The 122,507-nt window shown below is 47.2% G+C and overlaps 32 protein-coding genes across 32 annotated transcripts in view; 13 read left to right on the plus strand and 19 right to left on the minus strand.

Annotated features, from left to right (window-relative positions):
- Nucleotides 1-2,150, plus strand: part of F5147DRAFT_788436 (uncharacterized protein) — a gene marked incomplete at its 5' end in the record, with an annotated part of 3,220 nt that extends 1,070 nt beyond the window's left edge. Inside the window, 4 exons of the mRNA XM_041442985.1 lie at nucleotides 1-754; nucleotides 819-1,663; nucleotides 1,719-1,779; nucleotides 1,819-2,150. The exon at nucleotides 1-754 is cut by the window's left edge and continues 82 nt beyond it. Coding sequence (XP_041285815.1) covers nucleotides 1-754; nucleotides 819-1,663; nucleotides 1,719-1,779; nucleotides 1,819-2,053 — 1,895 coding nt within the window. The 3' untranslated portion in view covers nucleotides 2,054-2,150. The remainder of the gene's footprint in view (nucleotides 755-818; nucleotides 1,664-1,718; nucleotides 1,780-1,818) is intronic.
- A 2,483-nt stretch (nucleotides 2,151-4,633) lies between these two features.
- F5147DRAFT_726145 (uncharacterized protein) lies at nucleotides 4,634-6,653 on the minus strand. Its single transcript, XM_041439159.1, has 6 exons — nucleotides 6,465-6,653; nucleotides 6,265-6,339; nucleotides 6,157-6,215; nucleotides 5,897-6,102; nucleotides 5,146-5,861; nucleotides 4,634-5,095 (listed from the first exon to the last, which is right to left on the minus strand). The coding sequence occupies exons 1-6, from the start codon at nucleotides 6,613-6,615 to the stop codon at nucleotides 4,740-4,742; spliced, it is 1,563 nt and encodes a 520-aa protein (XP_041285816.1). The 5' UTR covers nucleotides 6,616-6,653; the 3' UTR covers nucleotides 4,634-4,739.
- Nucleotides 6,654-7,041: 388 nt separating this feature from the next.
- On the minus strand, nucleotides 7,042-10,375 carry F5147DRAFT_780686 (uncharacterized protein; the record flags this gene model as incomplete). The annotated part of the gene is made up of 6 exons (XM_041442492.1): nucleotides 7,042-7,401; nucleotides 7,449-7,687; nucleotides 7,737-8,502; nucleotides 8,608-8,784; nucleotides 9,376-9,897; nucleotides 9,953-10,375. The coding sequence occupies 6 exons, from the start codon at nucleotides 10,373-10,375 to the stop codon at nucleotides 7,042-7,044; spliced, it is 2,487 nt and encodes an 828-aa protein (XP_041285817.1).
- A 7,067-nt stretch (nucleotides 10,376-17,442) lies between these two features.
- On the plus strand, nucleotides 17,443-18,096 carry F5147DRAFT_780690 (uncharacterized protein; the record flags this gene model as incomplete). The annotated part of the gene is made up of 3 exons (XM_041442493.1): nucleotides 17,443-17,616; nucleotides 17,812-17,974; nucleotides 18,026-18,096. The coding sequence occupies 3 exons, from the start codon at nucleotides 17,443-17,445 to the stop codon at nucleotides 18,094-18,096; spliced, it is 408 nt and encodes a 135-aa protein (XP_041285818.1).
- Nucleotides 18,097-19,593: 1,497 nt separating this feature from the next.
- F5147DRAFT_587287 (uncharacterized protein) lies at nucleotides 19,594-20,400 on the plus strand (the record flags this gene model as incomplete). The annotated part of the gene is made up of 4 exons (XM_041431977.1): nucleotides 19,594-19,784; nucleotides 19,843-19,975; nucleotides 20,021-20,080; nucleotides 20,143-20,400. Coding segments are annotated over 4 exons (642 nt in total), but the record flags the coding sequence as incomplete, so codon positions are not given.
- A 5,815-nt stretch (nucleotides 20,401-26,215) lies between these two features.
- On the minus strand, nucleotides 26,216-28,613 carry F5147DRAFT_658465 (uncharacterized protein; the record flags this gene model as incomplete). The annotated part of the gene is made up of 9 exons (XM_041434442.1): nucleotides 26,216-26,467; nucleotides 26,522-26,854; nucleotides 26,902-26,939; nucleotides 26,991-27,366; nucleotides 27,413-27,585; nucleotides 27,656-27,973; nucleotides 28,036-28,096; nucleotides 28,142-28,222; nucleotides 28,269-28,613. The coding sequence occupies 9 exons, from the start codon at nucleotides 28,611-28,613 to the stop codon at nucleotides 26,216-26,218; spliced, it is 1,977 nt and encodes a 658-aa protein (XP_041285820.1).
- Nucleotides 28,614-29,265: 652 nt separating this feature from the next.
- F5147DRAFT_780694 (uncharacterized protein) lies at nucleotides 29,266-31,957 on the minus strand (the record flags this gene model as incomplete). Its single annotated transcript, XM_041442494.1, has 5 exons — nucleotides 29,266-29,958; nucleotides 30,011-30,036; nucleotides 30,091-30,171; nucleotides 30,226-31,313; nucleotides 31,365-31,957. 5 exons carry the CDS (start codon nucleotides 31,955-31,957, stop codon nucleotides 29,266-29,268), a joined length of 2,481 nt encoding a protein of 826 aa, XP_041285821.1.
- Nucleotides 31,958-32,074: 117 nt separating this feature from the next.
- F5147DRAFT_587272 (uncharacterized protein) lies at nucleotides 32,075-33,656 on the minus strand (the record flags this gene model as incomplete). The annotated part of the gene is made up of 4 exons (XM_041431975.1): nucleotides 32,075-32,211; nucleotides 32,351-32,355; nucleotides 32,468-32,632; nucleotides 32,656-33,656. Coding segments are annotated over 4 exons (1,308 nt in total), but the record flags the coding sequence as incomplete, so codon positions are not given.
- A 32-nt stretch (nucleotides 33,657-33,688) lies between these two features.
- On the minus strand, nucleotides 33,689-33,967 carry F5147DRAFT_529159 (uncharacterized protein; the record flags this gene model as incomplete). Its single annotated transcript, XM_041430051.1, has 1 exon — nucleotides 33,689-33,967. A coding segment is annotated over one exon (279 nt), but the record flags the coding sequence as incomplete, so codon positions are not given.
- A 3,822-nt stretch (nucleotides 33,968-37,789) lies between these two features.
- On the minus strand, nucleotides 37,790-41,531 carry F5147DRAFT_788443 (uncharacterized protein; the record flags this gene model as incomplete). The annotated part of the gene is made up of 9 exons (XM_041442986.1): nucleotides 37,790-38,016; nucleotides 38,073-38,183; nucleotides 38,250-38,336; nucleotides 38,386-38,640; nucleotides 38,700-39,024; nucleotides 39,141-39,284; nucleotides 39,346-39,730; nucleotides 40,122-41,045; nucleotides 41,080-41,531. The coding sequence occupies 9 exons, from the start codon at nucleotides 41,529-41,531 to the stop codon at nucleotides 37,790-37,792; spliced, it is 2,910 nt and encodes a 969-aa protein (XP_041285824.1).
- A 5,441-nt stretch (nucleotides 41,532-46,972) lies between these two features.
- On the minus strand, nucleotides 46,973-47,281 carry F5147DRAFT_587295 (uncharacterized protein; the record flags this gene model as incomplete). Its single annotated transcript, XM_041431978.1, has 1 exon — nucleotides 46,973-47,281. A coding segment is annotated over one exon (309 nt), but the record flags the coding sequence as incomplete, so codon positions are not given.
- A 3-nt stretch (nucleotides 47,282-47,284) lies between these two features.
- F5147DRAFT_587283 (uncharacterized protein) lies at nucleotides 47,285-47,812 on the minus strand (the record flags this gene model as incomplete). Its single annotated transcript, XM_041431976.1, has 1 exon — nucleotides 47,285-47,812. A coding segment is annotated over one exon (528 nt), but the record flags the coding sequence as incomplete, so codon positions are not given.
- Nucleotides 47,813-48,283: 471 nt separating this feature from the next.
- On the minus strand, nucleotides 48,284-48,487 carry F5147DRAFT_542804 (uncharacterized protein; the record flags this gene model as incomplete). The annotated part of the gene is made up of 1 exon (XM_041430275.1): nucleotides 48,284-48,487. A coding segment is annotated over one exon (204 nt), but the record flags the coding sequence as incomplete, so codon positions are not given.
- An 884-nt stretch (nucleotides 48,488-49,371) lies between these two features.
- On the plus strand, nucleotides 49,372-50,168 carry F5147DRAFT_587260 (uncharacterized protein; the record flags this gene model as incomplete). Its single annotated transcript, XM_041431974.1, has 2 exons — nucleotides 49,372-49,508; nucleotides 49,559-50,168. 2 exons carry the CDS (start codon nucleotides 49,372-49,374, stop codon nucleotides 50,166-50,168), a joined length of 747 nt encoding a protein of 248 aa, XP_041285828.1.
- Nucleotides 50,169-51,730: 1,562 nt separating this feature from the next.
- F5147DRAFT_788447 (WD40-repeat-containing domain protein) lies at nucleotides 51,731-54,609 on the minus strand (the record flags this gene model as incomplete). Its single annotated transcript, XM_041442987.1, has 4 exons — nucleotides 51,731-53,043; nucleotides 53,098-53,296; nucleotides 53,329-53,528; nucleotides 53,578-54,609. 4 exons carry the CDS (start codon nucleotides 54,607-54,609, stop codon nucleotides 51,742-51,744), a joined length of 2,733 nt encoding a protein of 910 aa, XP_041285829.1. The 3' UTR covers nucleotides 51,731-51,741.
- A 9,357-nt stretch (nucleotides 54,610-63,966) lies between these two features.
- F5147DRAFT_658471 (uncharacterized protein) lies at nucleotides 63,967-64,993 on the minus strand (the record flags this gene model as incomplete). Its single annotated transcript, XM_041434443.1, has 3 exons — nucleotides 63,967-64,320; nucleotides 64,372-64,607; nucleotides 64,657-64,993. The coding sequence occupies 3 exons, from the start codon at nucleotides 64,991-64,993 to the stop codon at nucleotides 63,967-63,969; spliced, it is 927 nt and encodes a 308-aa protein (XP_041285830.1).
- Nucleotides 64,994-67,078: 2,085 nt separating this feature from the next.
- Nucleotides 67,079-68,782, minus strand: F5147DRAFT_658472 (uncharacterized protein; the record flags this gene model as incomplete). The annotated part of the gene is made up of 2 exons (XM_041434444.1): nucleotides 67,079-68,682; nucleotides 68,740-68,782. 2 exons carry the CDS (start codon nucleotides 68,780-68,782, stop codon nucleotides 67,079-67,081), a joined length of 1,647 nt encoding a protein of 548 aa, XP_041285831.1.
- A 2,642-nt stretch (nucleotides 68,783-71,424) lies between these two features.
- Nucleotides 71,425-73,125, minus strand: F5147DRAFT_658473 (uncharacterized protein; the record flags this gene model as incomplete). The annotated part of the gene is made up of 2 exons (XM_041434445.1): nucleotides 71,425-73,028; nucleotides 73,083-73,125. The coding sequence occupies 2 exons, from the start codon at nucleotides 73,123-73,125 to the stop codon at nucleotides 71,425-71,427; spliced, it is 1,647 nt and encodes a 548-aa protein (XP_041285832.1).
- Nucleotides 73,126-76,459: 3,334 nt separating this feature from the next.
- On the plus strand, nucleotides 76,460-77,256 carry F5147DRAFT_726185 (uncharacterized protein). The gene is made up of 4 exons (XM_041439160.1): nucleotides 76,460-76,623; nucleotides 76,677-76,924; nucleotides 76,974-77,048; nucleotides 77,098-77,256. The coding sequence occupies exons 1-4, from the start codon at nucleotides 76,495-76,497 to the stop codon at nucleotides 77,177-77,179; spliced, it is 534 nt and encodes a 177-aa protein (XP_041285833.1). The 5' UTR covers nucleotides 76,460-76,494; the 3' UTR covers nucleotides 77,180-77,256.
- A 33-nt stretch (nucleotides 77,257-77,289) lies between these two features.
- On the plus strand, nucleotides 77,290-81,110 carry F5147DRAFT_726188 (uncharacterized protein). Its single transcript, XM_041439161.1, has 10 exons — nucleotides 77,290-77,698; nucleotides 77,756-77,850; nucleotides 77,916-78,387; nucleotides 78,437-78,491; nucleotides 78,540-79,282; nucleotides 79,343-79,471; nucleotides 79,527-79,792; nucleotides 79,840-80,035; nucleotides 80,092-80,640; nucleotides 80,691-81,110. The coding sequence occupies exons 1-10, from the start codon at nucleotides 77,507-77,509 to the stop codon at nucleotides 80,943-80,945; spliced, it is 2,952 nt and encodes a 983-aa protein (XP_041285834.1). The 5' UTR covers nucleotides 77,290-77,506; the 3' UTR covers nucleotides 80,946-81,110.
- A 1,399-nt stretch (nucleotides 81,111-82,509) lies between these two features.
- F5147DRAFT_726195 (DUF1748-domain-containing protein) lies at nucleotides 82,510-83,138 on the minus strand. The gene is made up of 4 exons (XM_041439162.1): nucleotides 82,982-83,138; nucleotides 82,723-82,902; nucleotides 82,624-82,675; nucleotides 82,510-82,569 (listed from the first exon to the last, which is right to left on the minus strand). Exons 1-2 carry the CDS (start codon nucleotides 83,068-83,070, stop codon nucleotides 82,764-82,766), a joined length of 228 nt encoding a protein of 75 aa, XP_041285835.1. The 5' UTR covers nucleotides 83,071-83,138; the 3' UTR covers nucleotides 82,510-82,569; nucleotides 82,624-82,675; nucleotides 82,723-82,763.
- A 1,248-nt stretch (nucleotides 83,139-84,386) lies between these two features.
- On the minus strand, nucleotides 84,387-86,842 carry F5147DRAFT_780712 (heterokaryon incompatibility protein-domain-containing protein; the record flags this gene model as incomplete). The annotated part of the gene is made up of 3 exons (XM_041442495.1): nucleotides 84,387-86,507; nucleotides 86,557-86,777; nucleotides 86,830-86,842. 3 exons carry the CDS (start codon nucleotides 86,840-86,842, stop codon nucleotides 84,387-84,389), a joined length of 2,355 nt encoding a protein of 784 aa, XP_041285836.1.
- A 482-nt stretch (nucleotides 86,843-87,324) lies between these two features.
- Nucleotides 87,325-89,253, minus strand: F5147DRAFT_726204 (citrate synthase-like protein). The gene is made up of 7 exons (XM_041439163.1): nucleotides 89,200-89,253; nucleotides 89,037-89,150; nucleotides 88,870-88,990; nucleotides 88,470-88,821; nucleotides 88,247-88,420; nucleotides 87,652-88,196; nucleotides 87,325-87,597 (listed from the first exon to the last, which is right to left on the minus strand). Exons 1-7 carry the CDS (start codon nucleotides 89,230-89,232, stop codon nucleotides 87,533-87,535), a joined length of 1,404 nt encoding a protein of 467 aa, XP_041285837.1. The 5' UTR covers nucleotides 89,233-89,253; the 3' UTR covers nucleotides 87,325-87,532.
- Nucleotides 89,254-89,345: 92 nt separating this feature from the next.
- F5147DRAFT_726205 (putative methyltransferase) lies at nucleotides 89,346-90,485 on the plus strand. Its single transcript, XM_041439164.1, has 4 exons — nucleotides 89,346-89,465; nucleotides 89,512-89,713; nucleotides 89,758-90,409; nucleotides 90,469-90,485. The coding sequence occupies exons 1-3, from the start codon at nucleotides 89,388-89,390 to the stop codon at nucleotides 90,249-90,251; spliced, it is 774 nt and encodes a 257-aa protein (XP_041285838.1). The 5' UTR covers nucleotides 89,346-89,387; the 3' UTR covers nucleotides 90,252-90,409; nucleotides 90,469-90,485.
- Nucleotides 90,486-90,927: 442 nt separating this feature from the next.
- On the plus strand, nucleotides 90,928-94,416 carry F5147DRAFT_42011 (WD40-repeat-containing domain protein). The gene is made up of 3 exons (XM_041429731.1): nucleotides 90,928-92,295; nucleotides 92,345-92,489; nucleotides 92,544-94,416. The coding sequence occupies exons 1-3, from the start codon at nucleotides 91,207-91,209 to the stop codon at nucleotides 94,145-94,147; spliced, it is 2,838 nt and encodes a 945-aa protein (XP_041285839.1). The 5' UTR covers nucleotides 90,928-91,206; the 3' UTR covers nucleotides 94,148-94,416.
- A 1,134-nt stretch (nucleotides 94,417-95,550) lies between these two features.
- Nucleotides 95,551-96,582, plus strand: F5147DRAFT_726222 (exoribonuclease, exosome component 4). Its single transcript, XM_041439165.1, has 3 exons — nucleotides 95,551-95,588; nucleotides 95,645-95,928; nucleotides 95,980-96,582. Exons 1-3 carry the CDS (start codon nucleotides 95,586-95,588, stop codon nucleotides 96,476-96,478), a joined length of 786 nt encoding a protein of 261 aa, XP_041285840.1. The 5' UTR covers nucleotides 95,551-95,585; the 3' UTR covers nucleotides 96,479-96,582.
- Nucleotides 96,583-98,514, plus strand: F5147DRAFT_726226 (Quinolinate phosphoribosyl transferase). The gene is made up of 11 exons (XM_041439166.1): nucleotides 96,583-96,663; nucleotides 96,717-96,843; nucleotides 96,893-97,008; nucleotides 97,064-97,235; nucleotides 97,298-97,464; nucleotides 97,526-97,575; nucleotides 97,631-97,646; nucleotides 97,700-97,822; nucleotides 97,878-98,079; nucleotides 98,130-98,278; nucleotides 98,337-98,514. The coding sequence occupies exons 1-11, from the start codon at nucleotides 96,601-96,603 to the stop codon at nucleotides 98,397-98,399; spliced, it is 1,248 nt and encodes a 415-aa protein (XP_041285841.1). The 5' UTR covers nucleotides 96,583-96,600; the 3' UTR covers nucleotides 98,400-98,514.
- A 1,268-nt stretch (nucleotides 98,515-99,782) lies between these two features.
- Nucleotides 99,783-102,198, plus strand: F5147DRAFT_764608 (uncharacterized protein). Its single transcript, XM_041440718.1, has 3 exons — nucleotides 99,783-100,219; nucleotides 100,266-100,410; nucleotides 100,466-102,198. Exons 1-3 carry the CDS (start codon nucleotides 100,139-100,141, stop codon nucleotides 102,067-102,069), a joined length of 1,830 nt encoding a protein of 609 aa, XP_041285842.1. The 5' UTR covers nucleotides 99,783-100,138; the 3' UTR covers nucleotides 102,070-102,198.
- A 1,738-nt stretch (nucleotides 102,199-103,936) lies between these two features.
- On the plus strand, nucleotides 103,937-106,146 carry F5147DRAFT_42145 (uncharacterized protein). Its single transcript, XM_041429742.1, has 2 exons — nucleotides 103,937-104,288; nucleotides 104,341-106,146. Exons 1-2 carry the CDS (start codon nucleotides 104,246-104,248, stop codon nucleotides 105,942-105,944), a joined length of 1,647 nt encoding a protein of 548 aa, XP_041285843.1. The 5' UTR covers nucleotides 103,937-104,245; the 3' UTR covers nucleotides 105,945-106,146.
- Nucleotides 106,147-106,703: 557 nt separating this feature from the next.
- On the minus strand, nucleotides 106,704-109,265 carry F5147DRAFT_726250 (glycoside hydrolase family 79 protein). The gene is made up of 10 exons (XM_041439167.1): nucleotides 108,672-109,265; nucleotides 108,514-108,622; nucleotides 108,252-108,462; nucleotides 108,028-108,204; nucleotides 107,811-107,974; nucleotides 107,731-107,754; nucleotides 107,554-107,669; nucleotides 107,171-107,502; nucleotides 106,965-107,118; nucleotides 106,704-106,841 (listed from the first exon to the last, which is right to left on the minus strand). Exons 1-9 carry the CDS (start codon nucleotides 108,957-108,959, stop codon nucleotides 106,965-106,967), a joined length of 1,575 nt encoding a protein of 524 aa, XP_041285844.1. The 5' UTR covers nucleotides 108,960-109,265; the 3' UTR covers nucleotides 106,704-106,841.
- A 3,750-nt stretch (nucleotides 109,266-113,015) lies between these two features.
- On the minus strand, nucleotides 113,016-113,369 carry F5147DRAFT_658483 (uncharacterized protein; the record flags this gene model as incomplete). Its single annotated transcript, XM_041434446.1, has 1 exon — nucleotides 113,016-113,369. The coding sequence occupies one exon, from the start codon at nucleotides 113,367-113,369 to the stop codon at nucleotides 113,016-113,018; it is 354 nt and encodes a 117-aa protein (XP_041285845.1).
- Nucleotides 113,370-120,254: 6,885 nt separating this feature from the next.
- F5147DRAFT_780721 (uncharacterized protein) lies at nucleotides 120,255-120,664 on the plus strand (the record flags this gene model as incomplete). The annotated part of the gene is made up of 2 exons (XM_041442496.1): nucleotides 120,255-120,418; nucleotides 120,469-120,664. 2 exons carry the CDS (start codon nucleotides 120,255-120,257, stop codon nucleotides 120,662-120,664), a joined length of 360 nt encoding a protein of 119 aa, XP_041285846.1.
- Nucleotides 120,665-122,507: the final 1,843 nt, after the last annotated feature.

The raw sequence follows: 122,507 nt of genomic DNA on the forward strand, positions 1-122,507 counted from the left end.
AAACGACATATCCTGTGTACCTCTCTATTGGAAACATTGCTAAAGAAAAACGGCGGCAAACATCAGCACGAGCAACAGTCCTGATTGGTTACCTACCTTCAGGAAAGCTTGACTGCTTTACACCTGATGAACGCTCCCTCGCCAACTACCGACTATTCCATCATTGCATGTCCCTCCTCCTTCAACCCCTTGTTGCTGCAGGTGAAGACGGCGTTGAAATGGTGTGTGCTGATGCATTGATCCGTCGAGTGTATCCGATCCTTGCCGCGTATGTAGCTGACTTTCCAGAGCAGTGTCTGGTGGCGTGTTGCAAGGAAAACTGCTGTCCAAAATGTGTAGTTGCGGCGGATGAAAGAGGCGATCCACTGGATTCACCGATGCGGGATCCTGCAGTCATAAAGGGGATATTAGAGAAGCGAAAGACTGGTCACCATCCTGCTGAATTTGAGGAATTTGGACTATGCACCGTCTATGCTCCATTTTGGGCTAATCTCCCCCACTCTAACATCTTCCTGGCCTTTACACCCGACCTCCTACACCAACTCCACAAAGGCATCTTCAAGGACCATTTAGTTAAGTGGTGCCTTGATATTGTTGGCGAAGAAGAAATGGACGCACGGTTCAAAGCGATGCCTGATTATCCCGGTCTGCGGCATTTCAAGAAGGGAATATCTATGGTAAAGCAGTGGACGGGGACAGAACACAAAGAGATGCAGCGTGTATTTGTTGGGCTACTTGCTGGCGCTGTCCCTAGGTAAGCTTCAATTGTTGCTAAGCACGAGGTTGGTGCTGACATGATTGTTTTCGTGTGCTTACAGCCAAGTGTTAGTAGTTGCGCGAGCACTTCTAGATTTTTCATACTATGCTCAGCTTCGAGTTCACTCAACTGAATCCCTCAATGGCCTGGAAAGCACTCTGGCGATATTTCACGCCAACAAGGACGTCTTGCAGCAACTCAATATTCGCAACCATTTTAATATTCCCAAATTACATCAGCTCTCTCACTACGTTCAGTCTATCCTATTGTTTGGCGCTACAGACGGCTTTAACAGTGAACTTCCAGAACGTTTGCACATCGACTTCGCCAAAGAAGCGTATCGCGCCAGTAACAAGCGCAATTATGAAGAACAGATGGCCTTATGGCTCCAGCGCCAGGAGGCAGTCTTCCTGCGTGGTTCCTACCTCAACTGGCTGTTGGAACAGTCTCAGTCGGCACCAACCAATTTCACTCGTGACCACGGATATGACTCGGACTCGGACTCAGAGATGGAAGGGCCAAACACTGTCCCTGTCAATACACTTCCCATCCTCCCTGAGCAACGAACGGTCCACTCTCTCGCTAAGACACCTGCATACCCTCAGCGTTCGGTTCAGCACCTCGTCACTGCACATGGTGCGTCCATGTTCCTCCCAGCCCTTAAGTTGTTTCTGCGCAACCACATGCCGCACGCTATCATTGCCCCTGGTCTGCAAGACCGTTTCGATGTTTTTCGACAGGTAGTAATCACTGCTCCGCCTAATCCACTCATCAGTGAATCACCGAGGCAGTGGCGTGTTAGAGCCATGCCTGAAGTGCTTCCTGGACATGGACGCAAGCCTGGATCTCCCGCTAAGTTTGATATGGCCCTGACAAGCAATGGCATTCAGCCACGCACTTTAGAAGGTGAGTACTAACTATTTGTTGAGCCGTCAAAAAATTCATGTTAATATTTTACTAGGTATGCGAGTGGGACAGGTTCGCGTTATTTTCACTCTGCCGCATCAATTTGGGACCTACTCGTGAGCCTTAGCTTACATTGAGTGGTTCACACCACTCAGGGAGCCAGACCGCTCATCTGGCCTGCACCAATTGTCGCGTTCGACTCGTCGGCTGCACCGGAATGCAGCGGTGATACACATCGATGAAATTGCTCGTCCTTGCCATCTTATTCCAAGGATGGGACAAGCTGTTGACCGTGGATGGACTAGCGCAAATGTCTATGAGTCCGCAAGTGATTTTTACTTAAATAGCTTTATTGACCTTGATACATTCTGCATGTCCGCTATTGATTAGTTTTGTTGCTACTCAGCTACTATTGACTACAGACTTCAATTTGACTATTGTGCCTCCAAGTGTCCGCTGTAGTCTGCTGTAGTCTGCTGTAGCCCGCTGTAGATCTATATAGTCTGAGTCACGGCTACATTAGGTACATAGAACTATGGTAGCTATGTAGTGCTACATAGCTCTCACCAGGGCTCCCACAAAATTTGTTTTTTCCTGATGTATCCTAATGGCATGACCTTCATCAGTGAATTCATGAGTCCATGATATTATAGCCGTGGGAACTACAACAGAATATAATTCTTCTCCTGGTAAATATGGCAATGTATACTGCGATAAATCTGAGTTGTTGGTACATAGCTATTAATCTCTCTAAATCTAGATTATTGTGAGGAGTTTATGATAAGGTTGTGATGCTGTAGCGTGCTGGCCAGCAAAAGATGGTAGTGTAAGTGTGTCCCTCTTAGTGAGCATTCTCATCTCCAATATTTATGATGTGAATTACATGGCTATTGAAGGCTTTTTCGTGGAAAGTGGTGTTCGCATTACTCGTCAAATCTAAATTAGCACACGAATTTGCGACAATGTTGCAACATTGCACCATCGCTACCTGCAAGGACTGGTAGCGTCAAGCGCGTACATTTTCCAAATGTTCTTATTTTCCTTTCGTTATATTTTGACTATAAGGTAATTTATGACTTTTTGATAGAATACGCATTTCACATGGATCAACCAGGCGTTGGCATTGGCGAATAAACGCATAGCTCCAATAGTTTTGGACATGGTGCGTTCAATATCACTACGATCTTACAAAGTAAGTCTGGTACATACTGAATTAGCAGAGGCTGAGACTCGGCAAGTAGATAAATTTTAAAGCTATGTATACATGAACTCTCAGAGTGGTGTGGCCCATGAATGAAATGAACTTCGATATTTACTACAGGTTGATGGCGTTGGGCGCGGTCAAGAGGTGCATATACTAGCACTGTGCATTTCATACTGCTTCACTGCCGCGTTGACCTGTGGCCGCCTCGTTCCCATACTAGTACTAGTACACTAGATACTCTGGCAGGATACCGTGACCAGTTCAGACAAGCCTGTCACCGTTCGCATCTGGCACACCTAGGACTGACCAGATGGTGGCAATGCTGCTGGCCTCTAGTTAGTAATGGTCCAACAAAAATACAACAGCCCTGCCCTGGACCTTCGTCCAATCAAAACTTTTCATAGAAAATGAGGTTTCTACAAAATACAGAACAGAACCTAAAAAAAATCATAAAGTACAGTAGCATTGAAAGCGATGTGTGAGGGTCAAGAGTAAAAAAGTAAAGCACACCTCTGAGGGAGTTGCGAAAACAAATAACAAGATAATATCAAAGTGATGATCAGCGTCCCAATGCCTAGGACCCAGAAACAGAACACCGTCATGAACCATTCCAATTGAATGTCATATACTCCTGCTGTGCTCGTGTCTCCTATGGGACTGATGGTTTGTTGCATACGGGCTTCTGCACCTGTTGAGGTAATGGCAGAGACTCGTGAAGTTAGGGATTTGAGATACGAGATACGTCATCAGGGGATGCTGAAACATATGGCATTTGTAGAGGAGATTATATTTGATGCGCAGGGAGCAGACAATGGTGGGGGCATGGGACTGGAGGTATGGGGACTCTGCGACATGGCGGGCATACTGGAGATGGCTATGTTTGGGAGGGAAGGAGGATGTGAGGCTGATGCGCTGGCCAACACTGGATATGGATATGGATGGGATTGCAGGTGGTTGCATGGAGTTGTGGGTTGGTCTCACCCCAATGTCGCGTCCTATTAAGAGAGTGAGTGACGGACTGTATTGAAGAGACAAGGAATACATACTTTACATCGATGCTGATCCGCAGCTGCTGCTAACCAGGTCAAGTTGACTTGTGTACAATCAACAAAATTGAACAGAGTAGTGCTTACTAAGAGAAGCGAGCGTCGGTCGGTGGCACGCCATGTGTCTGAAACTCCATACACACTCTAAAAAGCAAGAAAGTGAGATTGAGTGTGAACGGACTTTTGTTTCTCCTGTAATGGAATCAGATATTTTGCTGGTGGTAAGTTTGGTGAAGGGAGTTGGCTGATTGAGACGATGGGCTCTTTTGAATGAGAAGGAGGCAGTCTGACTCGGATAGTTCAGAGGCTTCTTGCTTTTGCAAGAGCTTTCGGGCCACTGTTGATTTACACAATAAACCATCATTTCTTGGAATGGTCTACGCACGCGATACCTGAACACCCCGAATGTTTGGTGAACTCAATCAGAGGCACCCAGCCTGGCAGAGGGTAGTGTTCATGCGAAGCTGGTTTCATCTTATTGGTGAGGTGCTTTGGAGTGCTGATTGGATGTTGAACATTAGCGGTATTCGTTCTTATAAATGTTAGTTTGACTGACCTTCTGCATGTTGAGCCGGGTAAAATTGAGGTACTAACTGTACTAGTAGTAGTACTGGTAGTTCAAGTTGGCCTGAAGAGAGCTTAGTCATCTTGAATGACGCACCCTCCCGCAACGCCCTAGGCTATGGCAAGTCTTAGGTAAGGTTGATATTTCGTTCTTCATCAGATAGTGTAGTGTGCTTTAGAACTCAAGGGTCAATATGAACACGAGGCGTGGAACGACTCTAATTATCTGAAGAAAAAAATAAGGACATCTATGTAAACGCGTTCAAGGGCATCCAAAAATTCTTTGGCCAGAGTTCTTGGCCAACTCCTGTATTCCTGCGCCAATCATCCTGCTGACCATTTTTGAAGTACTAGCGGCCCCTGCTAGACTCTTGATACTCTTAGCAAATAAGTCCCATCCGCTTGCATTTTGCAACCGAGAGCTTGCTCCAGCATTCATCATCAACGCGGCTTTCACTGAGTCAAGCTCGTTAATCACTTCAAGTCCCACAGATCGCGCCCACACCACCGGCTGTGCTGTAGGAGAGTAGACCTTGTGCAGCTTGTCGACCGCTGACATCACCTTGTGGTTCTCAAAATAGCATTCCCGCGCGTAGGGTATCAGAGCTGTAAACGAGCCTGAAGAGATGGTTAAAGGGCACTTCTCAATGAAGAAAGATGTGTCTCACCAATGTCTCCTCCGTGTCTCAGAGCTTGTATGATGCACCTTGATAGAGCATCGACGTCTCCCAGGCCCAGGTTTAAACCTTGTCCTGCTAGTGGATGGACGGTGTGTGCAGCATCACTGACTAAGACTGTGCAGCTTCCTGCGCCCTCCCCAATATAGGATTCAGCATGGTTGTAGCGAAGCGGAAAACTTGCTATGGTGCTCTGCTGAATTGATGTCACGAGGGGAGGAAGCGCATCCGCATCATCCGGGGGAATACCACCATCTGAAAGCATTGAAGTGGCAGATGCATACGCAGAGTGACTTGAAATGCTGTCCGAGCGTTCCCTGAACATGATTTCTTCATTTATCTCCTCGCTTGACTTAGCGCCTTCAAGAAGTTGTCTGTAGATATACTGGAGAGATGGCTCGGGGAGGCAGAAAGCGGCATTGATTAATTGTTCCAAAACTCCTGGAGATGATTTGTTCAGCGCTGCTGCCAAATGAGGTTTGGTCGACCATACAAGCGAAGAGGTGCAAGGAGAGAGCGGCAGGAATGCAATCGGACCTGTTGGGAGGAATCTCTGGTAAGCTGTGTTGTTGGGTACTTGGAATGGTCCTCGCAGCGCGTGATTTAGTGTTGCGACAACCGCTTGCGTGTCATATGACCATCCATATGATGAGATCCCAGTGAACGACCTTACTAGGGAGTTGAACCCGTCGGCGCCGACCAGCAGCCTTGCGCGTAGGGTGACGCCATTGGAAAGATGCACAAGAGGCAGTCATTGTGATCACCTGTCTCACATTGTATCGATTCGACTTTGACGCTGTGAATTACCTGGACACTCGGGGTATCCGACAGCTTTCTTAGCAGTGCGCATTGGAGGTTCAGGTTTTCTGTCATTCGAGCCATTTCACTCAACTCCGGTATTACAGATGCGTCAAAGGTGATGCGAGCACCGGAAACGCCGTCCCACACCTGATATGAGACAATTGAGCACTAAAGGATAATGTCACTCTGCAGAGACAGCACCTGCATCTGGTCAATAGGATTCGTGCGTGCATGTTCGACGTAGTCCCAAATTCCAATCCCTGAAACTAGTTAGCTATGACATCAAGCATCTTCACAAGGTACATGCACTGTTCAAGAAACGTTGAGACGTATGTGTGATGGAACTGACGCGGTTTGAGTATGCGTTGGGCGGCATGCCCCAATCTTGTATTTTGGACAAGTCCCCCCCCTTCTATTAGCGTGATTTTGAGTGAATTCTTGGCAATAGGGTTCGCAGCTGCGCATAATGCTCGAATAAGAGCGAGACGTGAGCAAAAAAAGCGATGCACCAAGGGCAGCTGCCAAAGCCAATCCTGCTGGCCCGCCTCCTACTATCACGATGTCATTGTCTCTCGCATGTTCAGGACTAAAAGATCTGAGAAATGGCCTCCATCGACATCCCAGACGCGCTGATGACCTTGGCTTTGCAAAAAAAGCCATGAAATAAATCACAAGTTTATGAGATTGAGTGTGTGACTGTGACAGGCGCCCATTATGTACACGCGCCAGCCAGCCTTTAATGTACCTTAAGTGACGGTCTTGTGATGGATGGAACACAACCGGATGATTTTGGACAATCCGGTCTACTGAGCATCCTTACAGTCTGTCTGAGTCTGAAGGAAAAAATTGCTAGAAAGTATCCATATCCTTACCATACCGCAGATGACGAACACGCATGAGCTTTCGAAGAATGATAATGAACATCAGTGAACTAAGAGAATCCTGAGAAAAATATATATTACATTGACGATCCAAAAGATGACTAGAAAACTGGTTGGAACAAACAAAATCAGGTACTATTACACCAATGTACATGACGAGATCTATAGCTGGAGAAAATAGGACATTTCTAGTGATCGTAACATGCTAGGATGAGCAACCCATCAATACAAAGCGTTCATCAGTGAGCAGTGCATCAAAATACGACCGTTTAGTGGGATCAAATTGAGAAATTTGATCTGTAAGGTATTCGAAGTATCGAGCATTGTCCAGAGTGTTAAGCTTGGCTTGTACGAAAACGCCTGTTTCATGTTGTCTTAAACCCCACCTACATGTTGTTCCTCCGAGAGAGAAAGCATTCGTGAGCCACAACTTCCACTTGTCTGAGCCATCGAAGATGTATTGACTGTATTGTTGCTCCAACAGCACAATTTCCAAAATATTGGTGATCGCGCGATTTGCAAGCGGTACCAGGAATGGCCGAATGGTCCCGTCTCCCACACGCAACTGACGCGAAAGGTCAAATCAGAAAGAGAACATTAAGGTCGACATACCTTCAAGAGTCTGTCAAGAAATGAATCGTTCAACAGCAAGGACTTGACCATGTCAATGTGGGCTGTTTCGATTGGTTGTCCCTCATGGTGTTCAACAATCGGCAATGCCAGTTTGTACGCGACAAAGACCACGAGGCGTCCGCACGCCATAAAATTGTTGAGGATGGTGGTGGGGACGCCCCTTAGCTTCTTTATTTCGCCTTTCGCATCAGCATGCTTTCTCCATTTACGGAGCTCCGCTGTTTTTCGTCGATGAGTCATGAGGCGAGGATATGGACAGGAAATTACCGTTTGCATATTGAGCGACTGCAGTATCGAGCACTTCATTCGTTAAATCCGTTAAAGTGTCATTGGTGGGGAAGAAGGTGTTCTCAAATGTAAGTCTCATCATGTTCGTGTAGGCCTGTGCCTTCACTTGTTCAATCAACTGCAGCAGTAAAACGATCATCTGAATGACTCGGATAGAGTCTGGTATAGACTGAGGCTGTACGACACCCGTACTACGTTTGGAGTTGGACTGTCGTCGGGATGCTACTGCCATGTAATAGTCATGCTGAGGCTTAAAATCTCTGGGCCCTCGGTTCAACTTCTGGTGAACGGAATCAAGCAGAAAGTCAAAAGGATGAGTTGGAACCTCAAGGGCCGAAAGCAGATTACTAGTAGCGTGTGACGACGAACCGACATGTCGTTGAGCATGGATTGGCCACAAGGGTAGATTTGGAAGGTTGGGGGGTAGGTTGGAAGGGTTTTGGAATACTGGAGTTTGTACTGGCCATTCAGGCTGCTGCTGGCTGTCGCCGGCATTGTAGTTGTAGGGATTGTTGACAACATTCAAGTTAACGTTGTAGGGGTCTGTGGCGTGATTGTGATTGTAAGATTGTCTGTGGTCGTAGCCATAGTTGTCATGATCACAATGTTGTAGCGGGACACCAGAATTCAATGCGTTCAAGTCGTGATGGGTGAGATTGGCTGCTGTAAAAGAATCGAAACTGGGGTGACTGCCGCCCATAGGTTGCTGGGCGGCAGCAGTCAATCGTCTGGAAAATTCTTCCCACTGTTGATAATGATGATCCATGTTTCAACTGCCGTTAGCTACTACTAGTAGTACTAGGCTAATTGAATCAGTAACATTCGCAATAAGCATAAACGCGTGACATACCTTTGAGTTTGGAATGCGATAGCCTGGTAGCGTAGAGGTTTTTCGACAGAATGGAGGCGAGAACCTGAGTGTACTACTACTAGCAGTGAATGACCGTGTTGTTGCAGCCAAGCAGTCAGGCTGTGCTTGAAGCTGCATCTCCATTGGCTGGCTGACGCCGTCAATATCAGTCCTATCCTGGTTATTTAGTCAAAGATCTAGTACACGAGTCTTACCTTTACGTCGCTATTCAGTACGTGCTACTGAGGCTCCTGACGCAGTTGAAATAAGTTGCGAAGCGTGATTATTTGTAAATTAAAGCATTGACTAAAAAAGGCAGGTCATACAGATTCGATCCGATCATCCCATTTACCTATTATGGAGGGTATTTTTCACACTCGTTCTCACAGGATTACGCGATGATCACGTTTCCCTTCTAGGTCTCTAGGATGCTGGACTACAACCAAAATGAGAAATCGTTGTTCTGGGATCAATTTGGGATATACCCTACACCGTCTGTTGCGGATAACTTTAGTACTACAAAGAGGAGAACAAATGAGGAATCGGACATAATACGGCCCGTGACGAGATATCTACAGCCAGCAAGAAGTTCTACAGGTCGCAAAAGTTCCATAAATAGAAAAACTTTATCGTAAGGGCGTAGTAGTACAATTACAGCCCAAACATGCCATCTGTTACGCAAGATCAATACGAGTTCGGTAATAGAAAATCAATTTCATAATCACTTCAGCGGTGGGACTCCGTACATTTCACTGCGCTTTTACACACGGGCCGAGACCCTGACTTGCTAGAGCGGTCTTCATCCGAAAGTATGGCGCTTGCATCCGAGTTTGTTGGGCTTGCAGGCAAGCGACCCTCATCACCTGCTTGTGAATCCTGCCCACGAGCACTGACCTCAAAGGTGTCTTCATCACTCGTGGGCAGATAGTGATCACGAGCAAGAAATTCGAGGTGATCAAGCTGTTCGTCAGTAGTGATGAAAGATGTCCTATCCTGACTATACGCCGCAATGCTGAAGGCTGTGCGAGTTTTGAGCTCCTCCATGCTATAATTGGCAAGTGATTCTAACGAGATGGCTAGAGGTTCTTTCAAGGCATTGGCAAGGCAAGCAGCTTCATCCTCGAGAAGTATCTGAACAAGCCTTGTGTGTCGCTGAGAAACTTCAATTTCCCAAGCGGAGGCTAAGGCACGCAATCGCTTCCATTCAAGATCAGCTTCCTTTGTGAGGACTGCTTGAGCAACAGCCTCAGAAGACATGTTTCTCAAGCCATGCTCCACTAGACCTTTGCCCTGGTACAATGTTTGTCAATCAATGTTTCGGCCGTCACATAAATAATAAACATACACTCTCAACATCTACTGGTACCATATCAGAGGGTCCAATATACCTTTCAGCGAAGCGGAGCTCCAACGTTCTGGGATGTCTCCGATAGCCAGAGGGATTGTCCAAACGTTTCGCCTTTGTACGCTTTACAACAAAAGACAAATAGCTGATTATGGGGGGAAGGGATGCGGGTGCATTGATATTGTCATCCTTGGTCTTAGAAGATGATGGTGATAACGACCTGTGACGTTTGATGGGTTTGGTTGGTGAAAAATCTTGAGTTCTGCGGAGAGGTTGAGTCATAGGCCTGCCTTGCTGGAGTGTCTTCAGAGAAAGGCCCGTAAAATTGTGACTGGGCCTACCCCTGGCCTCCGGGTCATTGACATGATGGTCAGGACTAGAGCCTCTAGTAGAGCTCGGAGGAGGTGTAAGACAAGGGTGCATGATGAGTATGTGTTAGGTGACCTTGCCCTGGTGATGGAAAACAAACTATGGGAGGCGAACTGGTCTAAAAATGCTTATGAAGACCTTTATGACATGCCTACTAATGGGATATTAATATGATACGGAAGGGACATAATCACCCAAAAAAGCTGAAGGGTTAGTTTAGGCAATTCTGACACTCCGTAGTATGTAGGTAACACGCACCGCAGTGAATTAAACCTTGTCACCCATTTGGGAATAAATTGGGTTCTGATCACACCCTATAGTAGGAAAGTTGGACTCAGTAGTAACATCATGGGAGTTCAAGCACTGCCAGTAGTGGAATGATGGGCTACCATGACTCAGTACTCAGTACTCAGATCCAGTTTACATGAACTTCGGGTTTGTTATCATGGAGTGACCCGAAACTTGGAGTTGCTGCTACTACTAAACAGATCTAGAGTGAGTACTTTTTCCCAGGGAGTAGGAAGCAACGTTGCTGAGTTGTGAAAGTGCTTCGAAGCGAAGATTTTTTGCAGGAAAGTGTCCAGATAAGGCAATATTGTAGTAGTATGCCAAATTGCCAATTACCATATGTACGAGCAACCGTGGTCTGTGGCTTGATCAACAGTCATCAACTTGAAGTTGCAAAAAATCATAAGTACTTCGACAGTCGACTCATCGACCCTATGGCGGCCTGAGCTGAAGCTAACAATTAGTATTCATGCAGCTCTCAGAATCTTTCTCTATCCTGCTTCTGTTGTTTGCAATGGTATCTTGTGGTGCTCTTGGTTGCTCTTGGGAGAAAACAACAGACAATCGAGGCCTTAGTAGGCACTGCGCAAGTTGCCATCTTTTTAAAAGGTCTACCATCCTTGCAATGCAGAAGAGACAACAACGAGCGAGAGACACAACATTAGGAACCTTAGTTCCAAAATTTGCCCAGTCAGTGAACACCTCGCGAGTGAGTAATCCTCCTACTTTGAATGGGAACCCGAGTCTCGGCGAGACCTCAACAGACTCGGAAGTACTGTCACTACCATACAATATTTTACAACTTGTTTTAACAGAGAATCGCACCAGTGAGGTCCCATGTTACAAGGGCTCGTCCAAGACCAATTGCCGCTTGCAAACCCCTAGCGAACCCTGCTCGGGTGTCGTTATCCAATGCCCCCGGCGGGCTCACTCAGCTTGCTGCTTTGCACCACCCTCTTGATTTGGACTCAGCACATGGACAACACCTTGACTATGTTGAAGTTGCGATGGACTTGGAAGACTCCAACTTTGATATTGGATCTGACTACGATAACTTGCGTTCGTACTTCATTGTTGCTGCATCTGATGTCTGCTAAACACATGACTATTTTAGAAGAACCAGTGCTTCTACGAAGGAGATGCATTCCGAGGCCTTTTGATGATATCCCGTGTTCGGTCGAGGATCTTAACGGCTCCATTAACGCCCCATCACTCCCAGCCCAATCTAGAATCAAACGGGTACTTTTAACTCTAAGAGACTCGCTCCAGACTGTGTTCAGTTCGATTGGAATCTGCTGGCTATATCCCCGCCATCCTTCCTTTGAGCCCAATACATACATTCCGTCTTCGTTACTCGTGAGATCATGTCCAACAGTTTTCTCCCCAGCAACAGATTCACCACCGGTAGCCTTACCTCCACCCTACCCCTTTCCTAACATGACCGTTTATCACCTCATGTCCTGGATGAACTCAGGGAGCCACCAAAAATTGGAAACTGAGGTTCAGCGCCTGGTCAGAGATATCCTACAAGCAGACAATTTCGACATCAAGGATCTTGAGGGGTTCTCTGTGAGGAGAAGCTTGCGAGAATTGGACACGGCCGAGGGTGTGGAGAAGGTCAGTTTCCCAGACGATTGGATTGAAACAGATGTCACCATCGATATTCCAATGAAGTCGAAGGAAGAAGGACCCAAGGCATATACTATCCCTGGATTTCATTATCGTCCTCTTGTCGAAGTAATTCGCGCAGCATTTTCAGATGTCCAAGCCGACGCATTTCATCTGTTACTTTTTAAATGGCTATGGAAGGATCCTTTGGACGACACTCAGGAGCGATTATTGGATGAACTCTACATGTCTGATGCCTGGCTGGAGGCTTAGGACAATCTCCAGAAGCTGCCGAAAGAGCCTGGTTGTTCATTGGAACGTGTCATAGCGGGTCTCATGTTTTTTTCTGATGCCATGCACCTAGCAAACTTTGGAACGGCCAAGGCTTGGCCACTTTACCTGTATTTTGGAAATCTTACAAAGTACACGCGATCATTGCCTCAATCAGGAGCATGCCATCTAGTCGGATTTCTGCCCTCGGTGAGTCCTCTTGATTGCTCTAGCCCCAACGATGTCTCAATGGTTCTTGTCAGCTTCCTGACAGCATCAAGGATATGCTGAGTGGCCTGTCTCGCATATCAAAGACTGGCATGATGTCGCTTCACACCCACTGTCGCAGGGAACTGTTTCAAGCGTGCTGGGGCATAATGCTTGATGAAGACTTTCTTGACGCATATCGACATGGTATTGTTTTGAAATGTGCTGATGGAGTGTTGCGGAGGATATTTCCCCGAATCTTCACCTATTCAGCTGATTATCCGGAGAAGTACTGCCCTCCTTCGCCTCAGTCAAAACTGTTGGATTACTCATAAATTTCTAGGGTTTTAATTGTGACTATGAAAGATATGGGCTTATGTGCATGTCCTCAGGTGTCTCACGCCGAAAAGCCTCTTTGGTTCTCTTGGTCTGTTAGAGGATATGAAAAGTCGTCTATACAATCTCCGAGTGTACGCTATTGCAATCAAGAGGTACCCGCTCGGGAAATGCCGAACATAAGGCAGGGAGGGGGGGGGACCCCCAGAGGTCCTTATTTGCGTAACCTTGGGGGGTGTCAAAACAGCTCCTGTTAGGTTCAAACACCAGTCTGAGCATCAAATGTATATTACTGTATCAAATATAGATTGTCTTAGATTGCGGAACATGATAACAGACGATAATTGAGCTGATTGAGACTTGATCGGGACCTAAACGCACACCCTGAACACCCAGCATGTCAAAGAAAAAAGCAAAGGTGTCCCAGCCAGCCATACGAAATAATCTCTCTCGTGGAACGAGTCCTCTGAACCTAATTTTATCAGGATGTTAATGCTTCTCGGAATCGCACTTCTTGCAACCGGGATGTGAACATCGGTCTCAGAGGCGAGGCCAATTGGAAAGCTCATACTGAGAGTCTTGAGCATCGGAAAAACACCAGTGCAGTTCAGAACAATCGAATGCTCACCTTTTTTTTCCAGCCAAAAAGTGTAAGTATGCAATCAGTTGCTGTTGCTGGCCCTGCAAAAGCTTGGCAGCCCGTAACTGGCACTGGTGAGGCAGAAATTGCCAAACTCAGTGCTGCACAAGCAAGCAAACAGCTGCCATCGTGCAGTGATAATGTCATTGACATTGAAGCATGAGAACCGGCGAATAAGCAAAACCTCGTCTCACCATCAAGATTCGTCCCTCAGCAGCACACGTCAGCTCGGTTCAAGTGAAGAATCGTGTCATTCCAGACTCAGATGCAGACACTCAGCCTGATGACCCATTGCAAGATGAATTTTGCTGGTGTCGAGGGCCGGAGTCCGGAGAAATGGTCCAATGCAGCTTTGATAGCTGTAATGAATGGGTACATGTCTTGTTTCGATGTGCTTCTATCACCGTGGCTGATTCCGTTCCGTTTGGGATACTAGTTTCATTTCGAATGTGTTGGTTTGCTTGATGCTCCAGAGGCAGATTTGTTCTGCAGTGACATGTGCAGGAGCAACACCAGCTCTCAGAAGAAGACAAAGTGATGTTTTTTAAATCTAAAAGTCATATATACGATGCCTAGGTTGTTTGGCAATACATTGTTCGTCGCTCGTCCGCTGTTGGTGCCGCAGAACTTACCAAATTTGGTATACCCCTGGGCGTGGGAAATTCCCACGGGAGGGGGGGAGGGTCTGGGAGGGTCTTAATGGTGTAAGGTGGCCTCATGTACATTTTTTCCTGAGCGGGTACCTCTTGATTGCAATGGTTGTCAGGGCTCGTGAGTATATCTACAATGAGGGAAATACTGTAGACGGTTCAAAGGTTGAATGCACCCTTGGATATGGTTCATGGGTACCTACTATAGTAAGTGCAAACGATTCCTTATGGTTTGTGATAAGCTCATACAAAACTACTCGTAGAATCGATTTGCTGAGAAGCTTGGCTCGCTCGGCCTAGACCCATTCTGCATGCTCGTTGTTGACTTCATGCATGAATGCGAATTGGGTATGTGGAAGGCACTCTTTACTCACCTTATCAGGCTTCTTTACGCCCTTCCTGGGGGTAGCCAGCTGGTTGCTAAACTCGACACCAGGTACACAGGTTGTTGTTACCTACCTACTAACAAGAATTAATTTGCAATCTCATTGTAGGTTTCGCCAGGTTCCGACTTTTGGTAATGGCATAATTCAAAAGTTCGCTAACAATACCTCGGAGATGAAAAGATTAGCCACATGCGACTTTGAGGATATCTTACAAGTTTTTGTGCTATCTGTTGTTCTGTATCAAGCTTGCTGATGTGCTCTCCATTGTTAGTGTGCTATTCCGGTTTTCGAAGGACTATTCCCCCCCGACCACGATACGGCTGTGCAGTCCTTGCTATACCAATTTGCACAGTGGCATGCGCTCGCTAAACTCAGGATACACTCAGATTCTACCATAACTTTTCTTGAAGAGACGTTCAAAACTCTCTCTCAGAAGCTTCACAAGTTTTGACGCGATACCTGTGCTGCCTTCAATACAGTGGAATTGCCAAAAGAGAAGGCAGCTCGCCAATGAAGGTCTGCTCAATGCTCCGAAACTAATACCATCTCTCTAGAATCAAACAGGCTGAGGGTCAAGATGTTCAATTTGAGCACGTACAAATTTCATGCAATGGCAGATTATGTGAGAACCATTAGGCTCTTCGGAACCACGGATTCTTTCATGACTCAAATGGTAAGCACCTGATACGTTCCCGCTGTCTACATGAAGTTAAGTTTGGTTAGGGGGAGCTCGCTCATAGAGCTCTGAAAGCCTTTTATCCGCTGACAAGCAAGTTAGATACACCAGCGCAGTTGGCCAAGCATGAGCGTAGGCGTCGCGTACTCCGTCGGGTGGCAGAAGCAGGAGGTATAGCACCCTCTAATATTCAATCACCTGCCAATGTCCTCCCTTCAATGTCGGATGGAATTCATCACCAAATCGCAACCAATCAGAGCAATCCAGTCGATCTATTCGCATTCCTTCGAGAAAACAATGGTGATCCAGCTGTTAAGGTAAATGTCTCGTTGCAGTAGGTATTCACCTTCATTTTCTCACGATGGTTGTTAGAATTTTATACCAAAATTCAAGGACCATGTCCTTTACAGGCTGCGGAAACTAGATATTACCTATTGCGACCACACATTCACGGACGAAGAACACAACTCGGTGATCATTCCTAACAACACGATCTATGCAGTCCAGACAATGCAGGTTCACTACACCACATATGACCTCAGACGTGAATATGACACCATCAACCCTCGGACGCATGCTGACATTATGGTGCTTTCTGGCGAGATGACGCCTAGCCATCCATACTGGTATGCCCGCGTATTGGGCATCTATCACTTGGAAACATGGATCCACGATGACGGTCGACCTGTGAAGCAACATCTTGAAGTTCTCTGGGTCAGATGGTTAGCACCACTGCAGAACTATGAATCTGGCATAAGACATGCTCGTCTTCCCAAGGTTGCATTTGTCGAAGAATCGGACCCTGATGTGTTTGGGTTTCTTGATCCCAGGCAGGTAGTTCAAGGAGCTCATCTAATTCCCGTGTTTGCGTCGGGACATGGTACAAGCTCCCTTCACTATGGCAAATCATTGGCGCGTCCCGAGGGGGGGCTAGATGATTGGGATGAGCACTATGTTGGGATGTGAGTGTATAACTTTTCCTATGACGTATTAACGCTCGCCTTTTGGGACAGATTCATCGATCACGATATGTTTATGCGGTATACCCATTTTGGTGTCGGGCATCCGGTAATGCTGTGGAGGATGATCAGAGACTGCGAGTCACTGGCACCAGCTAATGCCATGGATGTTGTAGACGGAGAGGACAGTAATAGTGAGGATCACAGGGAGGACGATGATGAACAGGAAGTGGGCGATGATGAACAGGAGGAAACTGATGATGAGTTTAGTGACGAGGAGCCGGAGGATGATGAGGAGGGGGATGGAGAGGATGATGAGGGCGACGATAATGGAGAGCATGAGTTTGACGACCTTTCTTTTTGAACGAATTGCTCCACTGACTCCAAGCCTGGACTCTCCTTTTAGCTTTGAGGGTTCTTTCAAGTTAGCTGCTATCATGAACATTGGGGTCTTTCGACCGGCAATAATCATTCACTCCTTTCTCCTGGTGATACTACTACTAAGCAGTTATAGACGTCTTCCAATACTTCAAATACTGTGACCACGAAATTTAAACTAAAGATGTCTATTTCACTAGGTATATAAAGATATCCGATACAATTTGGATTTAACAACATGCATATTGTACTATGTAACTCATACATACTAATACTAAGTGGAGTGCCTACTAGTACTAGTGCTACTGCAATTTACGTTGTCCTGTGGGAATGTCTCACTTGCAACTCCCTCATGCCACGTCCTGCTTACTATTCACGGTATATCTACGCAGCCGTCTGGTCTTGCTGCGGGCCTTTACTTCTGGCAGGTTGGAAAGACTCGGCAGGGGGATGCAGTGATAGCGCCAGTAAGTCAACGATATCATTATCAATCATTGGAAATCACCTTGGACGTCGCAGGAACTGTTACTGCTACCTTTGATAGTCACGGTGGCATCTCTCATCCTCCCCGCAGAATGCTCGGCATCATGCTTCAGAAAGGTGTGGTTTGCCCGAACTCTCTTACTATTGTGCTCAATCGAGAGAAGGTGAAGATGAATATTACGAGCTCCTACTACTACTGTGCGACTGCGATCTTGGGCTTCAGCAAAAAGATACACACCAATGTCAGTACTCTCGGATGATCAGAAGCGCAATCTGCAGCTCACTATTGGACTTGTTGGAGGTTCCAGGATTGTCCTTGTGGATGAGTATACATCCAGCGTCGATCTATCATCCCGCCGGGCGTTGTGGAGGACTTTGATGTCTGTTCACCTTGACCAGATCAATTTACCACTCGTTTGTTGGACGAAGCTGATTTGTTGGTCGATAACATAGTCATTTTGGCCATGCCAGGCCGCAAGCTGGCAGCCGAGTGCAGCACTCCTGTTGTTCTCACATCAAACCTCAGGCAGAGATACATGTCCAAGTCATGTTCAAGTTCCCCGATTTGACTGAGGACCTTTCAAAAGCACCCTCCGAAACTTTGGACAGGATTCACTAAGTTTGCCATCAGCACTCTCCTCGCAGAGCCAGGCGTCATATCACCTCAAGTCGAAGGATTCCATTGTTTTGAAGGTCTTCCAGCTGTTGGATAAGGAGCACAACGCTCTCCACGTTGCGTCCTGCGATGTGTTGAGTGCTATTGCCCTCATCGGTGAGCCCTTAAACTGCAGACGCATGGGATGGCTGACATGAACACATGCAGGTAACCCCTCCATTGTTCTCATTACTGAGTTCTCTATGGGAACACATGCGAAGATGAATAGAGACATGTGAGCAAGGCTCTCTGAAATGTAGCTGATGGCAAAAGAAATTGGTATCACAACGTGTACCTTTTCTTTGAAATCTTCCTAAGCTTGCCTCTAGTAATTTCAGCACGTCAACGGTGGCTATCTAGATTCCACAGATGAACTTCAGCTCCGGAAAACAAGGTCTCTTGGGTAAGCACATCGTTCGCTATGATATCTGCGTTTTTTGAGCTATTCCGAACTCAAGGTCACTCATATTAAAATAACTTGGTTTCAGTGTGTTTCCCGAAAGGTACCTTTCAAATTGGCGGGCTCTTAAATCGGTAGTGAACCCTCCGTCTTCTGTTTTTAGTGATGGGCCTTATGAAAATGACCCATGCGTACTACATACGGAAGCCTTATGTCTGCCTTCTACATATAGAAGTTTTATATACGTACAATAAATATATAGAAGCCCCATGAATGTACGGAAGCCATGCGTGCCTTCTACATATGGAAGCCTTACGCGTACCTACTATGTATGGAGTACTAGGCACGGGTCATTTTCATAAGGCTCATCCGCCCCAAAGTTTGTTTCCGGTGACCTCAACAACTTCCGACTGAAGGCTCCCCACTGACACATGGACATGCACACCTGTCTTATACCTCTTCCGAGCTCTATGATCACAGTTTGTAACAGGCCTTTTCATATGACGAAACTCCAGCAAGACAGCGCTACTACAGCATTTAGGTATTTTTTTGCATTGGCTACTAGCAGTACTAGTGACATTATTATGCTAACTTTTTGATACGTCCCCTTATAGGTACTATGTGTTTTTAAGTAATTACTAATTACTTTTGCCGACGCTGAACCTGCCAAAGGACAGCCATCATATAAAGCAGACACTGCATGAAGTCAGTCTTATCCATATCCTGTCCTCTGGTTTATCTTCTTCTCTTACTCACTGTAAATGATCATGTCTCAGGTAGAGGGCGGCTCACAACCTTCAGCAACACCCGAAGCTTCCGAGTCGGCGGCAACGTCCTCAGCGGTGGTGACATCCGACAGTGCTCGACAGAGGCGGAAAATTGCATTATTAGAGGAGAAACTGCAAGTTCTCGAGTCCGGACGTAGGGTGAAACAAAGGTATGTGCGCCTTGAAGTCCTTTAGATTGGCTCACCATGATTGCCACCAGCAGGGAGACCAACTACTTTATGTCGCAGGGAAGAGCCATCAGATGAATAGTGTCATTGTTTGACAACATTGAAGATTTAATAACTGAGAACGACAGGAGATGCGACGATGGAGACGATGAGGTAACCATTGAGTAAGTCCTGAGTCCATCCCCACATCATGAACGCTACTTACGGGTCTGTCAATCACAGTCAGGTTCATTTGCAAATGGGGTATATCATCCTTAACAACTTCCTCCCGTGGTTTCACCCAAAGTGTTCAGCCATGGAGTACGAGGATTCCGTGCAAATGTTAAAAAAGGTATGCTTCAGTAGTATAAATAGTTGACTTTCTGTTGAGTCATTATGTAGCTTAGGCAGGGGGCCGATAGTGCTCGTGGAGACGACACTTCAAAGCTCAAGAGCCTTGTCCCAGATTGGGTCAATCGCGCATTCAAACCCAATCCGCCAGTCGACCACGAGGATAAGTACAGCCATGGATTTGTTAATGACGCGTGTGGAAAATTACTCTGTCCAACCGAGTTGGACTGGAATAACCCTACGTAAGTGTTATTGTACTCAGGACCTTATTATGCCTCACTAACTACCTGCTAGTATCAGAGCGGGAATTAGGGATCGCGCTGATGGTTATATCGTGACAGAAATGTCCTGGCCAACATTCCTGTATGAAAGATACACTGCCGATGAGAATAATCTGGAGGAGGGTCTCTTCAAAAGTGCCCTTTTGGTCCAGGTGCGTCATACTTAAGTAGCTCGACGAAAATCTGACTTTCGGCAGGCCTTCAAGTCTATATTCACTTCTCCCTCTTCTGCAAAGAGATTGACGGTGAAGGCGATGGTGCTGATATTATTGAAAACAATAGACGCGCTCAAAGGCAGTTTTCCGGCAAAAAAGTCAAGACCCATGTGGCGCAAATCATTAAGATGCATAAGGTTTCGCCGCGCTCAATCGCATATGTAGCGTGCCAAGTAAGTGATTTTGTTCTTCATTTGATTTCTGACAACGTTATATTATGCTCACAGTTACGATTTGCACTTTCGTCCATGACTTCATGGCGCTCAGTCGATGGTGACTTCGATTATGTACAATTCTGGTATCACATTGTAGACTTTTTCGAGAAAGCCCCTGGCCGAGTAGCCCAGCAAAAAGTTGACTGACTCCTTGCATGGTGGACAAGGTACACTATTTCTAGTTTCAACGCTCCCCAACTGACTCAGATTTCTGTTTACTAGGAAGGTCTTTGGAACAAGTCATCGTGCAGAACTCAGCGATGCAGCCAAGTCTAGCATGTCCATAAACGCTCTCGCAAGGCGGAGGGCGCAAGAGGATGATGCCCTCTTCGATTCCGAATAGTCGGACTCTCGTTTTTAACTATATTACATTAGTGACTTGCTGTTTTAATGTCATGGTTTAACCATCTTTTGCTTGATTACAAGCCCGGGTAGATGATCTAAACAACAATCGAGTTTTATTGGTATCCATACAATCATTTGAGATCTTGTGAACCTCATGGACAGAATTGAGGAAATGCAACGCGACTTGTATTCTTAGTCTGCATCCCAATCGCATAGAAAAAAGCATACAACTGTGAAGTAACAAAATACGGCTTCAATAGTGGTGATATCTGCATCATCTTGTTCTCATGGGCATCTCAGGCGGAAAGCACAGATGCACGAAGTAACAAAATACAGCGCAAGAATGGTGATATCTCTACCTTCAAGTTCCCAAGACCATCTTAGGGCAAAATGCACAGAAGCGCAAGGTGACAAAATTCAGCTCAATAGCGCTGATATCTGCACCTTTCAATTCTTACGAGCATCTCAGACAGAAACCACGGACGTGCGAGGTAATAAAATCGAAGCGCGAGTAGGGAAATATCTGTATCCTTCAGATCCAAAGACCATCTCGGAGCATCAAGCAGAGACGTGCGAAGTAACAAAATCCAGCTTGACAGTGGTAATGTCTGCACCGTCTAATTCTCACAACCAGTTCACAGCGAAAAGCAAGGAAGTGCGAAGTCACAAAATACAGCTCAGCAGCAGTGATATCTGCATCTTCCAGCCTTCCTGAACAGCAAGCATAGACATTTAATGTCACAAAATACAGTGATAATGGTGATATCTGTATATTCTAGTTCCCATGGCCATCTCATTGTGAAAGCTGGGGATTACCCAACAATAGCATAATTGTTAGGATTGGCAAATGGTATCGCTGGCTTGCCGGATGGCATGGAAAACAATTACTAAATTAAGGTGCTAGAACAAACAACCTTACTGACAATGTGCGGTGACAGTATTCAAGTCTGGAACTGCAAAACGACAGTAACTGTATAATATATTGAAATCATAGCTTTGCTGATGGCATGTAGAATAGTCTGGATGTTCTCACTTTCTAACCACGCAAAAAATTATTAGTGAAGTAAGGCATAAAATACACAATTTCACTGACAATGGCAAAATAGACAGGACATATACCAGATGGTAAGTAGAGCACCAATGTGAACCGTAAGCCTCTGCTTTCGAGTCTCTAGCCAAGTGACTGTGCTGTGACAAAGCAGCGGCTATGCAAAGCGCAAGCAATCTTGTGAGAATTAGCCAATGATATCCACCTCACCAAAACTGCATATTCAGAGCAGACGGGCGAAAAATCAGAAGTAGGATGCAAATGAGTTTTAAGATGATCGTTGCACAAATTGCTGCCCATGAGAAGTTAGAACAACTTTATGGAATAGCTGATAGTGCCTCACAAAGATTCATAATATACATTCAAAGCAGCCAGTCCGAAGAACTAAATCAGTATCTAATACAGATCTCTCTCGATCGGTGCACATACCAATAGTATCTGCAAGGTATGGCCATTAGCTCTTATCTTAGCCATTGCAGACCTTGTTCTGGATGCGGCAGCCACATTTCATTGAGACGGACCATCAGCTTTTGTCCCATCTAACCCTCGATCTTGAGTTTAGGTGATCCGTGAGTCTTTGGCAGGTTAAAAAACTGTCCACATCAATTGAAAACTCTGCTTTCCTGTATAAAGTCAAATATTACAATGTAACAGTTGGTAGCAGAATTATTCAGATGTTGGTGTTTGTGTACTATATATGGTGATATATGTCTTTCTCAAAATTCCTCCGGTTCACTGATGTTGCAGTGGCTCTAGGCCAGCATTCTTGGCTGCCTCCGCAAGGCGCGCTATAAACCTTGTCTTTGTGAGAGGACAGTGAGAATTTCCGAACTTGTATGAAAAAAGGGCTTGGTCCTGTGGGGGGTTATTGACACTCAAGTGGTTGGATAGCGCCATGCTTGGGTCTGTTGGGCCGTGCTGCTTGGCCCAGAAGACGTCTTCGCCGTTGAGCTGTGACGATTTCGTGCGAGGAATGTGGAAAACAGTGGCGGCGAGACCGTTGCGATTGGTCTCCGTGCGAATGTCGGAGCGCTTGACGTGAATTGCTGGGTTGAAGGCCGAAAGGTTGGGGATTGTGAACTCCCCAGCCCTGGCTATGGAGTAGAATGCCGTCGTTAGGCAACTTCCCACTGCGGCGTCAAGCGGGTCTTTGGGATCTAAGTTCTGTAAGAGACTGGTGATGAATTCAATGGTGTAAGGTTGACGCTTCTTCCGCTTTGAGGTTTGAGGAGAAAGGTTCTTGGCGGCCTTGAGCATTGTGACGATTTGGTTGTCACTTACTGAGTCCGGCCATCTCTGCCTGTGCAATATGTGCCATGTGCGGATGCTGTGGACGTAGTTGCATATGGTGCTGCCTGAGTAGAATCCCGCTAGGTCGGAAATGAATGCTGAAATTAAGTTAGGGGATGCGGGAGCTTGTGAAGCTTCATTGATTAGCTTTGAATCGCAGTACACGTGGAATGCGAGAATGCCACTACCATAGGCCTCCTGGGTGCTTCCAGCCCACGCAAAAATCATAACGTCCTGGATGCGTTGTGTGTCCGCGTGCAGGAGGGGGGAAGCCGCTGATTTTGAACTTGCTGGACGCCAGAGGCGGAGGCGCTCTTTTGCTGCACAGTGAGGGCGCAGTGAAGAGACTTGTGGTGTGAGATTAGCCGGGTAGGCCATGGCTGGGTGTGTCAAATTGAAAGGGTGAGGTTTGAAAACTATTGGTCTGGACTTACTAAGCTTGCGCCGCTTTGAAGAGTTCTTCTCCTTGGCGCCAGAACTCATCATTGACGTTGGTGCGATGATGCGGCTCGGCGCCAGTGCCTGATGTCATTTCGGTGCGTGTACTGCGAGGCCTGCGTTCAGAAGGGAGCGCGGGACTGTCAAAATCGACGATGAACTTGCAGAGTGGGGCGGGGATGGGAATGTGAGGGAGGAGGAGAGACAAAGGGGGGTAGATACCCCTGGATGGGTCGTCTGCGGGGTTGTATGCACTGGGCACGTACTGGGTGAGAAATGAGCATTGCAAAAATGCCGTGAGCTTGTGGATTCGCTTGAAGACTGTATTGGTTGCCTTGTTGCGACTCCGTCCCTTCCACCAGCCTTCGACGACTCCGCGATTGTTGCCGAAAATCTTGATGCATTTGCCTTCTGGGCAGTGAGCAGTAAGGGATAGGATGAGGAACTCCATCCCAACTGCCTCTGCCCATCCGATGTCCCGATCGTCGGCTTTCCACCCAGGGATGAGGCGCCAGGCACGCCATCTGCCACTGATCCATATCGCGACGCCAATGCCTGAACTAGCGTCTGAGTAAGCCGCGGGTTCAAGGACTTCGATGGGTCCAGGAATGGGATGGGAGACGATGGGATGAGCGAGGCAGGCTTTCCACCAGTGGAGGTCTTCGGCTGTGTGTTTGGGAGGGGTACGTGGCATGTGTGGACGGTCACGAAAGATGGAAACATGGATTCCAGGGAGACGAGGTAAGCCCGTCCTGCAGGTAGGACCAGGGAAGCGTGTAGCAGCTTTCCATATAGCTGCTGAGCTTCTTGCAGGGTGTGAGTGGGCTGGGCCTCCCATTCCTGGATGGCCGCCAGGTATTTTTCCTTCTTTTTCTGTGGGATTGACACTGTGCGCGTTGCCAAATCCCACAGAAACCCGATGAACGGCGCACAGGAGGAGAAGATGATGTCTTTCGCCAGCTCCCACGGAATTCCGAGGAGTTTGGATAAGCGGTTGATGTCGTCGAAGCAGTAGGTGAACAGGGCGTCTTCAGGGGAGCGTGGTGATGTGGAGGATAGGTCCAGGATGGGGAAGGCCAGGTCTTCGTCATATTCTTTTACCCAGCCATTCGGCATGGTGGATCCCTGATACCACTTTCGACCCCCGTCGACCAGTAAGCCACCGTTCTGCGCGATGATGGCTGCACGCGATTTCCGTAGGGCATTGTAACTATCCAGATGTTCATGAAGGATGCGCACAAAGAAGTGATCATCCACCCACTTAGATATTGGACCCATGCCCTGGGATCTGAAGATATCGGTGCCGGCATCTGCCACTTCGCCGTAGGTGCCTGCTGATGATGAGAAGCCGAAACAGAAACTCGAGTCAATTGCAAAACTGTCGGTTCTAGTTCTGACAACCATTCCTGGCCATTGAGATGGGTGAAGTGGGATGGTTTGGTATGCCTCGGCGACGTCGCGCACAGCTGCTTGTGAGCCCGGCAGGAGAGACCAGATAAGAAGGCAGATAGTTGCCGCTGTTCCCCATGTGCAAGGATATAAGTCTGAGTCGATTGATGAATTAATGGATGATATGGTGGGAGACGCGAGTAAGGGAAAGGAAAGGTTTTGTACCAGCCTGAATTTCCCTGGTTTGCCCGGCTTGGGGACCATAGAAAGAGGAGCTGTCTGGAAATGACCAATGAGTGTTTGAGTTTCAGATTCAGATAGCGGCCCAATATATCGCCCAGTAAAGTATTCACGATCAAGTATGGTAGTGAAGGCGCTGTGATGCTCAAGGAGGGATGGATTATTAGGTGGGGAATAGGTACGAGATATGAGGGGAACACTGCCCATGAAACCGATACGTAAGCTGTTAGGAATATGTGCATATTTACGAATGAGATTAGTAGATTTAAGGAACGATAACCATGTTTCGGGACAGTAGGGAGTGACAGCACTAGATCTTCCTGCTTTGAGGACATTCTTGAGCCCCATGATCCTTTGCTCCGCATCCTGAACATTCGTGTACGTGGGATCGCGAGGTGCTTGCGCATCCCTTTGGCCTTTGCCAGTTGTAACAGAGTTCGCACCCTTCTGGGTTGACGAGGTGTCCCTCTGCATTCCGACAGCAACGAGTTTTGGTTTGCTTGTCCCAGAGGAACTCGGCTTCGCACTTGTGAATGTTGTGGCGGAAGCAGCCGAGACAGAGGGCGCAGGCTGATGGCCCAGATTGACCTGCGCCCACAGGAAAAGACTGCTGCCCTTTCTGAGGTTTCTTTCCTGATTGGTTGGCCGCTGGTGCTCGATAGGGATGGTAGCGGTCACTAGCTGCTGGAGCTGCCTCGTTCTCGACTTGCTTACTACAGGTTGCTCCCCCTTCTCGGACTCTGGAGCGCGAAGGTGCGTTACATCAGTAAATTGCCAGGTTCTGTGTAGATCTGTACAGATCTGGACAGCACGCCAGGTGTACAGCTTGGTCCTTACTAACCAGCTTGCTACAGTAAAATTTTCTCTGTGAATCTCTGCCACAGATGCTCACAGGCCTGCCCAGTAGGTACCAAATACTAGTATTATTTTCTGTATGTCTGTACAGACCTCTGTCCATGTTTGCACAGGCACTCACAGATGGGCTCAGAGGTGTTCAGTATTGCCAGCTTATTTTATTCGGGTACGATAGCGCACAAAAATCATGATATAATTAGATTAGCAGAAACATAAAACTACTGTGATAAACAGTAAACGAAAGGTAGAAACTATACGTGGGAACGTGATACGGCAGTTGATTCTGAAAAAGATGATGCCAGGAGCCTCAGTCAAGCTGCACCCGTAGGCGGTGGTGCCTCAATGTGTCAACAGCGTCTAGTTTAGATGCCTCCGCCTTGTAAGAAATTCGTTAGTGCCGAATGCTGTACAAAAAAAAAAGCCCAACCATCCAGCTCGAGCCCATTCACCAAGCTGTTGCATCAGCCTGTGACCATGATAAGGGTCATTCTTGACAGCCTCGAGTAGCCCTAGCATTGCCATATAAACAGACTCATACTCCTTGGCAGTAAACTTTGGATAAAGCTTGCCATTGCCATGTTTCGCCAGTCCTTGGAGGACGCAATGGAACTGGAAAAAAAAAAGTCAGAACATTGTGGGGGCGAATCTTTATTGAGAAAGTACCGCCGTGCAAACGAGAGCCAAGCATTTCAATGGCACCTCTTTTCGAAAAATAGCTGGTCGCCTACGAGCGATGCGATAAGTTCCAGTATAGATGAATAAAATGATGGCTTCAAGAAGCGCAGGGTGAGCAAAATTCCTGGTTTTCCCTAAATTGTCCAGTCCAAAGCGCAGAAACTTGCCATCGTCCAATAATTTAGCAGCAGCATCTTCGACCCAAGCTGCACGCTCTTGAACAGGGATGTCAGCTGGTGGGACAAGGCCATATGCGGAAGGTGCGATAGCAATAATGATTTTTTTCAGATCAGAATGCCAAGTTGCCAGGTCATCGTACAACTAAAAAATAAATGAGATGCGAGGCGTACGACAATATATATGCGCACCAGCCTCGCCATGTCTGGTTTGTGTTTGGGCCACACACCTGTTGGATGCCTCGAGTCAATTGACTATCTCGACGGAAACAGGGACTTACCAGCGTCAACTTGGTGGCCGGTTTTGAGCCATTGTACAAGGGATGCTGAAAGACATTCAGTGATTGAGACCGGCATGTCAACAACCAGGCTTGGAAATGGATTTTCTAATGCCTGCTGGGTGCAACACTCCCCCTTCGCATCCTCAAGGAAACTTTTCCACCGTGAACTATACCAACCCAATTGGGACGCCTTAGGCCCTTCATCGTCGGATCTATCGTCCGCCTTCAATTTCAATTTCGATCCCTGTTTTGGCTTTGATTTTGCCTTCGATTTGGGGGCAGCCACCTCAGCAGTGTGGAGAAGATCTAGAAGGGCGGGGTCAGGAAGGCAGGGATGGCCGTTTTTCTCGTGATGAACTCTCAAAACATCAGCCGGCTTGAACGAGAAATTAGTGTACTCTAGCAAAATATTAAGTTCATACCTGGGGAGCACTCTCCTGATCTGTCGTCATACTACCCTCACTCAAATCACTGCTAACTGCCAAAGTCCTCTCAGCGACTTGGTCATCTTTGTCGCGTGAATGCTGGAATTCGAAATCCGTTGGCAACGCAGTTACCACTTGAGGCTGGGACGGTAGTTCTTCTCTTGAAAAACCTGTCGTTCATCAGCTCAACACAATTGAAAGTAAGGAAAATCTTGCCAGGATGTGTAGTATGACGCCCACGAACTTCTCCCCAACCAATCTGCTCGTCTTCACCACCTTCATCCGAGGGTGAATCTTCATCCTTCGACGAATCTGACCCTTCAGAATCTGTACTTAGTGCACTCGACCGGAGCGCAGGATCCAAATTATGGTAGAAGTTAGTGTTTGATAATGACATAGTAGATGAGGTTGTCCTGGAAGGTACTGGATCTTTGACACGAGGAGCAGCGATTGGATGGTGAGCTTCTGAAGCAGGAGCCTGAGATTGGGATGCAGATGGTGACTGCAACCTCCTAGCATTGGCCACGAAGGGGTTGTTTAGTGCTTGCAAATCTGGCTCTGTGCCAGGGGGAACAATGGGAACAATGAGGGGCGAAATCCATAACGGCCACCAGCTTCACGTTGTGGAAAAGTTGGTTGATCATCCATCAACTCAAAGGTCGGAGCAGGAGCAATGGGAGCCTGCATAAGAATCAGTACATATATATTCGCAGAATAAAAGCTGACCTTGGTCTTCTTTGAGCGTGATTTGGAAGTCATTACATTCAGCGTCTCCGAGGGGCTATATGGCGGAGGGGGCTGCTTCGTCTGAATCTCAGGTTAGTATTGTATACTACAAACAGGATAAAAATACCTTGGAACGGCTTCCGCAACCCTTGCGAGACAGTTCTGGAGCGAGAGGGTTTGCAGGGATGTTCGTATCAAGGGATGTAGCACCCTTGGCTTGATTGGTCCGCATCGGGGCATGCAAGATGGCGCCAATTTTCTCCAGCTGAGTGTTCCTACCTCCTTTCCCGGCACCTGGACGTCCTGAACGTCGAGGGTTCTGCGACTCATTCGCTTGATTGGTGGTCAACTGAGATGGTACCTCAACCTGAGCGCATGCTCTCTTCACCCCACCTTCTTGCCCTTCAGGTGCCTTGAGGTCAGAGTCTGTAGCTTTCCGCTTCGATTTCTTTTTCTTGGGGCTACCCGGCATGGCTAGAGAAGGGGGGAGATGAACCACACCGCCAACAACTTGCAGACACTCACATTTTAAATCTAACCCCCGTCGTGCCTTGAAAAGCGCGTAAAAATAACATAACTTAGTCAAAACATTATACGCGTTGAAGGTACAACAATTCAGATGGTGAGTCTGAACAATGTTGGGTCTTGCAGAACCTAGCTGCTATTCGACCCTGAAGGGTTTCTGGACCAGGCTCAAGGCTCAGAGAAGAGGAAATATGATAGAAACTTGCTGAATACTCAGACTCATAGTAGAACTGGTGAAAAGGTAACTTGATTATGTAAGCTACAAAGTGCCAACATAAGGTAAGGTAAAGACAGTCTCTACAAGCCTAGCCAGAAATGAATCCCTACAGCATGCACGCCAGATGTAATACAGCGCAGCCCAAATGATGGATGGGGTTGGTGAAGCATAGCCGAGTCCACGAGTCTGCCTTTGCAAGTGAGTCAGAACGCGGTAGGCTGAGAATAACCACGTAAAACCTCCTTTTGTCGAACTCGTGTGTATATATATAGCCGAGCATTTTGAACTTGGTGGGAATCGCAGTCAGAACAAAGTTCAATTGTACACGTAAAGGGGGTATTGACTATAGTACTGAGGGTCATACAAGAAAAATTGCGACAGATCATGTAGTTCTACTCCGCTTGCCAGTGAGCTGGGGCGTGACTTCCATCGTCCAGCCCATCCGACCTTTTGTTTTTATTACATTACGTTCATCGACTGTTAGATCCGAATTACCCCAATTATCACCCTCCAATTCACTCGCATTTCTCTTTTGCGGGAGTGCTGCAATAACTCTCCTTGCAAACAGTAGTTCAGGGGAAGGTTCGTTCTTCGGAAGCATGTCGAGATGCGTTTCCAACAGATTAATGACCTCCTGGAAAGTTACCATACTTGATGGACCTTTGTTCCTGATCAAATCATACCATTGCTTTGCAAGTGGGAGTAGACTGGCAAAGTAGGGGTGAAATTGTTGCTGAAGCTTGTGTACATTTGGGTGGAAAAAGAACGAGGTCTTCACATCGCTGGCTTCTTTGAGCGTGTTGACAGCCCATTGATGTGGTAGCCAGTCTTGACACCTATCAGCTGAAAGATCACGTTTAATACCGAGGGGTCCCCTGTATTTGATGCAGATGCACATGAAGACGTAGAAAAGGGATTCGAGATCGTCATGGTAGTGGTGTAGTACGAGAGGGGGGGGCATTGCAAGGGAATGCATTGCAAGCTTCGCCTTCCAGCTGCGAACAGATGTTGCTGGGTCACCAACAGCCTCTGAAAGCTGCCACAGAAGAGAACGAGACATGAACGGCAATGTACCCTAACAATTGCTGTGAGTACAATGATTCTTGCAGAAATAGAGTAGTACTGACCGTCCCGCCGATAGCATATTTTTGGCCTGCAACAATATGCACAGCAAATTCTCAATTGATCAAGGTTCCCCGACCCCCACTGCCATCATCCCAGATCATGGTGTTGTTGAGACTACAATCGCGGTGAAGAATTCCGCGTTCCTCAACCGCTGTCTGTTGAACTGAGAGATATGTCAGTGGAATGTAAAAGACAGACCAGACATAGTACTATGCACTTTTGGCAATGTCTTGGAGGGCACCTACTAACTCTACTTTGGTCCGCAACGCATGTAAAGGTCGTGCGCGGGGCTTCAGAACCAAACGTAGATGTGTACGAGAGGTACCTTTGATGCTTTTGAAAATCTTGTATCGATACTTCACAGTTTCATCGACTTCCCTGGGTGTGATCTCAACAAGCCAATACTCAACCAGTTCTGGCACGCCATGGACCCCTTTCATCTCCTGCAGCATGTTGACTTTGTTCAGCACGGCATCTTTACGCCCAAGAACCCAATGATCCTTGATAATGTATTCTTCTTCGTCTCTCCTGGCTAGATAACAGACAGTGCCTTGACCCACAAGTCCCTGACTAGAGAAAATAAGTTCAAGGATGTCATATACGTGATTGTTAACTGTGATCCTGCCGATCAGTTCTGAAAAGGGTTGGCGAAGAGGGTCTTTGGGTATTTCTAGCTGTGGGGGGTCCATAACAATGTTCTCTGAGTCCAACTCTGACCTTAGCGTATTCGTGTCCGGGTCCATTTCCAAGTCAGACTCAGGTGCGTCAATAACCATATTTGGTGCATTTGATGCAGTGCTTTGGTTTGCACCATCCATCTGGGGGCCGTGCACTTGATCTAATGTAACTTGTCGTCTACCAGAAGGGCGAAAAATTGGGTTTTCGAGCTGGGCAGGGCGAAGTGTCTTGGTGAAGATATTGATGGAGGGGTCGTACCCTATACATTCAATGTGACCGAAGACGACGCTTGATAAGATATGGAGGTAATGGTTGGGAGCCTCGTCGATATGGTTGGGAGACGTCATGACACCGCCTGCATGGTCATACATATGGACTTGTAGTTCACGGTACTCGTTGGTAAGGGAGAGAAGTAAAACAAACTGCCTCCAAGGCTGGCGCCTCAAGAGAAGGTAAGCCTTGCTGTCGAGTGTTTTTCCAATGGTGCCTGAAGGTGTGTAGGGTTGTGACGTCAATTCGCAAACGGCTTTGATGGTATCCCAACGAGCCTCTACATCGTCCAACAACGCAAGGTCAGGCTTCCGCGACATTTCGTCATCCTTTACAGGGCGCGTGGAGTTCTGCGAACTCCATGTACGAATCACTGCTCCACTATTTGCTGCCATGATCTGTTCTCACTTCTCCCGAACAACAGCACCACATGTAGCATTGAAGAACGATGAGAAGATATCCTCCAATGTGTGCGATTTTTGGCTGGTGTCATCAGTGGTGGCATCGACCTCCAGAGTGTGCTGTTGAACTGATGGGCTACTACTCCCACTCCCAAACTCCTTGTTCGCCCCGCTATTCTCTTCTCCATCTCCAATCTCTTCGAGTTCGGGTAACTGATCAATGCCAGATTCACGATGTGACCTAGGAAGTGCCCAGTTCCACCTGCAGCTGTCTTCGTCATACAGTGGAACCAAAGACTGTTCATCAAGGTGAGCAAATTTAACATGAAGTCTGGTATCACGATAACGAATTTTATGTAACAGAACCTGGAGCTCTGTGACATCTGGGACGTCAATAGTAAATGTCCTGAAAATCCGCGACAATAAATAACTAAGAGGCTGGGTAGAATCAGCTGGTTCTTCTTCCTCTACAATTAAATGATTGAGCTCGAGATCGGTGAGGATGTCCATTGTAGGCATGTCACTGACACGGGGAGCCGACATCAGTGACGCTAACTTGATTCCAAAGTCTACAGTTTTGCTGTGATCTGCGGGTGCCATGACTGGGTGGAATTGGAGTAGTAACAATGACACATTCATCCATACTATGATAGTTACACATGTATCTTTTAGTGTACAAAAATGATACTGATGAAGTATGAATGTGGTTTAAGTTCCCTACTCGGATAGTGCAAAAAAGGTATTTTTGTCCCAAAAATAATTTAACCAAAATTCTGTCGCATGCTCCAAGCTATTGTACATTGTGAGACGCGTGTCCGCAGTGGCACCAAAATGGGGAATGAGATGGATAGGCGCTGAAGGTACAACTATTCAGATGGTGAGTCTGAACAATGTTGGGTCTTGCAGAACCTAGCTGCTATTCGACCCTAAAGGGTTTCTGGACCAGGCTCAAGGCTCAGAGAAGAGGAAATATCATGAAAACTTGCTGAGTACTCAGACTCATACTGGTAACTGGTGAAAAGATAACTTGATTATGTAAGCTACAAAAGTGCAAACATAACACTAAGGTAAAAACAGTCTCTGCAAGCCCAGCCAGAAATGAATCCCTACAGCGCTCTAAGCTGAGAAACTGGGATGACATCACCCATGCGTGTGCCATTCGAGCGTTTTGCTCTTTTCAATGTGTGGAACTGAGTGGTCGGATCACGTTCACCAGAGATATCGAAACATAGGACGTAAGTTAGGAACTGATCGTCCCATGCCCATGGTGTTCCACTTCAACCACTGGGCTGAATGACAAGCCTAATTTGGCCAATGGAGTGCCCTGCGAGAGAGCATTCTTTAGATTAGTGAATGTCACCATGAAAGACAGGAAGAACGTACCTGAAAGGCCGCTGGCAGGCCAAGAGTGCCCTGAGTTGGTCTGGATAATGACCGTATCATAACGACCCAAAGTCCATGGGTCACTGGGTGGTACGCAGTTAAGTGTTTGGGCGGGTCGGACATTATGGGGTTCATGAAAATCAGTCTCCTGCAAACGAATTTTAAACCACACTTGAAGGTTATCAAATGGAAGTTCAGCATCATGTGCGGCCCTTCTAGGACCGCCTATTGAGTGTATGTGATTACCATAGGTCTTTTCACAGTGAAGGAAATTTGCAATAGCTGGCTGCAAGTCTGGTAGGCCGAACATGATGGCGACTTCATTGATGGTGGCATTCCTAATGGATGGATGATAAGAAAGATTAAGAGCAGTGCGCCCGACAATAAAGGAACGTAATGGAAGGGGTACCGATCCAATTTCCTTGTGCTGGAGTATTTTTGCCATCGAAAAGTAGTTTGTGATAGGACGTGGTTGTCCAGGTCTTCGAGTCTGGGATAGTAGCTCTGTGGGAAAGTCATTCATGTCATCGTCGATCTCGTTGTCCTCTTCAATAAACTCATCTCCAAAAACACCCAGGTCTTCACTCCGCGAATGATCCAAAAGACTAGTGGCAAGGTCGAACCGATTGCATTTATCAGCGCGGTCGAGATAACGACAGATTTGCGAGTCGTAATTATTATTATTGCTGGATCTTGCAGGGTCTTTGACCTCGGTGATGTGCGCATGTTCAGTAACATCTGCAGACCACTGTGCTATAATGCCAGAGTTCTGGATGCTAGGAACAATGTTCTGCATGAGCTCGAGTTTCGGGATCTGCCAATTGTCGATGACTTTACTGCCTTTTCCCTGATGAAGACCGGCGGCGATGACTGCATGCTTGTTCGCATGGAACTCGTCCAGTGTGGCTGTAATGCGAGCAAGATGGTGCTGTTTCGGGCAGCCAACTTCAGAGGTTCTAGTACGATGTCCAGGCAATGATGAATGAGCCGATCTTGCAACACACCTCTCATTCGTTTATTTTTGTGAATGAATTTCACGACCGGTAGAAGGGCAGTGAGAAGGAAGGCATTTGAAGATGATTTTAGCCGCGTGTCCATGTGAATGTTGGCGAGGCTGATAAGGAGAGGATGTGCAACATGATCACCTGACAATGAAGTTATGCATGTTTTGTCCAAGGACAAAATGGTACCGAGGAGAGTTGCGCCATGGGGAAGCGCCGACTGCAAGAACGCATGAGATAATGATTCTAAGAGGGACTGTATTACATACCTGCATCTGCCAGGTGTGTTCGCCTGTCACCCATTCGGTGTATATCCGAGAGAGCCTCTCCACTGTACTATACACCTTGCGAGCCGTGTAGTCGATACGATTGTGAAATAAAGGATGGTTGAATATAGTAGCGATGCATTCAAGAGGATCTCACCAGTAGAGAACTGCCGGAGACTTTGTGGGATGTAAGGTAGGAATAACTCGAGACTTCCAACGAGGTCTGCTAGGTAGCGATTCAGCTTGACCTCGTAACTCTTTTGCCGAATGGAAGGATAAAGGTAGGTCGTTGATCTAAGTGCTCCTTGAGCTAAGCTGTCGCAGTGATGATCAAATTTAACACTTACCATCTCTAGTGCTAGGAAATCATTGATTTTCCCCATGCTTAAGCCTGAATGAAGCAGCCATTCTCTTCAACCACTGAATGGATAGTATAAATTTTTTTTATGATAGATGCTATTTTCGTCAGCATCGAATAGGCTTAGAAACATGTAGCCCTCCTCAAAAGCCAGTGGGGGTTGCGGAAAGTAGTCAGTAACTACCTCACTGTCCTTGTCCCGAGTTCCGCCTCCAGATTCTTGCTCAAAGTCTAAATCCTCTCCAAAACTTGTATATTCTTCTTGTTCGTAGGAAGGGACTTCGCCAATATTATCTACCGCCATGGGATCTTCAGTGAGTAGTAAAGTGGAGTTGAGTTGAATGAGATCTTCTAGCCAGTTATTGCATCCAGACCGTGGTTGACTCATATGACGAGCGACAGATGTGTGGTCTCGAAATTCTTTCCCACATGACGGACAATGAGCTACGACCATGACGCGCTGGTATTGATATGTGAGTCGCGGACTTACGAAAAGCAAAAAGTTGATTTTCAATATGAATTCGGCATTTTCCAGATGCCCCGCCTTACATTGAGTCCCCATAATGCTGTCCTCATCACTGAAGTTTGACATTGCTACTCTGCGATCACTATCAGCGTGTGCTTCTTGCTCTGATAATTCTACTTACTCTCACACCAACTGTGACAATGAATCTAATGGGGAATCACCTGGTGGTACATATGACTTATACAGTGTTCTTGAAGCTGTCAATTCGCTGGTGGGTCATTTTCGTTTCTCGTTTCGCATCATCCTTATCGTACCTTACATTTCAATAGTCTAGGACCTATGATCTAACTGACTCGGAGGCAAGTCTTGTGCTTGACCTTGTGAGAGCAAAACGAGAAGTTTTCCAAGCACAGAAGACACTTGCAGACTGTGTGCTATGGGAGAACGAGATGTTCGCATGTCTACTCAAATTTCAAGCAGCAGCTGCTGAGAAGAAACTCAATGAGACAGACATAGGGTTGGGATGTATGAGGATTATTTTTAAAGATTGCGGTTGGTCCCACATCTCTCACAGTTGTGGATCACACGGACGAGGTCAGTCAAATACGCATGGTGAGTCCGTGCAATATCTTGCAATATTATTGGTCTTAAAATTTAGGAATGGAAGAATCACAGGGCTGGCGCCCGACAATTGTTCTCGATTGATTAATATTCGTATTTGTGACGTATTTGTATTATCATGTTGGGTTATGCTGTCCTCATCCATAATTTTGATGTACTATGTAGTATGCGAAGCTTATGTTTATATCGCCTTCAATAAAGATATTCCATGCAACCAGTTTTTGTATGATACAGTATGCTTGTTCGAAGTTGGACCACTTTAGCATAAGTGTTAAGGTTCTAGCGAGCATTGGTACTAAATTTATATTGCTACTAGTAGTATGGTACTTCTACTTAAGCTGTTGGATGTAGGCCTCATTCCTTGGGAATCTGTTTGAACTGTGAGTGCGTTATTGCTGTCATTTGTGAGCCTGCATGAACTGTAGAGTTCTGTGGCTTCCTGTCACTAGAACCCAAATTTGTGACCTCTGTGAGAAAGTTACGATTTACTGATGTAGGTAGAGCATTCTGTAGCTATTTTTGGCGAGAGCGTAGGGAGTGGTATTGCAAGATGATGGGCATGGTTGGTAGCAGGAACGGTAGAAAGCGGGTTGATAGCATGAGATGGTAGGCCCGATGGCATACACAATAGAAATAGTGTGAGCGAGCAGGGTGTAAGAGATGTCGCCAGCGTGAGAGAAGCACTGAGTGCGTGATGCGCCGTACAGGAGGCAAAGTGAGCAAGGTGCGGAGAGCAAGTTAGCAAGTGGTTAAGCCAGCGAGGGAAGCGAGATCAAGTAAGCGGGTAAGGTTTTTAGATCAAATTGTGCGTGATGGGAAATATTTCATTAGTGATGGCTCAAAAGATTAGGAATGACGGGCCTACCAGCTTCATTCCTTCGTCACATTCTGTTTCCCAAACATCATCTGACAGGGTGTTGTACAGCGCGTTGTTGAAAATGCCAATGTTGAAGCCCTGATTTTGTGTGAGACGGTCATGCCATTCTCGATGCACGAACCCTGCGTAACGGAGTAGCATCTTCTCCCCACGGGAGCGCATTCGATGCTCGTGGTTGGTGATGAGCATGAAGAACATGGCTAGGGCCTGCTGGTGTTTCTCCAGCCAGCCGCACTTCTCGAGGTGCACAAGGTAGCTGGTTTTGGCTAGGTCAAATTGCCACCAGGAGAGATCGTGATCTTGTAGGGCCTTTTGCGAAGCTCTGAATGATGCAACTGGTTTGAGGGCAACCATGCCCTCGACTTTGGCGAAACCGTATGCATCTTTGGATGAAGATCTGGAGTTGTCAGAAGCGTTGTGGCAGCCCTCTGGACTAAAATACCACAATTCCACGTATTCCATGTTCTTGATTTTGTGAAGGGCAAACTGGGAGGGACGGGGAATGAGTACGTTGGCGACAGTCGCATTGACGTCGAAGTCGTTGATCTTGGGCTTCTTCTTTTCGGCTTCCCGTCGTTCCTCCTGCTCTTTGGCTTCCTTCTCAGCGCGGACAATCTCTTCTTGATCTTGTTGCACACGGGTGTCTGCTTCGCTCTGCTGCTGCCAGAGGTCAATGCGCTCTTGGCGCTCGACCCTCCAACCCTCTGCCATTTGCACAAGGGCATCTTCTCTGGTGGTTCCTCCTGCTGTGAAAGTGTTGAGCCGTGCCGCGTATACGGCTGACTCGAAGTTGGGCTGCGCCTCAAGCGCTGGGTTGGTGAGGATGCGATTCATGCGAGGTCGGGAGAAAACGGGGGTTGTCTAGAGAGGCCGTGTTTGAAAGATAACAGTGAGAAGTGGAAAGGTGCGATCCTATGGCGCTATATCTGCACATATATTATTTGCGCGTTCCGCGGCTTGCGCACTGCGCGTTTTCGTCAATCCAGAGTGGGCGCGTTTTAATCAAGAGGTTCTGCATTCCCGCACTGCGCGTTTTTGCCAATCCAGAGCTGGCGTGTTTGCTTGTTCAAGTCTCTACTAACCGAGTCATTCAAGTTGTGCAGAGCTAACTTAGCGGCTCACGCAGTATCATAGTTTTTTTTCTTCAAATACATACTGTTTTGATACACCCACAAAATGAGTGAGACAACACGTCCTTCGTACTTAGTCGTCAGTGTTTGCATTCAAAGAGTGTGAAGTAAATCATGTACGTGACTCCTGCAAGACATCATTAGGTGAGGCATCGCGAGGATGCAAGGTATAAGGTACGGAATGAGATGAGGATGAGGATGAGATAGTGGTATGTACTGCAATGCACAAGAAATGACAAAAACTAGTACCAAATTAGCATGCCTGTCATCAACAAATACTAGACCTGGTCACTTGTCAAACATTGTTTGGGAAATGGTAACCGACCCTCCTCACATGAGCTGGAGGTTAGCGGGCTTCATGGAATAGCGAGAATCCCAGGGATTGATCTGCTCCGGTGCAAAAGGGTCGTCAACTTGTGATCGACTGCGCCACAAGACATCCGCCTCGCTGACTGACACAAATTTGGGTGGGGATGATAATGCACTCTTCGACTTTAGGAATTGAATGGCAGTACCAGCTGGCACTCCGAGTGGACTGCTACGAAACGACACCATTTCTGGCAACAACAGCACAGGTCAAATTTTAAACAAGTAGCACGAATGGAAAACTTACTGAAGCTATTGGATTGAGCAGGTTGAGTCAACGGAAATGGCTGAGAGCCTGTCAATGGCCCAGATTCCGTCAAAAACAAGGGAATGGCAGCTTGAACATCATTAGCTGATTCTGTTGAGTATGTAGTAAAGGATTGAATAATAATAATAATAAACATAACGGAAGGAAAAACTCTACCCTGTTTAACTTTACTGTTCTTTCGAATTGCTCTCTGAACCTCCGATGGTGATTGCTCAGGGGAAAGAACTGTGTGAGTTCGTTTCACTGTTGGAACGGATGAGTACACGCATCAAGGCCAACACCAAAAACTCACTGTTAGTTCTCTTTGGCGATACAACCTTCATTTTTCCTTTGCCTTTGGGATCCTCGACTTCAGCATCAGTCAACTCCAGTTCCATCAAAGAACTCGCAAGCTCATTGTCCGACTTGGAGATAAACAAATCATTGAGACTGTCCACGTCAGACAAAAGCACATCACTGCAATCATCATGTTCGGAATCTGAACCAGCAATGACAGGTTGAGTGTTCCAAGATTCGTAAACGTCGTCAGGAATCCGGTTACATGTGACTGATGGAATTGTTAGGGCAACATGCAGCGAGTAGTATGAGAAAGAAACAGGAACACACCAAACCACAGGTGACACTCGCTGACACTTGCTTTATCTCGGCCCTTGTGTTTCACTAGGTCAGTCCCGGTCGGAAATGCAACGTCGACAACCGTTAATGTCTGTCCACTCTTGTTAAGGAGTCGCCAAACAGGCTTGTCTTCTTGTGTTGGCCGTGCTAATGATCGTGATGGCGCTGATGGTCGCTTCTCAACTGGGATATCCAGATAATCGAATACCTTAGGAAACCAGCTTCGCAACTGGCTGGTGATCTTGTGATAGGACCATCCACTATCGATGATAAATTGCTCAGGCCGGTCAAGGTAACAACCCCGGTTCTTCATAGCCTGTATTTCATTTCAGCCATTCTTGCTTGGGGCCTTAGGCGCTCTGATGAGACTGTTTCTCTGGAAAATGCTATGAATCAGTGGGTTTAGTAGACTATTGATTGTCTTTGACTAACATCGACACCGCAAGTCAATAGAGCAATTGATGCGACACGAAAAGTGTTAGCTCTGGTCGTGGAAAGGTTAGACATAGTGCTCCTGCGTGCTTGGCTTCCAATTTTACTAGGTTGCAGTGAGCTACTCATAGTATCCTTGCGATCCTAGAAGCAACTTTAGTATTCGTGTAAACTAATCTTCATGCACTAGCCAATGATCCCATACCTTTCGCAACCCAGCCAACGACACTGGGCCCTTAGCCAGTTTACTGTAACCAGCAAGTCGGGTGGAAGAAAGAGTTGATAAGGCTTCCTCTCGGGCATTGGCGAGTGGTACGCCGGCTTCAGTGAGTTGCTTGGCGGTGGATGACTTTTCATTGGCATTTTTGCCACCACTAGCGATTCGGTCAAAAATATCCTTGACGACAGCTGAGGTATTTCCAAGTTGGTGAGGCTGTTCATCTTGAACTTCCAGTGGTTTGCCACTCCGAGTCGATGCCTTGCGAGGGTGTTTGCTGCGACCGTGACCACACTCCACACAGTGGCCTTCATCCTGCGACCGAGCAAAGAATTCCTCGCAGTCGCACACTTGACTGTCAGATTTGGAACCTCTACAGTGTTACGAACTAGGATAGTTCTAACAACGACAACTCGACAGAGTTTCCGGTCGTTGAGATTCTCAGTCTCTCAGACAAGAGAGAGTTCAGTGGACTTAGTTAAAGGAGTGCTTCAACTAAGAATCGAGGTTCAAGACGACTTAAGATTGGAGATCTTAAGCGAAGGATATTCCAGGTAAAACCTAGTAAGATTCAAGTAAGGAATACAAGCGTAATACATGTGCTTAAATAGGTCAATATGTGCGCACAGACCAAGTCATCGTGAGATAGTAAGTACAAGACCAAAAAGGGAAGGCATGTTGTACGAAACGCGAAAGTATACAACAGTAAGAAACAGTGGTTGTAACATTACCCCCTTACTAAGCGTAAAGTCACCGACTTTTACTCGTAATCCTGGTATTCGCAATGGTTAGAATCGTCCTGGTTTGCATAATAGATAGGGTCGTCGGAGTAATCAAACTGATCACCTGCTCCAGTAAGGTACTCTGCCTGTCGGAGGGCTTCTTCTTCCTGGCACTGGCTGACGTATGCGTCGTCCAAACTCTTTTCCCAATAAGAGAGTTCCTGGTAGAAGCCTTCGTCCTTCCAGGTAAGCGTGGTGGGGGAACTTCCAGTAAATTTGTGGCAATACAACGATAAATGCCCTGGGGAGAGTTCTCTGCATATCCTGCAATAGTAGTCAGGACAGTTGGTTTGACGATGGCCAAGGGTCTTGCAATATCTGCAAACCCGGTTTTCGTCTGGGTTCGAGGATGAGGGGCGTAAAACGGGAGGAGCGGGGTGACGACTGAATGCTTCATCATCGCTAGAGGCTCTCTTCTTTCCCTTGCCTCGGTACCCATGCTTAGGGGATCTTCTCCTTCTTCGGGAAGATTCTTTAATCTGAGCTACGTCTTCCTTAGCGAGTACGTAGATAGAGGATAACGGCATAGGGATTCGTTCTGCTTCCGCGATTAGCTCAGCGTACTCTGCAGGAGCGGTGGGTCCGAGGGCTTGTACTGGGACAAGACAATCCACGAATGTCGGTGGAGTAAGCGTGGATGGAATAATCATTGGTGGATGGATGTGAAGCGCTTTGAGCGCTTCAGCAAGCGCAATAGTTTCGTCAAGGGGAGGAGTCGACTGCTCCAGGGTTATCTCTTCGTGCGTAGAAGAGAAAGCGGTATAAAGGTTTTCCGGGTGCTCTACAGTTTCTTCTGGAGCAACAACCGTATCAGACGTGGTTGCGGATGCCGCGGAGGCTATCTGTAATGCAAGTTGGGTCTCTTCTTGCAGATTGACGATCATGGCGTTGGTAATCTCCGTGAGGCTGTTAACAGCAGCCAATAACTCGTCAGACACACTGAGGAGGAGGAACGGGAATTCCACCATCATAGGAAGGCGGTGGAGTTGCAGTCGTTCGTACAGCTGGTTGTGGAGATGGTGGGCGAGCGACTCCGGTGACTCGTTCAGCAACGATGTGAATAGCTTCCTGGATATCTGCCCTAACCTCCGGAGGGATAAGACGCAAAGCATAAGCGCGAATGCGTTTCTGTAAATGCATGATGCCATGCTGGACACGTGGTTCTTCCACATGTCGTACGAGTCTTTCAATGAGTTCGGCGGATCTGATGATGTTAACGAGGAGGTTGATTGAGAATGCGTTTCGGTCGATAAGGATTTTATTGATTTCAATGGCATGTTGGGGGCAAAGGATTGCGGCCTTCGATGAGGGTAAGGTCTTCGATTTCTGAGATGAAGGATTCGAATCTTCCTTCGTTAGAGGATAAGTCGGTTGGGGCGAACGTGGATTCATAGGGGAGAGTGTAAGAAACTGGGAAGGACATAATGTTTATGTTGATGGGAGGATATCACAGCGAGTGTTTTCTTTTATAGGTCGAAAGGGTTTCTCCGGCATTTTCCAGGTTTTCTTCCGGGATCCATTCGTTGCTGGCGGAGGAATATCCTTTCCATGATACAAGATAACGGCGGCGTTTGCTGGTTCCTTTGTGAGCCAGTATAGCTTCGATTTCGTATTCTTCTTCTTCTTCTAGAATGTCAGGTGGTGGTTCCAAGAAGTTCGGACCGTGAACATCATTTTCGCTATAGGAAGATAATAAGGAAGCGTGGAACGTGGGATGTATTTTCCATTGCGGAGGCAATTGGAGTGTGAACGTGATAGGTGATAGTACGGCGGAAATGGGGAAGGGGCCATATCTTTTCGGGGCGAGCTTCCGGGATGGGAGTTTTAGACGGAGATTGGTTGCAGATAACCATACCTTATCGCCTACTTTCCATGGTTGGTACTTCTGGCCGAAGGATCTTTCCGCCATTCGTTGCATGGCGATATTATGACAGGCTATCGCTTCTTCTCTGATCTTCTGAAGAAGTCGGACCCGTTCTTCCACGGCTGGTACTGTTGAATCTGCCAATACATGGGGAATCCCTTTAGGCTCATATCCCATCATGATGTAGAAAGGAGAAGCGTTTCGGGCGTCATGCTTTCTATGGTTGTGAACAAATTCTGCCATGGGAAGGTGTTCTACCCAATTAGTTGGGTCGTTGCCGCAGTAGATCCGTAGGTATGTTTCTAATTCTTGATTGAGTCGTTCAGTCTGTCCATCGGTCTGTGGGTGATAGGCGGTGGAAGGGAGCGATAGAATAATCTAGGAGTCTTGCCAATTCTATGGAGAACTTCGAGAGAAATTGGGGTCCTCGGTCGGAGATTACTTTGTCATGTAATCCGAAGCGTTTGAATACGTGTTTCAGGAATAGTTTTGCTACTCCTTCAGAGGTGATGTTTTTGTGGCAAGGAGTAATTATCACCCCCTTACTAAGCCCATGGTCTACCACGACCATGACGGAATCAAAACCAGAGGAAAGAGGGAGATCCGTGATAAGATCGACGGAGATCTGGGAGAAGGGGCGAGTGGCAAGGGACGAGATTGGGACGAGAGGTGGTGTTACTGGATGGGTATCGGCCTTCATTTGCTGGCAGGTGGCGCATCCTTCAACGTACTTTCGGATGAAGGCTCCCATGCCTGGCCACCATGCTTCGCGTTTGACCAATTCTTCAGTTTTGAAACGTCCGGGATGACCCGCGGTTGGGTGGTCATGGTAACGAGCCAGTATAGTTTTGCGATGATCAGGAGCGATATACGCTCGGTTTTTATAAGATAATATCCCTGAATCTACTTTCCAATCGCTCAGAGCTGATTTCATGGGGGGAAGACAGACACCATTGAGGGCGTCTACAGCAGTGGCGAATAGTGGGTCGCTAAGCGCATCCGAGCTGGCAAGGGTAGTACGAAGGTCGTCATCGATGAGTCGAACAAACATGGAATCAGGAAGTAGGATAGAGTTATCATTATCGGAAGATCCGGTATCATGATCTGATCGCCGGGAGAGGGCGTCAGGTGCAGCTAATTTAGAACCAGGGACGTGGTGTAGTTCCAGATCGAAATTAGTGAGGAGCATTTGCCATCGTGCCTGTCGACGGGTTAAGTGTTCAGCTTTCTTAAAATAGAGCAAGTTCATGTGGTCGGTGAAGACTATAATCGGAGAGGGGTGTCCTTCAAGATAATGTCGCCATTCGGTAAGTGCACGAATTATAGCGAGGAGTTCGCGGTCGAAAATTGGATAGTTTCGTTCGGCTGGATTGAATGATTGCGATAGATAGGCACAAGGATGGTAAACGCCATTTCCGTCAGTCTGTAACAGGACCCCCCCTGTTGCTACTAAGGAAGCATCTGTGGCAATGGCGAATTGTTTTAAGGGGTCAGGGTTGCGGAGTACGGGGTGCGTAGTAAAACAGGTTTTCAATTGGTCGAACGTTTCCTGATGTTGAGCGTTCCAAGAGAAAATGGTATCCTTTTTTGTCAGGTCGATCAGGGGACGGGCGATGTCCGAATAATGAGCGACAAATGAGCGATAGAAATTGCAAAATCCTAAAAATGACCGGACTTCTTTAACGGAAGTAGGGACGGGCCATTCCCTGATACCATTGGTTTTTGCTTTGTCCATTTCCACGGATCCTGGTTTAATGATCATGCCAAGAAATTCGACTTCTTGAGAGTCGAACGTGCACTTTTCTGGTTTGAGGAATAGTTTTTCCGCTCTGATCTTTGCTAAGATTCGTCTTGTTCGTTCGTGATGTTCTTCAAGCGTCTTTGAAAAGATAAGGATGTCATCCATGTATATCACCAACCATCCTTCGTTGATTTCTTGACGGAATTCATTGTCCATAAATGCTTGAAAGGTGGCGGGTGAATTGCACAGCCCGAAGAACATTACGCTTGGTTCGAACAATCCGTACTCCGTGGTAAATGCAGCTTTCCATCGATCATCCGGATGAATTCGGATATTGTTATATCCTGATCTAATATCCATTTTTGTGAAGAAGTTTGCCCCGTGTAGTCGTTCGATGAGAGTTGCCGGAAGTGGAAGGGGATAAGAGTTCTTTATCGTTTGATCATTAATGCCGCGATAATCTTGACAAGGGCGAAGCTCTCCGCTTTTCTTTCCTACAAAAAAGAATCCACTGGCTTGTGGGGATTTTGACGGAGTGATGAAGCCTTTTTCCACGTTTTCGTCAATAAATTTCTTCACCGCAAGCCTTTCTTTTGGTGAGAGAGGGTATACTTTAGACGTTCTTGGAAGGAATCCGGGTTTTGTTTCTATGCGATGGTCTATTCCTGGTCGTTCCGGGGGAAGTTGTTTCAGTCCGTCTTTGGCGAATACATCTGCATAATCATGCAGATAAGCGGGTACGAGTTCTTCGAAAGGTTTCTTTTGTTTTTCTTTTTCTTCCGTGGCAAATTCCTGCGCTTTGTTGCTGACTTTTGAGAGGGGTGATGATCGGGACTTGTTCCGAAAAGGATGTTCCATCCTTTGTGAGAGGGGTATCGAGCGAGATTTCTTGTATAATTCGAACGAATTCTCCATCGGTACCGTATTCAACCAAAAATTCTCCGTCATCCAATTTGTAGGTGGAGACGTCTTGTACTGGTGGAGCGCACCAGACGTCTTCCTGAGTATCAAAAGGATCATCATCCTCCGTTGGTAGCAACAGTGGTACTTCCTCGGGGATTTCCTCGATGGAAGCCGAGAACTTGGATGGTTGTTTCTTTAGTTTGGAGTTCGTCCATTTTCTTTGTTCTGGAGGGGTGCTAAGTTTTCGAATTCTTTCCGAGATTTCGATGGACTTTGGGGTACAGGGAGTGAGAGAGTTCGTTCCGCCCAGTTGATAGAAGGATTCATCTTTTGGAGCCACGGGATTCCCAAGAGAATCTGGTCACGTTTTCCTAGATTGGTAATGTTGAATTTTCCTATCATGGTTCTTTCATCAATTTTGACGATGAGGGTGCAGTACGGTCTACGGGTCCACTGCTGAAATAGCTTCCGTCTGCGGTTCGGATATTGAATGGTTTCTTTAGTTTTCGGGTTTTTATCCCGAGCTTTTTCACAAAGCTTTCGGAGATATAGGTTCCAGAAGCGCCTGAATCGATTATTGCGTTTGTTTCGACATTTTCCTGTTTCCGAGATATGAGAGTAATGGGAATGCGAAATTCTTTTTTATCATTCACAACTCGTATCAAACGTACAGGTTCTATTGGAGATTCCATCGTCGATATGTTTCTCCGTTTCAAAAATCCTCTTGAATGCGCCTAGTTTCTTCTTCGTCTTCTTCTACCTTGCGGACAAAGGGAGGCCCTTTCTTCTTCTGCGGGCATTCCCGAGCACGGTGTCCGATCTGGTGGCACGTGAAGCATTTTCCAACACGCATGTGTTCTTGGCGACTTTCATCCGTGAGTCGATCAATTACCATAGCATCGCGATCCCTCGTGGGTACAAATCTTTGGTCCCCAAATCTCTTCTTCTTCTGTTGGACAGGGAAGCGGGACCTAATGGACTGTAATTGCGTGTGGCAATTGTCAATGTCGACTACTGCGGCGATGTAGTCGTCAAAGTTCTTTGGGACGTTTCCTGCGTTAAACATTTTGATAAGGATTCCTATATTGAGTCCTTGCTGGAAGTGAAAGATTTTGGCGGTTTCTTCTTTGACTTTTGCTTGAGCGATCAGCCTTTGATAGTCGGCGATATAAGTCTGGAGATCTCCGGTTTGTTTGAGAGCTCCTAGCTTGGTCATTGCTGTTCCGGAAGGATCGATTGCGGAGAATGCTTTGTTAAAAGCTTCTAGGAAATCTTTCATGTTACCATATCCTTTTTTCTGTCCGGAAGTGTCAATGAATTGAGCATCTTCCAGAAATTCTTCTTTCCATAGTCTAGCGTTTCCTTCGTTCATAAACGATGTGATGAAAATGATGCGATGTTTGTCTTCTTTGTAGAGTTTGTCATTGATATCCATGTAGGCGTTACAGGATAGGAGGAATGATCTAGACAGGTCCCTATCTCCATTGAATATGGGAGGGTGGTTTATTTTGTATTCGAATTCTTTGCCGCTGGTGGTTGATGTTGACATATTGAGCGGCGGTACTGGAGTACCAAGGTTCAGGGCCTGTAGTTTCGGGGTGAGTGATGTCAGGTCTGCTGTTCGTGCTGGCTGTCTTGCTCAGCAGTTCTTTGGTTCGTCTGTTGGTATCGGACACACACAGATGTGTGGTGTCTTTCGACTTGAATCTTTTGTTACGAACTAGGATAGTTCTAACAACGACAACTCGACAGAGTTTCGGTCGTTGAGATTCTCAGTCTCTCAGACAAGAGAGAGTTCAGTGGACTTAGTTAAAGGAGTGCTTCAACTAAGAATCAAGGTTCAAGACGACTTAAGATTGGAGATCTTAAGCGAAGGATATTCCAGGTAAAACCTAGTAAGATTCAAGTAAGAATACAAGCGTAATACATGTGCTTAAATAGGTCAATATGTGCACACAGACCAAGTCATCGTGAGATAGTAAGTACAAGACCAAAAAGGGAAGGCATGTTGTACGAAACGCGAAAGTATACAACAGTAAGAAACAGTGGTTGTAACATACAGAAGTGCTCCCGATTCATAGCATTGCTCTCAGAATCCATGCAGAGCAATAGCACTAGTGGGAGAAGGTGGAGAAAGACTTCACACGGAAGAGGAGACAAGAGACGGAAACGACTCGGACCTGAAGAGGATGGTCAACAGGTACTAGATAGTGCGGTTTATATTTACAGTTTGAAAATTATGACATTCTGCCTGCCTTCTGGTTGACGTATTGTCCAAGTAAGTATTTCAAGAGTAATAACTACTACAACTCTCGTAAGTTTAAGTTACTCTTGCCCAGCCACTAAAAAGTATGACAACACTAGCAACGCCTGACACCATAGCCTCGCCCGGTTGAACCAGCTCGGTTCGGCGAGAGACACATGTAGTTCCTTCGACCCTCGTTGGCCAACAGGGATAGCCTCGAAGATCGGATACTCATCACCTTCCCACTCATTTGCTGCTAGCCTGCAGTCGCACGGTGTTATATCCTCGGCTATGACTTTGATAAGGGTGGCAGAGAATTGTCGGCATGTTTCGTCATTGATGAAAGGATTGATTTGCGATGGAACACTGATAGCTTCGTGGTGGATATGGTGTCATTGTTGATTATTGATAGCCTGTACCATATCTAGAGGCTCCTCTTCATTATCACTTTCTTCTTCATCAATTGGATGCCCCGCTCCACTCTGATGTTGTCGTCGAGTCATAGTAGGGCCATGTACCCCATAGTGTTCTTCGATCACGTCAGGGTGGACCCCTTCACAGTCGTCTCGATACATGTCAAACTGCATTTGACCTAAAAAACGTAAATCCTGGGTCACAATGAGATAATTTGTCAGGGTCCCATAAATGTAAAACGACGCATTTACCTTAGGGCTCTTGTCATTGGTATCAGGACCACGTATCGGATGACAGTTCCATTCCGCCCGGAAATCTGAACAATCTTGATTGATCTCATTGAGGAACAGAGTCTGGAGCAACCAGATATGACTAGGGCTGTGAGGGTTGAGCCCGTGATGGTTTTCAAGTCGAGTGAAAAACGCTCTCCACCTCCTAGCAAACTGCGTGCCAACTTCAACCCATAGACGCTCAATCTGCGAATTCCGTGTAGAACTTGTCCAGAATTAGTACCTAACATAAAGCTGCAGAACAAACACATTACGACTCACGATCCCCACATGAAGGATGCACGATGTGGTCCATTTCGCATTATCATATACGTTGCAACATCGAGATTCTCTCCTCCACAATCTCCTCGCACACGAGAAGGTGTTCCGAAGTTTTGCATTGCGTGAATGAACAGTTCCAAAACTGTGCTGGAGCGATTGTTGTTACTTGCGCTCAGTCCCGTTATCTAATAGACATATAAATTAGAGTCAGTAATCAATGCAAATGCGTTAAAAAACACATCGCACCGTTCTACAAAACCCGTCGATGAATCCGTGAATCACAATCCCCCATCAAATTAACTTATGGTGGCCATCTACATGCCATAATGCATTGGGGCGCTTCACATGATATTTCTGTCGATGTTTGACCTGTCGATCTCGCAGGACTTGGCCTAAGCCATCAACCCTGCGAAGCGACTCTACTACTCATCGATGTTGCACCCGGACACCATGTCTGTGAAGATACCCAACAATGTACCAGATTCCTGAATTGGGTCGCTTTTTCTTGAACTCCTTGATGAGGAGATCAAGATCAGTATTGGTAAGATCGAAGTATTTTCTTTCAACTCCATTGTGCTTCATATACAGTCGCAGCGTGTTTCTGTGGACTCCTAGCGTTTTGGGAAGTTCCGTAAGTCTAATTTGACGTGAATTCAAGACCACTTCGGAAAGGAACGCAATGTCGATGAGTTTTTTCGGACGACCTGGACGACCTGTATGCAGCAATGACACTGGTTCTGGAAATGCAATGTTGGTGTCCATTCTGGGATTCGTGCATAGTCAACAATCATTCAAAATGAGATAATACGACTCACAAATTTCGAGTATTGTGTCGAAACGACGACAATTGAACAGAGAGATCTCCTAGCGAGGTTGCTGCACAAGTCAGCCAATCATGCATCTCATGTCCCTGCGGGTCATGTGCAAGGGCTTGAAGCAGGGGTATAGCGTCTCCAGATACAGCCTCTAAGTGAAATGTAAGTTGAAGGGGGTCGGCATCTTCTTGATGCAGAATATGATAGGCACGTCGGTATATATCTGACAATGTATTGTGAGCAGTAAGAAAATTAGCTGACCATGGAGCTTGAGTTGGCATGCGAGATGGAAATGGCGGAAACGCCTGTGGTGATATAGGCATCACGATCACTGCGGAAACAAGATTTAGAATGAATCGGCATTCAATAGAATCATAGAGTAGCGTACAATGACAATGTATCAAACCCGTGAGAAAAATGGTCAGCAGTCACAAACATAGGCAGTCAAACTATAGTTTGACTGCCTTCGTCTAATTTCAACTTCCTGCTAATATGTCGACAGAGTTTGTTGTACCAACCCGACACCTGATTTATTACTTTAATGCGTCCAGCCACATCTTCCAGGTGATTTTTATTCATCTATCAAATTATCGTACTAGTTTGAAAACTTTCCATTGACAGGTAGAGAATACACTATACAAACTCTGCAGTTCAATCTTATCCGCGTCTTCCAATGTCTTTCGTGATATGTTTTCTACCATGGAGAATTCTAGGCAACCAGAAGTAGATGGCATGTGTGATGATAAACCCATTCACCTTAACGGAATATCTCAGGAGACGTTTGAGTTGTTTCTTGAATTCACGTTTGGAAGGTATGTTGATATTTTATGTTTTTAGTCAGTAACTGAACCATTTGTCACGGTAGAATGTGTACTGGATCTCATAGCATCGATGAACTCTCGAAATTTCTCCGTTTCTGCGACATGTATCAATGCTCCCATGCACGTGAATTCATTATTTCCCGCATATCTACCGCACGCTACCGTTTCCACCCAGCTAAGTTAATCAACCTCGCCATCAAATACCACGTCCGCTCCATCTTTCCATATGCTTTCCAGCAACTGGCAGAAACCCCAATTACCGAGCTCACTCATGCCCACCGGGAGTTGATGGGCAACGAAGTTTTTTTGAATGTAATTTATGTTCAGGCTGCGCTTGATAGTCACCGCCGGATCATAGCTGCGGAGGAACCGAAGATCTTGATGCACTCGAATGAGTGTCAAGACCCAACTGGTTGCAACAAGGACTGGCACGCAATTTGGTGGAATGGTATGGGCCATTTTCTTCTTGATGGTAGGAATCCACAGCCGTACGACGACGCTGTCAAACGCTTCAAGGAACTGCAGTTTGGACGTGTCAGTGAAGGATGCAAAGACCTCATGTTTAAGATTCTCGATCAGGGAGCGGCATTCAAGCACGCCAAACAATTTCTTTCTGAGACTTGCAGCTTCCTAGTAGAGAAACTGGTTTTCGAGCCTGAGCCTCCTTCGCCATAGTCTTACTAGTACTCATGTTAGTTTTACTCATGTTCAACCATGAGGACTTCATCCATCGTAGACTCGTCATGTTCAATTGTATAGAGTGATGTTTGTACCAGTACAAATACTATACTGCAGTGGTCCGAGTCTCAAATTGCTTGAAGGAAAGTAGAGATCATAATTATCATGGCAGCAACTTCAAGTTGAGTTTTGAGTCCAATCAAAATGCACCAGCTCTGGATTGGCGAAAACGCGCAGTGCGGGAATGCAGAACCTCTTGATTAAAACGCGCCCACTCTGGATTGACGAAAACGCGCAGCACGCAAGCCACAGAACGCGCAAATAATATATGTGCAGATATAACGCCATACGATCCAGGGAGAGTGCTTGTGAAAAATGAAAAGAAAAGAGACGAAGTCATTGAGGACGACTGAGCTGAGAGGAGGGACCGTTGCAGTATGAAGACAGAAGGTTTGTACTGCACCCGTTGCTTCGCGCGAAGACTAAACTCTAGTTCTCCGCTCGTGCCTCGTTACGTAATAGAGTCACAACTACTAACATGTCATGAATCTATCCTTTCAAATCATTTATGATCTCCACCTTTCCCTCATGCTGAAGGCCGCCGTCATACACGCTTGTAATGATCAGGACGGCAGACACTGTCCTGCTAGCTTTTGCTTATGGGGCATCAGCTGCAGTCCCTCGTAGACTACAGGATCGCTCAATGCACAGATGCGGCCTGGGGTCAGGCACGATTTGCCGAATACACGAGAAGCGAGACGGTGTTTCAACCGAATGATGCTGTGCGGCATTTTAAGCTGGTTCTTGACCAGTGCCCGGTCAGCCATCTTGAACATGCAGGGGCTGTCACCAACCCCGTGTATGCCCGCTTTGAAGGCTATATTCAAAACCTTTTTCAAGACATTGATACCACTACTTCCATCTTCTGCGAAGACCTTGCATTGCGTCTGCACCATCCTGATCACGCACTATCCCTCTATGATCTCATTAGAGCGGTGTCACAGTGAGGAGTCTACCGCTATCTATATTCACGAAGCCGCACAGCTGTGCTGCAAGTTATCGCCCCTCAATGCAATAATCTCCCAATAGACGCATTTGGTCAAGGCACCTGCCTTCAAGGAAACGCGCTCGAGCTCTTTCCTCTGGGTGATCAACTCCATCCTGGAGCGGTCCATCAGTGCGGTAGCATTGATGATCTAGACGAGGACATACAACTCTTTTGTGAGGCCATGTCTCTGCCCAGGGGGACATGCTGTCAGTGATGACTACCTGAACAACTTGGTTGTCTCACTCAAGCTCTGCTTCGATCACCAAAGCAAACCTTATGACTTCAAAGAGGCTATCTCTCCGCATGAACATACCCTGTGCCCAGGAATACTAGATGAATCTAGACAAAGGTAGTTCTACGAACTCAACTTGCGCTGAAGCTTTTTCATCTTCCCAAGGACGTCGTGTCTGGAGACTAGCATCTGTATATGAGATAATATATGACACTATCCAGACCGATACGATGCAAAATTTTAGAAATACTATTCATGTGAAGGTGTTGTAAATGTCCCGTTCATCGCAGCTACAATATCTCCAGCATCCTGACGTCCATCATGTCATCGACAGATACCATGTCCCTAACTTGCGCGACGACTTTGTTATCCGAAGCAATTCTCTTATATTCCCCACCCCACTGCTGCGCTAGCAAAAGTCTGCCAAAAGGCTGTCTGAGCCGAACGATCAACCTCAACTCTGGCGTAGTTGGTTCGTTGTATCCAGGAGACCCAGGCTCAGGCCAATCTTCTACACTCTGCGTCTTGTCTGCAAAGTTAATCAGCCCGAGATCATACCGATTCCACGGACGGATGAGCAGGAATGACTGCCGAGTACGCCTTGCAGGCGAAAATTGAGCAAGCCTGTCTTCTGTTGTGACCTGCAGGTCTTGTAGCCCGTGTGCCTTGACTTCATATGTGAAACATTTGTCACCGTCTTCACCGGCACTCCGCCTGACTTCGGTGAGAGGAAATGCGATGCAAGGCAATTGCAGTCTGGTGTTTGTGAAATGAGGAGCATTAAGATTCTTCAGGAGAGTATACAGTCTCGAAGCCGACTGCACAGCCATAATGCTGTTTCGCAGCGCGGAGACCGACATCTGCATCTCATTTTCAGATACAGATGGCAGTGTACAGGATGGAGCCTTGTATGAGGAAATGTCGGCTGGCAGGCAACTGTTGAAGTCGGACGATTGTCCCACCCAGTCCAAGGCTGTGATGTCGCCCGAATGGGCTATGATCTCCTGCAAGAGTCGTCCGAGCGCCTTTTGTCTTTTCTCTCCATAGATAACAGGAAGGTTGATATCAAAGATGCCAAACAAAGAGTAGGCGATGTCTTCCTCCCTCGTAGTATACCGGTTTGATGCCCATCGGAGTTTCTCTCGAGCATCTTTTGTCCCTGGACGGAAATCGACGAGCGCCCGCGCATTTATGCCAGTTGAACGCTCCAGCTCCCACATGATAGCGACAGACCGCTTGTGATTGCATGAGCGGTTGTCGAGATATGGGGTCCAATCTGTTTGGTAGAAGAGAACAATTTTTGGAGCGAGGAACTCCTGGACGGTCCATCCTCGCATGTTCCAAGTGCTGTTTGCGAGCGCGCCAGACTCTGACGAAGAAGGGACATCCGATAGGTAGATGATGGTGAGCGCTGAGTGGTGATACCAGATGAACATGGAGTTGACTGATTGCTGGACCTCAACGTTATTGTTCTGGTCAATGCAACAAGTGTCGCTCCACGCCCAACGATGCCCCGCATCGCGAGCGACTTTGCAGAACTTCTGCAACTTCACCATAGTTCCGACCGGACCCAAGTCATATATGACCTTGTCCTAAATGTCATGCAGTAGCGGCTCCTTCCTTTCCCACCTATGAGACAACATAACCCAATTGAAGTACTTTGCAACCGCTTCTTTGATGGGCTCCATTTGGAGGGGTGCATGCATCACCAATGAATGCAAAAGCTCTTTGTACTCTGTACTCTCCGCGAATGCGTTGATCTGTGCATCTCGATCGCACAAATGTCCAGTATAGGTGTTGATTAGACGAAGGGGGGCGTTTTCCAGTTGAGCTTGAATGGCTCGTCTAATAGCATCTTCTATTTCAAATGCATTGACGTATTGATGGCGTAGCTCTGCGAAAATATATCATTCCAGTTGGTGCTCAAGTTGTGTCGTATCCATGGGTCGGGCGCATCATCCAACTTGGAGAGCATGATTATGAAGGCTTCCAATGCATCATCATAGTGTTGTGCTCCACGAAGCGCTGTATACTTCAATTCATACCCGAGATAAGATGAAGGGTTGAGCTCGATGACCTACAAACATTATCACAAATGTTCAAACAGTGACAGATGTCGTCCGCACCTTTTCCGCATCCGAAAGGGCCTGTGCATGGAGCTTTTGGCCCAACTTCACCTTACTGCGGTGCGTAATGTATGCGTAATCCATTCCGAATGCTGCGGAGAGTGTGTTCTCGATGGACCAAAGTTGAAGATTTCCATCAAAGTCTGCGCTCGCGACCACTTCTCCACTGGAGGAAATTGCGATGCAGGAAACCCATGTGGTATGTTCAAGTGCTTGTCCTATCTGCTGGTGTGACTGTGTGCTCCACAGGCGCACAGTCTTATCAAACGAGGTAGTGGCAATGAAGAGGCCATCAGTAGAAATAGCAAGTGACGTAACGCAGGAAGTGTGACCGGTGCAAGGTTGACCGATCCGGCACCCATTTGATGAGTCCCAAAACTTGATCATTTTGTCCGCTGATGCGGAGACAAGTTGCTGGCCATCAGGCAACCATAAAACATTTTCAACCCAATCGTCGTGAGCGTTGATCTTGAGAAGAAGCTTGGTGTTGCCGGTGCGCCAAACCCGAATGGTACCCTGGGAACCGCCGGCTGCTATTTTGAGCCCGTCCGGACTGAAGGCGACACACAACACCTGCACCATACCCACATTGTGTCGGAGTGTTGAGAGGACAGCGCCGGTCTCTGCATCCCATATAATAACTGTGTCATCCCATGACCCGCTTGCGAGTCTCTTTCCATCGGGGGAGAAGCACACAGAGGACACCCGGCGTGTATGCTTCAGCAGTGGTTTGAATAGCATCTGCTTGCTCTCGACGTCCCAGATGATGATGGCTCCATCTCCTCCAGCACTCACAATTCGCCCATCATCTGGTGATACAGTAACGGACATCACGATGTCACTATGTCCCTGGAATGGCTCTCCGATGAATGCTCTTTTCTCCATGTCCCAGATTCGTAGGGTTTTATTCTTTGAAGCAGTGACGATCTGTCGACCATCTTTGAAGAATGCGATTGCCGTCACTGCCTTCGTGTGCACTCGCATTGTGTATGATGGCGCTAGCTCTGTTGTCTGCGCCGGCGTCCTGCGCATTCTCGCAGTAAGATATGCTTTTTTTGCTCTATCAAGTAATGATCCCTCCATATCGCTAAACAGGGAGATAGACTTTCAGTGGCGGTTAAACTTTAAAGTTGACGAGGAGCATACTCTGCTTTAGTTTTCGATCTTCTGTGTCGTGAGGAGAGTTGGATTTCTACTCATTTATAAGCCAATTCATGCAGGCGCTTGTCCGTTCTACTAGCTCTGTACTTACCACACTGCCACTGTGTGTCGTACTGCCCCTCTTCAATAGACCCTTGTATATTGAGTCCTTCATGGATGATTTTTTTAGGCTTGTAAGATGCCAAGCAGAATATCATGTCATGCATATGACCTTCTTAGGCAGGTGAGCGCTTGAACAATAATTCAATGCCGCTGCTCATTTCTGTTATCCCTTGATCTATTTGTGAGGGGGGCATTAGACCCTGCAAACGAAACTTTCTTTCGTTTGAAACCACCAGCACTGGTGATAAATGCTCAATCGGTCTGGCGATCGTATATAATACCTAGTGTTGATGCGAAGATTTAGAAGCAGCTAGAATCGGCAAAGATATAAACAAAGAAGGTCTCGAGTGTCAAAAGCCCCTTCATCGTTGTTATTGAAAATGTGTGGCTCATCGGCGTCGAGAAACTCATACTGGAATACAAGGTTGTCTATTGATGAGAAGGACCAGATTTAATGAGTTAGTGTGCGGCTGTAGGTCAGACTAAAGTTGCACTCAGAGTATGCTATGCTGGAATATTTTGCCTGTCGAAAGCTCGAGTCATTGGATCATTGATATTTTCTATCATCGCGATAAGTCCCTGCAATGAATTTAATTCTATGACAGATCCTGCCTGACAGGGGTGGTACCACTTTCTTTCACTGGTTCTGATGCCGTCATGCTGCAGCCCTGATATAAAACTTTTTATATAGGCGATCTGAATGCTGTGTCCCTTGATGCCGCCCATCTGGCACAACGGTCCAGGCCAGGGCTTGTTTACGTTACTTTGATGTGGATGGTTTGTTGCTACAGTCAGTCTGGACTCTGATGCACGGCCACCAGGTCGCTATTGAATCATTCTGTGATTGTTCGTTACGTTGACAATGATAGCTTGATACCAAAGTCATTCTAATACATGGCCACCAGAACACTTCGTTGTTGAGCTTTAGACTGGCACTAGAGTGACTGACTTACTCACAAGGCAATGTGAAGCTGCAGTGGCTGAGCGCTGAGGTACGTGATCTTCAAGTGTTCTTGCAGTTCTCCTCATTACTCGTGCAGCATCATCATTGTCCCAATGTCAGGAGCTCCATTTTGTTCCCTTGCCGTATAATGCGCCAGGCGGGCCACAGCTAATGTTTAATAGTGCATCCAGGGGCCGATGCAAGGTGCGCCCATGAATAACTTCCCGCCACACGGTGATCATGTTCTAAGTAATCCTGGTATGGGACTGCCGATGGGTGCCTGAGTAATGTCACGAGCCAGGGAATGGTTCCAGGACAAGGTCACGACATGATGATAGCCAATGCCAATGCAGTAAGTCATCGATTCTTGCTGCAGCTCTTGGTCATTCCTCAACTGTTCTGAAGCACTCACAGGATCGACAAAGTATGAGTAATTATACAATTTTAAAATCAAGGACGGACGGCTTGCAGGGAAGGCAGAGGCTTCAGTGCTACAGCAGGAAGGAGACCTGCACCATTTTCGCACACCTCTAAGACCCCAAACAGACGACAACCTCGTGTACTCGCGCACACACCCTCACCCCCGTTAGCCTTAGGTTGGCTTCCGATGCTCTAACGCCCCAAACTTCAGTACGGGGCGCGAGCCAATGGTCTATAATTATACCAATGTTAGTACGCAAACCAGAACATAGTAGCACATAGTATGTACTGTCTACATCAGGTGTTGCCCTCCGCAGACAATAAAATGGATTTTATAAAAAAGGATGCCAGAGTTTTACGGAGATCAGGCAGGACCTTCGAACACGGTGAATGATGTTATAAAGGGAGGAGGCAATTAGATGCATACCTTGAGCAAAGTATCCAGAATTACTTCTGCAACACTACTTTCGTCGACGTCACCTCCTTCAAATAGCACCTCAACAACACGTTCGCGGATCTAGCTTGGGTTCCACGCCTGGTAGAGAGGATGTGCGGACATCACTCAGAGAAGATTCTGAAGCATCTGTTAGTATCTAACACACATGACGTTGCCAGCCATAGTTGGTGGAGGGAGGTGAGAGCCAAATAAGAGGAGTGCACAGATGTGTGACTACTCGGAAAAGCGAGAGCTTGCAAGTGGTGTTGTTCGGGGCTGGGGAAAGAGAGGATGTGCTGCAAATATCTGATAGGGTGTGTTAACAACAGGTCAATCTATCTCACAGGTGATGTGGTGGATTCTAGATGGCCCATAGGACGACTCGTTATTCTTCCAACAGATAACAGACATCAGACACTTGATGCGAACGATATTGAGGGAAGTGTCACTGTAAATCCATAGCACCGTAGCCTACATAAGCTGGACACATAGCTGAGGGTCTTCGAACAGGATGGAACCTATCACATTCTTGATGTATAGCGATGTTGATGAATGCTCAACTAGAATCACCCTGGGTTCTGCAGGAGGGAGTGACGATCGTACAAACCCACCGCACAATAACTCGTGGAATATGTGAGCTCTGAATTCGCACACCCGAAGAATTCATTCAAGTTCATGCATATAAATACGCGATGAGTCTGAGTCTGAAAGGTAGCTCCTCATCGCTCCTTCAATTACTCTAAGTGAGTCCAAGGCCTAGTTTTCGAGTCATTCGTCCGGTTTTCATTTAATGAGAGATGTTTGAAGAACGTGGGGTCCGGGCCCGCCACTTGAGTTGTTGGCATCGCAAATGTGATGCCCGTTGGTGTACCTGTATGGGACTGTTGACATTAATATTACTGAGAACGAACAATTGCTTTTTGTGCATGTGACTAATCGTGTCGCGTTTGTTTGGTGTATTTTTGGGTTTTATACTAGTTTTACTATCTTTGAGATTCACGTTAGAAGCTTAGTGTTTGGGTCGCAAAATTTTGAATTTCTACTACGACGGACAAAGACCTAAGCTGTAAGAATACAATAGAGCTATCTGGGCGAAAGCGCGCAGCGCTTCCCGGTCCCGATCTGCATGCCTGTAAGAGACGAGTGAGCTGCGAATCCCACACTAGTAGGAGTCCAGCGACGCATAGAGTGAAACTCGTATTCCCAAGGTAGTAGGAGCGGATGAACTAGGTGCTTACTTTGACAAAAGCCTTAGCAGACGTGTGGCATTGTGTATCGCAGATACTCATCATGAAGTGCAGGGGTGGCTTGCAGGTATGGTGCGAGGATCTGTGCGTGTTTTCGAAGGTAGAGTTGAAAGGCGTCGCTAGCCCAGCATCCCATGGTTTTGACTACGTCGAATGGGATGTTGCGAAGAAGATATTCCAATGTAGTGCCTATTCTGATTCCATGACCCTGCAGAGGGACAAGGCCTGCATCTGTCGTGGCTTGTGCGAGGCATGCGATGAATTTTGACTTTGTGAGGACGCGATGGCCTTTCCCATGCTTGTAGGAAAAGAGGGCTATATTTCCGGGAGGGTCGTTAATGCGGTAATGATTCTCTAGAGCTGCTACAGGGTCGTAGACACCATGCTGGTGCGCGCATGAAACATCTTCACCTGTGGGGGAAGATTTTGTGCACGGTAAGTGGAACATGGTCGTTTGCAAACCGTTTCGGTCTGTTTCGTGTTGGACATCTGAGCGGGTGATGTGCAAGGATGGGTCAAACCTGTTAATGCTGGGCACTGTAAATTCACCTGCTCGAGCCATGGTGTAGAAGGTGACGGCGAGGCATGCACGTACTGCAGCGGTGAGTGGATTGTTGGCATCAAGTTTTCCCAGGAGCGCTTCGACGAAGCTGATTGTGTTACGCACTCAAATAGATCTGTTAGGCGGAGCCCTAAGAGGGGCGTCGTCCGCTAATGTTCGTGACGTAACCGGAAGGATCCAGTATAGCAAGTGAGACTGGCGACGATGAGTCGGCAGTGATCACAGTACGCGCGTGTCACGTGACTTCGTAGACAGATGTCTGTGAAGTCACTCAAGGTCAGGACTGTCTTGTCCAGACGATGAGGTCGATCGAGGTAGACTTAGTCGTGAGGAGCGACTAAGAAAAGATACTAAAGACTGAAGCTGAGGGGGCTTCAGAGGAAGTATGTTTCAGGGAAGATTGAGTAGATTCAAGTTAGAGAATCTAGTACAAGGTGACCGACTACTTATACTAAGTGGAGAGGGTTAAGGGCAAGGCTACCGCACAGTAGGTAAGGGTAAAGGGGATACGAAAGTGGTATAGGTGCGTTGGCAACATAGCCGGATTAGTGATGGGTGGTCGAAATGTGGAATGAGACCGAGAAACGTTGGAACGGACCAACAGTACGAATACAACGTGCGGGAATCCGCAGTCAGAGGAAACAGAAAGAGGAAAGCCACATTGGTGGCACGAGTCAGACCGAGTCATAGGTGCGGGACCACATTGGTGGTCGAATCAGAGGATGAACGTGCGTGCACGTGCATAGAGGCGGGCGATGCGAGGGACGGGAATGGTCCCGAGGATCCGGTCAACGGAAAGGCGGTAGAGGAGGACGAGCCGGTAGATGGTGAGGGCGAGGATGAAGGGAAAATGATAGGGGGGCCATGTGACCGATGTTACTTGTAACAGATTGTGTATGGTTGTTGTTTCTTCTTCTTGGAAGTGGCAGGGGTAAGGTTGTTCGCCGCTTTGAGCAGCGTGACAATTTGGTCATCGTTGATGGTCCAGGGTTGACTGTGCAAGATATGCCATGCGCGCACACCATGTACATAGTTGGATACCGTTTTTCCAGAATATAGACCCACCATGGTGGCAATGAATGAGGCGATGAGGTCGGAAGATGCTGGGGACCGTTGTGCTTCTGCAATCGACTTCGTGTCGCAGAATACGTGAAAGGCGAGGATTCCGCTGCCATACAGTTCTTGAGTGCTGCGGGCCCAAGTGTGTATCATTACGTTTTGTATGCGCTGGATGTCGAGATTCGGGTGCGTCAGCAGTGAGTTAGAGCTCGTCGGGGACCAGAGACGTAGACGGTCTCTGGCTGCGCAATGTGGGCGTAATGGGGATGGGAGCAGAGCGGGGTTAGCAGGATAGGCTGTAGGGGAAGAAGCCTTCAACGGCTGTTTGATAGTTTTCGTGGGTGGCAAAGACTTGCTATGTTTGTGACGCTTCGAAGAGAGCCTCCCCCTCGCGTCTGAGGACGTTGTTGAGGTTGTGGGAATGATGGTTGATGTCGCGGCGAGGCTGAGCGGGTGTGGCAGTTCGGCGCCGCGTCGTTTCAGTGAGACGTTCAGCAGGGAGAGTGGGAGCGTCAAAGTCAACGAGGAACTCTTGGATTTCTGCGGGAATGTGCACTGGAGGGAGAAGGAGGTTGGCTGGTGGGTATTTCCCCCTTGAAGGCTCGTCTGCGGGGTTGTGCGCGCTGGGAATGTAACGAGTGAGGAAGGTGCAGTTGGTTGTGGCTGACAGCTTATGGATGCATTTGAATACTTCATTAGTGGCGCAAATCCGGCTGCGGCCCTTCCACCATCCTTCGACGACGCCATGGTTATCCCCGTAAATCTTGAGGCATGAGTTTTCTGGGCAGTTAGCAGCGAGCGTGCGAGCAAGGAGTTCCATTCCAACTGCTTCGGCCCAGCCAATGCCCCGATTGTCTCTGTCCCACCCTGGAATAAGGCGCCAAGCTCACCACCAGCCCTTGATCCAGATCGCAACGCCAACGCCCGAGCTAGCATCTGAGTAAGCTTCAGGTTCGATGACGTCGACGGGTCCTGGGATGGTGCGGGAGACGTTGGGTTGTGCGAGAGTGCTTTTCCACCAGCGGAGGTCGTTTGGAGTGTCTTTTGGGGGGGTGCGAGGCATGTGAGGACGGTTACTACAGATGGATAGCATGGCTTCGAGGGAAACCAGGTATGCTCTCCCGGCAGGGAGAACGAAAGACGCATGAAGGAGTTTTCCGTGGAGCTGTTGCATTTCATGCAGGGTGTGTGCGGGTTGCTTCTCCCACTCATGGATGGCCTCCAGGTATTTCTCCTTCTTCTGTTCTGGGATGGAGACCCTGCGGGTCTCCAGATCCCATAGGAACCCGATGAACGGGGCGCATGTGGAGAAGAGTATGTCCTTGGCGAGTTCCCACGGGATGCCCAGAAAGCGAGAGAGTCTGTTGATATTGTTGAAGCAGTAGGTGAAGCGTGCGTCTTCTGGGGAGCAGGGAGAAGCAGAAGAAAGGTCAATGATTGGAAAGGTGAAGTCTTCGTCGAACTCCTCAATTCGGTCGTCGGGCATTGAGGATCCTCGATACCAGTGACGACCTCCCTCCACAAGACAACCGCCGTTCTTGGCGACGATGAGTGCTCTTGCTGCCCGCAGCCGGTTGTATTCGTTGAGGTATTTGCGCAGGATGCGGATGAAGAAGTGGTCGTCGACCCATTTGGACATGGGGCTGATGCCTTGTGAGCGCATGACGTCGGTGCCCGCATCCGCCATTTCTCCGTATGATCCTGCAGCTGATGAACAACCGAAGCAGAAGCTCGTGTCGATGGCGAAGCTATTGGTGTCTGTGCGAACCACCAATCCCGGCCATTGGGAAGGGTGTAAAGGTATGGTTCGGTAAGCTTCGGCCACGTCTCGGACGGCTGCTTGGGATCCTGGTGGAAGGTGCCAGATGAGGGTGCAAATGGTAGCGGCGGTGCCCCACGTGCAAGGGTAGAGGTTGGAATCGATGGATGAGTTGATGGATGAGATTGGGGGGGAAGGTGATGAAGGAAAGGATAGGTTTTGGACAATGCGGAATCTCCCTGGTTTACCCGGCTTGGGTATGATGGACAAGGGAGCCGTTTGGAAAGGACCAATGAGGGTTTCCGTCTCAGTTCTGGTGAGCGGGCCCATATATCTGCCGGTAGCATATTCACGTTCAATAATTGCAGTAAAAGCGTCACAATGTTCAAGAATGGATGGATTATTAGCTGGGGTGTAAGTAGAGGTGATGGGGCGTATACTACCGGTGAAACCCATGCGCAGACTATTAGGTATATGTTTGTATCTATGTATAAGTTTGGAACTCATGAGAATGTGGTGCCAGGCTTCTGCGTGGTATGGGGTGAGGGCGTTAGAGTGTCTTGCTGAGAGAACATCTTTGAGCGCCGTGTTCTTTGCTTCCACACCCTGAGCACTCGTGTACATGGGAACGGGAGGTGTTGATGCAGCCATTGGGTCTTTGCCAGTCGTAGCATAGCTCGCGTCCTTCGGGGTTGACCAGGTGCCCCGCTGAATTGTGGGTGCAGCGGGTTTTGGTGTGTCCATCCCACAAGAGCTCGGTGATGCACTTGTGGATGTTGTGACGGAAACGGCCCAAGCAAAGGGCGCAGGCGGAGGAACCAGTTTTGCCTGCGCCCGCTGGAAAAAGCTGGTTGGCATTGGGTTGTTTCCCTTGCTGGTTTCCCGAGGGACGGCGGTATGGGTGGAAGTGTTCTTCAGACTGAGTGACCCCCGCAGGTTCTTGTTTCCCACGAGATGGGGCATTTTCCCGAGTTCGTCCTTTCGACTGTGAAGATGAGAGGGCAACGGAGTTCTGGAGCTGGGTTGAGAAGGTAGGGTAACGCGGCGAGTAGTTTGGTAGCGTGGGTGCAGGAAGTGGTTGAGCGGAGTTCATCCAAGTGTTGGTAGCGGGTGAGGGAAGCGAATTGTGGGTGGAGTTAGAACATTGTGTGGGAAGCAGGTGGTGGGAGGTGGGAAGCGGGAAGCATGGGTGCAGCTGTGGTCGAGGCAGGTTTGGTAGCATGGGTTGGTAGCAGGTTGGAGGCGAAGAGGGGAGCGTGTAGTGGGAAGCGGACAGCAAAGGGAGCATGAGCGAGTTGGGGAAAGCATATTCGAATGTTGTGTGAGTAGGTAGTGAGTTCGCGAGAGGGTGAAGTGAATCAAGTGTGTGTTAGGGTTGGTCAATGTTTGTATGGGGGAAGATGCATACCATTTTCATCCCTTCATCTCATTCTTCTTCCCAGACGTCATCTGACAGGCTGTTATATAGCGCATTGTTGAATAATCTGATGTTGAAACCTTGATTTAGGGTAAGACGGTTGTGCCAATCTCTGTGAACCATGCTTGTGTAGTGGAGAAGAGTCTTTTCCCCCTGCGGGCGCATTCTGTGTTCGTGGTTTGTGATGAGCGTGAAGAAAAGTGCAAGCACCATCTGGTGCTTGTCGGGCCAACCGGCCTTCTCGATATGGACGAGGAAGCTGGTTTTGGCCATGTCAAACTGCCTCCAGGAAAGATCGTGATCCTGTAAGGCTTTGTTAGAGGCTTTGAAGGAAGAAAAGGATTTCAAGGCAACGATGCCATCGATCTTTTCAAGACCTAGAGCGTCGTCCGCGGAGGACTTGTTCCAGTCTCGAGCCTCACGACAGCCATCAGGGCTGAAGTACCAGAGTTCAATGAACTCCATGTTCTTGACCTTTTGGAGCGCGAATTGCAAGGGACGTGGGATGATGACATCTGATACCGGTAGGTCGACGTTAAAGTTGTTGATCTTCGGTTTCTTTTTCTTGGTTTCGCGACGTTCTTCTGCTTCTGCGGCTTCTCTTTCTTCGCGCTCGTGATCTGCGGCTTCTTGGATGGCATGTGCATCTTCGTCGAGCTGTTGCTGCCAGAGGACGATGCGTTCTTGGCGTTCTTGGGTCCAACCATTGACGAGCTGGGCAAGGGCAGCTTCTGTGGTCAGTCCTGAGCCTACGAGGGCAGCAGTACATGCTGCAAAAGCAGGTGATTCGAAGTTCGGCTGAACTTCGAGCGACGGATCAGAGTTTATGCGAGGTACGATTACTTCCACCATGGTAGAACGACGGTGCCGGGCATGGGTTTCGATATTAAATGAGAAAGGATGAAAGAATTGTGGGTGTTGGTTTACTTGTAGGTACTTGTGTGAAAGAAAGAAAACAAAGGAGGATGGAGAGAACATTGACAACAACTACTAGGGAATGACAGTCGCGGTACGAGAAGAAGAGTTTGTGCTGCTTCTGTTGTTCTCACAAAGACTAAACTCTGTTCCTTCGCTCATGCCTCATTACGTAACAGAGCCGCAAAATTTGAGGGACATGCGCTGATGTGGAAGAAATACAGTTGCTGGTATATTCAGCGATAGCCTGAGATACATCGATTTCTATCTACTCAATCTGCAACAAACGAAAGCAAAAGGAAAGGAAATATACAAATGATAGCAACTCGACTTGTCACGTACTACTACAACGAAGCACTTAGCTATGACTAAGTACGAAAAGCATCACGAAGATCAACCAACAGCCCATCAAAATAGATCATTGCAAGAGGGCTCATCTGATACATCTGACGTGAGACAGCTTGATAGAAAGCTGCGTTTTCTGCAGTCACGAACTCGGCAGCTGGCAATCTGCCCATTGAGTACCGTCTCAGTGCCCATTTAAAAGTGGTGCTGATAAAGGAGATTAAGTTCATAAGGCAATTTTTCCACCTTTCGGAGCCATCGTAGAAAACGAAACAATGGTACTGCTTCTCCGACAGGATGATTTCTAACATATTGATGATCGCATTACTTCCAAATGGGATGTTGAATGGCCTGAGCTGGCCATCACTCTCGATCAGCTGAAGTTAAACGTCAAATGTAATAGAAACTCGTGCAATGGATGTACTTACCATCATGAAGCCATGAAGGAACGAATTGTTCGCGAGCAGCGAATGGATCCGTTCAATCCTTAGTGCTGCGCGCGCTGAACCGCGCTTGTTGATTGCAAGATCCAGGAAATAGGCATTGATTACTGAGGTGAGCGCGAGGTCCTTAAACTCATTTCGGATTCTTGTCAGAATCCCCTTGAGCCTCCTTATTTCGTGTTGACCCTCCAATTGCATCTTCCATTTCTTGAGGTCTACTGCTTTTTTATCCGTGAGTTGAGGAAAAAGTATATATCAAAGGGATAGTACCATTTGAACTTTGAGTGATCGCCTCGTCGAGTGCTTTTTCGGCCATTGTGTTGAGAGTTGCTTCATTGGCAGGGAAGAACGTTTCGTTGAGGATGATCCTAACCATTCGTACACAGGCTTCATTCTTTACGAGCTCTACCACCTCTGCTGATAAAAAGACTGCTGTAGGACGGGGAACTGGTATTGTTGGCAGTGTAGAAAGTGTAATGAGAGTGTGAGATGGCGCTATCCCGGTTGCAGGCTGGAGGTTGCTTTCATTGCCGGTCGGCTCCTGTAGAGGGACAAGTTTAGTCTCAGGGCTGCTGACTTGCAGCGGCCAATCCTGCATGTGAGCCATGATAATGGACAAGGACACGTCTATGCAGCCACGCGATTAATGAAAGGTAGTAGCAGTCGCGATCATAGCACACCTTTTGAGAGCTGGTATTGGTATCTCTTTAGCTCTGGGAGGCGATGGTAATGAGAATGAATGCGAAAAATTGCTGCCTTAAGAATGCTGCAAGTTAGTCGCCGAATCGGATAGCATATACAGTACATATCCCAATAATGCATATCCCAGTAATGCATATCCTAGATAATGCATCGACTTTGGCAGGGTCCCATCATGGGCGCAGCCATTATGCACTAAAAACTTTATACTGAATAATGCATGAACTTTTGAGGGTAATATGCATTGTCTGGGTACTATTAATGGGGGCTGCATTGTTCTATGTGTGAATATAAGCAGCAAAATATGCTAGATAAGATATCACAAAAGTCTTTACAATGTCTCAATCCAAGCAAAGTTGTCAATAAACCTACTCAGGAAACTGCTAAGCCTATTGAGATTGAATCTGATGACAACGACGACGGCAACAACATAGAATTGAGTGCATTATGTCAGCGCATTGAGACCGCATGCTGTAATCCTCGCTTAGCCTTAGAGCAACTCTGTAGTTATTGTGGTCAGTTGTGATGGGAGGAGCTACAGAATGCAAAGCAGGCGTCGTTAGATCAATATTTTACCAAGTAATTGATGTACTATCTACTGTGGTTATAACAAGGTCACACGGTGTCACAGTGTGTGACATCCAGCATTGTGCATATCCATGGTAATGCATGGCATTTTCAGGCTCCCGACCGTATGCATTATTGGGATATGTACTGTAGTACTTGCGTCGTGACATCCTAACCAGGATATGTACTATAATAATTAGTCAGTGATTGGGTGTACGAGTCAACGTCACTTGATCATAGCTTGATTAAGGCCTGCTGAGGTTCCCTGAAAAGGGAACAAATTTTCAATTGATCACCTCATGAAGAGATGACTTACCTTTTGAATGATGGCTGGATACGGTATTCATTCATTTAAAATAAAGTTTTTCCATATTTGGCGACCAAGAAACGACGACCCTGAGCGTCTTCGGTCTACTCGATGGCTCGAACAGGCTCGTCTTCTTCGCTTGTGTTCGGACACGCATTATGACTGAAGCGGTATTAATGTTGATGCCTTTCTAGGTATCTGTAGCGGATATATCACAACCGAGTCATTTAAATGGGGACTAGGAGGTACGTTGCCTCATAATACTTTTGGGCGACGATCAATTTGGAAAGAAGTGAGGCATTAGGATATCATGAGCCTGCCTCAATAAGCATATGCATGCATGGCTCAAATAGGCTCGTCTTCTTTTTCACAAGCCCGTGTTCGGACACGCACACTACTGAGTAATATTACTGTTGCCCTCAATCATATCTTCTAGATATAACATCACAGCCGAGTCGTTTCGAATCGGGACTAAGGTGAAGTGCGTTGCCCCGTAATATGGTTATCATCTTAATGGCAGAGATTCTACATAGAAAAGGTCTTATCAATGAAGAAATTTCTCAAACTTAGAGGTACAGCCTTTTCTGCCCACATAGCGAGTTTGGTAGAAGATCAACTAGTTCATTACTTTAGCCGTCGGAAAGGAGTTCGCCGTAGATTCACGCACACACTCCGAGCTGTCCTCATCCAAACTCGTGGCACTAGTGCTGGAGTCTGTGGGAAGCGCTCGATTGCTACCTTCAGCACGGACTCAGCTGCGAATAAATAATGCCGCTGGTGAACATAACTTTCGGATTCATGTCATGAAGCCGTTTACCTGCAACAACTTTAAAGACATCACGTCATAATATATCGGCAACACCGAAGTCCATGCGATCTTGAAGTTCCGCCTTGCTGCAGTCAACAAGAGCTTCAAGCGGAGTTTCAAGTTTCGAGACGAAGCCACATTCAAGAATGCATCCGAAGGAACTTGGGGTTTTCCACGGGTGCGGAAAACCCGTAGTGAAGTTATGGTTGAGGGTTGTGCATGGTTTAGGCCATTAAAACTATACGGATCAAAGTTTTACAGGTGTTTCTGCATGCAGGTGCTGTCAAGATGTAAACGTAAACGAAAATTGGTCACAATATCTCTAACATCCTGACGTCCATCACGTCATCAACAGAAGTCATGTCCTTCACTTGCGCGATGATTTTGTTGTCCGAAGCGATTCTCTTATACTCCCCACCCCACTGCTGCGCTAGCAAAAGTCCGCCAAAAGGCTGTCCGAGCCGAACGATCAGCCTCAACTCTCGCGTAGTCGGCTCGTTGTATCCAGGAGACTCGGGCTCGGGCCAATCTTGTACGCTCTGCGTCTTGTCTGCAAAGTTAATCAGCCCGAGATCATACCGATTCCACGGACGGACGAGCAGGAATGACTGCCGAGTACGCCTTGCAGGCGAGAATTGAACAAGCCTGTCTTCCGTTGTGACCTGCAGGTCTTGTAGCCCGTGTGCCTTGACTTCATATGTGAAACATTTGTCACCGTCTTCACCGGCACTCCGCCTGACTTCGGTGAGAGGAAATGCGATGCAAGGCAATTGAAGTCTGCCATGAGCAAAACGAGGAATGCTAAGATTCTCCAGGAGAGTATACAGTCTCGAAGCTGACTCCACAGCCACAATGTTGTTTCGCAGCGTGGAGACTGACATCTGCATCCTGTCTTCGGATAGAAATGGCAGTGTACAGGACGGAGCCCTGTATGAGGAAATATCGGCTGGCAGGCAACTGTTGAAGTCGGACGATTGTCCCACCCAGTCCAAGGCTGCGATGTCGCACGAATGGGCTATAATCTCCTGTAAGAGACGTCCGAGCGCGTTCTGTCTTTTCTCTCCGTAGATTACAGGAAGGTGGACGCCAAATATCCCAAACAGCGAATACGCGATATCTTCCTGCAATGTAGTGACACGCGTCGACGCCCATCGGAGTTTCTCTCGGGCATCTCTCGTCCCCGGACGAAAGTCGACGAGCGCCCGTGCATTTATGCCGGTCGAACGCTCCAACTCCCTCATGATAGCGGCAGACTGCTTGTGGTTGCGTGAGCGGTCGTCGAGATATGGGGTCCAATCTGCTTGGTAGAAGAGAACAATTTTTGGAGCAAGGAACTCCTGAACGGTCCATCCTCGCGTGTTCCAAGTGCTGTTTGCTAGCGCGCCCGACTGTGACGAAGGAGGCACATCCGACAGGTAGACGATAGTGAGCGCTGAGTGGTGATACCAGATGAACATGGAGTTCACTGATTGCTGGACCTCAATATTATTATTCTGATCGATGCAGCATGTATCGCTCCATGCCCAACGATGCCCTGCATCGCGAGCGACTTTGCAGAACTTCTGCAACTTCACCACGGTCCCGACAGGATCCAAGTCATATATGTTCTTGTCCTGAATGTCGTGCAGTAGTGGCTCCTTCCTTTCCCACCTATGAGACAACATGACCCAGCTGAAGTACTTTGCGACCGCTTCTTTAATGGGTTTCCTTTGGAGGGGCGAATGCATCACCAAAGAATGAAAAAGCTCTTTGTACTCTGTACTCTCCATGAATACTTTGATCTGCGCATCTCGATTGCACAAACGCCCAGTCGAGGTGTTGATTTGACGAAGTGGGGCATTGTCCAGCTGGGCGTGAATGGTTCGTCGAATAGCATCTTCTACTTCAGACGGACTGACGTATTTCTGGCGTAGCTCTGCAAAAAAAAACACGAGTCATCTTCAAGTTGGCGCTTGAGTTGTTTGAGGCTTACGTCGTATCCGTGGGTCAGATGCATTATCCAACTTGGAGAGCATGATTGTGAAGGCTTCAAATGCATCATCATAGCGCTGGGCTCCGTGAAGTGCTGCGTGCTTCAATTCGTATCCGAGATAAGACGAAGGGTTAAATTCGATGACCTTCGAACATCATCGTAAATGTTAAAACAACGACAGATGTCATCCGCACCTTTTCCGCATCCGAAAGGGCCTCCACGTAGAGCTTTTGGCCCAACCTCGCCTTACTGCGGTGCGCAAAATATAAATCGTACGATGAATCCAGTCCAAATGTTGCGGAAAGCGTGTTCTCGATGGACCAAAGTTGAAGATTCCCATCAAAGTCTCCACTCGCGAGCAGTTCTCCACTGGGAGAAATTGCAACGCAGGACACCCAAGTGGTGTGTTCGAGTGCCTTTCCTATCTGCTGGTGTGACTTTGTGCTCCATATGCGCACAGTCTTATCATGCGAGGCAGTGGTAATGAAGGAGCCATCTAACGAAATGGCAAGCGATGTGATGCGGGAAGTGTGACCAGTGCAAGGTTGACCGATCTGGGTCCCATTCGACGAGTCCCAAAACTTGATGGTTTTGTTATATGATGCAGAGATGAGTTGCTGGCCGTCAGGCGACCACACAACGCTTTCAACAGAGAAGCTGTGAGCGTTCAAGTTGATCTGGAATAGAAGCTCGGTGTTGCCGGTGTGCCAAACCCGAATGGTACCTTGCGCTCCGCCGGATGCTAATTTTAGCCCATCCGGACTGAAGGCGACACACCACACCCAATCCCAACTCTTGAGTGTTGAGAGGGCAGCGCCGGTCTCTGCATCCCATATGATAACTGTGCTATCCCATGACCCGCTTGCAAGTCTCTTTCCATCGGGGGAGAAGCACACCGAGGACACCCGGCGTGTATGCTTCACGAGCGGTTTGAATAGCATCTCCTTGCTCTCGACGTCCCAGATGATGATGGCTCCATCTCCTCCGGAACTCGCAATTCGCCTATCGTCTGGCGATACAGTAACTGATGTCACTATGTCACTATGTCCCTGGAATGGCCCTCCGATGAATCCTCTTTTCTCCATGTCCCAGATTCGTAGGGTTTTATCCATTGAAGCAGTGACGATCCATCGACCATTTTTGAAGAACGCGAGCGCCTTCACTGAGCTTGTGTGCATTCGCGTCGTTTGTGTTGGCACCAGCTCTCTTGTCTGCGCCAGCGTCCTTCGTCTTCTCACAGAAAGATTTCCTACATGGAACAATCCTGACATGTCGCTAGATAGGAAGATGGACGGTCAGTAGCGTTTGAAATTGACGAGGAACGTACTCTGTACTGCTGTCGTCAATCTTGTGCGTCGCAAATGGAGCTGCAGCTGCAGGACTTCTGCCCATAACCCAATCCATGTCGGCTCTTTATATATCCTTGGCCCATACACGTTGCTACAACATGTATTTCATTTAGCTCCTTCCGTAGCGCCTGTAACGGACCAAGTACTTTCGTTGACATCCCAAATCATGATGTCATCAGCCGCCCTGCTCGCAACTCGCCTGTCGTCTGGTGATACAGCGACTGGAGTCATGACCCCGAATGGCCTTCCTACCAATGGCTCCTTTCTCTAAGTGCCAGATGTATGCAATGCGGTCCCAACCAGCTACAATCAATCGACTGTCTTTGAAGAACGCGACCGTCGACATCATTCTCGAGTGCCCTGGAATCGTCCGCATCAGTTGTGTTGTCTGCCCCAGTATTGCAAATCCTCTCACAGCAAGTTACGGTGTTTTTGTTGCATCAGGTACACTCGCCAACGTGTTATGCTGGCCTACTAGACAGGGAGATGGATGGTCAGTAGCATTTGAAGTTGACGAGGAGTGTGCTTTACGGTTATGTTGTCAATCTTATGCATTCTAGACAAATGAAGGACCGTGTCACTCCGCTCTTCGTGGCGATTGGGCAAGGTCGAGTGGGTACGGGAAATGCAAGGCACTCTTGGCACTGATCAGGTCGACAGCGAACTCGAACTTGTACATAAGCTCATCCTTGCGATGGCCAACTGTACAACTATTTCTGGCGATGAAGCCACATGAGTACGTGCATTTGAAGCTTTGGAAGAGAATACCTTACTTGTCATGGCAAGCAGGACCGTAGACAGCCTTACAACTCCCAACTGAAGTAATATTAATGTTGCACATACCCTCATTAATCAAACCTTCCAGATACTATTTTCAGTGCATATATATCACAGCTAAGTCGCTTCAAATGGGGCCTAAGAGGTGAAGGTCCTATCAATTTCTCGAACTCAGAAGTACAGCATATCCTGCTCATATAGCCTAGTAGCGAGTTTGGTAGGTAGGTAGTTATTTTAGCTGTCAGACCCAAAGGAATTCTCCGTGGTTTCACGGACGGACACCAAGCTATACTCATCCAAACTCGTGGCACTAGTGCTTCAACAAGAGCTTCAGGCGAGGTTTCGAGACGTTATGAAGCAGCGCTGCGGCACCACATTCAATAACCATCCGAAGGAACTTCAGATTTTCCGCAGTGCGGAAAATCCGCCCTGTTATGGTTGGGGGTTGCGCCCTAGGTGAGGCCAAATACTAAACGATTCAAAGTTCTACAGGTATTTTTGCATGCAGGTGCTGTTAAGATGTGAGCGAAAATGCGTCACATATTCATATTCTCAGTAGCTATAATATCTCTAGCATCCTGATGTCCTTGATGTTATCAACACAAGTCATGTCCCTCACTTGCGCGATAATATTGTTATCCGAAGCAATTCTCTTATACTCCCCACCCCACTGCTGCGCAAGCAAAAGTCCGCCAAAAGGCTGTCCGAGCCGAACGATCAGCCTCAACTCTCGCGTAGTTTGCTCGTTGTGTCCAGGAGACTCGGGCTCGGGCCAATCTTGTACGCTCTGCGTCTCGTCTGCAAAATTAATCAGCCCGAGATCATATCGATTCCACGGACGGACGAGCAGGAATGTCTGGCGAGTACGCCTTGCAGGCGAGAATTGAACAAGCCTGTCTTCCGTTCTGACCTGCAGGTCTTGTAGCCCATCTGCCTTGACTTCATATGTGAAACATTTGTCCCCGTCTCCACCGGCACTCTGCCTGACTTCGGTGAGAGGAAATGCGATGCAAGGCAATTGCAATCTGCCATGAGCAAAACGAGGAACGCTAAGATTCTCCAGGAGGGTATACAGTTTCGAAGCAGACTTCACAGCGACAATATTGTTCCGCAGCCTGGAGACCAATACCTGCATGTCGTGTTCAGATACAGATGGCAGCATGCATGGCAGAGCCTTGTATGATGAAATCTCAGCTGGGAGACAGCTGTTGAAGTTCGACGATTGTCCCACCCAGTCAAGGGCCGAAATGTCGCCCGAATGGGCTATAATCTCCTGCAAGAGTCGTCCGAGCGCCTTTTGTCTTCTCTCTCCGTAGATAACAGGGAGGTGGACATCAAAGATGCCAAACAAAGAGTAGGCGATGTCTTCCTCCCTCGTGGTGTCACGGTTTGACGCCCATCGAAGTTTCTCTCGTGCATCTCTTGTCCCGGGATGGAAGTCGACGAGCGCCCGCGCATTTATGCCCGTTGAACGCTCCAACTCCCTCATGATAACGACAGACTGCTTGTGGTTGCGTGAGCGGTCGTCGAGATATGGGGTCCAATCTGCTTGGTAGAAGAGAACAATCTTTGGAGCAAGGAACTCTTGAACGGTCCATCCTCGCGTGTTCCAGATGCTGTTTGCGAGCGCGCCAGACTTTGACGAAGGAGGCACGTCCGATAGGTAGATGATGGTGAGCACTGAATGGTGATACCAGACGAACATGGTGTTGACTGATTGCTGGACCTCAACATTGTTGTTCTGGTCGATGCAGCATGTATCGCTCCACGCCCAATGATGCCCCATATCACGTGCGACTTTGCAGAACTTCTGCAACTTCACCACAGTCCCAACGGCATCCAAGTCATATATGTCCCTGCCCTGAATATCTTGCAGCAGCAGCTCGTTCCTTTCCCACCTATGAGATAACATGACCCAACTGAAGTACTTCGCGACTGCTTCTTTGATGGGTTCCCTTTGGAGGGGAGCATGCATCACCAACGAATGTAGAAGCTCTTTGTACTCTGTGCTCTCCGTGAATGCATTGATCTGCGCATCTCGATTGCACAAACGTCCAGTAGAGGTGTTGATCAGACGAAGTGGGGCATTTTCCAGTTGGGTGTGAATGGCTCGTCGAATAGCATCTTCTACTTCAGATGGACCAATGAATTGTTGGCGTAGTTCTGTAGAAAATGTAAGTCATCTTCAGGTCGGCACTCGAGTTCTGCGGAGCTTACGTCGTATTTGTGGGTCGGGTGCATCATCCAACTTGGAGAGCATGATTTTGAAGGCCTCGAATGCATCATCATAACGCTGTGATCCACGAAGCGCTGTGTGCTTCAATTCGTACCCGAGATAAGATGAAGAGTTAAGCTCAACAACCTACGAACATGATCACAAATGTGAGAACAACAACGGATATCGTCCGCACCTTTTCTGCGTCCGAAAGGGCCTCCGCATAGAGCTTTTGGTCTAACTTGACCTTACTTCGATGCGCCAAGTATGAGGAATCCGTCCCTAATGCTGCGGAAAGTGTGTTCTCGATGGACCAGAGTTGAAGATTTCCATACTTGTCTCCACTCGCAAGCAGTTCTCCACTGGGAGAAATTGCAACGCAGAAAACCAATGCGGTGTGTTCGAGTGCTTGTCCTATCTGTTGGTATGACTTTGTGCTCCACAGACGCACAGTCTTATCTCCTGATGCAGTGGCAATGAAGGAGCCATCGGAAGAATTGGCAAGTGACCGAATGTAGGAAGTGCAAGGTTGACCGATTTGTGCCCCATTCGACGAGTCCCAAAACTTGATTGTTTTGTCCGCTGATGCAGAGATAAGTTGCTGGCCGTCAGGCGACCATACAACACTAAGAACGAATTCTTCATGAGCGTCGATCCCGAGAAGGAGCTCGGCGTTATCGGTGCTCCAAACCCGAATGTTGCGCCATGTTCCGCATGCTAATTTGAGCCCATCTGGGCTGAAGGCGACACAATCCACCGAGCTCGGACACTTTAGTGTTGAGAGGACGGCGCCACTCTCCACATCCCATATAATTACTGCACTATCCCATGACCCGCTTGCAAGTCTCTTTCCATCGGGGGAGAAGCACACCGAGGACACTCGGCTTGCATGTTTCACCCGCGGTTTGTTGAATAGCATTTTCTTACTCTCGACACCCCAGATGATGATGGCCCCATCTCCTCCACCGCTCGCAATTCTTCTCTCGTCTGGCGATACAGCGACTGACAACACGAAGTCAATGTGTCCCTCAAATGGTCCTCCTACAAATGCTCTTTTCTCCACGTCCCAGATCCGCAGGGTTTTATCCGCTGAAGATGTGACGATCCGTCGACTGTCTTTGAAGAACGCGACTGCCGTCACTGCCATGGTGTGGACTCGCATCGTTTGTGTCAGCGCCGGCTGGGTTATTTGTGCCGGCATCGAGCGCCTTTTCACAGTAAGATATGCTTGTTTTCCTACATTGAGCAATCCTGACATGTGGCTAGACAGGAAGATGGACGTCAGTAACGTTTGAAGTTGACGAGTGTGCCCTGTGCTGCCGTCATCAATCTGGTGTGTCGTCAGTAGAGCTTGGTTTTGTCCATAACCCAATTTATGTAGGCTCTTTATATATCCTTGGCTCATCTCGCGTTGCTACAGCACGGATCTGATTTCGTTCGCTGCATCCAGTGCTTGTACTGGATCAAGTATCTTCTGCGTGTCGACGTTCCAGATACTGATGCCATCAGCTGCACTGCCTGCAACTCCCCTGTCATGTGGTGACACAGCAACTGGAGCCACGATCCCGAATGGCCTTCCTACTAATGGTCCTTTCTCTACGTCCCGAATACGCGCATTGTAGTCTGGACAAGTGACAACACATCGACATTGACTACTGGCATCATCCTCGTGTGCCCTGGCATCGTCGGTGTTTGTGTTGTCTGGTCCGGTGTCTTGAATTCTGTCACAGCAATATATGCTGTTCTTGCTCCATTAAGTACACTCATCAACATATCATGCTGGCCTACTAGACAGGGTGTGGTCAATAGGATTTGAAGTTGACGAGGAGAGTACTCTATAGTTATGTCGTCAATCTTATGTGTCCTGAGTTATATTCTTCTTATAATCCAATTGTTACCCGACTGGTGCAGCTTATCTGGGGTTCTTGATGGCTCTCACCCTCTCTTGTCACACTGCCACAGGCTGGCGTGGCGTTGCTTCTTGGCATCAACCCAACGCCCGTTATACATAACTTATGTGCACAGAAAACCCGCTCCAATGAATATCCGTCTGGTACTCTCGCGGTTAATTCTCTAGATAAGTCTATTTTACTGTACTTTCATTATCCCGCGTGTATAGCACACATCGCGAGATCTACAGGGCCCAGAACGATCTCTAGGGGCCTTTTGTATTAAAATATTGATGGGACACCACACCCAGGGCACACGGCAACTAATGCATTTTACTCTATGGCATGTTACTGGTTCACGCTCTGGACCTCATGTGCAATTTTTAGTTTTCTTTCGTTGGTGATTGTGTTCCCCCAGATTGTCGTCAACACTGGTTTCCTTTCCCCGCTCGTGAGGACGAGAGCCGTGTTAGTCTCCCAGCAACGCATTCGATGCAAACGCGCCTTCAACAGTCAAATATTCGAGAATATCTAAGAATGAAACTCTGTGGTGACCGCCATATACAGGCCTCGTTTTCAGATTGGCACTGGCACTGGTATCGAGGAATATAAAAGGAACGACTGACTTCCCTGTACATGGTTTGACTGCGGGCGACGAGTGTTAAAGTGGATGCAAGCACAGAGTCACCTCTCACCCACCTAGGCTTGACGAATCTACCGGCTACGATTCGTGACGTACATGTCTGCACGGGTGAGTTAGATGACCTGTGCTTTCAGCTTGACATTGGTTAAATTGACGTTGCATTCACTGTAAACTGCAAAAGGACTTGAACTTGAGTGCTCTTACTCTTGCCAAGGATGGGGAGTTGCCGTATCACCCGCAGGACTTCTACGACCTCCTAGTACTTGAGCACGGACAGTCGAACACCAGGTATTAGTACTTGAAAACCCCTGTGATAAATGAAACCTTGCGGTGTCCGCCATATATATGCCTCATTTACATATTAGCACTCATACTGGTATTGACTCGGAAGCGGATGTATGTAAGCACTGGTAGACATACCTGTGAGACATTCATTCGGAATCGACAAGTGAACATGCTTGCACAAGTGACTCAGTGGATGAGCCGCTGTACCGTACTCCATCTTGCCGATGTTGCACTGAGGTTTAGTTGATAATGCGTTGAGGTGCAGAAGGATTTGAAAAATGTTAGAAGGTACCGCAAGTCGACTCGCACTCAAACAGACACCAAACTCGTGTAGATGACTTTGCTCGAGTAGACAACGAGTGACATGCGAGTACTACACCACGAAAGTATCCCAACTGAAAGGATCAGGTCGCACGTTCGTGATTATTTAGTACTCAGTGTCCAGCGAACGTTAACGCTTTGAGATGAGTAGACAAAACTATAACGAATCGGATGGTCGAGGTATACGCCTTACACAACGTTCATGCAGTATTTTGTAGGACAATTTAGATATTCACGATAGTTCAATGGGCGCAGATTCTCACGCCTCTAGTTGTCATGAACGGCGAGGAGATGGTCATGGTCATGACTGATCCGCAACCTGCGGCCCCGCCATCGGATTCGATACGAATAACAAGGCAGGGCAAAATCAGATGCTGGGTCAAGCACGGATTGGACTTTTTCCAGGTTGGTTCTGTGGCTCTTCCGTTGACTGTTCATCTAACAGAACATGGGTTCAGGAAAATCCTGACAAGCCATTGACGCTGCACACTTCCCCGGCCGATGTTGCACAATCTACCATCCCTCGGTTGATTTCAGTCGTGGAGATCCTGAAGCGTGAATATTTGAAAACCTTGGATGTGTCGGCAGGACAGCTGACAGGGCTGCATCAGTACAATGCACTACAATGGGAGCAACGTGGCGAGATCGCTGCAGAAGGGGAAGATCGAACGAGTACCATAGCAAGAGCTTTGGAAGGTAAAAAACAGTGCGTATTTTGCGTATGGATGATGGCACTCAGGCTGATAAAAAGATAGCCCTACGCTCACGCTTGCGCCCTATATGAAAGTCACGCTGTGCAGGAAGGCTCTTGCAGGAATGCATGACATGACGTGAGTAACGGTTATGCGCAGATTTTTGTTCGACCTGACAAGCTTGCAGATACCAGACACCACAAATACGACGACTGTCCAAGACTACAAAGGCAAGGATAAAGAAAAAAGCAAAGCAGCATGTGCCTTAGTTATTATTATTATTTTCCTATAAATCTGTGTCCAAATATTATTATCAGAAGTAAAATTCCCAGGGGGTTTCCGATTCGTTGATTCGTCCAAGTTGAGAACTCAAGTTTACTATTATTCGTCCAACTTGGACTCCTCAGGCTGCGTTGTTCTGCTAAACGTCGTGCTCATCGTCAGTAACGGCGACGGAAATCACCAACAACTAATTTCAGCCTGAACTTGGTTCTAAGCATCCTTCCAATAATCGCCGGACAGGTTGTGCATTGAACATCGCCTGAACTGCCGAAGGATCTCCGACCTTTTTATAAAGCCCTAACTCAGCTGCGCGCATGCCTCGCCGCACTTCTGCTCGCCTTACATCCTCTGTCACTCCACAAGCACCTTCAGTCTCTTTTCAACTTCCTGCCTCCGATGCAGATCCCAATATCCTTCAACTCAGGCGACACTGGAAATGGGCTGCTTTCAGCCAGTTCTTCTTCACATTTAATACTCTCTTTGCCATGAGTGACGTGACCTTGATCGTGAGTACCGATTCTCTCTGCCTCTGGAACACCATCTTATCTTTCAAACTATCACAGGACATCGAAAATGACCTCGCATACTCTACCAACCGCGTTTTGTCTCGCATCATGACAAGATTGCTCGTCACGTTAACGCAGGACAGAAAAATATCGTAAGCTTCCCTCCATCGTATGCTGTGGTCTAAATCCTTTTATCTGACGAATGTCGATTCATCAGCGCTGATAACTGGCAAACTGCTTTACGAAAGCAATATATGAGACGGGACCCAGATGTAAATCCCATAGGACCAATTCAGCAAATATACACCAATGTCGCAGAGTCCTCGCGCGCATCCACAGTTCCCCCATACCCATCTGAAACCGGAGAACAGTTGGCCCAAGAGCAAGCAAATAAAAGCATGGTGCACGAAGACGGAGCGTCTGCTGACGGCGATGCTGTCCCAGACGATTCAGCGGATGCGGTCGAGGTCAAGTCAGAGGAAACTAAGATCGATGAATCGAAGGATGAAGTCGCTGGGTCTTCCTCAGAGGCCTTACAGGACTCCGAGCAGCTACACCAGCAGATTGATTGGCTCGACCTTCCTACAGTGAAGAAACTGGAGTCCTTACACACTCTTATGGAATGGCAATTCCATAACCCTAATCGTCTACGTACTCAGATGAAAGACGACGACGAGAATGCCGAATGGGTAATACCATGCCCGCTTCATTCTCCAACTTACTGACCAGTCTTTATAGCATATAGAGCCAATAGGATATGACGCCAAGAGTAATGCTTACTGGCTCATAGGTGGTGTGTGCCATTTTTTCATCTCGTTGCCCAGCCTTAACCTAGGTTTAGCCGACCGTTTGTGGATTCAACGTGAACCTCCACGTCAGACACTCAAACGCAAGCGGCACACAAACCCCAACGCATCGAAATCCAGTGGCAAAAAGTCTTTCAACAAACGCCAGCGAGTCGACCCAGAACCAGAGCCCACACCTCCACCCACAACACCTGCCAGAGCATCCCGTCGGCGCAATCAAGCACAAGCCCAAAACTCGAGCCCACCCGGTTCGCGCGGTACTCGCGCCGCTAAATCACGTGCGAATCAGAAGCTTGATGCTCAGGCCAAGGACCTCGCTGAATTCCAGCGCCAGATGGCTCGGAGCAAGTCTACTAGTGCCAGACCTCTGACTCCACGCCGGCCTTCCGGGATCCGCGTGAGTGCGCGGCTGCGCGGAAACTTGGCAGACGACGAGTGGCAAGAGGTGCCAGACGAATGGCTTTCTCCTAGCGTGCATGATGGAACGGAGGGAGAGGAGAAGACGCCACCCAAAGCTAAGGCGAGGCTGAAAACGGGGCTTGAGAGTGATGATGACTCGGTCAGCGATCTCACGGAGCTTAGCGAAGACGATGACACAAATGAGGGGGACGCCCAAGAAGAAGCCGATGCAGAAGAGGATGAAGAACCAGACGTTAAAGATGAAGAATCTGAAGCGGAATCCGTACCGGTTCCCGATAAACCAAATGGCAAGATTGATGTTGATGAAGAAGACAACGAGCTTCCATCTCTTCCCGAAGGTTTTATCGAATGGGAGACGGTGAGTTATTTATGAGCAATTAGTTAAATCAATTCATATCCCCTCCTTCATCGTGAACAGATCTGTATCACTCTCGAAGAGTGGGAGCACTTCCCCGAGCAATTTGAGAAAGCCACACACTATGCTGAGAAGTCGCTGTATAAGGTATTGACACAAACCATCGTCCCGGTAATAACCGCCGAGCTGAGGGTATGCATCCCGCTCCATTTGACCTTGGGAAGCATCGATGCTAATGTAATTTTAGGAGGTGGAGAAGAAGAAGCGCAAAGAAGAAGCGGTCGTACATCGCAAGCGCTCATCTCGTATTGCTATCAAGGAAAGTGAGAAGGAGCAAGAATTACTTGCTGCTAAGAAGCGCGCAGAGGAAGATGAGAAGATGAGTCGAGCTCGGAGGGCTGAAACGCGTCGACAGAAAGAGGAAGCGGACAGAATTAAGAGGGAGAATGCTAGAGAACAACGCAGAAAGGAGCGAGAAGCCAAACAAGCTGGAGAGCTTGAAGCTGACACCAGGTATGAATACTTTGTGCATACCCTGTATATTCTAAACGCCTCGCTAGCGCCAACGCGCCTATCAATGTCGTGAGCCAAGAACCTTCCTCGTCTGCCATACCGCATGGTCAGATGGGCAAGTTTCCAATATTGTCTGTTCCTGTTCCCGTGAATGGATCAGGCGCTGCTAGCAGTGGATCGCGGACACCAGCCGAAGACTGGGAGCTGGATTGCGAAGTCTGCGGTAGACAAGGGATCAACCGGGTTTGTCTCTTTTTCATCTCGCATTCTGGCCGCTTCACATTTTGTGATAATTGTAGGATGACGGCGTTCCCATCATGTGCTGTGGTCGATGTTTGAAGTGGCAGCATATTGGGTGCCATGATCAACGAGACGTCACTGCAGGTCGCCCGAAACGTAACTGGGATGCCGAGGACTTCATCTGCAGAAAATGTCGCTTGTCGGGTTCTAGGGCTTCTTCGTTTAGCAGTAGCCAATTGCCAACACCAACCGATCTGAAAGCGGTGTACGGTTCAGTCGGAACGCAGCCCTACTATAGCAACCAGCAGAATTACTCCCATGACCGCTATCCCAACGGAAGCTACTACACTGCCGGCGCGACAAGTGGGAGATACAGCTACGAACACCAATCTGACATAAGGTCATCTGGCATGGCTTCTCAGTCTTATACTCAAGCTCCCCGTACTCCTGGCGTCACTTTTGCTCACTATCAGCCGCAGCAAGGAGGATTTTCGACATCACGTCCATCTTACTCCATTCAAGAGCCTGTTCCCATAACCCAGCAGACTCGTTATCCGCAGCCTACATCTCCAGTCACTGGAGTGAGTCAATACCCCGGGTCCTTCCAGGTGACTTGAATATCTTCAGTCCCAAAAACCATATTCTAACTCATTTTAAGACCCATCCATCCCCCCACATCCAGGTGCAGCCCCAACACCGGTGGCAACCCTCTAGCTATTCACGGAGTGATGCGTCTTACAGCATGAACGCGGTTGTCCCGCCTTCTTCATACACCTCACAACAGCAACCCTACTATCCTGGATCCTCTTCAAGCCCCTCGGTTCCCTTCTCTCAGATGCATGGTACGAACCATCAATCCGTGCCCCAATATTCCGGATACCAACACACCGCTCCTTACCAACAAAGTAGATAAGTTCACATACGTACGCTAGTTTTTCGCAGGGAACACTTTGATTTATCAAGATATTCGTAAGTGAGGTCCATAGTTAGTGGAGGAGGAGAATGTAGAGTACTGAAACGTGTTGTAATGAATGTGCTTGGTTGGGCTGGAATGTATCATGATAAATCTCACTGTCCATGAGTGCGTTCACTCCGCAAGGTCAGGTTATCATAAGATTTACGATTTCTCCCCTTGAGTCATCCCAAACTAGGCTGTCAAATGTGTTAGCGCCTACCGTCGTTCATTTTCTCAGCCTCAAGTCATCAAATCACGCTATAAGCTAGGCTCGTGACCAGCCTGGCGTATACTACCACAGATAGGCTCGAGTGGTGTAGCCAGGCTGGTCGATCTCGGAGTGGTGTGGCAGGGCCGGGCGAGGAGTTTGAAATTTGATAGGTGCCGGTCGTGCCGGAGGTAGTTACTACGATCATATAGCATAAATTATGCGTCTGCTCTCGCTCAGATCTCAGACTGTACGCTATGTTAAGTTTCAACCATGAGTTCTGTACGACCTTTATCGCTTGTGCCTTTGACCTGTGTTGCACTTATCAACACAACTGACTCGATACAAGTTTAGGCTGCACCAAGAGACCCGCTCGACGAATGTGAAACGGTAGGTTTGCTTTAGTTGCTCTATCTGTGATCTTATTTTTCCTGCAGAGGAAGACGATCGCGACCATCATCCTCAGAGAACTCTTTAGAAGATCAGTCCATTACCACAACCACTGCTTGAAGCTATGGTTCCACCTCATCGCGTGCATCCAGGCTTACTGAGAGTTATGATATGAGCTGGATGTCCCAGCCCATATCCAAACTTGCAGTGTATGGACCCTAGTACTTCTTAGCTGACTACCGCGACAGGAATAGCAGTCCCAACCATCAGCTCAGTATGGTCTGTCACCAAGGCTGTTGGCCGAATACAAGAAGAGGGACCATTTCACCATCTCAACATCGAGCCGTCCTCCATGAACCAGACTAACACTTACCTGGTTTCGGCGGTTACCTTCCTTCAAGTCCGAGCTCGGCATCACAGACCAGCCTGTCTTTGGACTTGTCGTTGATGGCGCACTTGGCGCAATTACTATGGCGTGGAAGACAAATAATGTACGTGCTGCCTCTGCTCACTACTTCCGAAAAAGCTCACGAGCGATGTAGCTGTGGCCCAAGTTGCCCCAACGGCAGGAAGATAAAAGATTGGCGGCAGCTGAGTCCCATCAATAATTCAACCGCAACGTCGCATGCTTGTTCCTCCGACAACGAATTTGCCGTACAAAGAATGAACGACACTCAATACTTTCTAAGTGGCCTAAACAAACTATCTCATACATACACAGGGGAGTTGCTGTAAGTATGTGCGCGATTTGTACGAGCTCGATGATTCCAAAGTACTATCTCGCCGCGACTATAAGATACTTACGAACTGATGAGCACGGATTTCAGAGACAACTTTGATTCAATCTAGTCGAGAATCCGTTTGCGAGTGCAGCATGCAGCCTCCGTCAACTCAGGACCAGAAACGTCCACCACGAAACCCACTCCATGTTCCCGAACATTTGGAAGGGATCACGACAAGCCAATATCTTAAAATTCATGGGCACTACCTCAAAGTACTTCAGTACATGTGCTTAGAAGCTCTGTGAATAGTATTGACATCATCTCTCACTATGAATAACGAGACGCTGGCGTCCGTTGACTATTTGATTCTGCTGAGACATGAGAGGTTCATCTCTAGTAGGGGTGACTGCCAGACCTTCATGACCACCTCTTCGCTCGTACATAAGACATCGTCTACTATCTCCTCGAGTCCTTCTTGAAATAATCACTATTAACAGACGTAGCTGTGGCCATGTCGAATATAGTTTCGCCAACGCCGAGGAAACGATCAGCAACTGAGCGCATGGTTGGGTCTGATATCAGACTAGTGTCAACGCTGAAGAGCGCATGAGCCGGGCGAAACCGATGTCGTTCACATTAATGTTGAATGTGGGACATGAGGCTTAAGCACTCACGCGAATCCACTCGACCGCCGGATGCCGGCGACGACAGTTGAAACTAGCACTGCGTCTACAGCATAATGCACGATTCTGCCTAGGGCCATGAAGTGATAATAATTGTGTCAAGTAAGAGGTGTGCTAGCTTGGGTAATGGTGGTTAGCGATTAAGAATTGTGTTCGCAAAAAGGAAACTCTTCGGTACAGCGCTCTCATGGTCCCGCCCAAGTCGGACAAAAATAGAACTAGAAGACAGTCTCCTTCCATATTAGTGGCCGCCTGTCGATGGGGCCAACAGGTTCATGATCCTTTCATTTGGAAGTCCTACACTCATCGTTTGGGCGCCTGAGGCTTGGCGCAGCGCAACTACAAGCATCAGATAGGCCCCACAACTCCGAGTTTAACCGGATGCTCGGGCAGCCCTACAGGGAAGCGGTTGTAATATGTCTATTTGCCCGAAATCATTGCTTGCCAATGACAAGGACTGCATGAATGCCAATTTCAGTTTGTGACGACTCGCTTGAGTGTGTGCTTGTTCGAACTCATTGAATATTTCGTTCATTAGGCTACACCTAGGACATCCGCATCAGATTTCAACTTGGAAATACTGCACATTCTGTAGCAGGAAGGTGTGCAGTGACAAAGACTAAAACATTGACACAGTTCTCGACAGTATCAGTAATTTCAACGGAATGTCGATATAAGAGAAGCAACACAACTTGGTGAGCACTGAGTATCAATTTATATCCTTCTAGGCTATAATAGCAGGGTGTAGTCATACTCTTGCTAGGGAACTTTGACAAAATAACGGTTTTGCGCCCAGACGCCATGGGGGTTACTTACTGTTTCATCGTCGACCTAGTACTCTGTCCGTGTCTGTTCGATGTGACAGACATTTATCAAAACGTTGACCGTTGCACTCTACCGGGAAAGAGCACATTTTTCATGACGCTAAACTGCGCTTGACTGGTATGCCGGGCCACTGTCAGCACTTTGTGCGATCGACCAACTATTAGTTGTTGGAACATCGATGTCGATGAGCCTGGCTTCGGTAGACTGTAATTCCGCGTGGCTCAAACTACCATGATTTATATTCACGATATGTTGCAGTCGGATTTCTTCAATAGTTATATTGATGTTTTGCTCCGCGGGAGAAATGGACAAACAGATCTATACATGTGGAATGACCTTAAGTTGCGTACCAAATTCTAAGAAATCTGTATCGTTGTCTCGACGTCTCGCACTTCAAGTCTGCACCTGAGACACGACCCATAACTAAGTACTCAGGAGTAGTTCACCTCATGCCAATCAATGCATCCAGACCGATGCGAAAATTGCTGTCCAAATCTGCAGACTGCATCCCCAACAATCCAAAGGACGTGAATTTGGTACATAAACAACCGAGGTACATTATCACTAGCCATTACCGGAGAAACACTACCTTCTTTTCCGGCCTTGATGCAACCCAGGCGGCTTCATGAATGACGCCCAACCCGACACGTTCCATCAAGCCCTCATCCTGACTTACCGCCATCACATTCAACAAGCATCCATCATAACCCATAAGGTTTTCTTCGTCGTATACGCCGCGTGAACTAGTGCGAGAAAGGACGATGAAGTCGAGAGAAGATGGCAGAGTAGGTTCTAATGGCAGGACGGCAGTGCCAACCCAAATGGGAGAAAAAGATGCAATAGAGAGAATATCGAAGAGACCGTGAGCATATGCACTTGGTTCTTCACCACCTCGCCGTGAAATGCGAAAGTGGCTGCAAGTCGTGCGGAAAACGAGAGTGCCTGGTTCTAGCGGTCGATGAATGTCTAGCGTCAGTTCCGTTGGGTCTAAGATCCCTCGCGGAGCAGAATATGCATGTTCTTCTTCATTTGCTCTCAAAACGACCCAGGAGACCTGGTGAACAGCAAGCTGCACTGTATCTCCATTGTGGTCCACAATGTACCAAGGATCAACAAGTGTCTCCTCCACTGATGGTGCACTGCCCAAATTGCCCATTCGAGTTCTCAAATACACATCCACCCCCCTGTAGATGACACCGCCACGCCACGCAGCCCATGCCCAGGAAGGCCAAGGTGGGTTGCCTCCGTCAGGAAGCAAACGACGAGTGCGAGGTGTTTGTGGATCGTGCTGCCAGAGAAGTGCGAGATGCATGTCTGGCAACATCATTGCATATTGAAAAGTTTTGTCAGGGTCACCGAGCTCAAATGCCATCGCTAAAGCGTTTGTTACTCCAGTAAAAGCATCAACAACATCCGATTCCACGGTGAGATTGCGCGGTGTATACCTATCAACAGTCACCGTGTAACTCGAAACTAAATCAAGGTATGGGAAAGGTTCTCCAAATGACGACTGGAGGAAGCTGTGGGAGAGTGGGAGACACTTGCTTTCGGCGACGATGTCTTCGCAGAAAATGTCACATTTGCACTCAAAATAGACTTGTGGCCCAGTGAAGTATATCCTTCGGCAGGAGAGCGCGCTCTCTTGATATGTCCAACAACGCGTATTCCACGTGGATTGAGCGAGAGCCTCCCCAAGCCTTGGAGGAGCGACGTAGAGATGAAGTCCTTGAACGACCTCGATGTGCTGTTGCAGTGTTCTAGTTCGTGGGCGGCATCCTGGTAGAGGGTCTCGAGCCGTCATGGCGCTAGCAGCGACTATCGTGAGGTGAGATAGGCCGTAGACCAAATCCATAGCACGTAGCTGAATGGACTTGTCAAGTAAATCGTCTTGAATGATACATAGAGCATCGATCCATAAGTAACGTTCACCGAGTTGTCGAACGAATAGAATCGAATCAGCGATGGTCTCGGGTAGGTTCAACGCGTTCAGTCCGCCAGGCGTGGAGCGTTCCGCTATGTTACCCTTCGTCGTCCAATATTCTGCACCGATGCTTCCCCAAACATAACTGAGGGTGAGATAACGACAGCCAGAAGGCGCAAGAACCACGGCCATCGAAACTACATCCACCACTCTCACAAACCCTGGCAGCTTCCTGTGCATTTTCCAAACGTTTCCGCATTTATCTCCATGGTTCTCCTGGCACAGGCTAATCCACTTCCGCATCAGATCAATATCCACGGTGTTCTTCACCCTACGGCCATGAAGGTCGGCTGGTCTTCCGAATTTGAAAGCATCTTCTTGCAAGAGGTGAATGATTAACGGACTTCCTTCTCCTAAAGCTAAATATTTCTTCCAAAGGCCTCCTGTGTCCTTCGTCTTGACGACATGCAAGCGGTGGCAACGGAATTCAGGCTGATAAAAGGGCTTCCGAATACACCCACAATTCTTCGAGTACACCCCAAGCCCAAGCCCCGAGAGATCGACGTGAGGAACCTCATCCAACTTCCATGTTCGACGGACATGAAAGGATATGAGGCGGCAGAAACTGCATTGGTAAGATTTCTCCAAGATGGACGATAGCGAACCAAGCGGGATCTCCTCCTTTGGTAGGATACCATCGAGGAAGATCTTGTGAAAATCTAGATTTGTACAGACGTGACATAGGAGCGTGGACGTGACGGTGAGATCCCTCTATTCGTGCTCTTCAATCACGTTGCGCCGGGTAAGTGGGCATGCTCACCTGACCATGGGTTGGTGGTTGATCTGGATTTAGGAGAGGGGCGGATTCAGAGGATGCGATGTTTGTTTTGAGTTTGCATATGCGGATGACCGATAGCCAAAACACCCAAACCACAAGAGCGGCTCCTCCAATAATTCCAACAAAGGCCCAACTATGATCTGAGACCTGACGGAGAGTCTCAGGAGCATCAGTGAGTTGTGCTGTAAGCTCCTCATGGATGACTTGAATACGTGGTAAAAATGGCGGAAAACATCATAGAGGCATGATACCCACCTGGAGGAATCATAATGATGAGTCGCGAGGTTCACCGAGAGGACTTTGGTTTGACTCTAGGTAGGCAAGAGATGCGCGACGGAAATTGGTATGACAGGCTGTGTTTTATTGGCAGTGGGAAACGTACCTTTATGTACATCGCCGCCGTAGATAAACCTGTCCAAAGATAAAGTGATACAGCTAGCGCACCTCTGCCTTGAATCATAGAATCACAAATGGAGCAGTGGGTGATGGTGTTCTTATAATACACAGGCCGTTCAAAAATAGCAGAAAGGTCTTTCTCCATACGTAGCGCTCGATGGAGGCGGTCAGATGAGGGTTGCATATTACAAGCGTTGATTAGCTTTTTTTTACTGCGTTTTCGGTGCTGTGATGCTGGAGAATGCCACTAGAATTTGGGATGAGACATTAGAAGCTGGAATATACTGCCCTGCGGCCCCTGCCTAAGGCTCAGACTGCAAATATTGGACTGAGATCGAAATTAGTTCCAGATTGGAAATATGGTAGCTGTAGGCTTTGGACACGACCTTACACACCGTCCATGTCTCCTGCGAAGTGCCCGGTTATACTTGGGCTTGAGGAACAGGTAAAGTCAAGTCTATGCATTCCCTAGAACAACAATAGCTCATGGATTTAAGGTAGTCTATGAATCATGTAGCCATAATGATATGCGAAAACAACACCCGAAACAAGCAAGAATCCATCAGTGCTTGTCCTTGAACATTTTCTGGATAGCTTCACTCGAGTACGATTTCGGACGTTCCAAAGCTATAACATACATTCAGTATCCCATCAGTCCAGATTAGATGAATCGACACTCACGAGCACCAAGGGCACGATCCCAGATCAACTGAGCAGCCACCCCAAACGCACGGGAAACACCAAACAGCACGGTATAGAACTGCATTTGATGGAGCCCATAATGGGTCAGCAGCACACCGGAATGGGCGTCCACATTCGGCCACGGGTTCTTTGCCTTACCCGCCTCCAACAAAATACTAGGGACGATATCGTAAATCTGACCAACGAGTTTGAAGAGAGGGTCATTGGGAAGGTTCTTGAGGGCGAACTCGCGCTGGGCGGTGTAGCGGGGATCAGTCTTGCGGAGGACAGCGTGACCGTAGCCGGGGACGACTTGGCCACCTTTGAGGGTGGACCAGACGTAAGATTTGACGGCGTCGTCTGTGGCATTTTCGCCGATTTGAGATTGCATTTTGCGGAGCCAGAGGAGGACTTCTTGGTTGGCAAGGCCGTGGAGGGGGCCTGCGAGACCGTTGAGGGAGGCGCCGAATGCGAGGAAGGGGTCGGAGAGGGCGGAGCCGACGAGTTTACCGGTGTGAGCGGAAACATTGCCGCCTTCGTGGTCGCTTGGGTGGTGTTAGTTTGTGTTGATTAGTATAAACGAATGAAGACATACGTGTGGATGGTGATGTAGAGACGAAGGAGCTCGACGAAAGCCTCGTTGTCACCGAAACCGAGAAGGGTTGCGAGGTTAGCGGAGTAATCTTTGCTGTTGTCGATGGCAGGGAGTTTTCCATCACCAAATACGTTGCGGTATATGCGACCTGCAATGTTGGGGAGTTTGGCAATGCTAAGGGGGAGGTGAGGATTGGCTGACTGAACGGAGGATGGATACTGACAGATCCATGGAGTCCTCAAATGTGTAACCCCAGTATTCCTTCTTAGAGACACCGTCTTGGTATGCCTTGGCAAAGGCAGAGTCATGGTTGAGTGCGGTGACTGCCATGGAGAACTGGCTCATGGGATGGAGGGTGGGAGGGCAACGGTCGATAATCTCCTTGACGAAATCAGGTATCTCAGCGCGAGCAGCCCAGTCACGGCTAAGCTCTGCAACCTGTTCCTTGGATGGAATTTCACCGGTGAGGAGAAGCCAGAAGAGACCTTCTGGAAGGGGTTCCGAGCCACCTGGTGCTGCAGGTAGAAGGCTCTTGCACTCGTCGATGGACTTTCCACGGAAACGGATACCATCCTCTAGACAGGCGTGAGATGGGAAATGATGAGAAAGACAAGATGACGAACCTGGGTCGAGTACGGAGCCATCCCAGATGAGGGCCGGGAGACCACGCATACCACCATAGAGTTGGTCGACTGTCACGGGACCGAAAGCCTTTTTACCATGTTCTGCTCGTATTGCTTTTACCTGGGAAGGAATAAGCGTGACAAGGGTGAAATAATAGAACACAAACCTTTTCTATTTCTGTAGGGATGAGCTCGGCAAGACGTTCTTTGAGAGTAAGGTGTCTTGAAGCTGTTGTTGAAGAGAGTCGAATTGAGGTACGTGCAAGTAGTGGAGAGCGTGACTAGAAAGAAGGATTAGTGTTAGCTTTTACAGGGTGAAAGTTGACCTACGACATTGAAGACATTACGGAGAGCAGCGACCATGATGGAGAGTGGAGAGAAGAAATTGAAAGCCGGGGTGAAATTGAAATTGAAATTTAAGAGGGAGAATATCGGAAAACATCGGACCACGGGAAAAATGTCAACAGTGGGTCGACGCGGGAGCAACGCGGGCGAGAACCGAACCGTGACCGAGGAAAATGCCAAAGCGAAAGAGAACGGCGTCGACGGCGGCAGCGGCGGCAACGATGAGCAACGCAACTTCAGTGCTCCCACAAGTCAGTCCAGTCAGATCTAATAAATAAAAGACTAATCTTTGAACAGAAAAAACATTACAGACAACGAGCGCATGCGAATCCATTCTCTGACCATTCACTCGTGTATCCATCATCACCTGATTCAATCGATTGGTCAATTCATTATCCAGCCTTTGGAAACCAGAGACCATCCTTTGCAGATATTGGATGTGGATTTGGTGGTCTGTTAATCACACTAGCACCTCAATTCCCTGACACTCTCATCGTCGGTCAGTCAATCAGTCTTATGTAAACCCCTTTCTTATATCCGCAGGTCTTGAAATTCGTGTTCAAGTAACACAGTATGTCCAAGATCGTATCACCGCACTCCGCGCAACCTCAGACAATTATCAAAATGTATCAGTCATCCGCGCCAACGCCATGAAATTCCTTCCAAACTTCTTTCAAAAAGCTTCCCTCACCGCTCTCTTCTTCCTCTTCCCCGATCCCCACTTCAAAATACGCAAACACAAGGCACGCATCATATCACCCACCCTTCTTGCAGAATACGCGTACGTCCTCGCACCAGGTGGAATCGTCTACACCATCACCGATGTCGAGGATCTTGCACAGTGGATGCGCGCTCATCTAGATGCTCATCCACTCTTTCAGTTTGTTGAGGAACAAGAACTAAGGAATGAGGGAAAAGGTCCCATCTTGGATGCAGTGTATAGTTCAACGGAAGAAGGGAAAAAGGTAGAACGCAATGCTGGCCAGAAGTGGCTCGCATGCTTCAGACGCATTGAGGTCAAAAGAATAAATACGTAGTATATAAGATAAGATAACAAATGTACAATTTTTGCACGAGACTTGAAAACAGGCTCTTCGAGCTTGACTGTCGTGATTCTCAGTTTTGTATTGTCTTTCTGTCTTTCTTGCAGAACACGCGCCTTGTCACGCCAGGTCGTTCAAAGCTCAACGACAAAGCATCCTGGCAGTCGTGCATGAGAATTACTCCAGCATTAAATCATATGCGTCAAAGAAGCGCACCAAGGATTGTTCCTATGTCTCTTGTAAATCTACTCCAGAACTGATAGGTGAGATTTTGACAGTTAGCAGCTGGCAGCCCTGATCTCTTAGGTCAGATGGGTGGTATGAGAGTGATACCCGCAGAAAGCTTTAGCATCCAGATCGCGACTATTGTAGGAAAAAACTGATACCCGATTTTTCAGCACTGTCAGCGCCGGAGCCAGTGAAAGAAAGAACATTGTGAAATGAGTTCCCCGCGCCGGTGATGGATCATGACTATAAAGACGGCTTTTGATATTTTGCGATGTCAAATGTCCATTGTGAGACTCTTGTACCTGGAATGAAGTCATGATAGGGATTGCGTCTGGCAGGAGTGATCTACCTGAAGGACGAAGTGGTATCACTTAATAGAAAGTGAAATTTCGGGGCATCCGTCAAGCGTAATTCTTCCATTATAATTCTTAGGAATAATATAGGGGAATAATCAATGCTGTGCTGAAGCCCGGACAGAATGAAGGAATTAAATATGACAGGCGTTTATAGACAGATGCTGATTCGGATAAGGAGGAGCACGATTAGATGCACGCTGGAGCAACGTGGTGTGGAGCAAACGATATATAAAGAGCCTATATCAACTGGGTTGTGGGCAGAACTTCAGATCTACTCACGACACATAAGATCGACGACTTAACCACAAAGTACGCTCCTCATCAACTTCAAACGCTACTGACCGTCCATTTCCCTGTTCAGGGATATGTCAAGATTTCGCCGCGGCGATGGATCAAAAGAAGCGTCTCTTATTGTGAGAAGGCGCTCGACGCCGGCGCAGACAACCCAACTGGTGCCAACACACACGATACGGGTGCACACAAAGACAGTGCGGGCAGTCGCATTCTTCAAAGATGGTCGATGGATCGTCACTGCTTCGAAGGATAGAACCCTGCGAATCTGGAACGTGGAGAAAAGAGCATGTGTGGGAGGGCCATTCGAGGGCCATAGTGACGTCGTGACGTCAGTTACCGTATCTCCAGACGATAGACGAATTGCGAGTGGTGGAGATGATGGAGCCATCATCATCTGGAATGTCCAGAGCAACCAGATGCTTTTCAAACCGCTGGAGAAGCATATGCGCCGGGTGTCCTCGGTGTGTTTCTCCCCCGATGGCAAGAGACTTGCGAGCGGGTCATGGGATGAAACAGTTATCATATGGGATACGGAGACCGGCGCGGTCCTCTCAACCCTCGAGTGTTGGAGTTCGGTGTCGTGTGTCGCCTTCAGCCCGGACGGGCTAAGATTAGCATACGGATTATATCGCAATATTCGGATTTGGAGCCCCGCCGATAACGCAGAGGTTCAGTTCGACATCAAAGCTCATGACAACGATTGGGTTTATAACAGCATTCAAGTTGTGTGGTCGCCTGACGGCCAGCAGCTTGTCTCTGCATCAAATGACGAAACAATCAAGTTTTGGGACTCCTCAAATGGGTCACAGATCGGTCAACCTTGCACTGGTCACACTTCCTCCATTAGGTCACTTGCCATTTCTTCTGATGGTGTCTTCAATGCAACTGCCTCGGACGACTATACTGTGCGCCTGTGGGACATAAAGTCACACAAACAGATAGCACAACCACTCAAACACACTGCACGTGTTTTCTGCGTTGCAATTTCTCCCAGTGGAGAACTGCTCGTGAGTGGAGACGATGATGGGAATGTTCATCTATGGTCGATCGGGAACATACTTTCTGCAGCATTCGGGACGGGCTCCTCATACCTTGCGCATCGCAGTAAGGTGAAGTTGGGCCAAAAGCTTTATGCAGAGGCTCTTTCGGATGCGGAAAAGGTGCGGACGATATTCGTCGTTGTTTTCACATTTGTGATGATGTTCGTAGATCATCGAGCTCGACCCTTCGTCTTACCTCGGGTACGAGTTGAAGCATGCAGCACTTCATGGATTACAACGCTATGATGATGCATTCAAGGCCTTCACAATCATGCTCTCCAAGTTGGATGATACACTCGACCCACAAATACGACGTAAGCCTCAGACAACTCAAACGCTGACCTAAAGACGACTTACAATTTTTGCAGAGCTACGCCAGCAATATGTCAATCCATCTGAAGTAAAAGATGCTATCCGACGAGCCATTCATGCTCAACTGGAAAATGCCCCCCTTCGTCTAATCAACACCTCTACTGGACGTTTGTGCGATCGAGATGCACAGATAAACGCATTCACGGAGAGTACAGAGCACAAAGAGCTTTTGCATTCATTGATGATGCATGCGCCCGACCAAACGGAGTCTATCAAAGAAGCGGTCGCGAAGTACTTCAGCTGGGTCATGTTGTCCCATAGGTGGGAAAGGAATGAGCCGCTACTGCACGACATTCAGGGCAGGGACATATATGACTTGGATCCGGTTGGAACCGTGGTGAAGTTACAGAAGTTCTGCGAAGTCGCTCGTGATGCGGGGCATCGTTGGGCGTGGAGTGATACGTGCTGCATCAACCAGAACAACAATGTGGAGGTCCAGCAATCAGTGAACTCCATGTTCGTCTGGTATCACTACTCAGCGCTCACCATCGTCTACCTATCGGACGTGCCTCCTTCGTCAGAGTCTGGGGCGCTCGCAAGCAGCATTTGGAACACGCGAGGATGGACCGTTCAGGAGTTCCTCGCTCCTAAAGTTGTTCTCTTCTACCAAGCAGATTGGACCCCATATCTCGACGACCGCTCACGCAACCACAAGGAGTCTGTCGGCATCATGCAGGAGTTGGAAGATGCAACAGGCATAAATTCGTCGGCGCTTGTTGACTTTCATCCGGGTACAAGAGATGCCCGAGAGAAACTCCGATGGGCATCAACGCGTGTAACTACTTTGCAGGAAGATATCGCGTATTCACTGTTTTGGATCTTCGGCGTCCACCTCCCTGTAATCTACGGAGAAAAAAGACAGAACGCGCTCGGACGACTTTTACAGGAGATCATAGCCCATTCGGGCGACATCACGGCCCTGGACTGGGTGGGACAATCGTCCAACTTCAACAGTTGCCTGCCAGCCGATATTTCCTCATACAAGACTCCGTCGTGTGCACTGCCATCTCTATCTGAACGCGACATGCAGAATTCGGTCTCCTCATTACGAAATAATATTTTCGCTGTGGAATCGGCTTCGAAACTGTATACCCTCCTTGAGAACCTCAGCGTTCCTCGTTTCGCAAACGCCAGACTGCAATTGCCTTGCATCGCATTTCCTCTCACAGAAGTCAGGCGGAGGCCTGGTCGAGACGGGGATACATGTTTCATTTATGACGTCAAGGCAGACGGGCTACAAGACCTGCTGGTCATAACGGAAGACAAGCTTGTTCAATTCTCGCCTGCAAGGCGTACTCGGCGGACATTCCTGCTCGTCCGTCCGTGGAATCGGCATGATCTCGGGCTGATTAACTTCGCAGACGAGACGCAGAGCGTAGAAGATTGGCCTGAGCCTGGGTCCCCTGGATACAACGAGTCCACTATGCGAGAGTTGAGGTTGATCGTTCGGCTCGGACAGCCTTTTGGCGGACTTTTGCTAGCGCAGCAGTGGGGTGGGGAGTATAAGAGAATTGCTTCGGATAACAATATCATCGCGCAAGTTAAGGACACGGCATCTGTTGACGACATGATGGATATCAGAATGATGGAGATATTATAGCTGCGAAGAACGGGACATTTTCTTTCATACTTTGACAGCACACCTGTATCGTATCATGCATTGTCTCGTATTACAGACAACATAATCCTCAAATCAGATGTCCTACGAAGAGGACAGCTCCGGCGCAAGCGCTCACAGGTTGGTGTCCTTCTCGTGCATTGATTGCTGTAACTGAAGCGCACCTGCGATGCATCGCCTCTTGTAGTACTGCGTACTAATGCATACGCTATGCGGATCATCACTTCCACGCGAAAAGCATCACTGCGGACAGTAGTACTTACGGTGTAATGCAACAGATACAATTAGCTACTATCGGTCTGCCGTGACATCCATGACATACCCAGAATGATCCTGAATAATGTGCCTGGAATGAGGCTGCTACTAGTTTTCCACATAAGTGTGCCTGACGCTTTGCGTTTGCCCCTGATGTTCCACGGTGGTTGGTATAGCGTCATCTCGCCGTTCATCTCAGCACGCTGCTTGCTTCCCACCTGAGAACTTGACGAATCTTGTGTCCTCCAATTCACCCCAGAGTAGGTCGGTCATTGAGCAAATATCTTTGGGTGGTGTGTCACAATATGAGGCTGTAGCGCACAACAAGACATAACTCTTCTCCGCAGACAGGTTGTCATTCTCATTGACAGCAAGACATCGCTGCCATTGACTGGTACAGCTCTTAGTGCTGGGCTTGCGAGGGATTATGACATTGGTCCTTGAGGGTGCAGTGAATCATATGTATTGTTTTTAGGGATGGTCGTGGACGGTGGCATATGTGCAGACACTGGCATGACAAAACATCGACAAGATTCAGGTTTTTTCGAATACAGATATCATATATATGCGCGAAAGACACATACCGGCGCCCTACACATAACAAAAGATGTGTGATCCTTACCGCTGAAGTATCTTGTGCCCACGAAATCCGCAGGGTGAGTTTTAGGCAGACTCAGATAGTATGGTGTGATGACGGAGAGTACTAGTAGGCGTGTAGTAAGATGAGTTCAAGAGCGAGGCTGACCTAGGCCTAGCAAGAAAACGAAGTAAATTCAGTCTAACGGAGCTCGGGAGTTTTATCACATAGTCATCCGCGATGACTAATATTCCTCGCTTCCTTACCGATCGATCCCCGCTTCAAAACAGGCAAAAACACAAGGCACGCTTGCACAGTGGATGCGCACTCATCTAGATGCTCATCCACTCTTTCAGTTTGTTGAGGAACGAGAACTAAGGAAAGAGGGAAAAGGTCTCATCTTGGATGCAGTGTATAGCTCAACGGAAGAAGGAAAAAAGGTCGAACACAATGCTGGTCAGAAATGGCTCGTGTGCTTCAGATGCGTCGAGATCAAAAGAATCCTGTATAAGATAAGATAACCAATGTACAACTTTTTGCGTGAGACTTTTGAAGCAGGTTCTTTCTTGACATTAATATTGACCAACCATGGTGCGCCCACTTTACTCAATATTCCCAACATAACTCTTCCACATATTCACATCCAGTCATCCCGCATCGAACTACTCAATGCTGGTCTTCTTCGCAGCGACGGTCGCAGACCTTATGAACTACGAACACTAGCTATCAACTTCGCGCCACAAGGAACAGCAGACGGCAGCGTCACCTACTCACACGGCCTCACTCAAGTACGCGTCTCAGTACTTGGTCCACACGAACCAAAACAAGGAACAAGACGCGAAACATTCCACGATCGCGCAACACTAAACGTCGAAGTACAACTCGCCCCTTTTGGCGTCGGTGAACGAAGAAGAAGAGGCAGATCCGACAAGTAAATCTCATTAATACCCACTTTATTATGTGCACCGTTAATACCACTCAGGCGTCTCCTTGAACTCGCAGCATCAATCAAAAGCACATTCGAACCAGTCGTCCAAACCCATCTCTATCCACGCAGCACAATCGACATCTTCGTACACGTCCTCCAGCTCGATGGCGGCCTCCTCCCCGCTTGCATAAATGCCTCCACCCTCGCTCTAGCAACAGCAGGTATCCCCCTCTTCGACTTTGTCTGCGCTATCAGCGGTGGCGTGTACGGCACCCAACCCTTGCTCGATCTAACCACAGTCGAAGAAAACGACGTCCCCAGCGTCGTGGTGGGCGTGATGCCTCGTACCGGACGCGTCACGCTTGTCCAGATGGAGACCAGGTTGCATATGGATCGCTTTGAGGAGGTATTTAGAGTTGCTTGTGATGCGGGCAAGGTGTTGTGGAGTGAGATGAGGGATGCGCTCAGGGAACGGACAGGTGATTTGGTGGATAAACTTGAGGCCGGGCCCGGAATGGTTGTAGCGAAGGAGACTGAGGAGACATATGATTGATGCCTGCCAACTGTAGCTAGCGGCTTCGGTTAAACCGTTTTGTACCAAGACTCTTGATCGGTAATCGGTGCCGGTAATTTGAAGTGACACCAAGCTCTTTTACACCACCTATCATCATCATCATGAGCGCTAGCGTCCAGTCTGAATTCAAGGTCGTATCGATCCTTGATACTGACTTGTACAAGGCATGTATCGCAGTAGCGCCATCATGGTCACCTCTTCTGACGCAGTTGTGCAGTTCACGATGCAACAGGCTATCTTCGAATACTATCCCACTACGCAAGTCGTCTATCGATTCACGCACCGCGACAAGCACCGCCAGTTCTCCAGAGCATGCATACAGAAATTTCGTGAAGCGCTGAACGGTTTGTTTCTCTGACTATTCAATTTTGTGTACTGAATTAATACATGCAGGTTTCGCCGATGTACAACTAACACAAGACGAACGCGCCTGGCTCCAAGATAAATGCAAGTTTTTCAAGCCTGCGTACCTCGATTATCTCCAGTCTTACAGGTTCAAACCTGAACAAGTGATTACATGCCCGTCAAGCTCCTTCCTTGCATTCCATTGACGCGCACCGGTAGATCTCGGCCACTTTCCTCCCGTCTTCCGATGACCCCGATATGGGCAGCGTCAAGATCGAAGCGAGGGGCCTGTGGCTGGAGACCGTTTTATGGGAGGTCCCGCTCATGGCGTGTCTGTGCGAGATGTATTTCCGGTATGCAGAACAAGATTGGGATTATACCGGCCAGGAAGGTGAGTCAATCCCCTTGTTCATTTTTCATTCTTTCGTGCTACTGAGTACGTGCACGGGCCAGAACAAGCCACGCATAAAGCTACATCCCTTTTAGACGCACGATGTACGTTCAGCGAATTCGGGACGCGGCGCAGGCGGTCGTTCGTCACGCATGATTTAGTGGTGAGAGGCCTTATCAAGGCGAGGGATGCGCATGAGTGGAAGCAGGGATTTTTTGGAACTAGTAATGTATGCTATTCTTCATATCGGTGGTCTCCTTTTGGGGTTTTTTTTTGACGCAGATGCGTAGGTCTACTTCGCTATGCGATACAACCTCAATGCGATAGGCACGATCGCTCAGTATGTAGCTGTTCTTTTTTTGTTCATTCTCTGACTTTTGACTTGTGAATTTCAGCGAGTGGTTCATGGGTGCAAGTTCCACTCTCTTGATGATAAAATCTCCTCTGATCAAAAATATACTTAGGTTGCGGCGCTGGGAGATTACAAAGACGCTGCTGGGACAGCTCTAGACCTCTGGTCCAACCTCTACGGAGACAGTCTTTCAGTCACGCTCACAGATACATTCTCCACCGAAGTGTTTTATCGGGTACGCATGTCCATTTTGTCACTGCGCAGCGCCTCTGATTTTATTTTATTTATAGGAATTTGATCATAGGCGCGCTAGCCAATGGAAAGCCCTGCGTCAAGACTCGGGAGACCCAAAAGTATTCGCACCGAGGGCTAAGCGGATGTACGAAGAGCTCGGGATGGACCACACACAAAAAGCCATCATCTTCAGCGACGGGTTGGATTTCAAGAAGGCGAAGGAGTTGAATGAGCAGTGTCAGCTGCTGGGATTCAAGTGTGCGTCGTCGCCTTATCTATGGCTGCTCATGGTCTAACCGCACGTGCAGGTTCGTTTGGTATTGGAACTTGGCTGACCAACGACTTCAAGACGAAGAGCAGTGGGTACGAGGAACGGAGCAAGGCGCTGAATATCGTGATTAAGCTTGGGTCGATTGATGGGAAGGAATGTGTGAAGATTAGTGATGAGCTTACAAAGGTGGGATATGTCGTGATTCTCGGTTTTGTCTCGTCATTGATTGACTTTTTTCTTTCAGAATACGGGAGTTCCGGAAGTTGTGGCAAAGGTTAAAGAGATGTACCAGATATCGGTCTCGTAGACCCAGTGTATACCAGTAGCTGTGTGAGTGATGGCACTTTTGTGAATGAGAATTTGGATTGACGATGGGATGGCGTTGTCTTGTCACTCCAGGGCGTTCAAAGGCCAGCAACGAATTGTCCAGGTGGTCGTGTATTAGACTAGAATGACTGTAGCGTTAAATTATACGTGCCAAAGCCACGTAACGAGCCCTGATCATCAGTTCAGATAGGTAGCATCAGAGAGGTGCTTTCGGACAGCCACAGCATTCAGATCGCTGCCGTCATAAAAAAGCTCATACCCGATTATCGGCGCGGCGCGGCTGCGGCGCCAGAACCGGTGAAAGAACGACCATTGCGAGGCGAGGTTCTCACACCAGTGCTAGAAAATTATGCGATTATATTTATAAAGACAGCTTTTGAGAAGTTACGATGCTTGATATATGATACATAGCCTGACGCATCGCTCTCGTCTATAGCATCTTCGACTACCTGTGTAGTTCCAGATGTCCATGGTGTGATGTGCCCGGAAAGTAGAACAACGTTCTAACTTCTGAATGCTGCAGGAAGTCATCCACTAATGGAAGGAGCGGAATGAGATCCGCGTTGAAGCAACGTGGTATAGAGCAAACGATATATAAAGCCTTCAAGAGCCTAAATGAATTGGGTTATAGAAATCCAGCTCTACTCGCGACACATCAGATAGACGACTTAACCACAGAGTACACTCCTCGTCTTCAAACGCTACTGGCTGTCTATCTCCCTGTATAGCGATATGGAGTGGTTGCGCGATGTAGCAGAAAAAGCGTATCCTGCTGTGAGAAGGCGAGGGACGCCGGCGCAGACAACCCAGTTACCAACACACACGATGCGCGTGCACACAAAGGCAGTGACGGCAGTCGCATTCTTCAAAGACGGTCGACGGATCGTCACTGCTTCAAAGGATAAAACCCTGCGAATCTGGGACGTGGAGAAAGGAGCATTCGTGGGAGAGCCATTCGAGGGACACAGCCGCGAGGTGGTTTCAGTTGCTGTATCGCCAGACGATAGGCGAACTGCGAGTGGCGGATGGGATAGAGCTATCATCATCTGGGACGTTGAGAGCAAGCAAATGCTATTCAAACCGCTGGTGCAGCATAGAGGTCGAGTGTTCTCGGTGTGCTTTTCCCCCGATGGAAAGAGAGTTGCAAGCGGTTCATGGGATAGCACAGTTATTATATGGGATGCAGAGACTGGCGCTATCCTCTCAACACTCAAGGGTGACCTGGATTGGGTGTCCTCTGTCGCCTTCAGCCCAGATGGGCTAAAATTAGCACACGGAACATGGCGCAACATTCGGGTTTGGAGCACGAATAATGGCAAGCTTCTTCTCAGGATCAACGCCCACCAAGATTTTGTTCAGTGCGTTGTGTGGTCGCCTGATGGCCAGCAACTTGTCTCTGCATCATATGACAAAACACTCAAGTTTTGGGACTCCTCAAATGGGTCACAGATTGGTCAACCTTGCATTCAAAGTCACGCTTCCTACATTAACTCGCTCGTCATCTCCTCTGATGGCTCCTTCATTGCAAGCGCCTCGCGCGATAAGATCGTGCGCCTGTGGAACACAAACTCACACCAGCAGATAGGACAGGCGCTCGAACACACCGCACATATTTCCTGCGTTGCAATTTCTCTCAGAGGAGAACTGCTCGTGAGCGGAGATGATGATGGGAATGTTCATCTCTGGCCGATCGAGAACACACTTTCTGCAGTATTCGGCATGGATTCCTCATACTTTACGCATCGCAGGAAGCTGGAGTTGGACGAAAAACATCATGAAGCCCTTTTGGACGCGGACAAGGTGCGGACAGTATCCGTCGGCTTAACATTTGTGATAATGTTCGTAGGTCATCGAGCTCGACCCTTCGTCTTATCAGGGGTACGAATTGAAGCATGCAGCGCTTCGTGGAGCACAACGTTATGATGATGCTCTCGAGGCCTTCACAATCATGCTCTCCAAGTTGGATGATGCACCCGACCCACAAATACGACGTAAGCCTCAGACAACTCAAGCGCCGAACTTGAAGACGACTTACAATCTTTGCAGAGCTACGCCAGCAATATGTTAGTCCATCTGAAGTAAAAGATGCTATCCGACGAGCCATTCATGCTCAACTGGAAAACGCCCCCCTTCGTCTAATCAACACCTCTACTGGACGTTTGTGCGATCGAGATGCGCAGATCAATGCATTCACGGAGAGTACAGAGTACAAAGAGCTTTTACATTCATTCGGCATGCTTGCGCCCCTCCAGACGGAGCCCATCAAAGAAGTGGTTGCAAAGTACTTCAGTTGGGTCATGTTGTCCCATAGGTGGGAAAGGAATGAGCCGCTACTACACGACATTCAGGACAAGGTCATATACAACTTGGATCCGGTTGGAACCATGGTGAAGTTGCAGAAGTTCTGCAAAGTCGCTCGCCATAAGGGGCATCTTTGGGCGTGGAGCGACACGTGCTGCATCGACCAGAACAACAATGTGGAGGTCCAGCAATCAGTGAATTCCATGTTCGTCTGGTATCACTACTCAGCGCTCACCATCGTCTACCTATCGGACGTGCCTTCTTCATCAAAGTCTGGGGCGCTCGCAAGCAGCACTTGGAACACGCGAGGATGGACCGTTCAGGAGTTCCTCGCTCCTAAAGTTGTTCTCTTCTACCAAGCAGATTGGACCCTATATCTACATAACCGCTCACGCAACCACAAGGAGTCTGTCAGCATCATGAGGGAGTTAGAGCGTTCAACTGGTATAAATGCGCGGGCGCTCATTGATTTCCATCCGGGTACAAGTGATGCCCGAGAGAAACTCCGATGGGCGTCAAACCGTGACACTACGAGGGAGGAAGACATCGCCTACTCTTTGTTCGGCATTTTTGATGTCAATCTTCCTGTCATCTATGGAGAGAGAAGACAAAAGGCGCTCGGGCGGCTATTACAGGAAATCATAGCCCATTCGGGTGACATCACAGCCCTGGACTGGGTGGGACAATCGTCTCAGTTCAACAGTTGTCTCCCAGCCAAGATTTCCTCATACCAGACTCCGTCATGTACACTGCCATCTCTATCCGAAGACGAGATGCGGAATTTGATCTTCAAGTTACGAAACAATAGTATGGCTGTGCAGTCGGCTCCGAAGCTGTATGCCACTCTTCAGGAGCTCAGCGTTCCTCGTTTCGCAAACGCCAGACTGCAATTGCCTTGCATCGCATATCCTACCACAGAAGTCAGGCGGAGGCCTGGTCAAGACGGGGATACATGTTTCACTTATGACATCAAGGCAGACGGGCTACAAGACCTGCTGGTCACAACGGAAGACAGGCTAGTTGAATTCTGGCCTGCAAGGCGTACTCAGCAGACATTCCTGCTCGTCCGTCCGTGGAATCGGCATGATCTCGGGCTGATTAACTTTGCAAACGAGACGCAGAGCACAGAAGATTGGCCCGAGCCTGGGTCTTCCGGATACAATGAGCAAACTACGCGAGAGTTGAGGCTGATCGTTCGGCTCGGACAGCCTTTTGGCGGACTTTTGCTAGCGCAGCAGTGGGGTGGGGAGTATAAGAGAATTGCTTCGGATAACAATATCATCGCGCAAGTTAAGGACATGGCATCTGTTGACGACATGATGGACGTCAGGATGCTGGAGATATTGTAGCTGCGATGAACGGGACGTTTTCATTCCATACCTCGACAACCCCTCTACATACATCCCTTAGAATTTTGCATCGTATCGATATCGTGTTGTGTATTGTTCCAAGTGAATCCCCAAATTAGACGACGATCCTACATAGGGAAGAGGACAACTTAGAAAGCTCCGGTGCTGGCATTTCCTCTCATTCAGATTGGTCCAGTCATGGCGACGCAGCTGTGCACGATTCAAGGCTATCTTCGAATACCATCTTACCGCAGAAGTGGTATATTATTCTCGATTCACGCACTCTCGTAGACCTCGTGTGAGGGACAGTACTTTCATAAATGAGACTCTCAGTTGCCTGGACGATGGTCTTACGCTGCCCTGTCACTCTAGTTCAAAGACGAAATATTCTGGTGGCCGTGTATTAGAATGACTTGAGCATTGAACTATCCTACAACCCTGAGGCCTGACCACCAATCGCATTGGAGTGTCCTGGTATCCACGTCAATGCAACGTAATATTATAGCCCATCATGATGACCTGGACCAAGGCAACATCAACGGAATACTTCTGGGCAGACATCAGATCGCGGCCCCTATAAAGAAGTCGGAACCAGGCGTGTTCCTCTTTGAAATGTATGCGATTGCCATCCACAGGATTAACTTTTGGCTTAGTATCCTGACAGGTGCCTGGAATGAATTAGCGTCTCGCAGATCCTTGGTGCCAAGCATAGCATATAGCATATAGGGGTATAATCACCTAAGAAGGTCATATTGGCACAAGCCTATGGACTCAGTATAGGCAGTGTAATTAGTGGCAATGTGATAAGTACGCCGTGAGCCAGAACGGACAAGTGCCTACATGAGTTATAAACGAGTAGAAATCCAACTCTACTCACAACACCACATAAGATCGACCACTTAACCAGGGTGTGCTCCTCGTCAACTTCAAAATTTAACCGCTACTGACAGTCTGTTTAGCGATATGGAGGGATTACTCGATGTAACAAAAAAAGCATATCTTACAGTGAGAAGGCACAGGACGCCGCCGCAGACAACAGAGCTAGCGTCAGCATACACAATGCAAGTGCACACAAAGGCAGTGACGGCAGTCGCATTCTTCAAAGACGGTCGATGGATCGTCACTGCTTCAAAGGATAAAACCCTACGAATCTGGGACATGGAGAAAAGAGCATTCATCGGAGGGCCATTCCAGGGACATAGTGACATAGTGACATCAGTTACTGTATCGCCAGACGATAGGCGAATTGCGAGTGCTGGAGGAGATGGAGCTATCATCATTTGGGACGTCGAGAGCAAGCGGATGCTATTCAAACCGCTGCTGAAGCATACACGCCAGGTGTCCTCAGTGTGCTTCTCCCCCGATGGAAAGAGGCTTGCAAGCGGGTCATGGGATGACACAGTTATTATATGGGATGCAGAGACAGGCGCTGTCCTCTCAGCACTCCGATGTAATGTGGGTATGGTGTTGTGTGTCGCTTTCAGCCCGGATGGGCTAAAATTAGCCTCCGCCGGATCTCAGGGCACCATTCGGGTTTGGCGCACCAGCAAAGATTGAGGCTCACGACGATTGGGTCGAAAGCGTTGTGTGGTCGCCTGACGACCAGCAACTTGTCTCCGCATCGGCGGACAAAACAATCAAGTTTTGGGACTCGTCAAACGGAACTCAGATCGGTCAACGCGGCCTTGCACCGGTCACACTTCTCGCATTGGGTCACTTGCCGTTTCTTTTAATGGCTCATTCATTGTCACTGCCTCGCACGATAAGAGTGTGCGCCTGTGGAGTAAAAAATCACACCAGCAGATAGGACAGGCACTCGAACATACCACATGGGTTTTCTGCGTCGCAATTTCTTCCAGCGGAGAACTACTCGCGAGTGGAGACGATGATGGGAATGTTCATCTCTGGTCTATCGAGAACACACTTTCCGCAGCATTCGAGACGGATTACTCATACCTTGCGCATCGCAGTAAGGTGAAGTTAGGCCAAAAGCTCTATGCGGAGGCCCTCTCGGATGCGGAAAAGGTGCGGACAATATTCGTCGTTGTTTCAACATCTGTGATGATGTTCGTAGGTCATCGAGCTCAACCCTTCATCCTATCTCGGGTACGAATTGAAGCATGCAGCGCTTCATGGAGCACGTCGCTATGATGATGCATTCAAGGCTTTCACAATCATGCTCTCCAAGTTGGATGATACACCAGACCCACGGATACGACGTAGGCCCACACAGCTCGAGCACCGGCTTGAAGATCACTTATATTTTTGCAGAGCTACGCCATACATACGCCAATTTATCTAAAATAGAAGATGCTATTCGACAAGCCATTCACGATCAACTGGAAAATGCCCCCCTTCGTCTAATCAACACCTCTACTGGACATTTGTGCGATCGAGATGCACAGATAAACGCATTCATGGAGAGTACAGAGCACAAAGAGCTTTTGCATTCATTGATGATGCATGCGCCCGACCAAACGGAGTCCATCAAAGAAGCGGTCGCGAAGTACTTCAGCTGGGTCATGTTGTCCCATAGGTGGGAAAGGAAGGAGCCGCTACTGCACGACATTCAGGGCAACGACGTATACAATTTGAATCCGGTCGGAACCATTGTGAAGTTGCAGAAGTTCTGCAAAGTTGCACACAATGCGGGGCATCGTTGGGCGTGGAGCGACACGTGCTGCATCGACCAGAACAACAATGTTGAGCTCCAGCAATCAGTCAACTCCATGTTCGTCTGGTATCACTACTCAGCGCTCACCATCGTCTACCTATCGGATGTTCCTCCTTCATCAAAGTTGGGCGCGCTCGCAAACAGCACTTGGAACACGCGAGGATGGACCGTTCAGGAGTTCCTCGCTCCTAAAATTGTTCTCTTCTACCAAGCAGATTGGACCTTATATCTGGATTACCGCTCACGCAACCACAAGGAATCTGTCAGCATCATGCAGGAGTTGGAAAATGCAACAGGCATAAATGCGTGGGCACTCGTTGACTTCCATCCAGGGACAAGAGATGCCCGAGAGAAACTCCGATGGGCGTCAAACCGAAACACCACCAGGGAGGAAGACATCGCCTACTCTTTGTTCGGCATTTTTGATGTCAACCTTCCTGTCATCTACGGAGAGAAAAGACAAAAGGCACTTGGACGACTGCTGCAGGAGATCATAGCCCATTCGGGCGATATCACGGCCTTAGACTGGGTGGGACAATCGTCCAACTTCAACAGTTGTCTTCCTGCCGAGATTTCTTCATACAAGGCTCTGCCATGCACGGTACTATCTCTATCTAAACACGACATGCAGAAGTCGGTCTCCACGCTGCGAAACAATATTATGGCTGTGGCGTCAGCTTCGAAACTATATACCGTTCTTGAGAACCTCAGCGTTCCTCGTTTCGCAAACGCCAGATTGCAATTGCCTTGCATCATATTTCCTATCACAGAAGTCAGGCGGAGGCCTGGTCAAGACGGGGATACATGTTTCATTTATGACGTCAAGGCAGACGGGCTACAAGACCTGCTGGTCATAACGGAAGACAGGCTTGCTCAATTCTCGCCTGCAAAGCGTACTCGGCGGACATTCCTGCTCGTCCGTCCGTGGAATCGGTCTGATCTCGGGCTGATTAATTTTGCAGACGAGCCACAGAGCGTAGAAGATTGGCCCGAGCCTGGGTCTCCTGGCTACAACGAACCGACTACGCGAGAGTTGAGGTTGATCGTTCGGCTCGGACAGCCTTTTGGCGGACTTTTGCTAGCGCAGCAGTGGGGTGGGGAGTATAAGAGAATTGCTTCGGATAACAGAATCATCGCGCAAGTTGCGGACATAACATCTGTTGATGACATGATGAACGTCAGGATGTTGGAGATATTGTAGCTGCGATGAACGGGACATTTTCATTTCATACATTGACAACACTTCCACATGCACAGTATCCATAAAATTTTACATTGTATCGGTCTCAAACTCTAGTCTCCAAACCCGATGTCCTTTGGAAGAGGAGAAAGCTTTAGCGCAAGTTATGTGCAAATGCTTCCTAGAACTGCCAGCCTTCGTCTAGAATCGTCTAGTAATCGACTCAATTATAATTACATAGCGTACAGTGTGGAGTCCGTAGACAATTATGGCTAAGAATTCAAATGACTTCAGTTTCTTGCCAGTGACCGTAATCAGGTCGGCTCGGCTCGAACATACTGTAATAATATGGCCTTGTATAATGGCAAGCGCCTTCGAAGAGAATAGGGGCATAATTCATAATACTACACGACGAGGTTCTCCTAGTGAGGATTCAAGTGCTCCATCCGACAGCGCTTACAACCTAGTATATGCGCCTTGCCTGTGCGTGCGCTCGCTCACACATTCTAGCGAATGTAGATCAATGCTCTCACTCCCCCTTCGCAATACTTGGCCAAGAATATATGAATTTTTCACAGAATCCAAGTATAAATGTCCCCAGCCTCTTTATCCACCCGTGGATGGGATTCCGCTATCATACAAGTAGTTTGAACTTGAAACTCGCATGTTTAAATCAGCAGATATGCGAGGACTCTTACTGGGAGTCTTATCTTCTCCACTGATGGTGCGTGTCTTAGTGGTGCACGGTCGAAGCTGTGCCTGCATAGCATTTCTCACTTTTGGACGCGTCGACAACTGAAAGCCTGAAGAAATGCAGAGCCTCGAACTAGTAGAAACGAGGAAGGAAAAAGACTGAGGTAAAGGAATATTCTAGACACTGAATATTAAAGGATCGTTGAAACGGAGTGAACGTGTATGATAGGTGGATGTGTATGTAGATAGATACGCACCAAGGATGTATCGTGATAGTGGCAGGATGCAACGAAAAATTGTCCTGGTGACTGTGCATCATAATTACTATTGCATGCTAAACCATCCCAATCACGAAAACGTAACGAGGATTGCTTCTGTCTCTTGCAAGTCTACCCCAGAGTTGACAGGCAAGACATCAACGGTTAGTGGCCCACTAACTCTACCGTCGCTAGTCTCGTACGTCTGACCTCCCCAGGTCAGATTACTGGTGTCGGAGGCATAGCTACAGATAGCTTTAGCATCCAGGCCGCAACGATGATGAAATCAGCTCATACCCAATTTTCAGCGTCTTCACGCTCGTATTATTAGGAGGATATCCGAGACCCGTGAAAGAGAAATCGATGTGAGTCGAATTCCTTGCACCAGCGCCGGAAAAGTACGCGACCGTGTTTATGAAGACTGCTCTTGAGAGGTTTCCATGCTCAAAAAATGCATAGCCCGATACATTATTTTCATCAATGGAGATTTCGACTGCCTGCGTGGTCCCAGATGACCCGATAGCTTCTGCGACGATGATAGCTGCGTAGTATGCTGGCTGTGCGTGCGGTGCCAACGGTGCAATCGGAAAACCGTCGAGAATCGAGTAGTTAAGCGTCACGGGTTGAATCTGCTCATAAGGGGATTGAGTAACGCTGCATTGACTCAGCTGAGTACTAACCAAATTGTACTTGTAGCCAATGCCCTCATGAAAGTGTATGCGACTAATACCAACTTGTGTGGCATACAAAGTGTAGTCAAGTAACCAGAGGGCGGCACCGGCTGTGTTGCTGACATCTGGTAAAAAGGACGATCACATATAAGTCATTGCGACCACTGTTCATGTTGTCGGTCTTACTAGGTGCACCATGGCAACTGATACCTATGAACAAGTTATCAAGTCTAGTGCTGTCTAGCAATTATCGGACAATAACTTACTGTTTGTCTCCCCGAGGATGTACTTCAGCCCGTTGGCCAAGGTCGCCTCAATATCTGGGATAAACGCGGATAAATTACCACGGATATAGCTCTTGGTCATTAAGTCCTGCAGCGCAGCTCCGCTGCCAGTACAGAATGAGCCACTATAATGGTGCTGCGAAATGCTAACCATGGGATTCAGCACGCCATCCAGATTCTGAGGTTGTGTTTGACATACGTTTCGATCAGTTGACCTGCAGGAGATTCAAGAATGCCCAGATTAAATATAGCTTGCGGAGAGAAACCGCTAAGGTTGTTGTGAGAAGACCCAGCGAAAGCGGCTCCGATTAATTTTGTGTAAGATAACTTGGAAAGGTTGGCTGTTATGGATACGTTATACGCAAATTCCTCCCACCTATATACCGGTCAGCACTAATGAGGAAGTCGTCGTCATAAACTTACTCAGAGACATATTCTTGTACATTCCAGCTGCTGTTACGGCCCTCGTTGTCGTAGTAGAGATCAGCCTCGTTGCCGACTTCAATGAACTTCAGAGTAATATGTTTCTCTAGGACAGGAGGGGAAGAAAACGCGTTCATGAGCGCGACAGTTTCGAGGTAGGCTGCCGTGAGGTTGTATTCCCTCAAGTTCAAGCCCCAGTGAACTTCCGTCCCTGGAAGTAAAGCAAATTAGTCGCTTGAGAGCCTCTGGGAAGTTAGATTACCGTTGGGAAGATGAGAGATGATATCATAGAAGCCTTGCCCAACAGTGATATTAGTGGCTTCTGGGTATGGCGTGATTGTGCTCGAAGGAGGGAAAATATCTTCTTCGTACTATGCACCAGCTAAACACACGAACCAATTCACATTAAAAGAAATTTACCTCAACGTTATAGCTGAAATCAGTATGGTCCTCTGAGTCAGCACCTATTCTTACGAAGGGAGGAGTATTCGTAATTTGGATAAAGTTATCAAGGACGTTGTTGAAAAATGTATTCGGTTCTGTCGTGCCCGCCCAATCGTCCCATCTATCTTGCTCGATTGAAAGCGAAACGAGGTTCCCCTTGAGTGGTGCTGCTCCCAAGGGCGCAGTAAGAGGGATTGTAACCTCTATTGCCGAGACGATTGGAACGACGAGCGTGATGAAGCCCCACATCATAAATCGCGGCATGAGGGGCGTCTTCTTGGTCCTGGTGCAAGCCTAGAGTGCGACTCCGAGATCCTCTATACTGTTGAAGGCGGGATGACGATCCGATTGGCCGTCTTATGACTGGTAAGGTGTCGTGGAATCTGTACAAAAGTGAAAGATGAATTATGCATCACGATGAGGACGCGAGCAGGGTGCCAGGCTTCGAAATCTATTGCAATTAGCGGGGATTACGAGACCACGTCATAGCTTTTGTCGGGAATTTACGAAACCCATTTCAATGCTCCATTGTTGAGACCCAGTAAGAACTGGCTGTGACGGGAAAGGCTGGGAAAGTGTATATGCAACAATATGTGAATTACCCGTTTAGTACTACAGTGTACTACCAGTACTTTCACACCACTGGTACAATGATCAACCAGTCTTTTGTACACCACTGGCCCTCTGGAGTCTGTATAATCATTATTCCTCACTCAATTCTGCGTCAATGTGCCAAAAAAATTGGCACATCATACTCTATTGTTATCACTCTGTAAGCTACACTAATTTTTGTGTTATTTCAAAGAGTGAAAAATGTAGGAAGGTGGTGATACTGTAGAGATACGCACTTACTAACAAAGAGTCTGTTTGGACAGTGAATTTTGCCAAATTTCAAAATTGAAATTTGCTTTGTCATCTTCTGTTGAAGTCTGAAGCTGAGCCGGCACAGGATACAGGCAGAAGAATATATCCTTATGGCTCATGATCCTAAAAGTCCGATACATCTTATACTGTAGTTATCCACTGTACAGGATACATCTGTTCTGTATGGTAATACATTGATCAATCACTGTAGGACAATGACTATCTAGGGCTATCTCACTGGAGTGGGGCATCTAGATCTCAGTGGCGTGCCTTAGGTGTTAGTGTTTCGAAGCTGCATTGAAAGAAAGGTAGTCAGCTTACCCATCTCAGTGTGACATGCATTTGAATGCCACTGGCACACGGTCATCACCCAAACCTTCGAGCTCGAGCATCTGTTCTAGGACCACCAAATAAAAGCGAACCTTCATGGTATAGTGTCATGAATGTGTATTGAAGATGGTTCCAATCAGTACTACAGGCAAAAACATGTGTAAATTAATGTATAATACTCATAGAATACTACTATTTGATGCGGCCTGGTTTCACGGTATTCCCTCCCATTCAGCTGCGGGAAGGTGAAGGGAGTGATGGCCTAGTGTGGAAGGTGGCGAGTGGCTGTTAGGAAGGCATAGGAAGACCTGTAATTGCAGTAATTTGGAGCATGCGGGTCATAGTGTTAGGCAGCATGTACCAGGTGAGATGGAGGTGGATGTGTCGTGATGGATCACAGGAGACAAACACGCTTGTATGCATGAAGGATGGAACTGGCACTCACTTGTGTTGACATTTGAGCGATCTGAGACAAAGAAGATCAAAGGATCCAAGAGATAAGTGCAGAGGGGAGTGAATGGTGGCTCGTGCCCATTTCATATATGTTAGACTAAACTAACCAGACTGTAGTGTACCTTTTTTTATAGGTACAAATGTTTGTTAACACAGTTCTTTCAAAGAGACTGAGATTGTACCTTGTTTTATAGTGTGTGTGCCACTCCAAAGTCTCACTAATCACTAGAGCTTGGCGGCCGACGCTCTCTCAATCGTAAACTGTGCACCCATTCTCTCATGGCTCACGATCAGTGCCACTGTTGCAATTGCGAGTTTGCCTGCGAAGTCGGCTGCTGTGATTGAGGAGGGTTCTTGATTCCAATGGATGAGAGCAGGAGGAGGAAAGTTGAAGATGAGCAGGAGAACAAGGGAGAGAGACGAGCAGGAAGAAGGAAGAAGCAAGAAGGGACAGAGGATGTGCAAGAGAAACCAGCGCTGACGAGTGACTCATCAGGATAACAGTAGTGTACAGAATTTGAGGGTGATGTGGTCAGACACAAGTGTAAGCAGCCTGAATGATGCATGAATGGAGAGCAGGAGGTGGGAGTGTAAATTCAAGTCTGTGAAAGACTTTGTGGTCAGCACGTACTAGTAAAAGACCTATAAAAGTCCAATGATGCATAAACCAAAAATGGTGTACATGATTATTGAGCTTTCTCAACAAAATTCCAAACACCCTTGCAAAACTACTGAAGAGCTCGAGGAAGCAAAACAGACAGACATACTATGTACAGTGCAAATTCATTTTACTTTGCTAGAAGGGATCCTCTGTTTTATCAGATTCATTTTCTTGTGTCTACATGTTTTGTTTCATTTTCATTTGATACCGCTTAATGAAGAATTTTGATCGAGTATATACTAAGTGCTGTGAATAATATGAAATGAAAGTGGTGGGACTGGGGAAAAATTCTATTAACATGTTCTATAGGAAAATGTGTCATATACAGTGCTCCTGCCATCACCGCTAGAGAACTGCACTAAGATATTGCTCATTTTCTCTCCCAATTCAATCACATGGCATGTCAGTGCATAGTACATGCCGATGTATTAAAGTATCGATATATTGACCCAGGAGCTCATGTTGTGTTGGGACAGCCCAGACTACACTAAAAAAACCCCTTGGATGCTCTGAGTGGGAAATATGGAGCTGTGTTGTCATGGCTGGAGCTCAGTGGATCATGGGTGCCAAAGATGCATCTGTTCCAGATGCCCAGCTGAAAGACATAACTGAACTACCTGAACATGGCAAGATCAAAGAAGAAGTCAGCTTCAACTGAAAGGAAAATGAGTGTTTGAAAGAGTACCTTCAAGTTGTACCACCTAGAGTATTAATGACGATGAGGATTAGCAAGACTGAATCAGCAAGTCAATCATAATGAAATTAAGACTTGCGGATTCGAATAATGAACTAAAATGAGTGTGTTGATCTAAAGGCACTCGTACTTTGACATCCAAACTAGCAAGACTAAATCAGCAAGTCAATTGTAATGAAGTTCAGACTCACAGATTTGAATAATGAACTAAAATGAGTGCGTCGATCCAAAGGCACTCGGACTTTGACATCCAAACTTGCTGGGTACATAATACTGGCTCTGTAGTGTCTGAGTGGTGGGTAGATGCTGCAAAGAGCAGGATGTTACTAGGTTCATTTGAAAGCTTTGGTAGTCATGTGATTCGTTCTCACGGTTGAAGAACACACAAAGTCCCTAGTGCTGTGCAGTGTATCAGTCATAATTAAGGTACAAGAAATGATCCTATCTGATCGATCATCACAGATCAAGGAGAGTGAGAGAGGCGGGGCAATGGCAGGTGAACTGCCAAATATCCATATGACACATTCAAACCCCCGTAGAAGAGTGATTTATAAGCATGGGAAGCCGGCAGCGTGATCCTGGTGTAGGATATATCCTGGATACATCATGTTGGACAGTGGATGACAACAGAAGAGTATGTATCAGACTTTTAGGACTATAATCCACTTAAGATATATCTATATAACATCATCGGCTGCTGAGCAACAGTAATGGTTATGATAATCATAATTTGGTGCCATCGATGCTGCATTTGTGCCTCAAGGTCCATGTGCGCTGTGGCATTGTGGATGCAGCAATTGATAAGATTCATAGGCAGGAAGAAGCTGATTCATGTATCATGTGTGAGCATCACATGCAGTTTTGAACTGCAAATGCTGAACCCAGACTCGCTGTCCAGACTGTACCTAATAGTTGTGGTATTGCACAGCCTAGTCTGCTATACTTGCAAGACAAGTGTGTTCAACCTGAGGGGCTTGCTGTTTGGTATCAGAATAATTAGTTATATGAAAAGGAAGATAGTCTGAGGCATGGGAAACAAAGTCCGAAGGTATAATTACAAGTCCAATGTCAAAATGTCGGGTCCGATGTTTCTGGGTTTCTGGGTTTAGTGGGGTGCATTGGATTGCATTGGGTTAGTGTCGGGTTTGTGTCGGGCAAAGATGAACCTGAGCACATGCAAGATGCATAGCATGCAACCACTTCCCATATATCACCTGACACTCTACCTGTATATTCCACTCTCCATATCACACAATGAAACAAATGTGCATTCGCACCAACAAGCAATTCTAATCTAAAGTATTCTAACCAATGCTATCTACTCCCCAATGATCTTGCCAAGCTCCTTCTCCAATGACCCCCAATTGTACGACAGCAAGTAAAGGTGGTTGCTCATATGAAGCAACTCTGATTCTTGTGTCTGGGAGTGCTGATGCATGTCAATAAGTGTCTCTTGGTACTTATTGTTCTGTTTTTGGAGCTGAGTGTTCTTGAGCCAGAGCTGCACACCTTTGGTGTGTGCTTTGTCCAACTGGGCCTCAATGTTGAGGCAAGGGCACTTAGGCTTGGGTGCAGAATGAGAAGCAAGCGGCTTCTTTGTGCACTGGACCATGATAGTCCTAGGCCCATCAGTGACCTCCCCACCAGTAGTCCTATCTGCCACAATCTCCATCTCTGATTCACCAGCATCTAGCAAAGTGACAGTAAAGGCAGCGACAATAGGCACAGTGGATTGTGTAGAGGCCAGCACCTTGCACTTCAGTGCAGCTGGTGTGCGTTCCTTATTCTTTGCAGCAACTACTCATCATGCATTAGCTAAATCAACCATCAAGAAACAGTGCAGATTTACCAAATGAACAAGCTTCCCTGGTCTTGATGCAAGGGTTAATTCATTGTGGTGAAATTCATGGCTAAGACCATTTCATATAGAAAAAACACGACATTCAACAGGTTTCAAACCTGTTGCACTTTAATAGAAACAGATTTTGATTCTGTTATGACAACCACTTTGCTGGACACAACTCTGATCAGCTTGCAAGCAAACTGACAATGAGCATATGTCAAGGTGTGTTTTCATAAAAAAATAAATTTTATCATTGACAGGTTTCAAACCTGCACATTCCAAGAGAAACAGATTTTGACTTTGATAATCACTAGCAATTTCATCTTTAGCAGGTTTTGAACCCACATGCACAGATTTGAAACAGATTTGGATTCTGTTGTAGCGACTGTTTGACCAACACCAGTTAGATCCATCTTTAAAGAAAACATTCAGAAGTGAATCTGCAAGGCAAGTCTACTGTTCTCTGTCACTCGCAATGTTTTCCCTCAGCTGAACAGATGAATTAAATACAGACTGCAATACAGCACTTTCAAAAAGCGAGAGGAGCGGAGCATGATGATGAAAGGTCTCAAATACAGTGCACTTCAACCTTACACATAAGTGAATAATGACTGGATGGCTCTTTTGAATCTCAGTCTTGACAAATGTGTATTCTTCCTCATTCCCCAGGTCATTAGGATTGAACTTGAAAGTTTGATGTGTAATCTGCTCTTCTTCTTCAACCAAGTCAAGACCTTTGGATAAAATTAAATTGCTCTTGTACTTATCATTCTGAGTTTGCATCAAGACTTTGGTCATATATTGAACTTTGCGTCAAAGATACTTGCATTTGCCTCTGGTGATTTTTTAGAGGAAAAAAGGAATCAATGGTGACCATGCTATTGAAAGAACTAACAAAATGCAGATAAAATGTGCCTTGAGAATTCACTTCTGAATGAGTTCATTGGAAGTGAATCTCACTGGTCTTAGCTAAGCAGTTGATACAACAGAATCTAAATCTGTCTGTGTGGGTTCAAAACCTACTAAAGATCAAATTGCCAAGTGATTATCAGAGTCAAAATCTGTTTGTCCTGGCCTGTGTAGGTTTAAAACCTGCCGATGATAAGATTCATTTTCTATGAAAATGCACCTTGACACATGCTTATGGTTGGTTTGCTTAAACACTCATCAAAGTTGTGTTTAGCCAAGTGGCTGTCATAACAGAATCAAAATCTGTTTCCATTGAAATGCAACATGTTTGAAACCTGTTGAATGTTGCATTTTTTCTATTAGAACATTCCTTGAATACTTGCTGATAGATGGTATCTCAGACACTCATCTTTATTGGTCTTAGTCAAGGTCAAGTTGTCATCAGAGTCAAAATCTGTTTTTCTTGGACTTTGTGAGTTTCAAACCTGCCAATGATAACATTTTTTATTCTATGAAATCATGCCTTGACATTGACTCATGCGTACTTTCCTGAGAGCTCCATCTCACTGGTCTTAGCCAAGTAGACATTGAAACAGAGTCAAAATCTGTTAGGAGGATAATGTTGTATAAACTGAGCCTGAAAATGAGTTGTAAATATGGATCCTATGAGCCTACAAAGATATGAGTCTCTACAGCAGATTTTGTTTTTGTTTTTCCAGCTGATAGCTGAGGCATGAGGCTAACCTAGAGTTGAGTCTATGAGCAAATTAGGTGAGGTGATGCATGCTTCTTGCTTCCGCCCACCTCGTGTTTAAACCTTTCTCATCTTTAGTACTCGACTCTGGTCTCAGTTTTTGCAATCCTATTCTAAAAGAATGTTTAATGGAGATTGTAATGAAGCCATAAGACCTGATTTTACTGCAATCGATCATCAAGACGCTCATCAACATGCATCAACGAAGCCTTGTGGATCAAATATGGAACACACATTTGTACTGCATGGCAGCGGGATGAAAGCTATAGAAACCCTAAAGCATGATTTGAGGCATTTGTGCTCAGGATGTGGAGCCATGTCACATGGAGCTCAGAGATGTTCTTGGACACAGAAAAGTGAATTCACAAACATCGTATAAAGCAGATGTTTGGGAGCATGAGCTACAACATGAAAGTACACATGAGTCAATGTCAAGGTGTGTTCACCCAGGAAAAACACATATGATTCATGAGAAAATGTCAAGGTCTGATTTTTTCATAAAATGAAAATGTTATCATTAGCAGGTTTCAAACCTGTGTAGTCCAAGAGAAACAGATTTTGACTCTGATGTTCACTTGCAGATTTTATCTTTAGCAGGTTTTGAACCCACACAAACAGATTTAGATTCTGTCGTATTAACTGCTTAGCTATAAGACCAGTTAGATACACTCCCAATGAGCCCATTCAGAAGTGAATCCTCAAGGTATGTTTATCTGCATTTTGTCAGTTCTAACATTACATCATCAGACCACCATGGTGGTCTGCCATCAGCACATTTTTGGAGCAATTGCTGAATAAATAGGTCTTGAAGTAGAGGCCCAAAAGAAGTCTAATGTCTTTTGCGATAAGAGTAGAATTTAAAAAAATCAATTGCGGCAATCATATTATTAAAAGAACTGACAGAATGCAGATAAATATGCCTTGAGGATTCACTTATGAATGGGTCCATTAGGGATGCATCTAACTAGTCTTAGCTGAGCAGTTAATACAACGGAATATAAATCTGTCTGCGTGGGTTCAAAACCTGCTAAAGATGTCATTGTCGAGTGATCACCAGAGTCAAAATCTGTTTCTCTTGGACCATGCAGGTTTCAAACCCGCCAGTTGTGACATTTTTTTAATATGAAATCACACCTTGAAATATGCTGATGGTCGGTTCGCTTGCAAGCTGATCAAAGTTGTATTTGGCTGAGTGGTTGTCATGACAGAATCAAAATCTGTTTCTATTGGAATGCAACAGGTTTGAAACCCATTGAATGTCACATTTTTTCTATGAGAACATGTCTTGAATATTTTCTCATAGACAGTATCTCAGACATTGATCTTCATTGGTCTTAGTCAAGTTGTCACCAGAGTTAAAATCTGTGTCTCTTGGACTTTGCAGATTTGAAACCTGCCGATGATTGTATTTTTATTCTATGCAATTACAATCTGATATTTTCTCATGGATAGTTTTCTCCAAAACCCATCATAGATACTCTTTTCCATATCATTGCCACAATAGATTCAAAATATGTTTCAATCAAAGGCTACAGATTTGAAATCAGTCAAATGATGCATTTATTTTTCATGCTGCAACATGCTCAATTGAATATTTGCTCATAGACAGTTTCTTAGACTTTGATCTTCATTGTTGCTAGTTCAGGAGTCATCAAAGTCAAAATCTGATTTTCCTGTACCGAGCAGGTCAAAAACATGTATCACTCAGCATATTTCAAGCATGCACAGTTCAAGAGAAACAGACTTCAATTCTGTTGCAACAACCACTTGGCTAAGACTGGTTATAATGAGTTTTTGAGACAACCATCTACGAGCAAATGTTTGAGGTATATCACTTTTACTCATACATTGTTCAGCTTTAAGTGTGTGGTTTGATTCCTTCAGAATCCACTTTTATTGTAAGCTTCACTCTTTTGTGGTCTGGATTAGTGCTCCCTTTTAGATCCTTTGGTCTGTATACTTTTTAAACTCTACACACTCAGAAGGTCTGTCTTTGTCGATTGCAAATCCCTTTGAGCATTAGCTGACTTTGCATCATTCATTATCCTCACTCAGACCCCTGCCTTCCTGCACCAGTATGGCAAATTCAGACCTTCCCATGCACATAACAAATAAAAAACCTAACAACACTATTTTGATTCATGACCAAAGTCTTGACGCAAACTTGGAGGGATAAGTAAAGGAACAATCCAATTCTTTCTAAAGGTCTTGACTTGGTTGAAGAAAAAGAAGAGCAGGTTACACATCAAACCTTCAAGTTTGATCCTAATGACCTGGGGAAGTAGAAAAAATACAAATTTATCAAGGCTGATATTCTTTATTGTGCTTATTCAAGTGGTTGCCAGAGTCAAAATATATTTCTCTTAAACTAAGCAGGTCTGTAATCTGTATAATGATGTGTATTGAAAGAACTGACAACATGCAAATAAATGTGCCATGAGAATTCACTTTTGAACGAGTTCATTGGAAGTGCATCCAACTGGTCTTAGCCAAGCAGTTGATACAACAGAATCTAAATCTGTCTGTGTGGGTTCAAAACCTGCTAAAGATGAAATTGCAAGTGATCACCAGACTCAAAATCATGTTTCTCTTGAACCATGACAGGTTTGAAACCTGTCAATGATAAATTCTTTTTTTCTACAAAAATATGTCTTGACATTTCCTCATGGTGTTTGAAATCTGTCAAATGGTGCATTTTTGCTATTAGAACATGTCTTAAATATCTGCTCATGGACAGCATCTCAGACATTGATCTTGATAAGGAAATGTCAAGGTGTGATTTCATAGAACAAAAATGTTGTTAGTGGCAGGTTTCAAACCTGCACAGTTCAAGAGACACAAATTTTGAATCTGGCAACAACTTGACCAAGATCAATAAAGATCAATGTCTGAGATACCATCTATGAGCAAACATTCAAGATATGTTCTTACAGAAAAAATATGACATCCCGCAAGGTTCAAACTTGTTGTGCTCCAATGGAAACAGATTTCAATTCTGTGATCACAGCCACTTGACCAAAGACAACTGTGATTGGCTTGCCAGCAAACCAACCATGAGCAAATTTCAAGGTGTGTTTTCATAGAAAATGAATTGTATCACTGGCAGGTTTCAAACCTGCGCAGTCCAAGAGAAACAGATTTTTGACTCTGATGATCAGATGGCAAATTCATCTTCAGCAGGTTTTGAACCTGCGCAGACAGATTTAGATTCTGTTGCATTAACCGCTTGGCTAAGATCAGTGAGATGCTCTCCCAATAATGCCCATGAATAGTTTCTCAGACACAGATCTTTACTGGTCTTAGTCAAGTGTGTCAGAACTTCTTTTATGGCATTCTGATGGATTAAAATGGCCTAATGACACGGCCCAATTATAATTATAATAGATTATGATCAAACAGTCAACATATTAATAAGCATTATCATGTTATTTTCATGTAAATTTTAATGGTATCACAATCAAGTCACAGTGTCATCTCCACGCCATAACAATTGTATTTTGACGACATTCTGACCAGTCTCATAAGAAGGATGTGATGAGCATTTCAGATTTTATTATCATTTTAATGGCATCACAACTAAATCATATTTTCATCTCAATGTCGTGACAATTTCATTCTAACAACATTCTGACTGAATCGTGATGATCTCGTTATTAAGGATTCAATGAGCATTACTATCACACTAAATATGAATTCTGTGAAAAAAGATGACATTTCCACTATGGCAGAAAGACTGTACATGGCGTAAGAAACACGAGGTAAGGAAAGCGGACATTGGCCCCAGGACCAACTGAAAATGCTGTATGGCACCATCCAGGCAAGAGGTCATCTTGCTTGCCATGTGTTTCGCAAATTGTTCATGGCTTGCACTCAATGATTGACTGCATTTGGCATTCGGTCAGAAAGAGCCAACAAAAAAAAAAAGCCAGTGACTCACATCAAGCAATACACATTGTGATAGAGTTGCCTGTGGACAAGGGAGTTTGGACCAAACATTGAAGGGTATTGCATGAGACCACAACAGATGGGTTTTGTCTTTGGCCTGTCAGACACGGGTAATAAGGCAGGTGTAGTGAGCGAGACAGTGACATTGCAGTCATTGGACGATGAAAGTGAGACAGTCGCAGATATGGGTGGTGGAAAGGGTGCTCATAGTATAATCAGACAAGGGTGTGAATGAATGAAAAAAGACTCACCTCACTGTCAAACACGCAAATGAAGCCAAATGTCGATGCATTTCACTGACCATCCCTCCACACCTCGTTGATTCTGAGTTGCCCTGGCATCAGCTCATTCTGAAGATAAGTGAAGAAATAGTAAGTTGGAGGTGCATGTCGAAAGTAAGGTTTAACAGGAGAATGAACTCAAGTAGAGATGGTGGTTACAGAGAGAGTATCATAACGACACATGAGTCATCCCATTGCCATGTAAATGTATGATCATGTGATCAGTTTGTCATCATGATGTAGTGCCCACTGTACTAACACTTAATAGACTGTCAGGCGCTGTAAGTACAAGCGTTAAGGATGTTATTGGAGACGCTAACAACTGTGCCCAATCACTTTGATCTCATCCGATGGATCGCTGATGGCTGCAAGTAAGTGTGAGAGCAAGATAGTAAAATAAGAGATTGAGATAGGTGACTCGGAAAACGAGTGTGTAAGTGGCTAGGATTGAAAATTCTAATGATGGCCATGATGTACCCGATAATGAGCAGTGCAATCTGCTGAAAGTGACTGAAGGAGGTAGGAAGTATGAAGGTGTGGCTGATGGCAGGGTCTGGCAGAGTATGGAGGAAAAGCAGGCTTTGGTGGCGAAGGATAACGATGGCCATATGAAGGCATGGGCGCCAAAGCAGCTGGAGGAGACGGAAAGGGATTTGTGGTAGGAGGAGGGGTTGTCTTTGAGGGGGAAGGGAGAGTGTAAGTCGGGTAAGGACCTTGACCTAATACGAAATCCTTCTTGACCATGTCCTCAAACTCCCTCGGCGTTCCCACTCCAGATACTGACACATCTCGCGCTCCATCTGGTTAATTTCGCGCAATTAGAATATGCCCTGCGCCACAATACTCCAGGATTTTGATGCGAGCATGAAAGTGGACATGAAAAGATGGCTAAGCGATGACGAATTACCCATCAGAGAAGCACTTGAGCATGAAAGCACACCAACTCCAGCACCAGTGTTTGAGGAGAAGCCAACAATAACCTATGTCCTGTGTGTCATTTTAGTTCTCAACATTATCTGCCTGCTGACCACTTCATTAGCTGCGGCCAAAAAGCAACCTTCCATAACCCCCAATATCATCCTGCCCCCGAAGTTCTTGAGGCATCTAAACTGCCAATTGATCATCCAGACTTTGAAGTGGCTGCTTCGTCCTCGCTGTCCAGTCATTCAGTGCTGCTTCTGTCAGACACCTCAAGAGTAACGTCTCGAGAGCCACAGTCAGAAAAAAAGGGTTAAGATCTGCATGATAACGACCAAATGGAATAGTGATTGCTTGCGACCTATATCAATTGAACTCGAGCGCTGACTGGTACATGGGAGTCGGTGTAGGACTTGGAGTCCTTGTGGCCTCGTAGAGGTCTATTTTCCGATGCATGTGAATGCTAATCATTGCCCAAATCATTGCCTATCATATCCGACTCAATACGTACCAAACCCGAAAACATCGGACATCAGACATCGGGCATCGGGTTTCGCATCGGCCAATCGGACATCACGCGCACTTGTCCTACCTATGTCCAGTCTCATTGCGCTAGCCCCACTAGGTGCATAGTTATTTGTTTTCACATTGCTAACATTGTCGACCACGTTATTACATATATTCCCATAGTCCAGCAGTACATCATGTCTTATTACATAGGACATCGGACCTGAAATATTGCGCTACTACTTTCGCCTATAGGGTTCCTGGATTTCTATGTATCTACTTAAATATTGGACTACCCATAGCATCATCATCATCCGAGTAGAGGAGAATCATCTCCGACGCTTAGGGGTCAAACCCGATATTTTGTAGTTCTTAGTTGACATTGCGAATATCATCGTTCCTTCACCAGTCTGTATCCATCATTGTTATTATTGCACACATCGCTCGCTATAGCGTTGAAGGTGAGGAATCTTGACTATAGGTGAAACAGCTAAAGCTAACGGGGGTTCTATAGTAAGACCAGGATATGAGAATACGACTCGACCCAAAGGACAGCTACTGAGAGAAGTTCCTCTTTAATGTAATGGAGGGAGTCTTCGCCAACTAGACGGGTGGTAACAGGCGCACGAAAGGCACGAGAAGATAACGCGTGCGTAGGCGCGAGTAAGCGATGCGAAGGCGCGCGAAGGGCGCGCGCGAGCGAAAGATGCGAGGGGCGCGCTGCGTATGCGGAAGCGTGCTTTTGAGCGATGGGGGAGAGTGTTCAAGTATAGCAGATGCACGAGCGATGGTAGAATAGTGAAGTATAATCGGATTTCAAGTACTAAGGTGCACTTATACAATTTGCAGTATACTCAGATAAGGGAGAAGGGAAGGAAGTAAGTTAAAAGGAACTTTCCCTCTATTTAAGAAGGGAGATTACGCTATGCGGCGCGCTTCCGAGCGTGGTACCGAACCGAGTAACCATATCAACTCTAAATATATTCTAAAGCCTATGATAGACTTTCTGTATGTAAGCACGGAGATCGGACCGAAGGTACGTCAATTCAGTGAAAGGGATAAGAATAACGCACCAGTAAATCAGCGAGGACATAGGACGGACGGACGGACAAGGGTATGAAGGCCTAAGGGGAGGCGCACGAGCGCGCGCGAAAGGCGCGAGTGCGTGTAAGGCGCGCGAACGAGGCGCATACGTAGGGCGTGCCGCAGTGAGAGCGCGTATGACTGATCCTTCGGATAAGAGCTGGAACGTGTAGGGAATTATGTGGGTAATAGGGCCGTATATTCCGCATTGAGAGGCGCAAGTCTCTACAGCATTACTATTAGTTTCCGATAACCCAAACCCGATAACCCGAAACCTGAAAAACATCGGACCCGACACTTTTGCATCGGACATCATAATTATACCTTCAGACATTGTTTCCCGTGCTCAGATTATTGACCTCACATCACCCACTGACCCCCAAAACTATTCCCAGACCGCAGACCCCTGGGTCGAACGCACTTGTCCGCAAGTAGTAGCAGATTAGGCAGTGCAAGACCACAACATAAAGATATCCACTATTTAGTAGAGACGGTATGACAAGAGGAACGACGAACATCTTGCCCATTTAAATCAGCCTTCTGATCTTTTCCCCGACGTCCCTTGTTGCT

The sequence above is a fragment of the Suillus discolor genome (genome assembly GCF_016758755.1).
Source record: "Suillus discolor strain FC423 chromosome Unknown F5147scaffold_113, whole genome shotgun sequence".
Lineage (NCBI taxonomy): Eukaryota > Fungi > Basidiomycota > Agaricomycetes > Boletales > Suillaceae > Suillus > Suillus discolor.

Bases quoted from the DNA above. Each gene is read 5' to 3' on its own strand.
- F5147DRAFT_726145 (XM_041439159.1), bottom strand. From the start codon at position 6,615: ATGGCTTTTTTTGCAAAGCCAAGGTCATCAGCGCGTCTGGGATGTCGA. The intron at 6,340-6,464 runs GTGCATCGCTTT...CCAAAATACAAG, and splicing joins GGCTTTGGCAGCTGCCCTTG to ATTGGGGCATGCCGCCCAAC. The intron at 5,096-5,145 runs GTGAGACACATC...CCATCTCTTCAG, and splicing joins GAGACACGGAGGAGACATTG to GCTCGTTTACAGCTCTGATA.
- F5147DRAFT_726185 (XM_041439160.1), top strand. From the start codon at position 76,495: ATGAACGGCGAGGAGATGGTCATGGTCATGACTGATCCGCAACCTGCG. The intron at 76,624-76,676 runs GTTGGTTCTGTG...ACATGGGTTCAG, and splicing joins ACGGATTGGACTTTTTCCAG to GAAAATCCTGACAAGCCATT. The intron at 77,049-77,097 runs GTGAGTAACGGT...ACAAGCTTGCAG, and splicing joins GCAGGAATGCATGACATGAC to ATACCAGACACCACAAATAC.
- F5147DRAFT_726188 (XM_041439161.1), top strand. From the start codon at position 77,507: ATGCCTCGCCGCACTTCTGCTCGCCTTACATCCTCTGTCACTCCACAA. The intron at 79,283-79,342 runs GTGAGTTATTTA...CATCGTGAACAG, and splicing joins GTTTTATCGAATGGGAGACG to ATCTGTATCACTCTCGAAGA. The intron at 80,641-80,690 runs GTGACTTGAATA...ACTCATTTTAAG, and splicing joins AATACCCCGGGTCCTTCCAG to ACCCATCCATCCCCCCACAT.
- F5147DRAFT_726195 (XM_041439162.1), bottom strand. From the start codon at position 83,070: ATGGCCCTAGGCAGAATCGTGCATTATGCTGTAGACGCAGTGCTAGTT. The intron at 82,903-82,981 runs GTGAGTGCTTAA...TGCGCTCTTCAG, and splicing joins CGGCGGTCGAGTGGATTCGC to CGTTGACACTAGTCTGATAT.
- F5147DRAFT_726204 (XM_041439163.1), bottom strand. From the start codon at position 89,232: ATGGTCGCTGCTCTCCGTAATGTCTTCAATGTC. The intron at 88,991-89,036 runs GTTTGTGTTCTA...ATTCCTTCCCAG, and splicing joins TCCCTACAGAAATAGAAAAG to GTAAAAGCAATACGAGCAGA. The intron at 88,197-88,246 runs GTATGTCTTCAT...ACACCACCCAAG, and splicing joins CTCTACATCACCATCCACAC to CGACCACGAAGGCGGCAATG.
- F5147DRAFT_726205 (XM_041439164.1), top strand. From the start codon at position 89,388: ATGCCAAAGCGAAAGAGAACGGCGTCGACGGCGGCAGCGGCGGCAACG. The intron at 89,466-89,511 runs GTCAGTCCAGTC...ATCTTTGAACAG, and splicing joins CAACTTCAGTGCTCCCACAA to AAAAAACATTACAGACAACG. The intron at 89,714-89,757 runs GTCAGTCAATCA...TTATATCCGCAG, and splicing joins CCCTGACACTCTCATCGTCG to GTCTTGAAATTCGTGTTCAA.
- F5147DRAFT_42011 (XM_041429731.1), top strand. From the start codon at position 91,207: ATGTCAAGATTTCGCCGCGGCGATGGATCAAAAGAAGCGTCTCTTATT. The intron at 92,296-92,344 runs GTGCGGACGATA...TGATGTTCGTAG, and splicing joins CTCTTTCGGATGCGGAAAAG to ATCATCGAGCTCGACCCTTC. The intron at 92,490-92,543 runs GTAAGCCTCAGA...CAATTTTTGCAG, and splicing joins ACTCGACCCACAAATACGAC to AGCTACGCCAGCAATATGTC.
- F5147DRAFT_726222 (XM_041439165.1), top strand. The intron at 95,929-95,979 runs GTAAATCTCATT...AATACCACTCAG, and splicing joins AGAAGAGGCAGATCCGACAA to GCGTCTCCTTGAACTCGCAG.
- F5147DRAFT_726226 (XM_041439166.1), top strand. From the start codon at position 96,601: ATGAGCGCTAGCGTCCAGTCTGAATTCAAGGTCGTATCGATCCTTGAT. The intron at 96,844-96,892 runs GTTTGTTTCTCT...TAATACATGCAG, and splicing joins ATTTCGTGAAGCGCTGAACG to GTTTCGCCGATGTACAACTA. The intron at 97,009-97,063 runs GTGATTACATGC...GCGCACCGGTAG, and splicing joins ACAGGTTCAAACCTGAACAA to ATCTCGGCCACTTTCCTCCC.
- F5147DRAFT_764608 (XM_041440718.1), top strand. From the start codon at position 100,139: ATGGATTCCTCATACTTTACGCATCGCAGGAAGCTGGAGTTGGACGAA. The intron at 100,220-100,265 runs GTGCGGACAGTA...TAATGTTCGTAG, and splicing joins CCCTTTTGGACGCGGACAAG to GTCATCGAGCTCGACCCTTC. The intron at 100,411-100,465 runs GTAAGCCTCAGA...CAATCTTTGCAG, and splicing joins ACCCGACCCACAAATACGAC to AGCTACGCCAGCAATATGTT.
- F5147DRAFT_42145 (XM_041429742.1), top strand. From the start codon at position 104,246: ATGCTCTCCAAGTTGGATGATACACCAGACCCACGGATACGAC. The intron at 104,289-104,340 runs GTAGGCCCACAC...ATATTTTTGCAG, and splicing joins ACCAGACCCACGGATACGAC to AGCTACGCCATACATACGCC.
- F5147DRAFT_726250 (XM_041439167.1), bottom strand. From the start codon at position 108,959: ATGCCGCGATTTATGATGTGGGGCTTCATCACGCTCGTCGTTCCAATC. The intron at 107,975-108,027 runs GTATGTCAAACA...TCCCATGGTTAG, and splicing joins GCAGGTCAACTGATCGAAAC to CATTTCGCAGCACCATTATA. The intron at 107,503-107,553 runs GTTAGTACTCAG...CCTTATGAGCAG, and splicing joins TTGGCTACAAGTACAATTTG to ATTCAACCCGTGACGCTTAA.